Here is a 144,179-nt window from a genome sequence, read left to right as displayed (position 1 = left end):
ATCCAGACTGTTTTTATACCAACAAGGAAGATTCAACACAGTGTCAGACCTGCCAATGATAGGAAAGACCATCAGACAGCTTCTGGGACCGCATAACATGCTCTTGCGGGAAAATATACATCGGTACTACAACTCGAAGACGTTAAAAGCAAGTTTATAACAATTATTTATTTGTTTATTACAGTGTTAACCCTTTAATAACCTTATAACCTTCAATTTTTAATTCTACATTTAGAAAATTTTCCTTAATTGGATATTTGTTTAATAATTAAAATAATAAAATAGATAAATTTCACTTTTGGTGAAACGTAGCCGATAAAGTTTGTCGAAACGAATCGCATGTTGCCCCTGAAACGGCCGGACCGTCAGGGAAAGTGCAGCCTATTGATTGAATTGCATTACATTATGAAGGTTGTTGCACAGTGACGAAACTAATCGATATAATCGCGCGAAACATGATTTAAAAATTTAGTGTTTCGGCCGGAGCCGAATAAACTGGCTGGTTTTAAGCTCCGGGTTAACCGACACGATCGGCGTCGCCCGTGAATTACTCCTATTAATATTAAATTCCATTTTGGCGATTCGCATGCGCCGCAACTGTATTAACGCAGACGGATAATTACCGAATGTCATTGTAATCTGTTGTAATTGGAAATAATAAACCGATATTATTAAATTTATATGGCTTCAACCCAGCGTGGGTGCACCGGTTTATTATAAACAAATTTTCTCAATTATTTATTGAAACAAATTGTGATTATATGTCATTATTGTATGTAGGACATAAAACTGAGTATTATCTACAATACGTTAATTCATATACTTTTATATTAATATTAATATATTAATTTTAAAGTCCAGAAATTTAATGTCCGGATAAAAAATAATAATTTATGATTATTTCATTCATTTATTCATTAAGATATCAAATTAACGTAAATATAGTAACTTACCAGTCCATTTTTTAACTAATGTTGAAAAGTAAAAATAAATAATTGTTTCTAAATATAATATACAATATAATTAATTAATCATATTGAGTACATATAAGAAATAATATACATCTTATTGTATTCAGATTAATATCATCAAATAAACAAAAATTGTTTGTTGTTATTAAAATAAAGTATAAGTATAAAAATACTCAGTTTTATTTCCTACATAGCTTACATATATGCCAAATATCTTTATTTTTGTTTTGTTATCTTTTCTTATTTCTGATTATATCAATATATCATTTATATTATTTTAAATAATAATAATAATTTTAAAATTATTTAAGCTTTTAAAATAATATGTTAATTCTTCTTCACGTATATTAGGATTAATTTCTGGGTGCCTTTAAAAAATGCTCTCCGAAGATAATTTCAATTTCCTCCTCATCTCAGTTTTTCATTTTTTCTTCAGTCCCATATGACAAAAGTCATATCTCATCGTACAGAAAATATCTAATTACATTTTTTGTAGAAAATTAAAATGTACTACAAAAAATATATATACATATATATCTTTGTAGGAAATTAAACGGTCCATCTTCTAAACTGTAAGAGTTGCGAAAAAATTGTATATATCTTTTTTATAGAGCGTTCAATTTTCTAAAAAAAATACAAGTAGAAATTTTCTGTACGATTAAGTAATGGCGAGATATAGATTTTAACGTATGGAAAATTGAGATGGGGAGGTTTAACGTGAAATTTTAAATTAAAATTATTCAAAAATATTTCCCAACTGTTTAAAAAAAAACAATTCTAAATTTTTGGAACTTTCCCTTCAGATTTGAACTGCTTATTAGATAAAAAATTAGATATTGTCAAAATTAAATAAACAATACATGAACAAATATATAATAACTGTGGTGGATGAACGAGAACTTTTTATCGAATATTTTGAAACTTTATTTGAATTTCTAAAATGTTTATACGAATTATGGCACTAACTTAAATATTTTAAAAATTAATATGAATTATCAAATAATATGTACGTGTGGTGCAATAAATTATTTTTTGATTTTTTCGTATTGACCAGGATCAACTTGCTACAAATACTCTTTGATGATGATTGTTTTTGTCGAATTTAATTACAGAATCTGCCAGATGTTCCATTGGATTTAAGCCCAGATTCACTAAGGGTCGTAGGAGAACATTCACGATCTGAGCCAAAGACCATTTTAGTACAGGAAAATTATTTTTCATAAGCATATAATGCAGCATATAATTTGCCAAGATATCTTTATAGACAAAATCATTAATTTTATGTTTAGTATGAGACCAGTACTAGATGTTGAAAAACATATCCATACCATGATGTCTCCATTATCATGTTTAACTGTTGGTTTTTGGTACTTAAAATCATGACTTGTTCCAACTGGCCTCCTTACATATTGCCTACCATCTGATCCTATAACTTATACTTAGTTACATCGCTTCATAGTTCTAAATTCCTCATGTATAGAGTCCAGACCATATGACTTTGGACAAACTTCATTCGGACTTTTCTAGCTCTGCTTCATACAACTGATGTCTCGTTCTTGATTAAAAACTTCAGCACTGAAATCTTGGGATATCTCCTGATTAAGTTACCTTTATTCTATTGTTGAATTGTTTACTGATATCCATCTGATCCATTTATCGACATTTAGATTTGTATTTTGAAGACGTCTTTAAAAGTGTTTTAAAATTGCTCAACATGCGAAAGAATATCTCAACTAATTCTTAAATTTTGTGAAATCTGGCATTGATTTAGTCCTCCACTTTGAAAATCTATGATTGTTTTTTAAGTATTCTGATCATATTAAAAAGTATTTCATTTTTTTGTCCAACGTCAAAAATGTAAACGCAATTAATATTGTGCAAAAATATTTACATATCTTCTATAATATGTTAAAGTGTAAACGAATTTTCAATAGACTGATATTAACAAAAACAATTAATTTCTTAATTCTTAATTTTCGTACTTTTGACCACGATCATTTACTTTTATATTTATTCAAATAAATCATAAAACAGCAACGTAAATTTCCAAAAATACAATGTTTAATTTAAAAAGTGAACATAATACTCTTCTTAATATTTTTCATACTCAAATAAAAAATTATGCAATTTTTTTTTTTTTTTTGGAAAATGGTATATAAAAAATTATATATTCTCGTAACAAAACTCGTAATCCAACAAACACAAAACTTCATTTGACATCCAATTGAATTTCACATTGGCCTCGAAAAATATCGAATCGGACGGGCGAATGCGAAACGCGCTCACCGAACACGGTTATCTGCATTCATAATAGAATTATTTGGCGAATGCGGCGGGAAACCGGTCGCGATTCTGGCCGTAATGTCGTAATGTATGCATGCATTTATCGCATGCACCGGCCATCCGGCCATCTGGGAAGGGGGGATTTTGGGCCCCCATCGTCCGACCGTGGGGGAGACTTGATAGCATGTTCATGAACACCGAACGCAGAAGGGTTATCCATTATAATGACCTGCGTATTCATTGTGTGCTTGAGCAGGTCCGTTTTCCAAATTTACATTACATATTCCATTTGGGACTTGCGCGTGTATAAATTTTTACCGGCCTCTTTTTTTTTCGGGGGAGCTAATTCGATCGATTACAGTCTTTGTTGTCTATGCAACGGAAAGAGTCGGTGCATGTCTGGATGTTACGGATAGTAACAAGCCGAGCACATTAACTTCGCCTGCTATGGATCGATAGCCACAATTTTATGAGGGAAATAACATGATTTTCATCATCAATTATTTTAATTGATAAATAATTCAAGTTTGAGTCATCTATTTTGTTAATTTTTAAACCATTACATACAGTTGTAAAGTTAAGACTAGAAAAATAATAAATTCCAATATTCTAAAAACAGCTTATCATCATCGATGTCCTCTGATCCATTTTTTTTTGGAAATACCGGAACCAACAATATTATTGACCAGATACCGGATTGAAACCAGATGGTTGATTCCAAATTTGGTAGAAAAAATAAACATACTTTACTTCTTTTTATTCTATGATTTTTATTAAGAAGGTGTTTCCATCAAAAAAGCAACGATATAGTCCATATTTTTGGTTCATCACTTCTAACCAGCTTACCAGAATTAGATCATAAAAATTGAATGAAGTGGGAATAATCTCCTAAAGGGAGATAAAAATCCATGTAACTAATGGAATGAGGAACATAATTTTCCATTTTTATGCATGAAGAGCAGAATAACTTTTTTCCAGAAGTGAAGGATGTGTGAGAATAAAGCTTAATAGCGTGTCGACTACTAATATATTTTTTTGCCTTTACTTAGTAGGTATAAATATTATTTTTTTTTTTCAGTTTTGGTACAAAATCTAGCCAAAATCGGATTAAAAAATAAGCTATTCTTCCGGACACCAGATACAAATCTGCTTCCAGGGGTAACATTATATTTAATACTATAAAACTTCCCATTGTACATACGAAAATGTTAATAAAATACATTAATAAATTAAGTATGGATAAAATATTTGAATTTTTCAAAATTTGTTACTTTATTCTTATTATTTTATTAAAAATTCACCCTAAATATTTGCTCAACTCTTTCCCGTGTCCCAATTCTAATTTAATACAGTCCTTATTAAATTCGGAACAAACGAGTGAAAACTTTTAAATCTCCGCGAACTTGTTGACTTTTGACTGAATTCTAAAAGATCCCGAATTACTTGGTATTCAGTTTGTTTCAGATAGGTCCTTTTCCCCTTTCGCGACCCTCCGTGACTGACTTCACTCAACGGCCAACACACACACATATTTGAAAAGTCGCGAGGCCGAATTTAAGACAAACGCATTTGAATTCCTCCTACGGCGGACTGTTAACAACGACCGAAGGGAAAGTAGGGAATATTTCCACTTCAAATGTGGCACGTGATGAAACAAAACAAATGTCCGGCTTTCAAATGGAATCTTCTGAGTCAGGAGGGTCCTTTGGTTGCAACTTCCTTGGTGAATTTTTATCAGTTCCAGATTTTACATGGGGTCAAGTGTCCACACAGTTTTTTCCCTATTTTCAACGCAATTTACATTCTTTTACATCTCAAAGGAAAGTCTCTTCGGTTATTGAAAACCTTCTTTTCTTCACACAGTTTTATTATTAAATTATAAACTTTTTGTTTGGATGTCATTGATATTAACTTTATTGTAATACTATATGATACATTTTTAAGCCAGATTTAATATTATCCCATTTAAGTATTATAAATTATATATTAATATTTTATAATAAACAGAAGACGGGATAAAAATTTATTAATGTCTTATTGTTTAATCCAGAAGAAAACAAGAATAAGTAAGAAAACATAGAATGAGTATTAAAGGTCACTGCCAAAGAAAATGTTAAATGCTTCAATCTTCAAATTTACATCTAGTAAAGCATAATTACGGGCACCAAAAGATGATGGATCCTGAAGTGGCTGAAGAAATTTATTAGCAGTGATGTTAGAAGATAATAATGAAGTGCTTTATTGGTTAAAAGCAAAACAAGAAAGACTTTCACACTTGTACACCTAATATCACATTCACAACCTATGAAGAACAATTAATTTATTTTACTCAACGATTCCAGATCTAGTAATACTGGTTTTCTGTTTTCTTTTCAAGAAACAATGCAAATTAAATAAATATATATGTAAAAAATCTGGTAAACTTTATAATTCTAAATGCCACAAGAGTCAAACATATTTAAATAACTTATAATAATAAATAAATAAACTTATCAAGTTATTATTATCATTAAGCATTATTTATGTATGGATAATATATTTTTCTTCCTTCTCCATTTCTTTTATTACTACTACTAATACTGACTGTAAAATTAATATTTTTATATAATATTAAGATGTTCCAAGAATAAGAAAAGTTACAACGTACCCCCTCTAATATATAGCAATAAAAGGCAGCTAATTTATATTTATTTAAATTAAAAATCTCTTTGTTTACTTAGTTATTAAATATATTTTAAAACTTCTATCAATGAAATATTTTTAAAACTTAAACTATTTTATTATTATTACTTCTCCCATTATGTGTAAATTAAATGAAAATTAAAATTTGATCAATAATTTCGTTCAACACCGGTTAATTTCTATATTTTACCTTCAGTAATCTATTTAAATATATTACCCTTATTATTCTAATTATTTATCAAATAGTTTTCGTAGTACGTTTTCTGTATTACAGTTAATAAAAATTTATATATATATATATAAATTTCATCAAATCTATTTTTAAATTAAATATATTTGAAGTATTTCAATAATTAGGGAGTGGATTTTTTGTCAGTCGCTTATTCGCAAATCGGATTTCAGACTGTTTTTTAATTAGAACCGGCATTGAGTGAAGCGCATAAATTAGTCCCGTTGCAGATCATGACTGTTCTGGCGCGGCCCTTTTAATATTCATATCCGCCTAATTGACTTAGGGACTAATATCGTTATCCTGATTACTAAAAATTCCGCGGCCACCGAATAAAAAGTTTTAATCGAATCCCGGGCCCGGTTGAAATGCAGGTTGTCTTTATTCATGTAACAGTCAGGAGTATTAAGGAGCAAATTAAGACGAGGGTCCTTAACAATGTTATCCTGCTGTGGAAGTAAACAACTAAGAAATCAGATTGAATTAGGTGAGCTGTATTCAAAAAGTACGGGGAAACCGGGGGTATCGGTTTCAATTTGACTCTGAGCGCATTTAAAGCGGCCGCAGTCCCTCCGGTTGGACTGATTAGATTTTCGGGTGCCCCAATTCATTTTAAAAAAATCACTGTAGTAACCAAATGTATTGTTGAAACATCGATTTTATCCGCCAACTTAGGCATACATATGTTTGAATTGTTCACAATCCGTTAAACAAAATCATTGCTATGTTAGAACGTATAAAACTTAAGAATTAAGGACTAACCTCTGTTAAATTGATTCGTCAATATTTCTTAGCTCAAAAAGCAAACAGTCCTAATCTATTTTCCTATCATATAAACCTCTTGTGAAAAACTCCCATTCCATTTATCCAATCTCAAGTTTAACACGCTCAGATACCTCACATTTTTTACGCATTTTATCCGCACTTGTTTTAATATTTCGCAAAGAGCTTTAAAACTCCTGGGCAAACATAACAACGCTCGAGATCCGCCACCGATAACTCCGAACATTCTCCGTTTCACACATGGTCTTACACACGCCTCCCGTGTAATCTTTATGGAATAAGAATGTACTTTGAAGTGAGTATAACAATCTACCGAAACTTTTCGATGGAAAAAAGAACTTACTTTCGATACAAGTTTATATGTATATGACGTGGGAAATCGCAGTCGAACTTTAATTTATTTTATTCTGGACTTCCCTGTTTCCTGTAAACTGCGTTTTTAGTTAAAAAAATTTTAGTCCAATTAAGAATAGAGTAAAACTTACGACATATTTACTTGGCCAAAATAAAACTCATCTTAAAAAGTCCCTCGTACCAAGAATGTAAATTTTGAACGCCATCGTTTAAAGTTATTGGCCGTTTTGATTTTAAATATGGAAGGGTGATGGGTCACACCCCATAATTCAACCGGCGACCCCCCTAAGGCGGTTTCGGGTCTAGATACGTTTTATATGTACTCCGGGAGAATTTGCTCGTAAAATGTACGCTAAAGAAAGTAAAAACCAAGGATGGAATAATAAAAAGTACTAGGGGTGTCATAAAGTTTGTTGGTATCACGATAGTTAGAGCATCGTTCTTTTATTGCAATTCGTTTTATGCGCTCGCCTTCGAAAAGACGAAAGCGATCGATGTCCCTGATAATGAATTCATTGGCGATTTTCTGATAAATTTGGTTTTAGAATGCAGAATAGATAGTTACAATTACGTTAAACTATTTTTAAGACATTTTATTAATTAACATACTTGTATACGACACAGATCTGTGTAAATAAATTATGCCACATTTGAGCATTTTTTTTGAAGCTGATTGATGAAAAATTTAAGGATAAACTTATAGGTAACTTAGATCCCCTTATTTAATTTTGGAATGAATATTCAGAAAACGTAATCGAAAATTATGTAAATGCTAAAAACTTACTAGAAAAATTTATTTGAATAATTAAATCCCCTTCATTATTTTTAGACTTTTGAGAAAGATATTTTTCCTGTAGACTGACAAACATCATATGTTGATCATTCACCTCTTCACATATTTTATTTTTTACATTATTTATTGAAACCAAAAATTATGACTAAATATTTTTGAATGTTTCATTTTTCTTAGTAATAATTTTTTGAAATATATTGAGTCACTAAATTAATATTTTTTACATAAAAATACTTCAAGTTGCAGAAAACATTGTGAAAATATATAATCGTTATTAGAAATTTAATATTACTCTTTGAATATAAACAGATCACATTTTGCCTTATTTTGGAACTAAATTATTATTATTTATAAAATTAAAATTCTAATAATAGAATAGTAATAAAACAAATAAATATCAATTAGAAATTAAATCAAAGGCAACTTATTTATTTTACAAAATAAATAAGAAATTTTGTTACCACATATAAAATATAGAATAGATCATTTTTTTATATCGAGTAACTCCGCCCCTTACTTCCTATTACAACTTGTACCCTCCTTCTTATCAGTTCAGCTGATTAATAATCTGTCTTCCCGTCAGATGTAACTTCCCCGAACGAAATCTCCGATTTCGTTCGTCTCCTAAAAAACCGCAAGAGTCCAGGACCTGATTCGATACCGAATCATGCCCTGAAACTCCTCCCACCCCTCCACATCACGATGTTGACTAACATAGTCAACGCCATCCTCCGCCTCCAACACTTCCCGGCGGCTTGGAAACAAGCCACCGTGATCTCCATCCCCAAGGCTGGCAAACCTGCCAACCTTACTTCCAGCTACCGACCCATCAGTTTCCTCTCCACCCTGAGCAAAGTCGCCGAGAGCGTCATACGCTCTCGGATCGACGATCATGTGGCTGCACGCAACCTGATCCCGAACGATCAGTTCGGATTCAGGCTTGCACACGGCACCGGTCACCAGCTTCTGCGGGTGACCGAGACCATCGCCGGCTTTCGCAACCAAGGTAAACATGTATCCATGCTCCTCCTTGACGTCCAACAAGCCTTCGACCGTGTCTGGCACGATGGCCTGATCCATAAACTTACTGACATGGAATTTCCTCCATATCTGGTAGGTACGATCCGTTCTGTCCTGTCCGGTCGTTCGTTTCGAACGCGGATCGGTAAGGAACTCTCCACCCCCAAACCCATCACGGCTGGCGTCCCGCAGGGTTCCCGTCTCTCTCCCGTCTTATTCAATCTATATTGTTGTGACATGCCCACCCGCCCTAGCGTCGTAAAGGCACTATACGCTGACGACGTTGCCCTCATCAGTTCCAACAAAACGATTCGTTCGTCTGCGGTGCAGATAAGGAACTTTCTCCCTGAACTTCTCTCCTGGTACACTCAGTGGAGATTGAACATTAACCCCGCGAAATCTGAGGCCGTTTTCTTTTCGAATCGTCTCAGAAAACCCCTCAAACTCTATCATATCATTCTATTTGATGGTCATATCTATGACCATCAAATAGAATGGAGTCCGTCGGCTAAATATCTGGGAGTAATCCTGGATAGAAAGCTGTCGTTCCTCCCCCAAAAGAAGCTGTCCAGGGAAAAAGCCTTGGCAGCGTTTGTATCTCTCAAACCTTTCTTTCATGCGAAGAAAGTCTCCCAAAGCACCAAACTTCGCGTCTTCAACGCGGTGGTGCACAGCATATTTACATATGCTTTGCCGATCTGGGGCACGATTAAGCCGTGCCATGTTCGTTCCTTGCAAGGAACTTACATGCGCTTGGTGAGATCTGCCCTGGGCATTCCTTACTATATTCGAAACGCACAAGTCCGCCTCGAATATAATATTCCAACCTTTACGGAAATCAGACATAGATACGCCGTAAATCTCCGGAATTCGCTTCCCGAACACCCCAACCCGGAGATCTCCAGTCTGCGCGACATACTCCCCCGAGGAACCGATAGGTACAAAAGGCCATGCCTTTTGGCTATCGATCCCGATTTCTAAGCGTCCATTGCGACATCTTCCCCAAATTAGCGGTCAGTCCGCTAACAGTACCGAAGTATACCCCCCTTTGTTCACCGCGACTTCGGTTCGCTCATTCCGCATGGTTATGATCTTCGGATCGGTGCCCGGAGAGTGGTTTTTAGTCCGTGTGAATCGGACACTTGCCTCCGCCGACCCAGTTTCAGGAGGCGTCTAGCAAGATTTTCCATTCTCTCGTCCCAAAACAAAAAAAAAAAAAAAAGATGTAACTCTTAGTCAGCCTTCTCTAGACCATCTCGCACATGTCCAGTCTCTAGAAACCGTTGATAGACTCTGCAAACTACGGATTGGTCAACATTAAATGCAGCAGCCACATCAACTTGCCTCGAGTCAACTTAATAAATGACCTTTCTGCATGATTTTATCAAAAAGCTGTAAAAATTGGTTGTTAATTCTGGAACAGACTTAAAATCAAATAATCAGAGCATATAAAAATGTATAATTATATTTACATTTTGGTCAAAATATGTTAATATGCGTTAAATACGTATTTTGAATATGTAAATATTAAGTAATCCAATGCTTTCACATTGGAACATTAATATAAAGCTGTAGTTCCACTTATCACTGACAATCTGCAACAATTGAAATCACGAAGACCAAAACCGGTACATAATGAAATCGAATAATTTCGCCTTGTAAATGCACCGTAATATCTTAGTCACAACGTAATCTTTCATAATTTATCAAAACCCGATCCTTTGTTCAACACCGAAAAAAATACACACTACATAATTGCATGTCCAAGTGGGAATAAAAGAAATCATGCCAGGCAATATTATCAGATTGAGCAAACAAATTTCGAGGCGGCCATAAACACTGCATCCTTACTTATTCAATTGCATTGTCTCTTTCGCACGATATTTGGTGGCCGGCAAGAAAGGCCTTTCCATGCAATGCATCGCGTGAGTTTCGCGTATTTCAACGAGCTATTTTGCGACATCAGGAAGTTGATAAAATCGAGCAAGTGAAATTGCACCCTTAATGCGGGCACATAAATTCGGTAGCTTTTTCACGAACCAATGTAAACGTGTTGATGTTAAGATAGTTATGGAACTTGCATACAGGAATTCATCATGCTAAAATAAATATTCCCATTATTTCGGTCGTAAATTTTAAATAAGTGGACAATAAAATATAAAAAATAATCAAATTTATTGATTTTATTTTGTGGATTAATATTAAATTGGAATAATCTTAAAAATATCTCATAATGTCAGTCAGATAAAGACTTAATTCATTAATTTTCCTAGAAATTCTTAGTGCCAACAATTAGTAAAACACTTTCAAATATGTTTGATATTCCCAGACATGATTTTCATTTCATTCCATGATTTAATTAATATAATTGGATAAAATCCATTTCATGAGAAATTTGTAATTTTTAATTCTCTCTCTGACTTATTATTAAGGAATACATATATTTTTATTTGATGTTTTGGAAGATGATAAAATCAATAGATAACATGTAAACAATAAAAAATATCTTAATCAGTTTTCATATTTCTTTCGTTGTTAAATATATTGTATTAAAACAAATTTATAAGCAAAAAACTGTGTTTCCATTTTTAACGAATCATACTGTATATGGCCACCATATATATACATATAATATAATACATACAAATGAGTATTAAAAAAATGCATAAAAATTTAAAATATTGTTAGTGTGGTTTTCTTTTCGGATGCGTGGATTTGACAATTACACTGGCGGACATAAAGAAGTAATAGTGTAAACCACAAAACCACCACAAAGCTATTAAAAAAAAGGGGTATTACGGACCACTCGTAAAACTCGGTCTCGTTCATTCCGTTCCGTTGGACGCCATAAAATCCTTCAGCTTCCGACTCATACATTAAATTAATTTTAATTTGATGCCACGGTCATAAAAGATTTCAATGAGTTACGTCGGTATCGTTTCGGGGATTGGATAAAGGAAAGGATTAAGTGTAATGGAAATTATGCGATATGAGTTATTTCTAAATTAAATTTCGAGCTTAATAAATGTATTAAGATAATATAACTAAATTAGAGGTAATGCAAAATGTATTAATATAATACTTCCTCCTCTCATTCCTCTTCTTAATTCTTTTAATTGTTGCAAAAAACCTTCAATAATTTGCTAATTTTTTATTATTGTGGTCCTGTTGATTTTATACAGTCAAATGGATCATGCACAAATATCCTGAATAAGATATAGGCTTTTGTTAATTGACCCCATTTGAAAAGGGACGAATTATCGGGTTTAGAGAAGGTTCTCCCAAACAAATTGCTAGGAGAATAAAAGTCAATCGATGTATGTATTGTGGTCTAATGTCTGAGTACATAGTCTGTAAAAACGTTTGACAGACGCTCTGGGCGACCAAGTGGTACCACAGAAAGGCAAAATTTTTTGATAATATTAGATTTTAAAGATCTCCATACGTCGATAAATAATATGGCAGCTGCTTGGCTCTATCGTCAATATATCGTTGAGTCAGGTCATTTGTCAAAGATCAGAATGATGCCATGACGGTATAAATTGGGATAATAAATGGCATGAGTTGGTTTTTCTTATAAATCTTTTCTGAATTTTGCTTAAAGATGAATATCGACCTTCGAAGAGTCTAAAGAACTTGGAGAGAAAGACGTATTCTAAATCCAGTATATTCTATAGGACAGCACGTTGCTCAAGCAGAGAGCATAATTCTTTGAGGAGCTTTTTGTTATGAAACCAGGTACCCCTTGTGTTTATAGAGTATGCAAGTACAAGAAGAGTAAAGAACCGTACCTATATCTTATGTTCAAGACATCCCTAACGCCCAATTTCATTTAAAAAATCAATCTGAGATCAATATCGATGTTTAGTAATGTTAAAATGCTTAGAGATGGAGTAAGTGAATTTGAAAGAAGCTGAATTATTAGTCTACTGGAGGCGAATTTTTCATTTCGACAAATCGGTAATCGCAGTAACAGAAACCCTCTTGAGATGTCGTCAAACGTGGTTTGACACCCAAAATCGAAGAAGAGTAGGTACGGATGTTGAAGGAGCACATATGCAGTTCAAAATCGAAGATTTATGACTTTCAGAGACTGATTATCGACAACTAGATCTTTGGCTGATCAGTGATTAGGAATATAAGCGTATGTCGTAAGTGAAACAGTTTACTGCCGTATAAGGTCATTTGGACTGTAGCATTATTGACCCCATCTTTAACTACCTCTGACTGCTGAGAATCGAAGAAACGACTATAGTGGTGTAGAGGACGACAACATTGGAATGTGGAATGGCATCTAGTCGTCTTCTCTGATGAATTCCGATTGTGCTTGGGTGGACATGACGGGCGAAAAAGAGTCAAAAGACGTCGGGAAGAAACAAGTTAACCTCAGTTTAAGGTTGAGCCATGTACACCGAACAATGGGCATTATGGTATGGGGTGCTATGGCTACCTTAATCGGCCCAATGATTCAATATTTCAACTTCAAATGAATCTGATTCCATGGCTGGAACATGTTTGGAATATGATGAGTAGAAAGCTAGGAAATTGACCCCAGACTTTGGAGGTTCTAAGACAGTAAGAAGTACAGTCGGCTGCAGAATGACATTACCACCCTAAGGTCGAGTTTCGTTTGCGACCTGCACATTTATTGTTATTTTAGTAAGTAACAATTTTGTGTGACCATCTCAACGCAATACTTGTAGAACACTTCTGTAAATTTAAAAATTTTTGAGTGGTAGTATAATTATATTATTATAAAATTATTATTTATAAATTTACATCGTATTATATATAATACATTTTGTGCATTCATATTGATATTTATAGATGAAATAAAAGAACTAAATATAAACCAAAATTTAAAATATATAAATTTTATTAAATATATATAAAATAATTATAAATAAATATAAAATAATTTAACAATTTATATTAGACTGTTTCAAAAAAATCGACAAATTTGTTTTTTTTCTTATTTATATCGAAAATCTTGTTAAAAATGGCAAAAAAAATCGTACATTTTAATTTCCTGTTTAAATAAGACGGGAACGGTGTTCTCTTGGATTTTGAAAATTTTTAACTTTAGTTAGAGATAATATTTCAAAATGATCAAAACAAATTTTTATAGAAAATTTAACGCTCTCCAAAAAATGTCTCTTACAGTTTTTTGATATATTCATTTTTTCAAAAGTTATTTAACATTAAAGTTGGATTGATTTAAAATTTTGACATTTTTCTCATTTTCTGACGCAACCATCAACTTTATGGGAAAATTTTATATGACATTTTTTGTAGAGAATTCAATTTCCTATAATTTATCTCCGAAAAAGTTTTAGATATTTTTTACAGATCATAAGTTACCTGCTGAAAACTAAAAATTTTATTAAATAAATGTTATTTTACTGCTTAAAATTAAGCATTTAATTTAAATAAATATGACCAATGTTCACATAATAATTTATTATCCCAATTGCTTACAACTAAAAAGTATGACTATATTTTAAAATATCTATAATAAATACTACAAAGCATTTAGTTAATGAATTCTCAAACAAGCGAAATAATACACAACATATTTTATACAAGTTACATAATATATAACACTGATATTTTCAAATAGTTTAATGGAAAAGTAATGTTGTATATCAGGGGTGGCCAGCTCCTTGATAGTCAGAGCCATTTTTCATAATTTGAAATGTTTCGCGTATTATCCAAAAAATGTATTAAAAAAATTTGTTTACTAAAATTGTACTTATTGAAAAGTACAAAATATGTGTATTGAATTAAAATATTAAAAATTAAACATTTGTTTTACTTCTCTTGATAATTCTGGAATTAAAAGGGAACGGGGGTACATTTAACGAGAGCCACAAATAATCCTCCAAAGAGCCTCAGGTTAGCCACCTCTGCTATATATTAATAAAATCATAAATATCTTAGTTTATGTCAATAGGATTAATTTTAGTTCATAACAGATGAGAGAAAAAAAGAACTTTTTTTTCTAATTTTATACATTTTTATTAGTTTTTATAAACAGGGCTATTTTATTTAATTTATGACTACCTGTGATAATAATTTACAAAAACTAAGTTTCTTTAATTTAGTCAATCTCTAATTTTCTCGAGAAGTGTTTCCAAAAATATGAAATACTTATTATATAATCGATAGGAGTAAATTTTTTGACCCGCAATTGACCCTTTGTTACGTATACCTGGATTTTACGGCCTACATTTTTTTGGGGTTCTAGGCGGGGCTTAGCGAGAGAGGGTCGCAAAGGATTTTGTTTGGAAAGTGGTAATGCCATTCTGCAGCCGACTGTACAGGTACTGATGGGCAGTGTTTAGATAATCTCGATACACAAACAGATTATTAACTAAATGATTAAAAAAAAAAATAAAATCTTTCATATTTTGTTTCCAAATTTTAATCATTTACTCTTTGTCACTGAGCTAACCTAGACGAGTAACTGAGTGTGTAAATTTTCGGGATGGACCCACACTTTTGATGGAATTGCTTGTTAAATAATTCCTGTATTATTATTATTATTTTTCAGATATTTTATTTTATTTATTTATTCGATTACATGTTAACAGTAAAAAATATATAAATAAACTTCTATTTAACACATATTAATTGACTGATTAAATAATAACAAACAATTTTGGTTTAATCATAATATTAATAATTTTTTAACAGTTTTGCCATTTGTTTATTGTGATCACATGTACGAATCGACAAGTTCGTAAACATGGAAATATCTTCGTAAAACATTGCTGTTCTGGACCGAAAATTTATTTACTGCGACCAATGAAATGTGCAGCCGTAAATATCCCATCATATGTAACGGCCGGGTTATTGTTTAAAAATAAGGTGGAACACGCGGCGAACGGCACGAAAAACATTTCAATAAATATTGGAAATATTTTTATCGCGCTGTAAATATGCAAACATTGGATCGTAAAAGGGCCGGCCTCATGACGACGGGTATTGCACACATATTTCGTCCCCGGCCGTCGGGGGCTTTGGCAACTTTGAATTCTAGTAGTGGCGGTGGTCGAGCCGGAAATTTACGACGTCATTAAAGTTGGTGACGAGCGGCCCCGTAGATTACGTCGAACAAAGCGCAAGATGATAACTTATTGTCGCATAAATGTCCCCGAGTTGCGCTCCACATTTTATTATGTGCGTCGCCGCTTTATTTCCCCGGCCCCCGTTAAAAAACTGATCGGCTCCCCCGTTTCTGAATGGTATAGTTTAGTCGGTTTACGATCGGAGCGGTTGCAATGAATCTTTTGTGTTTAATTTATGCAAAATAAAGTTTTAATAGCTGCCTGCAATGATCGTATAACGTTTATCCTGCTTTGTATTTTGGGACGCTCGTAAAAACCTTCATGCAACACTTCCTTTAATGAACGGTTTTCTTCACGTGCTGTTTATGGCTGTCACACAGATTACACTATTCAATTTGGTAGCCCAAAGTATAAAGTCGTATTAATAGAATTTAATATTAACAATAATTTGCTTGACAACCCCAACAGACATCTTAATTCCACAAAAAAATCATCAAACGTTGCGTACATAAATTCTGTCTCCACTGTGTAGTGAGGTATCTCGATTCGACATTTTTCATTTTGATCGGATCTCCGCTGATGTATTCATGGTGTGGCATCCTGTTTTATTTTTGCATCATAAACTGCACATAGAGATATATCGATGACCGAGTACGGGAGCCCTTTGGCGCACTCATTCGTGTGTCACAGCCACACATTCGTCAAAACGACTAACAAAACCGAATATGCTTTCGGTTACATTATGCGCCGGATGTGTTTTTATGGCCCGCAATTCTCAAAACCCGCGAATAATTTTCGACTGGCTGCCCACGGCTCCTCCTTATCCGAAAGACATGTGCGTGCAAGTTTATTTTTTGTTTTCGTATTATTGTTGTTTGATGTTATTTTGGCACGGCTATTTTATTTGGAATTGGCACAATAGAGTCTATTGAAAAGATCGATGCAAGGGTGTTCTGTGGCAAACACTACAACAATGATTGAATGAATTGAATGTATATTTTTGAATAGAGTATCAACAATAAAACACTTTTTGACAAAAATAAACTCGCACGGACGTCCAATTTATTTATCAGAAATTCTCTTTTTTAAAATATGTGATCAATTTTTGTCCATATTGATGAATCAACATGCCAAATTATTTATTTATAATTCACTTAGTTTAACACAATTTTAGCACATAATCGTTTGTTTTGTGGGTAATTGTTTAGAATCACGGCTCCACCTATTTTCATTCATAGTCAAAAAATTAAACTTTACACAATTTTTTTTCAAAATTTTCTACTCCTCTGCCCATTAAAGAGTATACTTTGATTGAGAAAAGGAAATGAATATTTCTTATGATTTTTTTTATACTATTTGCCTATTTTTTTCAAAAAGTTTGTCTAAAATAGCATATTTAAAAAAAATTGTAACGTAATTTTTTACAAATTTTTAAAAATTTAGTAAGTTTTATAAAATTGAAGTTCCATTTTTTATTTTATAAAAAATCAAATAATCAATATTTTTCATATATGTTTATTAAATATTCTATTTTTCTGTTGGTCAATAGAAAAAAATCAAAATTTGTTAGAGAAAAAATTAATTTTAAATTTTAACAATTCCTTGAAATTTTTATGAATTTTCTTATGCCTATTTTAAAAAATAATAATGTCAATAATATTATATTTCAATTTTTTATGAATTATTGAAAATGTTGGTAATGAAATTTTTTTAAATTTAATTAAAAAATATTTATATATTTATATTTAAACAATTTCTATTTTACCCTCAATAGATAAAGTTATATTTAATATGCCAATATTTTTTATTAAATTTGAAAAAATACATTCTTGATATTTTTTTTCAAAATATGTTATTTTTGATGAACTTTCTAAAAAAAATAAGTTAGATTAGGTTAGAAAAGTTAAGGTTACGTTATGTTAGATTAGGATTCTGAAAAAAAATTGGTATAATGTAAAAAAATTTTTTTTATAAAAATTTTAAGAAAAGACCTTAAAAATCAGTGTTGTTGAAATTTAAAATTAATTTTTCTCTGAAAATATTTTTCAACTGACTAAGACAAATTCTTCATCACGCCTAAAAATAGAAAAATATATAAAAAAATATTTGAATATTTTTTTATTTTTATGATATAAAAATTGTTAAATTGTCAAAAATTCATAAAAAATTGTAAAATTACGTAATCGTCATTTCTTTAAAATATGCTATTTTTAATGAACTTTAAAAAAAATAGGTATATAGTATAAAAAAATTTTTCATAAAAATTACAAGCAAAAATCAGCATTTTTTTAAAATTAAAAATTAATTTTTTCTAAAATATCTTAATTTTTTACTCGATCAAAACATGTTTTTTATAGTCAAAAATAGGTAGAGCCGTGATTCTAAACAATAACCGTTTTGTGAATGTGGGAACAAATCAAAAAACAAAAATCTTGGTGTTGCAAATTAAGAGAAAAAAATATTTGAAATTTGAACATAAAATTTGGTGATTTTTTTATAAATTAGGGCACATTAATTATAAAAAATAATAGTTTGATTTTAAAGAAGAGTAATTTTAATATATGTATTATAACAACAAACAAAAAGTAAAACTCAATTTTAATAAAACTCAAATGATTGTATTGTTTCAGGAATTTCAATTCTGAAGGAAACGACACGCCAATGTTTCGACTGTCGTAAAACTGCATTCAGTTTCGTCCTCATTGGCGAAGTGAAATAAAAGAATACATATTTTAGGAATTATGATTTACGAACCGACCCATAATACATGTTTACGACGCACTTTTTACGAGGATATACGTACATAACTGGCTCCTAGGGAAGGATGTAGTTCAAGAATTAATTGCCATAGTAAAGTCGGCAGAATGGGCCTTCGAATAGCGGCATTAATGTTAAAAACCTTTGGTAATTGGCACATAAAAATATCGGCATTAAACTGCACCGACATAATCTGTTTACAAGTTTCGATATAAAATAGATTATAATTCAATTTGACGAAAATAATGGGCAGCATGCGACGACCCGGTCCAAAAAAAAGTAATAGCCTTTATAAAAGTCCATGATTTATGCTTTTTGTAGTATTAACAAAGAAATAAAAATAAGTTTCAGGTTCTCGAGATTGAATCTCGTAAAATAGATTTACTGTTATACGAAAGAGCAGAGCTGAATTAATATCGTAAAAAATGTAATTTTTATCTGTTAATGGACTTTAGACGTTACATTTTAGCTTAACTCACTAAATCTGTCTGAGAACCAATGAATACTGCAATATGTATTTATTTGAGTACATAAATCATTCTATGTGAGTACAAGATTCCAAAATTATATCAATTAACTCAAATTCAGATTTTTAAAATTTAACTTGTCAGTTAATTTCTGCTGTAACTGAATTACAGCTACAAAAATAATAAATTTCATCTAGCTTTTTACGATCTTCAGACACTTTCAACATTTAATATTTTTTTTAGCAGTAAATAATTTCAATATGTCATGTTTTATCAATGTATGTAATCTATATTTTTTCATGTAATTTCATAATAAATACTTACACATTTCTTATGAAATTATTTATGAATAAATATTATGCATTTATTTTGAATATAAATTATAAAATCTAAGCTATTCTACATTTTTAATATACATTTTATGTACAGTGATATATTTCCTTGAGGAAATTTGAATAATTAATACAAAAATGCATTAAAAATTCGTTTAGCTGATTACGAGATTAAAACAGATTGCTTTATGTAAAGTATTCGAAACACAACGAAGTAGTTATCTCGGGTGTTTTCTAAAGGAACACGATTTAAATTTAAAACTCAGGGCGTTTTCGCGCTTGAAAAAATATTATTTCAGGATAAAGACTTTTTTTAAGTGTGTCACTGCCGATATAAACGATGTATACAAATAGGAAACATTGAAAATGTGATTTATGGCGTAGGTACATTCAACAGTTTGATAAAGTAGATTAACATTTTATATATTCATAGGAGTTTTTCGGTGTTGCTGGGATTTAAACGTCATTTGTGTGACAAAGACTGAACGTAGTGTGGCGTACACTGAACAGAATATAAATATATCACACACGCTTAACTGAAGATTTCGGCTACCAAATCCTTTTTAAATATTCCTGAAATCTGCATTAATATTTAACAGGGTAAACCCGGCAAATTTTGTTGATGCTTTATTCTGATATTTGTTGAAGCAATTTTTATCATTCATTATTTATGATTTGAGATTTATTATTTATTTAACGCTCTAACATACTTGTTGTTTTTTAATTTTAGCCCATCTCCATGACATAAACACCATTTTCTGAATAAAAGTCTGTATTCCTTCAATCTTCTTGAATTGCTGTGATAACTTTAAATTTGTCAATTTTTTATATCAAATTGGTTCTAAACGTGACACTCCATGTTTTTTAAAAAGTTGATGTCTGGATATTGAGAAAAGTATTTAACTTTTTAAAAAATAAAATTAGATACTATCATTCAATTTATGTAGCAATCTATATTTTTAATAAATTGTAAACTTTAATGTGACGTATGGATAATTTTGGTAATTGTTGTTGTTGTAACATTTTTTCATATTAATTTCATACAATTAAAAATAATTGTAAATTTTAAAATATGCAATTTTTTTATACTATATGTCAATTTTTCTTTAAATATTTTCAAAAAAAAATTGTAATTTGCCAATTTTATATGAATTTTTGAAAATCTATATCATAAAAAATCAATATATTTTTTTTTAAATTATCTAGTTTTAGACGTGATGTAGTACTTGTCTTAGTCAATTGCAAAAAAATCAAAATTTCTTAGAAACAAAGTTAATTTTAAATTTGAACAATACTTATTTTTGTTGTTTTCCTTGAAATTTTGATGCAAAAAAAAAAAATATATATATGCTCTCTGCCTATTAGAAATTAAACAGTTCATCAAAAATAATAACCTAACCTAATCGAAACTAATCGAACCTAACCTAACCTAACCCACTATTTTTCAAAAGGTTTTTCAAAAAAAATTTCAATTTAAAAAATACTGATTTTTTGAAGATTTTTTTTTTTTTTTTTTGAAATTTATTTATTAATTCAAACTTTTTGTTTTTTTTTTCCAAATATGTAAATATATTAATAATATTAAGATTTTCAAATATTTATATAATAACAAAAAAAAAATAAATAAATAAGATAAAATTCCAAAAGTATATGATATAAATAGAAAAAACAACTAGCGCCAATGGATATCTCTCTACTTTGAGTAGATTTAGTCGATAATAAATATAACTTTTTTCAATCAAAATTTTTTGTAAATTATTGAAAATTAATAATAGGGTATTTAAAAAATAAACATGAGAAAAGTATAAATATTTTTTTATTAAATTTTATAAAAATTTCAAAATTTTCAAAAATTCATAAAAAATTAGGTTACTGACAATATTATATTATATTGCTGAACTTGGTTGATTAGCTTTATCAACATTTCATTTTTCGTTTTTCTTTCACATTTTTCATAAAAATTTCAAAGAAAAACGTTAAAAATCAGAATTGTTAAAAATTTAAAATTAAATTTTTTCTAAAAAATTTAGATTTTTTAAATCTAGAACATATTAAATATTGTTTTTTTATTATATAAAACGTGAAACCTCATTTTAACAAAAATTGTTAAATTTTCAAAAATTTCGTTTTCGACCAAATTATTATTTTTTTTTTTTTTTTTGAAAATATGTTATTGTTGATGGAATTTTTGAAAAAAAAATAGACAACAGGATAAAAAATTTGTTCATAAAAATTCGATCAAAAATCGCAAAGATCGTCATTTTCAAATTTAAAATTAATTTTTCTCTAAGAATTTTTTTTACTCTATCAAAACATACTCTTTAATGCGCCAAAGACTAGAATGTTTTGAACAAAAACATTTGTCAATAGTTCCATTTTTTATGTCTGAAAATAGGTGGAGCCGTGATTCAAAACTATTATCATAATTTTTCATAAAAATAATTAAATACAAGAAAATATATTCCAAATTTAAAATCAGATTTATCCAGCAAGACGACTGTGCATCACTGAGATTACACGAACAAAAGCTCGCAAATAAAAAACCGACACAGTACAGCGGCACATCCTCGGCGGAAAAGACCGCGTCCGTGTCATTAAATCGTCACGGGCCCGAGCCCATTGTGAATTGTTTGACGGATTCCCGCCGACTCACGCCGCAAAACCCGAAGCTCACAAAAGTAAAGGGTTCCCGCGAATTGCACCTCGCATGTGATTAACGAACGACCACGGCAAAAGCAGGTTGTTCACCTACCAAAACATCGTGAAATTACTCGACGACGAAATAAAAAAAAAAACTGCATGCATTGCAATTTGGAGGAGAATAGGATTGTGCATTGCTGCGGTTCACGGTTCGGTTGGTGCCAGACGTGACACTCTGGTTGGTATGTAGGTTTGGCTTGGGCATGTTGACATTGAGGACTTTTGTCTTTTAGTAAATCGGACAGTCAAACTCTACAAATAATTGAAATTAAATTCGATTCCTGTTTATTTGTTTGTTGTTAAATTGGTCAGCATTTGAAACCCCTTATACTAATTATGTTTTGTAAGTTTTATTGTCACTGCTGGCTAAAACGACAAAATCTGGGATGAATAAAATTTTACTAATACTATTACAATATTTCCAAAAAAAAAGATAATTAATATGAACAAAGCCGAGGTCCACCTGAAATTAAACTATATCTTTGGAAATATCATAAAAATAAATAAAACATTAAATTGCGACAAATTAGGAAGAAAATGCATGCAATGAATTTTATCAAAATGTCTTTTATTGATTATATTTGCTGATAAAACTAATGGAACTGAATATAAAACGAACTTAACCCAAGATATTGATGGCTGTGTATGAACTGAGTGTGTAATTTTATGGAACATACTTCGTCAGGAATCAAAGAGCTAGTGTAACTGTCTATTGCGCACAAATTGTCCATGAACACGTGAACAAGTTTCTTCAGACAATGAAAAAGATGTTCTACTTCTTCATCCACCACTTAATCCAGATATCTCTCCATGTGACTAGCTCAGTAAGAAAGTTGTATTTACAGATCATTTATTTACTATTTATAGTTACTAATTTTACACTTTTGATTTGAGAATGTAACAATATATCGACGAGACATGTACATGTCAATAAATTTTCTAAAAGAACAACGCAACCTTTAAGCTCAGACCCCGACAAACTCGTAAAAGCTTTTAAAAATATTATAAGTCGGTCCAGAAAGAGCCTCCTTTTGCTGATTTAATAGTACAACGCATTAAGTGAAATATTATTGCTCCGAAAAGATTATATAGCGGCACGAAGCACATAAAAATGACTGCTACATTTTATGCTAACGCACAAAACACATTGGAGAATGTAAATATATGTATTGAAATGTGGGGGGAGAATCAGTTTTATGTTCGTGTAAAATAAAACAAAAACAAATAAATTTTGTTTTATAATTATAAAAAACGCATGGGCTAGTAAAACTAAATTACGTTTTTTTATGTAAATTACTTCAATTTTCTTTCTTTTATTGAACCAACTTTTTTGATATCAATTCCGTCTACTTCTTATTTTATTTATGTTATCTCATTTTATATACATTTCCTGTAAAATGTAAATAATTATCTATTTTAATAACATACTTATTAAACGAATTATAATGTACATTATAATCCGTATAAATTAAAATTAATATGTTTAATTTATTATCATAGGTTTTAATACTTAAAAACAGCAAAATTCTTGAATAAAATAAAATTTAATTATTAATACAAAAATACTATCATTAATAGTTCTCTAACTTTATATGAAGTAGTCAGATTATAAAAATAATTATTTCACCTTACAAAATAAAATGTAGCAGCGTCTCTGACTAGGCAACTCATGCTACCGTATTGTAAAGTCAGTTTTATATGCCAAAGAGCGGTGCCTGAAAAGCGCGGTAACACATCAGTACCAGCTTTAGCTAGAATCAATATGAACAAGAAACGCGACAAAAAGCGAGCCAGATATTTCCTATTTTTAATTTAAAAAGATGAAAGTATATGAATTGAAAGCGTATCTGGCAAAATGTCGTCGATGAAAAGAAGTAAAACACGGATATTAAAAAAATGTATATCTAAGGAAAAATGAAAATAAAGCATCAATGAATGTAATATTGATAATAACAGAGGTACAGATTTGTTAAAAGAAATATTTTAAAAAGTATATAATTTGTTTACTAATGTGAATTAATATTTATTTGTTTTTTATTTTCATCTCATTAAATTTTTATTTTATTCTGTGAAAAAATTAATGTTAAAATTATATAATTTGGTGATTAAAAAGATAATATCTTTACTACACTCATAAAAATTGTACATTATTAATTTTTTTTTTTTAAATTGGACATTTGTTTACTAATGTGAATTAATTTTTATTTGTTTTTTATTTCATCTCATTAACTCAACACTATGGAAATCATAAGGATCACATTTATAACCAAACTGGACAAAATTTTTGCAAATTTAAATAAACATATCACGGCAACTCAAGAAGGATGAAGGAATATATATATATTTTAAAAATGTATGTCCAGCTCAATTCAGAAGAATATATTAATGTTTATTATTTAAAACATTGTATAGAAAAGTTATGGTTTGAATATTTTAAGATTACATTTTAAAAAGTTGCGATATTAATGATCATAATAAAAAATTAATATTTTTTAATATAATTTTTATAAACATGTATACAATTAGGAAGTAAAATAGTGAGTTATTAAAAAATGGAGACTAACGGAATTATAAGCAATTTGATTCATATGTGCAGGTTCACATTAATTGAATTTCGTGCCTCAATAGTTCAAAGAAGTCTGATTGTCTGGAAAGGTTATTTAGTCTTTTTCTTATTATATCCCACAATTGTTCAATATGGAATAAGTCTAAACACTCGAAACAAACAGGTTCATTCTTAGGGAATTTCATAAACATCATCCAAATCATCATATATGAAAATGTTAACTTAAATATTTTAATTATTTCATCAATTAATATAATTATAAGAACCGTCTACTGAATACTCTGCAACCAATTCAAATTAATATTGATGTTATGTAAATTTCCATACATTATCCAATATTGTTAACATCACTTAACAAACGTATTACATGTTGTGGAAATTATATGTAAATTAATCATACTTAACTCGTGACTGTATTATTCATGGGTCTTCTCTTTTGATTCCCTATGCACAAACAGAAGCCAACTGTGTAAGACGCATCATCATGAATTAATATGTTTGTCTTTAATTCTTTTTACTACAAATTGTTACTTTTATCAAATTTAATGGTGTAAATATAAATTTTATCTTTGTTACGTGAATAAATGCCTGTTATTACGTTATAAAGACCAATGTTGTTTCTTTAAGTCCTACCATTTTATTAGTTAACTTTCCAGTATCATTATACGTGGTGGAATCTATGTAATTTTACCTCTTGCATAAAACAGTAGACCTTAACACTATTTTCAAATGGTGTGATTTGTAATTGAACGTTTTCGCGAATACAGCCCCGGATATATGATTAACTTTAATTAAATTAATCCGAGGCGACAATTAACATTTCCTACCGGCCATCAAACATACATTTAGCGGCGGTTTTGCCCCGATTATAGTCTTGCCTTCTTTGCGTGTTGATTCAATACTAATCCATATGTAATGGTTAAGAAATGTATACTTCAATCTAAAGGATAATGTATTCAGATATTTGTCATAAACAATAATTTTAATGACCTTAAAAAAATAAGTTTTATACGTGTATAATGTAGGTACCTGATTAAGACTTTTGTTGAAAAATTATGAATAGATATTGGAGCACTATCATCAATCATTTTAGTCACTTCTAATAACCGTCGACACGCTCAAGTAAATTTAATTTTATATTTAATACTCATATACCTTCGTTATATAATTACAAATAAACGATATTGTACAACAAACAGTGTTAATTAACAACAACAATAATGAAAGAATGACTATGTGATTAATAGTTTAGTAACATAATTTTTTGTGATTTAACCTTTTTGCTTGACTGTTTTTATAATAAATGTTCTCTAAATTTGGTCCCCTAAATTAATAATTGTACAACGAATTTTTAAAAATATTGTTCCTTAACTTATTCAACATTATTTACATAAGTATTGTTTAAAATCACAAATATGTTACCGTCGAAATACATATTAATTTCCGTTTGTACAACAATTTCATAGGAAATTTAATTTTCAATTCGGACCGTCAAAACCATTTACCAAAATAAATAAAGTTAATTGGATCCAAGTAACTGTAATATTTTATTGTAATATAAATTATTGGTTCAAATTCGCGTGTCCAACCTGTATTGATCATACTATTTCATGTGGATTTTCTATTTGCAATTGATAATTCAAGTGTAAAATAATTGTTAAATATTATTTGTTTTGCAATACAGGAACATTTATAAAACATGATATTTCAACGCTCGGTTTATTTAAGTATGGCATAATTCGTTAAAATAATAATAAATGATTGTATGATAAATGGAAATAACAACAAGAAATTATATGAGTGACGAAATTATTTATTTAATGTATTTCTTTATAATTTTATTACTATAGTGATTTGATCACCTGGGTGTAAATAAAACATAATTTCACTCACTACAAACATTTTTATTAAATTTCTAACCAATTACTCCGTAAATAAACCAGATCTAAGGATTATATTAAAATCCATTTCTCGTCGTCCCAATCACAGTCTCAGTCTAATAAGGTATTTATGTAAATTAAACGTTCACGATTTCTTCATATAGATTGACGGATATGCTATGTTCCGGAGAGTTCAGTTTCGCAGCGTTTTTTACTCGCATTATGTAGGCCAATGCAAGATAATTATATTTAAATGTTGCCAATTACGGGTGCATTATTGAATCGGATCTGCATCCTTGTCGTGTGTCATGTCGTTAAGGTGATCAGAGCCCTGCAGGGGTCGCATGGAAACTAGAAGTAGACTTACACGTCCTTCCTTGTATTTATTATATATATATATATATATATATATATATATATATATATATATATATATATATATATATATATAAATTAAAAAATATACAATTAATAACCAACAATAATAATTTAATTTTATGTATATTCATAAAATAGCCTAAAGTGACGAGACTGTGTCATAGAATCCTTCCGCATAAACATAAACAAGTTATGTAAAGAATAAACTTAGATGATGACTGAGTGAGTTAATGTAGACACATTTTACTAAATTACTCATAACAATTGCTTTGTAAACATATTTTATTGAAATGTTTACATTTTCGGAAGTGAGAAAGTTCTGTAATTACTATTGAATATCCCATTACAATTTTATTAAGTAACATATTGTCTTTTGCTTCCTTGTGAAATTCTAACAGAATCGATTCATTAGAAAATTATATGTATAAACAACCATAAAAGTGTTCAGTATCGTTCTTAAGTCTACTTCAATAAATTTCGTCATGCTTAAGTAAATTTATTATTTAAATGTGTGTTTTATACATGTTTCTGCATTATATAATTAACATTTCAACGGTTGCTTTAAATTTAAATTATCCTTAGCAAATTGAAAATTCGAATAAAATATTGTGGCTACAACAGGATATAAAGATTTGATTAATCATTTATATTACCATGAATTATTTTGTCCAAGTTTAAATTATTTATAGATATTTATATTAACTATCTTTTATTTTCTTATTGTTAAATTTGTATAATTTAATTTATTACGTCTGTAATTTTGTAATAAATTATATTTTTTATTATTTACGTTAAGTGTTAATCCTGAATTTATTTACGTCACCCGATATAAACGTGAAATAATAAATTGCGGAAACAATTGCAATTATAAATAAGTACATGCGAATAAATATTAATATATAATATAGCTATTTGAAATTATTTAGCTCAATTTGAATTTCCGCGCATCTTAAGCAACACCGGATGAATGAATTAATCGCTGTGTTCATAAAATTAATGAAATTAATTGACAAAATTAACAAATACTTGAATAAAACTGGATTCTGTAATGCAATCATTATTATGCACCAAATATTGTCAATGAATTTCAATGCCTAATGAGTTTTGCGGCGATTATGTAATGTTGCAAGTTTCAGGGATATCTGGCGACCACTTTCTAAGAATATCTTTCAATTGTCACGTACACACTCGGAGATTACAATGTCGTTATATATCCATGTCCATTTTTATTTAAATAGAAAACAATCAATGTGAACGTGTTTTTGTAGTAATTTAAAACTTTTTAGTCAAAAGCGCATCCACCATTTTTAAGCATTCTTTGTTTCGTCCCTTTGGAAACACGATTTTATCTCACAGGCGTTTTGTGTTAAATTCTCTGAATTATGAATCAAAATTAATATCCAATGTAGTGAATACATATCAATACGACAAAAAGAAAGATTTACCAATAAGATCTTCTTTAGACTCACACTATCACTTATCTAGCATATCTGTTATTATTAATAACCTTTTTTCTGGAAAATTTCTACAACTTGTTGTTTAATTTGAATCGAAAAATGGACATCTCTAAGCATTTTTAGTTTTAAGAAACGATGTGGGACACAGAAATAATTTATAAAAACAACTATATTGAATATACAGTTGGTTACATTACTTATGAATCGTGTTCGAAATAAAAAGTTATATAAAAATTATATAAGGATATCCGTATATAAAGAGAGATACGAAATGTTTGTACACTTAATAATTAGAAAATGAGATTAAGTTAAATAGAATCATTCTTTTAATAAAATGAATATGTTTTTTAATTTGTTTCTCTGATATTTCCATGAGCAACTTTAAAAATAAGAAACGTCTCCTTTCAGAAATTTAGTAATTATTAAAGAAAAGGCGCTAAATAATTTATGAATACGTAACGTAGTGAATAAATAAATATAGTTAATGATCATTCGGAGGCAAAGCTATTTGAATAACGAACAAATAAATCTGGCTTCTACACATTTCTCTAATCCTATTTGAGCCATTCGGCATAATTTCAAAATTTATTGAGGCATACTTGCGATTTATCGCGTTCAGTCGCCAAGTAACATAAATCCCTCCAGTACACACGTACAGTATAAATAATAATGCCCCGCTAATTATGTTTAATTTTAATAAATCTCCGGGAGATCATGAATGGATAAGCTGGAAAGTCGAGAATGTGTATTAACATAACAAACGGCAATTACTGATCCGAAACGTGAAAGCGCAAATAGATGGCGCCGACCAAGTTCTTGACTATTGTATAATTCGGGATAATGTAGTTGCGTGCAGTCGCGGGACACGTCCCCCCGATTGTATCCCGGAATTAATACGGTACGGTACATTTTCCCATAATGACCCACTAATTAACACGATCCTGGGCACACAGTTACCACCTTTTGTGTGCGGTTGCCAAGACTGATGGCTGGTCGAGGAAAAGCCTCGAAACGATCAGGTTAATCGACCGGAAAGATTATGAAATGGGTATGTTGTTCAGGACTATTAAACTAGTCAGAATTAAGAGAAGTTACTATCCTTGTCTAAATAAGACGAAATATTAAGTTGCACTCTATGTGGGGAAGTACAGAGTAAACTTACTGAAGGTATAAGATGTAAGAGGACTAAATCTAACATCAGAATTAACAGTTATAGTTGTAATTACAGATGCAGCTGCAGTTGGAATTTCAGTTACAGTTATAGTTACAGTTACAGTTACAGTTACAGTTACAGTTACAGTTACAGTTACAGTTACAGCTACAGTTACAGCGACAGTTACAGTTATAGTTAGTTACAGTTACAGTTACAGTTACAGTTATAGTTACAGTTACAGTTACAGTTACAGTTACAGCTACAGTCACAGTGACAGTTACAGTTACAGCTACAGTTACAGTGACAGTTACAGTTATAGTTAGTTACAGTTACAGTTACAGTTACAGTTACAGTTACAGTTACAGTTACAGTTACAGTTACAGTTACAGTTACAGTTACAGTTACAATTACAGTTACAGCTACAGTTATAATTACAGTTACAGCTACAATTACAATTACAAGATACAATTAGACTGTGCTCATAAAAATTTGTAATTTTTACAAATAAAACTATTTCTGAACTCGGCAAATTTATTTTGTAACACATATCACCTTTTTGATTTGGAATAGACATGGATAAGGATAATTTCTTAGTTTCGTAATAAATACAAGTATGGTACATCAACTGACAACTTACCATTTTCATTCACTTCATTCTATATGGTTATATAATTATTTGAAAAAAGCTTTAATACCGGAAATATTCAAAATTGTATATTATTAAAAATATAATTGTGCGGTGTTTTTTCATCCTTTAAATGTCAAGGAATTTTGATCATGTTCAACTGCTGAATTTCGACACCTGCATTTTTACCATGCAGTAAAAATGCCATATATCATAAAATGCAAATTAACTAATTTTACAACAGTATATTGTTGTTGCAATAAGCAGTAAACAAACATTTAATATGTTACACATTATTACCAATCTTCCATAGGATATAAACACAAAGCCTTCAAGCACAAATATTTGGTTCAAGTTGAAGGCTGACAACGGATATCTTTCTATTAGCGAACTGTCTGACCATATACACTAACACATAACAATTAAAATTGCTTATTAAACATTGCCAACAATGGTCAGTTTTGCAACAATGTATGCTAGAGCTTTACGTCCAGTTTTTATTGAAATTATCACAGTACGAAACAATTACCAAATACGAATTGTAGCAACGTTACATAAAAATCAAACTATTGAAAAATCATTGCAGCGCATGTTGCAACCGCTCATATGAATAAAAAGCTAGCGCAATGCAGATAAATTTTTTGTGTGTTCACACTTCCTTGTTGGCTTTTCATTTGGAATAATGAATAATTCTGTTGGATGCTACCGATTGCGGTAAAAGTTTTATTAATCAATTTTCTCGTCGTAACGGTGAAGGTAAAAAATGCAATCACAATATAGATCAATGTTATAAAACTAAAATTATATTAATGGGAGTAATTTCCCAACAATGAAATTTTACAATAAAAAATAATTATAGGAGAGGCGATTTTCGCAATGAAGTAATTATTTTTATTTATTATTATTAAAACTGTCCCATTTTAATATTTAATTGGCTGTTAACACCATTTTGGGCAGTTTTCACTTAAAATATCTTGCTTAGTATATAAAGGGTTGCGCAAATGTAACGATAAGTCATTTGACTGAAAATTTGTAGGATTATATAACTTATAATTTATGACCATTTGTTGACATTATCATTATTTTTTGAAGCATTACTTTTCGGTAGATTGACTATCTTTTAATTTTTTAAATGGCAACATGAGTAATGCGGTATATGTTAAGAAAATATACTCACTGACAAAGAAATTTCATGAATGAGGTTAATATTCTTTTTTCGTAAAACATAGATGTTAGATCAGGGAGTAAACAATTAAAATTTTATAATCTTTGGTATAGGTTGGTCGTGTAAACTTACTTTTTACCACAATTCAAATAAATTTTGTTTTTTTAAAGAATATATTTCACCAATTTAATGCTCTGCCCCATGTTATCGGAGTTAGTTTAAACTTTTATGATTTTTTTGTCATTGAGTTTAAATTAATTTTAATTTTGAGTTAAAAAAAAAGATTGTTGACATAATATACCATAACACAATGGTGACCATTATTCTAGCAACTTTTGTAATGTTAAATATTTTAGTCATAACTTTTTTATTTAATTTAACATTAACACTTTGATCCATCTCCATGGCATAGACTCAATCATTTTCCGAATATAAGACAGTAAATATTCCTTCAAAATTCTTAAATTGTTGCGATGAATTCGTTTAAATTTGTATAATTTTTATGTCAAATTTGGTTATAAAGTCATCCTCCATGTTTTCTACAGTGTTGATGCATGAAGATTGGGACGAGCAAGACAAAGATGCGTTGGTGTTACACCCAATCCATTACAATTTTGGATATGTGTTTGGAATCATTTATTAAGAGCTTAATTTCTTCAATCTATGGGAGCAAATTGTTGTTTTTTCTTACAACTTCAGTTCGAACAATAATTAAATAATCATAATAAGCTCAATGCTGTTAGTAAATAGTCTATTTAAATTAGCAGAGAACAAAGTAAAAAGTGTATCTAACTTTATCAATTAAAAAATAAAAAAGTACGCATTAGTTACAAGTAGACACAACAATAACAAAAAGAAAACAATAAACTGACATCCAATTAAAGTAGTACAGCTCATATTTATTAAGATGTTATATTTATGGCCACTACTGTAGATATATAGCTTTATACATCATTATTTTTGTTCATATGTCTATTGGATGATTGTATACGGAAGTTTTACTCAGTTAGAGCTTCTTAAATTTGTTTTTAAACCTTCTACTCTCTCAAATTATGAAAAAAAATTCTTGGCCAAAACATTTATAGGTGATTACATGTTGACGTCATATCGGTTATTAAAATTACCAAGGTTAACATATTCAATAATTTTTGGCAATTACTTATCGCCAGTTATTAGCCATGCCACTATAATATTTCCTTGAGGCGCATAAACCGGCATTGTCCATTTCAACTATTGAATAACCAAACAAGGAGTCTGCACTGTATCTATGTCAATGTCAATAGAAACAGGAAGGAAACTGAAGTGCACATTTCGGAAGTCAATAAACCTTGCCTGTGATTTATCATTTTCGTTCAATTAATTTCCAGATGAAACAACGCGTGTTTCAACGAGGGTCAAGGATGTTGATTTAACTAGTGATCTTAGTCTTTGTTTTCGAAAATTAATCGTTTTCAAATGATTTTATATATTAATTGTCGACGATACTCGTTGTGTAAGTTACTGAAACAAATTAGCCTTACTTGAGTTGATTCAAGGTACAATCATTAAATTTTAATGGGTAATCAGAACATTTCGCAGTTTAGATTCTTATTAAAAGTTAATCAAGAGATGTTAAAAGTACTTGCATTAAATTTATATTGTATTTTTTTTTTCATTATACAGTACACTATATTTAATAAATAAAATAAAATAAAAATAATATATAAAAATTACTATTGACTAAAATCAACATTGAGGAAAAAAATGATGTGTACATAAATTAATAAATATAATGAAACATTATTAAAATAAATTAAAGTTATTCAGAATTATAATATAGATTTAATTTTATTTATGTGGTCCTGTATAATATTTCGAAGTAATTAGTTCTAGAGTATAAAATCTAGTTAATTAAATAAGAGATGGAGGAAAAAAGATTTTAAAAATACAATATTCAGTCAGATATTTCTATTAAAATGAATCTTGATCACTATTTTATAATGAATTATATAAATTCTTTATAAATATGTTTATGGTAACTATGTATATAATTTAAATAAATATATTAAACTTATTAATATTAACAAACTATTATAATTATTAATAAATAAATTTAATCAGCAACGAAAATTTAATTTTCATAGTGCTGAAAATAATTTTACATACATCAGAATCTAAAGAATTAAATGTTGCAGATTTAAAACAACTAAAACATATTATGTTTATAATTAACTGCAAAACATTGTTATTTCTTTTAGAATTACCGGTGAAGAGAAATTACAATTGACATTAAGATTTAGAAACACTTGCTTCGGCAAAACAATAAAACAATACAGATCTACATAAAAAATAACAGTGACAATTGTTTCTTATTACTCACATAAATTATACAGATTAGCGTTAAAATCCTTGGCATGATTGCCAATTAGCAAATAGGATACAAATAAATTAATTTTCTGATCGAATTGCTAAGATAAATAAATAAATATAACAAAAATGAATAATACATAGAAATAAAAAAATCGTTTTTATCTATTCGATAAATCGTGTCATAAAAATTCAGTAACCGTTCAATATTCAATTAAGATAAAAAAAACTATGAATTTAATTTCAGGTCGTTGATATTTAAAGGGGCATGTATATTCGGCTACATTTTCAATTAGTGAGAGTAAACATTGGGATATTGTAAAACAGTGATCCTTCCTTTAAATCGACAATTTAAACTCGTCTGGTTTTGAATCGATAAAATACCCTATTTTTAGATGACTGTATACAATGTTTAATTAATTAATTCGTCAACATATTATAAATTGAGTGTACTTACCAATTATATTTCGTACAAGGTAGGGTGAACAAATTAAAACATTATTATATAAAAACAATATTTATTTAATAAATAACATTACACGTTTTGGGCAGTAATACATTAAATACTTAAACTCTATCTTAAATTAAAACAGTGATTGCCAAAAATTTTGGCTGGAATACGGAATATTTAAAATATGTACATTGCATCTATAAATATAGACAGATCTATTTCAGTTATAGCACCTTCAGGAGAAAATGATGTTGATAAAAAAATTGCAATAAATTAATACTATGGAACTGCTCAAATTAGAAGAACGAATGATACGACTGCAGCCTGTATCCTGAAATTGAAAACAAATAACCATGTTAGATATGAATATTAATCGAGTGGCGTACGTGTATATTTGAGGAATTCGTCAAAATAAACTGCTTTATTATACGTGACGAACAAAAAAAAAATGATAAAAAAAAAGTTTGTAAAAAACGAATCCTTGTTCGGAGTTATCGTTGGGACCTTTTTTTAAAAAAAAAATTAAATACATTTACATTTTATCTAGACGTGCTTTCATAAAGTTAACTTTTGTATCCTTGATAATGAAAACAGGCATTTAACTGATTTACCTCGCCTTGAACCACGCACAAAACACTTTCGGCAAATAATTAACGTAAAGCCGAGATAAAAACAGGATTCGGTTTAATACAAAGACAGTACAATAATTATGTAACCTTGGAAGATGAAATCTTCCTCCTCATAATTAGAATATTTTTATTTCCTTATTGCGACATCCCACTCGCGTGGATTGTTGATTCACCTGATTACACGTGGTTCTTTGTAACAACGTTCTCAATTATCCGGTTTTCTAATAAGATTATTCAAGAGGTGTTTTGAACATATGCTTCGCAGCTTGTCCTAATTTAATTAACATAAATTGATATAAGTTTACGTAGGTTAAATTGAAGATCTGATTGTGTAAATAATTAAAAAAATATAATAATTAAGAAATATAACTTTTTAAAGATTTGCTATGTTGCGAATTGAATGAACCTAGAAACAGGACGTCATTTATATCAAATAGAGTATTAATTAAGTGATTAAATTCTTGCATATTTAGTTCAATATTCACTTTTACATCGTTTTTCATTTGAATGGTTACAATTAATACAATTAATACCTATGAATAGCTAAAATCTAGTGAACATTGAGCAATTTATAGAGAAAAATGTTGAAATTCGAAATGTATTTAATAAATCTACACAAAAACTATTCTGAAATGTTTATAATTATTATGTCAATTTTGTCAGCTAAATGATTTAAATATGGTTCCATGTGATATTTTGAATTAATATTCTAATATTTAAGGCAAGATATTAGAAAATAATAATAACATGTCTGTCTCGTATACGTCTAATTAATGCTGAAAACGCATTTACGGAATGACGACCGCTTCCCGTCCACCATCTGTCTTTGGAAACTAATTGAATCGCTTTAGAAAATAAACTAAAACCCATTGGCTAATAGGCGACGAGAATTTGGGTCACTGGGTGTTGGATTTTAATTTATTTTTCCTAAAATTTTAACCATTATCTACGTTTTAGAAATAATTAGGATTTATGGCTGCCGATAGGAAAGTGGAGTGTGTCAGGTTCGCCAGTGAGAGTCCAGATGAAATGGAAAGTGTTATTAAATCCATGTTTTTCAATAATTAGATAAATAATTATTGTGGAACATCACACTCGAATTGTGGCAACACGATTTAATTATAATATATTATAATGTAATTATTAATAGAACAGTTTCAACTGATATAATTAATTTATTGCTGATCATAAATACGTCACTGTGTTCATTACTAAATATATTCACATGTGAGTCTATATTTGTTTTGTTGAACGAGATTGTCATTAAAATTTAATAGACTCATAGAAGAATTTCTTTATAGTAATAGTAAAATTAACATTATTTTTTGTACCGTTTACCAAATTCCCCTCAGTTACACAATTATTAAGTCACACATCCGAGTGATTCGTAGATCGCGACCGGCTGCAGGATGTGGACCGCGGATTCGCAGACCGGAGTCCGAGTGACCCTGTTGCGACCGACGACAAAGGCCGCGGCGGAAAGCGAACGCCAAGGTTACGGTCGCTTAAGAACCGGACCCCGTCAAAGAATAAAACTATCCGGATCGATTCCGCCAACGATTCTCGTCTGGGCGTTCGCCTCGCCGGATTTTCGGGGAAATTAACCGCGGTCCGAGCACAGAAACCGACACCGAAACCGGTAATTAGTTGCTTTTGTGGTCCGCTAATTAAGATCGTGTCAGGATAAGGCTGCGGTGGATTTCGCAAATTAACATAAAAAATGTTGCAACCGTTCGCAGCTGCCGAATGGGATGTGCGGACACACGTGGCTACCAAAAACTAGGAAGTATTTTATGATAATTACAATTTCTTTTTCCGTTAGGATGAAATTTTTTCGTGGATGTGTGAGGCAATTTCGGAAACGGCATCAACACCCTGCATCTGAGAATGCTATATTTAAACTTGTTTGTGTAAGATAAATTACTTTTACTGTGGTGTAATACAATTACCCAGCTCCAATTATGATGCATTCTAATAATTTTAAACGTTCTTATCCACCAGTCGTAAAAATCATGCATCATAATCAATATAATTTCGTTTATACAAGGAAACAAACCCGCAAATTAAACTCCCGGTCCCTACGTGCGAATGTTGCACTTGCAATAATTAACCGGATCCGCGAAACAGATCGGAGAAAACACTGAGCGAAAGTGCACCCGTGCCAACATTATCAATCCTTTCTACGTATCAGCTGTTGGTATGGTTCGAATTAAGTAATTTGAATCCTTTAACATTCATGACAATAGCGAACGATATAGAAAACAAGCAGGTATAATTATCGCAGTTCCTCCTTTCATTATCCTGATTGTTTTATTTGTCGAACTGAAACTGGTTAGCTTCCTCGTACGGCGGAGCAAATCTTCACCTGATTAATCAATTACCTTATCCGAAGGCGCTGATTGATCGTTTCTTAACGTGTCCGCTCATGAGTGAAATACATGACCGTTAATTCGATTTTCACTTAGCGTAAACTGAGGCACATGATTAAAACGAATAGAAAAATAAATTTGATCCACGACCCCCGTATACATCAAAGATCACACCGACCGATAATACGAAATATTTCAAAATAAAACCGTTATTTACGAGCGTTGCCAAATATTTTGGAGCAATAATTTTACGATCACATTAAAAATAATATGAGTTCGTGGACAAGTGGCATTTTGGGGTAACCTTGCCGTTCAAAATTTATTTGCAAAATTAAACCCGCTTTGGGCAACTACGTTATCCTTCCACATGTCAACTGAATGGACCACATGCTGTTCCACCATGAAATACTTTACCTTTAATTTAACTATCGAGTGAATTATCTAATTCTTATAGACGTCTTTGGCGGTCGGTTCCTGAAATAATAACTCGCATTCTAGTTACAGTTTGGTGTTTTGATAATTTAGTAATAATATGGGATGGATTTTATAAGACTCTGTTCTGTATGAAGTAATTTATTAGTGTTGTCCTGTCTCGAATTGTAAGCTTTGATTTATGAAAATGTAAATGATAACCATGGTATTTTAATTTAGTTAAATGTTGTATTGTATGACGCAAGACACATATTAGATCAATATCTACGATTGTTTTATTGTCCTTTTACGTCTGATTTTAGACATAATTACAAAAATTAGGTCTATTGACTTCTCCCTTAATTGGGGTTGAAACCTCACCACTTATTAATGCGTGAATGTGCCCAACATATTCGCATTTCCGTAGGATAATTTCATTTTAGAAGTTCGAGACTTGCTCCCTTTGTATTCCCCGTTGCCATACTTAATCAGTCGGCTCGAGGAATTAAATTTGGTCTTTGTGCAGCAAACCGCGTCCGTCTTGGTTATCTCATGTCAAATGACCGCCTTTGAACAATGTATCTTAACCTATTTACATTTGTGCGGAAGACGGTATACAGATAACCCTCCAGGCGGCAAGGAATGCGTCATGTTCGACCGGGACGTGGATTATTACCAATTAGATTTGATGTGAGGAATGCCCCATTGTATCTGTGTAGGTAGGATGGGGATCTTGAGCTGGTATTAGGAAGTTGACTCCTAGTAAAGTTTAATTAGGACGATCCAAATTATATACTAGTAGTGGCTTTAGAGAAAGAACCTTGAGGCAATATTGGATATCAGGTAATTAATTTCATTGATCTAATTGAACGTTGTATGTATGCTGTGTAAAGTGTACCAACATAATGTGTAGTTACAGTTTAATCAGGATGAACTATGGTTGTTATGACTTAACTCGTAGATCTTGATGAAACCCAGATAGAAAAATAGTTATCGCTGCAAAATATGTCTTGATGTGTTAGAAATCAGACTAATGAGGGCATAAGGACAAACGTTTTAATCTTACTTGGAGCATTTGGAGGAACGAAACCATATCCAGAAGCGCCTACGACTACACCACTGGTTTCACCGTTGTCTGGTGGAGCTGGAGGGAAAACGACCGGTCCTGGATTCTGCCTAGGGTCTCTGGTGGCGGTCAGGGGGGAGTCCAATCCACCGCCGAAACCTGGATAACCGGACAGGTCAAAATCGCCGAAGCCACCTTGGAACTGGGCCCTAGCCACTACTACGAAACAAGATACGAAAAGTGCTGCGACCTGAAATGAAATAAAAAGGTTACATAAAAATTCAAAATCACCTTTGTATTTTTTATTTATTTTATACCGAATCCGTTACTATATTTCCTCACATGAGAAGTAAATGTATTGAAACATGAATTTATATTTAATCCAATATAATAAAGAGAATAATTCAACAAACGTTAACCGTTAAACCAGACATTTCATCTAAATGGGTTCGATCCTATCACCGTTTCATTATTTGAATTCAAGCCGGACTAAATTACCAGCGTTAATTTATGGATTAATTAACAACACAACACATTTTAAACACATTTTATCGTTCACGTAAACGCAATTAACGGCACACTAAAAATCGCATTGCAATATAAGATAAATGTTTTGCAGATATCGAAATGTAAATGGACATGTTACTCGAGTCCGTTTAATGAGAATTTTTGAAATTAAATTTAAATGTCCTTAAAAGTACATGTACTTATCCAGTCAAAAGCAGATGCGAGAGAACTGTTATTTGTGTATTCGTTGGCAAATACGTAATTGCAAAGAGGATGTAATGTTGGAAAAACAACTCGAGACGTGAGTGCTTTTCGGGAGTTATGAACTTTGTGCGGGAATACGCACCCACTCCAGACGCGTTGTTTTTATTTTATTGGACGTAAAAATCGTGTAAATAATAGAGGATGATTTATAATATATGTTTCAAAGACTTGGGGTTGAAGATGCAAATTACCACTCGGGGTGGTTAGCTAAATTTAAATATAATCTTCTCTTTACTCTAATAAAATGTCTAAAATTCAGGATATTAACATATAAAATGGCATATTATTTTTCTATAAGTGCACACTCTAAATAAATCTTCACTGTTCACTTCAGCATTGTTGTAGGACAACCTGCCCTAATTTGAAATCTCCAACTACAATATTATTGTATAAAATAAAAGTTTTACTTAAAAAATTACAAATAAAACAAAAAAAGCAAAGCTTCTCTTTTATTTTTGAAGCAAGAATTATTGCATCACTTCAGTTTGAATGTAAATGAAGGAACAATTATAATAACTAATGATCAACGTTAGAAGGAAAGTTTATAATCTTGTAACACGAGTAATAAATGTATATAAATATTATTATAACTGATATCATTTACACTTATAGATAAGCGCAATCACAGATAATTAATAATAACTAATTGTACCCACGCGACTGTAATAAATGGGTTGCCGTTATAAAAAATGGGAATTATTACAATTGCGTGCCATTTGATCGTATTATAATGTTGGCATTAACCGAATTGCATGGACAGTTGTAACTTTCGCCTTTTCCCTCATTGTGTCTGATGTGCAAATACAAGCGGGAAAACTATGATATCTAGAAAAGTGATAAAGAAAACTGTGGAAATTTTTTCGATTAGAAACAATAGATAGATTTTGTGCAGATAATTCGGACGTAAATCAAGTGGAGAAATACGAATTACTAATACGGGTTTAATTTGCAGACATTGCTGGGAGTAATTGTTTTTTTATTTGATTTAATTGTATGAAATGTTAATGTCTGTTTGCATAATTGGATTACAAATGAAATGTTAAATATTAATTAAATAGTTTTATTGAATAAATCATTTAATTGCTTACTGAAATGTTTAACAGGTTAAAATATTTTGAATTACACAGGAATAATAACAATAAAGTTAATTAATGCGATTTGATTTGTCATTTACAATGGTTTTACAGAGGATCATAATTTGATTTTTAAGACTAACTCATTTCATAACTAATAATTTTACCAATTTAAGAATCGAAACGGATTTTCCATATAATGCAATAAAACAAAAATTGATGATTAATAAAAATTTCAAACTTTCAAATCCTTAAAACTACGACTTTGCACAATATCGTGTGACTGTACTTCTTAAATCAATGAATAATTCATCAACTACCTTTATTATCAAGACATTAAGGCCTTTATTGCACAACACGAATGTTTGTTTTAGTTAAAATCTGAAACAATCACAAATTGAACGCAATCATAAATCGAATTAAATCTCGGTCCGTTTTCGATCCGCATAAAAGTAGAACACCAACAACGCAGGAGGTTAAATGTCAATTGCCAATTTTTTCCATCGTACAGATTTATCAATCGCTAGAAAATATCCGGCATTGAACAATACTCCTTCTGGGTGGTGGACATTCCTTTTCTCCTACACACGTAACATAAATCAACGGATTTTTACGTTTGCAATATGCACCTAATTACGAGGCAATTCAAATGTTGTCGAAGAAAGGAGGAAAATATTGAATTTCATTTATTTTCCGTCTAGAATTGCATTAATTAAAATCGTTCGTATTTAAGAACAGGATTCTGCGAGTTGTCTAATAAGTTTTCCTTATTTTTCTTGTTCGTGATAGAGATGTGACTTTCTTCGTGGTGAGACACCGGTTGTTAACGATGCCATGTTCAAAGTTAACAATGGTTTTTTTTCACAACAATCATTAGCTTCTTTGATTTCAATTCGTGATATGCTATTATTAGAAAGGTACGATGATTTAACATCTCAATTCGGACGATCAGCATGACTTATAAACAAACAAGTGTCCGTAATTTCTTTTAATCAAATTTATGTTATGCAATTACACTTTTTAAATGACAATAAGTGGTTAATATATCACACCATGACGGCTAATGGCGTTAAGAAAGTAAAAGTAAAACGACTAACCGAAGCGTAGACTCTTATAAAAGTAAATATTACTTCAACACAAGACAATTATTTATTTAAGGAACAATCAAAAGTGAATCAATATGAATCAGTGAAAGTAGAAATTAATCTAAAACCCATATACACGTCTCAAACCGCTCGTTTCTTTGGGATTCAAAATTTTCGTTTGAAAAGCCGTTAACAAAATCACGGTACAATTAATTTGTCACAAATTAGAAATTATGCGAAATGGAAAGTATTTTTTATGCGTTGCGGTTTCGGGAAAATGGGTCCTTTTGTGTTGCGAACGGACAATTGATAGTTAAATAGCATTGCGGAATCTTGGGATTTTCGAAAAGTAATTAGGCATAATGACCGGACGATTATTGTCGATTCAAGGATGATTCTTCCACGGTTTCTCAATTAGTACTACAATTCGTTGTGTTGTGAAAAGCGATAAAATTTATTGTTTTTGTCGAGAAAATTGTGAAACTACCCTTACAAGGTTTAGGATATAAATTATAATAGAAAGATAATTATTATTTGGCGAGAAATTAAAAAATATATTATCGATCATAAATCTTTTTAATAGGTATTAAATTTACATGTTGCAGCGAAAGAAAATTGTTTAAATAGTTGGGGTAATAAATTTGTGAAATAGTAATGGGCAGGTTGTTTCAAATTGGTTACAACAACAAGGAAATCACATTTTAACTAACAGAAATCATTCTACAGGCACCTTTTAAGTAAATTAAGGTTCTTACCTTAAAAATATTAAAAAATTAATGAAAATTTCTAAAAATACATGATGTTCAAACTCTGTTAAATGTTTCTTTAGATAGCTCAAAAACAGTAACACACTTTTTATAGTTAAGCCCCTAATATAAAACACTTTAATATTATTCATGTCAATCAACAGTTAATTACAAAAAGCTTGTACTAATAATATTTGTGTAAAAACATTTTAACTTAAAATTATTAAAATTAATGACAAATTGAAATACATATTAACGATCATAAATCATTTTAATAGGATAATATTAAATTTACATATTGCACTGAAAGAACATTGTTTAAATAGTTGTGGTAACAAAATTGTGAAATATTAATATACAGGTTGTTTCAAATTGATTACAACAAGAAGCAAATCACATTTTGACAAACAAATCTTTTAAATATTTTAAAATTTTGAAAATATTATGTGTACAATTTTTATTTCCAATGGAAATCATAATTGAATTTGCTTTTAAAATATTGATAAATAACGAAAATTTATAAAAATACATGATTTGTGATATATTATATATGTAAAAGTTAAAATATATTGAGATAAGTATCTTATATTAAGTAAAAAGTGCCTCCAGGAAGACTTTACCATTAGTAAATATAAATAATAAATTTTTTCAAAATATGTCAAGTATCAGTTTCTTTAGATAGTTCAGAAATGATAAGAGATATTAAACAGTGGTTTACTACTGTCATCATTAAAAAAAATTAGCCTCCGACACTATTTTACATTAGTTAAGCCCATAATAAGTAAAAAAATATTTTATTACTCTTTATTTTATCCATTAAAATTAATGTAAACATTGTAAAATGTCACACAATAAAAATTTAAAGAAGTAATAAATCTTCTTCTAAAGGAAATAATTAAAAATGTGTCCCAACACTTTTTATTCATATCCTTTTAAATGTTTGTGAAATGTAGGATTGTTTTTACGAACTCCACAAATATACATTGATAAATTAGTTTTAGCATAAAATGATTAAATTTTCTTTAACCCAAACCGCAATTTTGTTCTGCTTCTGAATAAACGCGCGTGCTTTATTATATATTGAGAAAATTCGATAGACCATAAATAAAAGTCGAAAAAATTAATAATAGCATGAATTTGAATGAACCGCTAAGGGCTAGGAAAGTAAATGTTGCGTGTATAAGATTGTTATCACAGATTTATTAGGTATTTACCGGCATTTCATTCTTCTCGATATTAGGTTAACAGGTTGATTTAAGGACATGGAAATGTTTTCAATTCATACTCAATAATAGAATGTATCTAAAAATAATTAGATAAATGGATACAATGCAAGATAGTGAATCCATAAATTAAGTCACTACCAAGTTTTGATCCTGAGTCGTTGATTAGAAGATATAGAAGTGAACATAAACTTAGCAACAGCAACAACAATAATTTTGATAGATCTGAAAATTATTTGGCCGGAAACGGAATCTCCAGCAATAACTCAATAACACATCGAGTCCATAGCATTACCAGCAACGAGATAAAAGGTAATAAATTACGCCACATATCGCAACAACAAGAAAACATTCGGGAGCCACAAGACTTATTAGATGAACGCGTCGGATAACAATAAATCATAGCGAAAGAAGAGTAAAAGTTTCTATTCGAAGTTACGTGAAACGGACCACAAATGTTTGTAAACATTATTACAATAACTCCGAAGGAAAGTCTTACGGTTTTGCAACGATGATGAAAATGCCTATGTGTGCATCTCGTCGGAATTTAATCAGATGCGTGTGGTTAGTGTGTTTAATTGGAACGCGGGGTGTACATATTTATGTTCAAAACATTGTAAAGCACAGGTTTCATAATTAAAATAAACTTTCAACGGCTCCCGACCATGTGTCGAGGTGTGGCAATATGATGTTAAATTAATTAATCCGATTCTTAACGATATCGAGCTTTATTAAAATCAACCATGCGTCGACAAATGTTGTTACAATTAAACACCACCACATAAAATTACACTAAATATTTAAATTTGCATGCGGACAATATCTGTGTTAGTGTTTCATGAAAACCCACAACGGTTGCACGATTTACTTATCTTTTCGAGTGAACGTATGGGTACCGGCACACAAAGCAATCTATTCCCGACAAAAAACCCCTTTTCCAAATCGATTTATGCGCATTCACCACGAATGAGCCCATTAATTTCTTGCGGAAAACCGCAGATACTCATATCTGGATTGTGCAGAGTCAAGGATTTACAACTCTTTACACATTGATTTTCATATATATAGTGGCCAGTTTCACTTGTGTAAACGTAATTACACAACGAATTGTGACATAAAAGATTATTTACAGGGCCAGTGTTGTAGTTACCATACAGCATGTGGAGTGTCCGCATCATTGACTCTGTTTGGGTTTCTTACGATGTGGACGAAGTGGTACAATCAATTTAAAACCATATTTCAATAAAATATAATATAACTGGCACAAGCGACATAAATGGAAGAAATAGGAAAACAATTACTGTATTTTCATAATAGTTTCCTAATTTTATTACAGATAAATGTTGGTTGTAGTAATTTAAAAAAGGCTTTTCTAAACTGGTAGTTTAAAGAATTACATAAATTATCTTATTTATTTAAAGAAAGTACTTATAAAGTGAAAATTATATACGATCTAATGATATAGTTTAGTATTAAATACAAATTGAGCATATGGGATCAATCTAATGATTCATAAATTATGTCCATAAAAGTGTAATAAAGGTTGAAATTGGATGAAAAAATCTTTTATATATTATTTTCTCATCAAAATAAATAAATCGGTTCTAAATAGGTTGTCCCTCACCGGTTTCCTAAATTAAAGATATTTCCAAACAATATCAGAAATCGATTATCAAAATTGTGGAAAAATTAGATAATTTAAACAACATATTTAGAATTTTAAATAAAACAAGGACATAGGAAATTTCAGATGATTAAATATATAAAATACATTTACTTATTATTCATTAAAATACATATACTAACGTGTACAAAAATATACGAAGCTAGGAAGACAAATAGAAAGGATGGTATATGATAAAAGTGCTCCATGAACCTTCAAAAATTAGACCAAACAACATTTTATCACGGCTTGATGCTATTTAAACACCTAATTTATAACAAACATTGTTTTAGCAATGAATGAAGCAACATTAACAAACATTTCCGAATATGTAAAATTGCCGACCATCATTGCATTTTCCACCGCAATTAATCGGAATGTCATCCACGTGAAGCAACGTCAACCTTCGGGACCGACGAAAAGCGCCGCTAAAAATTTCATCCGACCACTTGTAACTGCGCCAATTACATTCAAACCTGCACATGTTTCGTGTGTACGAAGAACGCATAAAAATTCCTCGTCTGCACAAACACACACAAGTCGTCCCTTGTGTCTGTTTTTGTTTTGTAACCAATTTGGTTTACCAACATCGTGAGCCTCGCCACGGTCTATTTACGCGTGCGAACGTGAGTCCGCCCTCGTTAAAAATAAGTCGCGGGAAGAAATGAATTGTTGGTAATTCGTCGGCAAGAAAGGTACGGAAAACGGCAGTCCGGTTCAAGGATGCTGTGCCAATCGGGTCCAGGTTGTGGAGAAACAGGTTGCTATAATCCACCACGTGGACTTCTTCTTCGATACAGATTCTTTAGATTTTGGACGAACTTATGCTAGAAACTATTCTGATTTTAAAGTTTCTTTCATTTCTTAATTGATGTTGATGTGAGTACGAAAATTATTATTCACAATCAGCTTCTGCAATGGATACATGTTGTTAATTAAATTTTTTTATATGATTCTATTGTATAATAAATTGATTCTCTGTAAAGATCTCGCAATACCTACTTTATTGCAATATAAACATTATTTTAAATTTAAAAATATGAACATAATAATAAAAATTACTACTCTTCGTAGTAACAATTCCATTTATGCAAACTTATACATTTCATAATTACCATTTCAAGGCTTCCTATTAAAGATAATTAACACTGGTCTTACCAAGAATTTCATTAAATTTAACACACATTTTGTGAAAAATTAATAATTTGATAAGTAAAAATGGAAATGTTTAAGTAAAAACGGTGTAGGATTTGTGAATGTGTGTTCAAGATAACCAGTATAACTTTCTTCAAAAAACAAAATTTTGAAAATCCTGGAATCCTAGTCGATTTGTGACTCAGCAACTTTATTATTGATACTTTCTTTCATATTCTCATTTCCAATAAAAAACAATAATTATAGTAAACCTCTAAGATCAAGGTTGCACACGTCATACATTATACAAGCCACCGAGATACTATTTAGGTTGCACTGAGGAGACACACCTCCATCGCGAATTCATCTGGCCGCAATTTATGCATGTAAATCTGTTTCACTTCCAGTCTTTACAACAACACAGGTAATTACACATTCATTGTTTGTTTACAGGCGGTCAATCAGTCAATCAGGATGTTTACTTAAGGCAATGTTGGATTTGCATTTGTACATAGTCAGTGGTCTGATGCCCTCAATGGAATTGAGTTTTGTAATGTTGGTTTGCACATGGTTATAAATGAAATGTGGTACGAAAGTCTTATTTTCTTTTAGAAAATTGTTGCAAGATAGTTTTAATTAGTAAATTGTTGGAAGAATCCTCCTGAGATTCAATTAAAATGTTAATATCATCTGTTCAATAATTTTCCTTTTTTTATTATCAAACAAGAGTTTCATGTTGCTATTTTTGGGAAGCTTTAATGTATTCTAGACAGTTTGTGTATTCAATTGAAATGTGTATGTTATTATTGGATTATTATTGATTAGTGAGATCTTGAAGGCCTCGACAATTTCACCTGCTAGTTACAATGCAAAATTGGCCATTAAACTGTGGCAATCGATCGTTCGCCATACGTAAAACATAATTACTTTATCATTCGATATCATTACGGACTTATCTGTGACAAAACCGTCGACAAACAATTGCACAACCTGCAGCGGCGTGCATGGACATGGTTGGTGACCACGTGGATTTTTGTCCACGTACATGCTTCGAAATAAAAAAAATTGTTAACATTATCGTCACAGTAGAATACACTTCAAAATGACGGCTTTCGAATTGCCCAATGCCCCTGTAGAATTTTAAGGCAGCCCGGGCTGACCGTTCCAATATTACTTTCGAAGCGGGTGGTGTTGGCAGTTTTGACAGTGGTTTTTACAAAACGACGTTGTTTAATAGAGCATTTAAATGGTTATGCGTGATTGTTGGTGCGCCGACAAATTGTATATTGTTTCTGTAGATGGTGGTACCTTAGTCGGTACGGCTGAGGTTCAAAAAACATGCAAATTCATTTGTTACAATCCAATTACTTTTCCTGGTTGCAAAATTGCACGAAGGAATTTGCTCCATAATATTTGTCATTGAGAATGCCGTTAAACACATTCATTTTTAAATTTATGATTAAAATTTTGTAATGATATTATAAAAATTAACATAAATATTTTTATTATTATGTGCTTTTTTACTGGAACATTAAAAATTATTACAGTTTTGAAACACCCATTTTAGAGATATATTAAAAATTATATTTATTATGACAAAGAAATATTTTAGTCCTTTTTCACAATTTTTTAATATTGATTATTATAATTAACTGTATAACTATGATAAGCCATGTTGGTTTGTTTCATCTAAAAGTTTTAAAAACTGCGTGTATATGTCAAGGATTCTCGGAAGTGGCGTTGCCTCATCTTTCCTTTGTTAATGGGATAATTCGAGGCATCATTTAAAAAACTAGAAAGCGAAAAATTGGTCATTTCCAACATGGTTCACGTCGAATTAAATTTTAACGACTGTTAATCTGTTCCAAAAAACTGTAACGTTAATAAATCAACACGATCGCCCATTTACATAAATAACAATATTTTGCAACCAGTGAAATTTGCGAAATTAGTTAAATGCACGTATTCATCTTCTCAGTGAAAATAGAATACGTGGTATTTATGTGGCCAAAGTGGCTCGTTAATTCAAAAGAGTATCGCACCATATATGTCCTTATTAACTTGCAATCTTTAGTGCAGGATTCCATTTCGGATACTAAGTGGATTGCAATGGAGAAATGCTGACACTAACCTGAATTTTCTAAGCCGTTCTCGTATCACTGTCAATAGCAGGCTGCGTAATTTCTGCATATTTACGAATGAAACATTGGAAAAACACTTATGTATTGAAATTTCCATATTTGAGCAATTACGATTTTTTTTGACAATTAAACTATTACAACGAAATTAAATTGCACCGTGCAACGTGAATAATACGTAATAATAAACTTGTCATAAATCCCGCATACCAATAAATAAAACGAATCTCAGGTACTAATTACATTATGCAACATAAAATAAAGGTCAAGTTCGTTCACAGAATCCAAACAGCAATTACGGGTTATTCTTCGTCAACCTTCGGATTGCTTCCGTTTTCTTCACAACGTTCCCATTATAAATATTCCAGGTTAGTACCACAAATCACAAATATTTCCACGTCTTTCACACGTCCATTAATAAATCAAATTAAGAATCCCAAGTGTTACGTAAAGGAACGCAGGAAATCTATTTATTGGTCACAAAAAGCTAATTGGATAATTGTGTAAAATAAATTAAAACCGCGCGTGTAAATATTCCAAAACTGTTGATATTAAAATCGAAATCAGTGAAAATAACAGTTGGTCGAATGAAAGTTTCGAGAAAGAGTTTTTACTTATATATTTAGTTGTTTAGAAATAGATCGTCCAATTTTTTTATTAGATTTATTATATTATACTTGTATTGTAACAAATTTCTTATTTCGATTAGATTTGAAACCGCAATAAAAAGAAGAATTCTTCAATTTACAAGTTGTAATTGTTTCATTTAATTTTATGTTAATATAATCTAACTTTTTCCAGGAATAATTTACTGTTTAAAACTTTTTAGTTACTCCGACATTTTCGGTTTGTCAAGTGCTCAAACAGTTAATCAAAAATGCAGCATTAACAAAACTAATGAACTTTCTATTCGTGTCATGGTCCCGAGACCTGTTTAAAGGGCGCCAATTAATTTGGTGTATTAAACCATTGCACATTCGCAAGAAAGTATAAATTAATTCGAAACAAAAGTAAATCACGGTCTAGTGCACTAATTGACACTTCACTTTCCCCGTTAGCTCCACACATATTTCAATAATATTGGGATTGTTACGAGTACGAGAAACCCGAGGCCGCCTGATAGCCATCTTGGCACCCACTTATTGTTATTACACGCGTGCGTTATAAAATAAATAAAATAACTGAATTCCTTGTGTTTAAGAGTCCTGAAAACTTCACAATTTACCACACAAGTTCTTACACCTGATGAACAATTATATTTTCTAATTAATATTCATTTACAAAGTGAAATTGTAAAAATGCGTAATACAATCCCCAATTGTAAGAATTGGAAAGTTTTATTATTTTTTTTAATCGATAATTCAACAGGAATAACACAAAATTAAACGGTGGCATTATACAATTAATAACAGTTTCCGTATTAATTGAATAGTTGTGTTGTTACATTCAAACTACCTATAAATTTCTGGCAAATTTATGGGTACTTTAATTTTAGTGTTGCTTGTTATTTTCAACATGCCGTTCGATTATGCACGTATTCAGTGAAGATAAATAGAGGATAATAAAACAATTATATTTAATGGCTCATAATTTTTTGTTCATTATTCCATTGAATATAATTGTATATTCTATTTCTAAAATTTATTAAAAAATGTACTTTACTGTTTATAAGAATGTTAAGAATTTATTAAATTATACAAATGTCCGAGTTTTAAATTGATGGTTATTAAATTTAAATGAAAAACTATAATTTATTTAAATATTTAGAATTTTTTATTAATTGGAATAATTATATATGGAATGTTTCAGACACGAGTTAATTGGAATGAAATTCTAATTAATTATATTACTCAGTTGTTTTATTTTACTTTTGATTTATTTTAACAAGTTTTTAAGTTATATAAATAAATTAACATAGAAAATAGGTAAAATAATACAAGAAGTGTAATTTACAATTAAACTAAATTTGTAAATGATTTAAGATAATTTCGAGTTATCAACTGAAAGCGCAATCATTGGGAAATTACCTTGAAACAAATTTATACATGTTTAAGGAAACATTACCCACATATCCACGATATTAACCAATAATGTTGCCAAACTAACAAGTAAGTAAGTGAACATGTGGATAAATATTTACCACAAAAGATCAATCAATTAAATTTTAAAGCAACCTATTCAGCATTGGTAACAAACCCGCACGATTTTGTCCAAAAATTCCTAAGACATATCCACGTTAATGAATATCGAAAGTAAAGCGACTGTCCATTGGATGTATTTCGTTATTATAACATTACACGCGTGGTTAAGCTTATCTGTACATTCCCCGAGAATTTTTGAAATCACATTCGAGTGGTACCTTCATAATTTTTTATGTAACTGTTAAGTGATCGAGTTTACCTAATTTTTTGGCGGAAGTATGATACAATTTCGTTTTAACACTAAATGTATTATTCATAAAAATTACATAAATGTTATTATAAATATTATTTCGGCAATACACAATTAACAGAAATAAAAACAATCCAAAATACAGGATCTTATTTTTTTGGAGAAAGCTGCAAGCTGAAGGAATTGTTTCCTAGTAAATTTGCATATCCAACGAAGTTTCCTTATTGAAACTATATATAATTATAAATTTTAGCAGAAAAGCTTCACGAACAAATTTCAGTTGGAAATCCGGAAACGTAGTGCTGTTTTCGGGTCGAGGACTTCACTCCAAATGTACAAAATTCTTACGCAAATCAAATTTAGAAATATATTTATATATATAAATAATTATTTAATCAATTAACAGACATCGTTAAGAATTTTGTGCACATGGAAAAAGACAGTTTACGTATTTCATAAATTTTATTATTTATGATTTATATCTGAGAACGAAATTAATCTTTCCTGTCGTCGTCTTTCCTTTTTTTGTTGTTTTAGTTGGTATACTCATTGTGTAATGGCTACACAAAGACAGAGTATTTCCATTGTTCACATTAATTAATTTAACTTTCCGGTAACATTCAAAAATTTAATACAAAAAACAATATTGTAAGGAAAATTTCTGTAATAGCTTTCTAAGACGTATCTTCGTGTGCTTGATTATTTTATAAAATTCGTTTAGAATGGATGGTCTCCGATGGCTGCGTTGATATGTCCCACTTCCTTGCAATAAAAATTATAGAAACTTGACACTGTTAAGTGTTGGTAATTGTCTTTTATTGATTTCAGCAAATTGTAAAGATTAGATATGGATACTAAAATTGCTAAATTTCTTAAAGCTGTAACTAACCACTAATTTTCGTTTAATTTTGCGATAATTTACGAATTTGTTAAATAAAATGTTCAATTAAATATTACTTATATTTTAGAACAAATTCATTCATATTTGCTCCTAAAAATAATAGTATCAAGTATCGAATTTTTTTTTTTTTTATTTTTCTATACACATATATTACAAATTAATAAATAAAATCGATAGTATTGATTTACTAAAATTAGATGTTTTATATACAAATATTTACAAGTGCTTATGTACAGTTTTTAAATAACTGAGCAAAAATTTACCGCTCTGCGCCAGAACACCAAGGTAATCCAAGAAAAAATCTGGCTTTCACAACGAACAACAGCGAAAATGAAAACAAGAAAAACGAATTTTTAGTGTGTCGCACACTGGTCACTTGTCACTGATCACTTACTAATTTCATGGTGACTGTTGGTTGAGGTCGGTTTTGGGGGGTCGAAGGGTGGTACTCGAGAAAAATTCGCCACAAAAACAAGAGACACTGCACACACCGAGTGTTCGTGGAAGACGGACACGGGGCGGGTGCACGGCGCACAGTTTTATATCGAAGTGCAGCCTCGAAGCGCGAGGCCAGGCCGCGGAAGAACGCGCTCGCATTGACCGCCCCGACGAAGGTCCCCACGTGCTTCTCTCGGCACTCGGTGGCAATCCGCCGAAGACGCGAACCGGCCCGCCACACCGAGTTTCCCGACGTATTGGTAGCTCACAGAGAGGCAATCGGATACTCTTCTAGTAAAAGTATAGTGAAACCTTCACCAAGAAGACATGGTTTAAAACATAGGGTGGTAAATTCACCATCACCAAAAAAATTAATAACTAACTATCGAGTATTATTATTATTATTTGTTTGCCTTTGTACAGAAAAAAAGTGTTGAACGAATAACAAAATTTAATGATATTATTCAAATTTATTTTATTTATATTTTAATCATGTAAAAATTAAAAAAAACTGTATTCTTATTAAATTTTATCAATGTTAAAAAATAAGAAACTTATATTTATTGAAAAATAGAAAAGCAACTAAAATAAAATAAATTAAAACTTGCGCATTCGCCAAAATTAGAGCAGTGCGTTACAATATACATCCAATTTTACATAAGTAAGACAATGTTTACAGTTTATCAAAATACATACCATAATATACAGTGATGGAAAAAAGTATGAAATATGTATTTACTTGTAACAAATGTTACTGAAAGTTTTCTCTAATCTGTCAAAAATCTGACCAAAACTAATTTATTACAAGACTGGTCATTAATCATAATGATCATTATATTCACAGGTTTTTACTTTTTTATGGATAAAAAATCAGTTTGGTATGTAAAGAAGTATGGTATATTTTATCAATATTCATAAAAAATAAAAAATAACTCAAATATTTCAATACTTTGTGGGGTAATCTTTGGTTTCTATCACTACTTGACATAAAATCTAGTAGTACTACGCAATGTGTCAAGAGGAATTTATCGCCACTGCCCCTAGATGGTTTGAAGAAATTCATTTTTCCCTGCACTTGAATTAAGAGTTCAACTTTGGATCGAGAAAAGCACCCCCTAACCATAATGCAACCACCACCATGTTTAACCGTAGGAATTTAGTATTTAATATAGCATCGTTGCACCACTGACATCTCATAAATGTTCTTTCATTCAACCCAAACAAATTAAGGATAGTGTTCCATTTTTCTTGAGTCCATAATAAGTTAGATTTTATAAATGTCAGAAGGGATGCTCTGTTTTTCTTTGATAGCAATGATTATATTATGTTGAAATTTCCTCTGTGATTTGTCTTGATGTTTTTCGCAGACGTCCTGGCTTGCTTCTAAAACCACCTTGAGTGCGGAATTTACACAAAATTTTCGAAACAGCACTCTGAAAAATATTTAATGTTTTTGTCACGTCACATTGCGTTCGGCCACTTTCACAAACTTCATCTACTTGTTAAAGACTATTATGAATAATTCCAGAGGATAAACACTCCATACATTTTTCCACCACTGTACATTAAATAAATACCAATTCTATAATACATAAATATACTTAAATGTATACATAAATTTTGTTTAAATTTGTTTCAGTGAGAATATAATAGTGGTTTGCAAATTTCAAATTTAGAAGCGAAGAAATTTGCAGTTTTCATATGAATAAATGGAATTTTGCATCATTTTCTTTCTACCATAATATTTTTATTTTATATCAAATTTTGTAACTGAATAATCTATTAATTAAAAATGTAAAATTTGGCATATTGTAATTATACTAACATCAATTGATGTGTCATTAATTTTGGATGCCTCCTTAAATAAAAGAATAAACAGGAAACACAAATTTGCCATTGTTGAGGTGAAGAGTCCAAATGAATTTGATTTTCATATTTCAGTAATATTAACTAATGAAGAAATTAAAAATTCAAAAACTGTTTTTAAAATCAGTAGTTATTTTTCCAATAACAAATGAAAAACCTTATATGACTAATTATTGTTATTTGATTTTTGCTAAATTAGTGTGTCAAATAACCCTGAACGGCCTTAGTAATGTTTTTCTATGCAAATAAAACATAATCGAATTAACGACATAATCAAGTACAATGCTTGCGCGTATAATAATTAGCCGCATAATCGCACGCGGCATAAAAAAAGAGTAATTATGAATATGACCGCCTGTATAATTCGCGTCCAGAGTCGATCAGTTTATGGTATAATTAATAAGAGAGTCAATGTTGGAAAATCCTTTATGGTGTATTTAGCAAGAAAGTCAATGTTGGAAATTATGCAACCAATTGGGTTTTTGATTGATCGCTCAATTTAGTGGTTTCATGGTTTATTTAATTTAGTTGTATATTTATCATTCGATTGCTGATTAAGTTTAAAGTGCGGTTTCTTCGGATCGTCATTCAATTGTCGAGTGGATTCTATTGACCAATAATATCACGTGGATTTTTTTCGGGAATTTTTAATCCATGCAATCACTTTATATTATCTCAATAGTATCGAAAAAAAGATTAAAAATATGTGGCCTATTTAAGATATTTTTCAATTGTAGCTTAATTTTAAGAAACCAAAGACAGATAAGAGAGAACTCTAAGCACGCCATAAAAATTATTTTTCACTCTAAAATTAATTAATTACTAATATACTCTTGTTAATTTCAGAAATATAAATAATAAAATAATTTATTATTGGATATGATGATTAGCTAATTTTATTGTATTAAATTTATTAAATAGTTTAAGCATGAAACATTCCAACGCTGTTTAGTAAACTTACTTAACTATTCCAACACACATGAAAGTAAATTAATCCATTATGCATATACAAAAATCAATTAAATTTTAAAAGTGAACAGATATGGTCAATGTCTTCGATTTTTTCAATATTCCACCACGACCTCGATTAGGTATTTTTTTAATAAACAAAGGTAGAAGATAGGAAGTAAGGACAATTTGTCTATATTATCGCATAAAAATATCTGCAAATATAACATTGGTTTTACTCATTCCTGACCCAGATACCAACATAAAACCAATTCCGTTTCGTTTGAAGCCTTAAAATCACCCGGCATCCGTGGATTTAATTATAATACACTAATTACTTTCCAATATATCCAGCATTAATTATTGTTCTAAGAGTGCAGACCTCGTACCATTTCAAGAGAGGGCACACAACGAAACCAATGCAACTATTAAATGATTTCTAATATAATGTTAAAGAACTTTTATGATTTACATAATGGTTTAAATAATTGCAGTAATTAATCACACATATGCAAATATTTTATCTAAGCAAATTACACAATTTGTCACAATGTCAGAATTCACACAAAATAAAATAATTTAAAAAAATTGTCGTTTTTTTTAAATATTTAAATTTATAATAACTTCCTAAGCGTATACACTTCATTTATTATTTTCCAAAAAATTACACATTTATATTCTAACCATTTTAAAATTGTTTTCTGTAAATCAACGAAAAAAATTGTTAAAGGTTACCCTTCTCGGATGCGGAAATGATCAGATTCAGTGTCAGGATGTTTCGCATTAACTAAAACGTTATTGAGAACGTAGCCAAAAATTGAATGGCAATTGTCCTTTCGATTGCATTCGGATTGTCCAAGAACTTGTCATTAATGATACATTATCCCGTTGGCAAGGTCTTTTGCAAATACAAAAAATACACAAATTCATTAGTCTTATGGTTTAGTTTGCTTATTAAATATAGATGTATTACAGAATTAATTGTATACAGTTTTGTTTCTTATTTTTTTATCTAGATCATGCCACTAAAATGATATATTCCAATTCCAAGTTCCAGCACATCATTGACTCAGTTGTAAATACTTATCTGTCTCTATTCGTTTCTCTCGGCCATGGCTGCTGAATTCCCATTTTTTTTAAAGCATATGACAGTTTAACTACCTTCCTAAGCACTTTATGTGTCGGAGAAATGTGTTGCCATGATGTGACATTGGCCGAAATATTTGGCGGAGCATTTGTTCAAAGATTTGCCAGCAACTACGCCAACCACACAGTTGACAAAATAAGTACTTATTAACGGGTTACTTTTTGACTTTCATAAATTTCATTAACATAAACATGGTCTTCCGGAGCATTCGAAAATTTCTGCAAGATATTTTTGGGTGACTGTAGATAGTAATCTAGACTACCTATCCAAAATTTCAAGCCACGTTATTGCGAAAATTGTACCTGGAGTATGTGAGTCCATTAACGGATATCTGAAGGATCAACTAAAGGTAAATAACAATTCTCTTCTAGTTTATTGTTTATTCCTATAATAGGTACGTTAATATTATTTTATTAATAAAATCTGAACTAGGTAGATCTACCTAGTGGCTGATCAGGCACAGTCATGTGCATTGTAGGATGATTGATTAATGGTCTGCAATTCTTCTAGCATTATACCATTTATCTGGTACGTCTTTCCTTGTCGCTCAGTTTTACGTAGATATCGCATTCATCTTCATTCTGTTCCATTTCATCTATTTTAGTGCTTGGAAAATTGCTCGATCCACTGGTGGCTTCCTTCATTTGCTTTCACTTGAAGCTCAAGCTTGAATACAAGACCTTGCACATCGCGTTTGAATGAGAACGTACATGTGGCAGAATTTATCACATTTTTTCTAACCTGACTGTTTTGTATCTAAAATAAACAATCAATTTATTTGTTTACATATACTGTTGACTGGAAGAATTATTAATGAAAGAAAGTCTAGTTGAGTGGGAACTACTGAGCTTACCTAAGAGACATAATTTATAACAGAGACAGTTGAAATACTGCACTTAGTCCTGTTTGTGTATATGAAACAATGTTTAATTTTGATGACAAATTGAATGAAAAATAAACACACACATTTGTACATTGTATTGACGAATTTATTGAGATTTCATATCTCTAATCTGCTCATACATTCTAGTTTATTTATTTATTTTATTTATACAATGAATGTTCCATTCTTATAGTACTCGTCCACAATTCTACCTATATATTCCATATAATGAGGCGAAAGTTGGCGGAAAAATTCTTCTGGACTAACACTCTGTTGATAGTTATACTCTTCTTGATGGGACAGATTAGTGAACCCTCCCTGTTGAGAATAAGCACTATTGGAGTCCTCTTGCAAATATACACTATTGGAATCATCTTGCCAATATTCACTGCACTGTTGTAGTGATCCAGTCATATAAACCTCTTGTAGAGGGCCATCAAAATTTCCTAACTTCTTCAACTTAGCCATACGGTTTTTAAACCATACCTTAATCTGATATGAGGTCAAACCAAAACGATTTGCCAAGTCATCCAAGACTTCGTTGGATGGTTTTTCGTTTGTGGAAAAAGTCGTTTCTAGTAAATCCAGCTGTTCTCTAGTAAATGTATGGCGTTTTCGCTTGTTTATACATACATCCGGACTCACATTATTATCAATAACGGTATGGCTTACAATCATGGACCTATTGTCTGTTTCTGAACGATCAAGTCCATTATATGTATCCATCTGATTGGTGGTGTGTATTAATTTAATTTTGAAAACTGTTGTTAGTTCAAGCTTTTACTTTGCTTCTTGCATGCTGCATCTATTTACCCGCCAATTTATTTAAAAAAATCTACCTGTTTTTTTAGGTATTCTATTAATCGAATTAACCAAATAATAAATTCGTTAAATCAAAAAAATCAAATGAATGAGCAATTGTAGTACATACTGTTAGCAATAATTAAACAAAATTATTAATATTAAGTTATTTATTTAATTTTAAAATTTTTGAACACACTTTAGCTTTTATAAAACGTTAAATTAGTAATGAAAATTTTGAGACTTATATAGTCCAGAATCTATTTGTCAAATAGTAAAAGAGATTGGTTCCGACATTTTGAAAGAATAAGGAACGTCGTACTATTTGGAGTGTTTATTTTGAGAAATTATAACAAAATTTAATAAATGTGGAATGTAGATTTCGCATATAAAAACATTCTAATAGACAGAAAGCATAACTTTACCATTGCACATTACATTTTTTAAACACAATTTATTTTTTTATTTTATCTTTAGTTATATATATATATACCAAATTTCACAAAAAATTATTCACATTCATAATTCTGTGGGAAAAATAAGAACTTTTTAGGAATTTATTTTTAGTAGTTTATGGATTATTGCGTTAAGAGAAAATTTTAAATTAATATTGGTCAAAATATTGGCGGCAAAAGAGTTGAAAATGTATGCAAAATAAGTACCTATTATCGGTTTACTTTTTGCCTCTCTATAAATTTCATTAATTAACATAAACATGATCTTATAGGCAAAGCATGGAGGTAGTGTTTTTCAAGATTTAAAACCATAATTTCTGCAAGATGTCAGTGGGAGGCTGTAGGTAGTAATCTATCAACGGAGCTCTGAAGGATCAAAAAAAGGTAAATAACAATTCTTCTTAGTTTATTGTTTCATCACAGAAACGCACCTTTTATACACATTAATATTATATTATTAACAATTAACAAAACTAGGCGGATCAGGCACATTAACAAGTAGTCTTGTGGATAATAAAATATGTACCAAAATGATTAATGAAGGTACTGCAGTTCTATGGGAGGTGTTGCAGAGCGGGGATCTGCTACAGGAGAAGCTATTTTAGTGTTGTTCGATGAACACGGTGAACTTGTATGACTCAAACGCGACTTTTCTAGCATTATACCATCTATCTGGTACATTATTTCTTGTCGCTCATGATCAGATAGCTTTCTTAATTTTTTAGCCAGAAGTTTTACGTAGAGATCGCATTCATCTTCGTTGTGTTCCATTTCATTTAATCTCGTGCTGGGAAAATTGTTTGACGCACTAGAAGTCTCCTTCATTTGCTTCCCGATTTCTTGAAGCTCTGGTTTAGACACAAGACGTCGATGACCTTGTACATCGCGTTTGATTGGTGACGAAATCTGTGGTGTAGATGTTTGTGTTGTTGGTGTACAATTTGATGTATTATCACTTATGGAGTCTACATCATCCCGAACCTGATTGTTTTGTACCTAAAATAAACAATTGTTAACAATTGAAGAAAGTCCAGTTGCCTTCTAATTTGTGTGGGAACTATCAGCACTAGCTCGAAATACCATAATTACAAAAGAAACTTGTTCTTTTGGCCTTAGTTGACAGCGATAATTTGCAGATGAATCAGTTTGAAACAGTTCTTTGCAGAAAAACATGAACTAAGATCGTATCAATTTGGCACTTCTTTCTCCTCTACCAGAACATGAAGAAAATTTACCCCGGGTATTCGTAGTAGATGGACCCTTTGCTTTAAGCGAACAAGACAAACCATGTCACGAATATACCAAAACGTATGTTTAATTAACCCTTACTGAGCTGTCGAAAGCTTTTATTAAATTACTTACATTGTCTTCTATTTTTATTGTGGGTTTACATTCGTAAATTCGTCCAAGAAATCCATTCATTATATCATAAAAAATCCACATTGGTTTATAAATGTCATCGGCACCGTCGCCTGATTTTATTGATGCTTTTTTTTTCTTTAAATGAGTTCGAAAGGTGGCCATCAGCGACTCTTTTTTCCTTTTAAGTTCCATAACTGAAACTCCCATTTCGCTGGAAATTCGGGACCAAGCTTGGTTTACCTGGAAAATATTAAACATAAATATAGGTTGTTTAGATGCTTGTTTTAAAACTTACCCTTGACTTGTCCTTATGATATTTCTTTGATGGGTCCCATATAATTGGTTCCCCCTGATACAATTCCAAAAAACGTATAATGGTATCGTTGTTCCAGATTGGCATTTTTATTATTTAGGTCGTGTAATTAACGTACTCACAAATGATGTAACAAACAAGCGCCAATGCTTTATTTATTTGATTTATCCTATTATCCCGATAACCAGACGAACGCCAACAAACTTGGCCGAACCGCGGCCAATTACGACAAACATCTGTGACGGCCGACGTTCGTCGAACTTTGCCAAATGTGCATGCCCGGCGGGAGATTTGCAAGTATATACAGAGAAATAACGTAGAAAGAGAAAAATTATCTTAAATATCTGTTACACACATTAAATAAAATAAAATAATGACTACGATGATCACCACTCGTGAAATTAAAAATATAGTGTAATTCTTAAAAAGTAACAATTAGACTGTGTAGCATGTACACGGGGTTGCCTATCATTATAATCTAGAAACATCGGGTAGAGTATTGAAATTGCAAGTGAAATTATAATTGTTGGTTTAAATTATCAATACAACGGGCTTATTTGATGATATGCACATTCAAATTGACCGATACAAATTGACCTCGACATCCGAACAGGCAAGAAATTGTAAGGTTATTTTCTTTTGTTGACAGCTGTCAGTTTAACGACGAATTGTATTTGGAATTATGCAAGTTTTCGGCGTTATTTATAGTTGCAACGCGTCGCGTGCTCTGAACGCAGAAATGCCTGTTTCAGCGTTATAAGGAATTTTAAACATATTACGACATTGTTTATTTATTGTGGTTGGACGTTTGTTTGTGTTAGGAATATGGTGCCTCCCAATCCCATTCCCACTGTCGTCGAACCCGACGCAGGTATTGTTTTTGTTATTTGTCATAGATGATTTCTAACCAACCAATATTTTTCAGAAAATAGAAGTGTCACAGACAGTGTTGGGTCACATTCAGATGTGACTGCCCACACCATTCACTCCAACATGTCTAGGCAGCACATGGAAGTTTGTTGTGTTATTGATATAAGTTTGCTGGACAAATACCTTAACAACCGAAAGAAAGCTCTGGAGGAGGTCAGACAAGCCTGTTTGCTTGTTGGTGCTAAGTTGAATCACATTCAGGTACCACATATTTTGTTGATTATTGTGTTTCTTTTTAATCTGTTAAAAAGGTGACCCAAGTCGCATTAGCGACGGAAAATAATCAGTCTTTCTAAAGGTTTATAATTTATGGTATCAAAATTAACATTTTATTAAACTGAATTTCATAAAGCTTCATAGCATTTAGGTTTGTGATTTATTACTACACATAAATATATACAGAGTGTGTGCTACAATATGTTATTGAATTGTTGAGAACAAATTTTTTATAACTTATTACATAAAAATACACAAATGAAATGCTAAAATTAAGATCTGTTGTCACAAATAAAATGCATATGCATTTATTATGGTTCTTAACTTTAAGATATTATTTTATGATAATCATAAAGTTGTTTACTAAATATGTCATATTTTTTAACAGTAACAATAATTATTTTATTTAATATATATCTACCATTTTTTTTTTCTTGCTTCTTAAGACCTATCAGTCAAAACTTTTGAGGAGACAATAAAAAAAATAAAAATCTCCAAACTTTTAAATATTATTAATATTGTGCATGTATAGCATGATATATTTGAAAAACAAAATCATTAGTATACCATAGATAAATGAAAATTTCATGTATAAACTTTTTGTGTAGTATTTACAATTAGCTAAACATAAATGACATTAAATGAAGTTTTGTTCTCAATAGTTCAAGACATTAAAGTGATATTTTTATAGTAGACACAATATATAAAAATAGTGACCAAGTGGTACAACTCAGCATTCTTTATTCAACTCTTTTTAAATTATAGAACATAAAATTACAAAAAAAGTATTAAATAATTTATTTTATGCATGAGTTATAATTTTTCCAATCTTCAAAATATAATATTTTTAAGTTCATAGTCAAGTTCTCATAAAAATATACCCTTTTATAATAAATAAATAATTGTGAATAGGCAGCCAGCCTCACATTCATGTTTAAGACATAAATATGACAGTGTATCATTGGGAAAATTATAGTATATTCAGAATTTTTAACAAAGCACCTTATGATGAATGAAAATATAACAAGAACATTTCTAAATATCATTTTACTTGTTAATGGTATACAATTTTATTTTTAAGTTATTACAATTAAACTTATTTTAATTATGTAAGTATTAGATTAACGTTTAATAAAATCACCATTAATTATAACTTTAGTTTATAGATATGTATAGAATGCATCTCTTATCCCATTGTAAGTTGGCTTATATGAATACCCCAGTTACGGATTTTGAATCACATAAATAATCCTATCACCCAGTAGAGTGACATTTAATATCCATATGTATTCCACGTTTATATAAAAAAATTCTAATAATAAGAACATTTTGATGAAAAGTTTACTAATCAAAAAGTAATTCCTTCAATGTATAAATTACTTGAAAATATGATATAATAAAAAGTTTGTAGAAATTAATAAAAGTCTAAATTTAGTTCTCTTTAAAAGAAACAGCCAAAGAAAACAAAAAGAAAAGTTATCAGTATATTCGATAATATGGAAGAAATGAATGTGAAAATATTTAAAAGTAGAATAATGTTACCGAAAGAATAAAAAGTGGATATAATGCCGCAATGATATATGTTGTGACTATATTTGACGATGTAACTGAAGCTTTTAAAAATACTTTTATACACATAAATGTTATAATATAACATATATGTGTATATTTCATTCCAAAACTACAACTTTCTTAAATCCACAACGAAATTTCGAATTTTTTGTAAAGTAAGTTCATTAGAACAGTATCTTTCATAAAACAGTATTTTTAAGCAATTAATTAATAAAATTTAGTTATAAATATTTTCGTACTTTTTCTGAAATGGTGTGCAATAGTAGACACCTCCACGCTACTGAAACTCGAATTCTTCGCGTTGAACAATATATGTTTTTTATAAACAAATTAATTATGAAAAGCTAATGTATATACACATGTACACTTTTGTCGAATTTAAGGGATTCTTTCATTAATTTCAGATGTATTTAAGAAACCAAGTATTATGAACATCCGTTTACCTATATGTCGTGTATTTATCAAAATATTTGTTTTAATTTATGAATTATCTCTATTGTCATAAAATATGGTAAATGTTATTTAAAACTATTATTAGAGCATTACATATTATATTGGCTATGTAAAACTATGTAAATTAAATTATAGTCTTGTATCTCGTTACAATACTACGTTTTGACAAAAAAGATGGTCAAACAAATGCAATTTGTTCTATATAAATTAATATTTTCTAGAACTTAACCAGGGAATGCAAGAGTTTGTCTCTACATAACGCTTAAAAAATGAGAGCAAAAATTTTGATGATTTGCTTCTTGAAATAGAAATATGAAGTCGACATAAGAAGAAAAAACATATTTCCCCTCTTCAATAATTTTGGATGTAATAAAAGGGTTGACAGATAACCTGACTAAAATTAAAGAAATTTAAAAAAATATTTTTGGGGTTACTATTGAAGCTTCTAATATAATTTTATCCACTTGTATGTTCCTAATAGACATACTGTAAATGAAGAATCTACATTTATGTGTTGAAGATTTATTCGAATTTAACTTATTTAATTTGTAGTTGTGTGTATTCTTCTGTTTATATTGCTAAGTTTATAATTAAAATTATTTACCATTTTAAAGAAATATACACAGCTATCTGATTTTTGTCTGTTATATCTTTTTGAGAAATTCGGACTAAATGTCTGCAAAAACAAATGTATACCAAATTTTCTCACAATTTTCCGTTGAATTTTTAGCAGTGTTGATTCATATTTTGTTGAGTAACCATACCAATTGATGTAATAAATTATAAACATCTTGAAATGAATATGTTGCTGGAAAATCTCATTATCTTTGAATTGAAACAAAAAAAATCGTGCAGTCTTTTTGCCCATGCCGTTTTGAAAGTTTTAAATAAACTAACGACAAACAAACAACCAACACAATCAGATATAGTAAAAACGCCCTTAAAAACGATATATAGCATTACTATATTTGAAAAAAGTCATATATAAAAGTAAACGATATAAAAACCGCGATCATTTCTGCAACAAATTAATATTTAGTAACTCGGGGATTCACGCGAGTTAGTAAATGCGTTATGTAGTATGAAAACAGTAACGGATGCACGGTTGCCATATGTTCAGATATTCTATTGACGCTTGAAATTTCCTGTGTTGTGAATCATTATTATCGCCAATAATACGAGAAGTAATTGGCAATGATGCGCTGCTCTTGCTTAAATATCGAGTCAACGTCTCATATTTCTCACTCACAGTGTTTGCGACCGAATAATTAAAAAATGGAGAAGATCACCGATAAACAAAATGAAATACTTGAAAACTTGCGTGAGTGCGAAGAAAATCTGGTGCGGCCATCGTCGCGGGAACAGGCGGTTACCTGTCAACAGTTTGTCAAGGATTTCGTGCAAAAATCCGACGAAATTCGAGACACCATAGTGGAAGCGAGTTCCAAAAATGCAACTCCGGCTACTGGCAGAAAGTTGGACACGCTATTTGACGATATGCGTAACCAACTCAATGGACAGAGGCAGAAGGCTAAGGCGTCGCTGAGAAATATGGACCCAAACGAACAGAATGAACTGCTGAAATTTTACGCCGGATTCTCCAATTTCTTTACGGAGTTGTTTCATTGGTTTAAAGATTTGGTGAACACCGTTGTCGAAGCGATCAAGAAAGGCTTAAGAATGGCCCAAAATTTTGTGAGATCCATCTTTAATGATATTGTAGAAAAAGTTGTAGACTTCTTTACAATGTAACAATATATTTATAATTGAATGTCTCGTATTTAATAAATAATGATTTAATTTGTATTTTTAATTTATTTCGTGTATTTTCCCAAAAATTAAAATATTTTATTTATAATACAGTTGTGTTTATGAATAATATTTTACTTGTTAGTGATATACAATTTTATTTTTCAAATTATATATAACTTTAGTTCATAGATATTTATAGAATGCACCTCTTATCCCATTGTAAGTTGGCTTATGTGAATACTCCAGTTATGGATTTTTATCTATTTAGTTTTATTGCACATAATCCCATCACTCAGTTTATATAAAAAATTAGTCATCCTGACAAAAAAATAAAAGCAATCTCTTACAATAAGAACATTTTGATAAAAAGTTTACCAAACAAAAACTAATTCCCTCTTCAATTTATAAATCATGTCAAAATATAAATAATAAAAAGTTTGTAGAAATTAATAAAGGACTAAATTTAGTTCTCTTTAAAAGAAACAGCCAAAGAAAACAAAAAGAAAAGTTCTCAGTATATTCGATAATATGGAAGAAATGAATGTGAAAATATTTAAACGCAGGAGAAGAAAAATATGAAACCAGAAGAACAGGAATAAGTGATAATTTTTCTTCTGGGATTCGGTTTTTTCGTGTATATAATAAATTGGTTAAAAATTCTTATGTATAACATTATCGAGAGAATAAAAAGGGGATATAATTCCGCAATGATATATGTTACGGCCATATTTGGCGATGTAAAAATACTTTTCTGGTTGATCACCCAGTAGAGTGTCATTTAGTATGCATATGTATTCCACGTTTATATAAAAAAAATCTAATAATAAGAACATTTTAATGAAAAGATTACCAATCAAAAAGTAATTCCCTCAATGTATAAATTACTTGAAAATATAATATAATAAAAAGTTTGTAGAAATTAATAAAAGTCTAAATTTAGTTCTTTTTAAAAGAAACAGCCAAAGAAAACAAAAAGAAAAGTTCTCAGTATATTCGATAATATGGAAGAAATGAATGTGAAAATATTTAAACGCAGAATAACGTTACCGAAAGAATAAAAAGTTGATATAATTCCGCAATGATATATGTTGTGACTATATTTGACGATGTAACTCAAGCTTTTAAAAATACTTTTATACACATAAATGTTATAATATAACGAATATTGTATATTTTATTCCAAAACTAATTTTTTTTTAATCCACAACGAAATTTCGATTTTTTTTTAAGTAATTTCATTAGTTAATTAATTAATTAATAAAATTTAATTATAAATATTTTTGTATTTTTTCTGAAATGTTGTGCAATAGTGGACACACCCCCAAGCTACCAAAACTGGACGTTTTTGTTTGAACGACGTATACAAAGTGATATGCATATTTTTTTATCGAGTTCTTCGTGTTGAACAAATTTGAACAATACGTGCTTTTTAAATATTAAACAAATTAATTATGAAAAGCTAATATATACACACATGAACACTTTTGTCGATTTTAAAGGATTCTTTCATTAATTTCAGATACATTTAAGAAACTAAGTGTTAAAATAATATTTATTTTAATTTATGAATTATCTCTAGTATCATAAAATAAACTATTATTTAAAACTATTATTAGAGCATTACACATATGTAATGTAATATAATAATATTGGCTATGTACAACTCTCAATATGTAATGATGTACATTCCGTTTTGACGGAAAAGTTCAAACAAATACTTCTATACAGGGTGTTTCATAACCTATCTGAAATGTTTTAATCCGATATGCATTTCTAAATAATAAGACGATTTCTTAAAAAAAATTCTAATAAAAGTCCAACAGAAGACGGGAGAAAAAATGTTTTTTGATAAACCTTATACTTCTGTTTATATCAGTAATAATACAATTTAAAAGAAATATATACAGCTATCTGATTTTTCTCTGTTATATAAAATCATTTTTATACAAAGAATATCACACACTTTTTGAAAAATTCGGACTCAATACGTGCAAAAACAAATGTATACAAAATTTTCTCAAAATTTTCCTGTTGAATTTTTAGCAGTAGTGATTCATTTTTAAGTGAGTAACAATCTCAATTAACGTAACAATTTATAAACATATTGACATGAATGTTACCGGAAAACCGCATTATCTTACAATATATTCATATACATATATATAGTTCATCTATTTAAATATTATTATATTATATAAGATTTATAGATTTATATTTCAAATGACAATATACTTAATTTAGATGAAATTGGAACCAAAGGGGTAAACCCAGACACATTTATATACAAGGTAACATCCAAAAACACCGCACAAATAGATTTTTCACACAACAGATAGTTGATATTTCTAAGCCCTTCAAACTAAGCTAATATAGCTTAGCTATAATTAAACCCATACCAATTTGAACAAATTTGAGGATGACACTCTCAGTTAGGGGATTGAAGGTTTCACTATACTTTTTGCGGCAAAAGTTGTCCTCATGATGTGACGTGTTTTTGAATTTTAATGAAAATACGTACGTTTTACATGGGCACCCTGTATCATAGAAATGTTTAATGACTTTTTAACAAATATTTTAATACATGAAAATTTATTTAATAAACTAAAATTATAATATAAAACGTTGCTTATTGATACAGAAGTAATAGTTTTAAATATTGGTTGAAATTATGTCACTAAATATTTATTTTAATTCGTCACATTTGTGTCTATATGAAATTACTGTTGAATCGATGCGATTCGATTTCAATGGATCTTAATAGAATTGGTCACTACAGATAGTATAACCGAAAACATAAAGACCCTGTTTGCTCAGAGCCCAAAATTGATTATCATAAGTTAATTATCAGTTCTGCCTCCCCCTTTTCGCTGTAACATTCAACGTCAGTGTGAATAATTTCAGAAGTTTCATCGTTTTGTCCATATGATTAATGATTACTTAATATACAATATCCTGATTCGTTTATCAATTAGTATAAACCAACTTACTGTTTACCACTAAATTACGATTATTCACACTTTGTAGTGATAATATTGTGGTTTAATAACAATAAAATAAAGAGCGTGTGCTACTTCTACCCATCTGTCAGTAGTCTCCCAGAACAGTCATGGATACGTCTTGGGAAGTGATCACAACCGACATGATATACAATGAGAAGGACAAATTACTAAACGACTTGCAGAATCACATAACCATCATACAACAGTTTCCCCATAAATCCAAATTAGCACCGTTATCCGGATTCCTGTCGGCAGTAACGTCCCATTCTGATGAAGTGAACCAAATCGTGAAAGAAACGGATAAAAAAACAACAAGGGCTAATAAACGGAAGATGGACAAATTATTCGACAACATGCAAAAAACGTTAAACCAACAGAAGAAAGTCGCGTTACGTGCCTTAGAAGACATGACTACGCCTGAACAGGAGGAATTCTTGCGGTTCTTCGCCAGTTTTGCCACGTTCTTCACAGAGTTGTTCCTATGGATGCGAGGGTTAGTGCAGCAGATTGTGGCCTGTATCAAAAAGGGGCTGAAAGTGACTTACGAACGTCTTAAAGATATATTCAGTGACATGACTAATTATATTAAAACTTTGTTTAAAGTGTAAAAGATAATACATTTGTATATAAAAAACGATATAATTATGTAAAAATATTTTAGTAAATATTATTTATTTGAATATTTATTTTATTTAATAACAGAATCCCAACTCCTAAACAAATATCATTACCCATAGTTACTGTTTAAATATGAAAATTTATAATTTGATTACATAGTAAAGACTTTATTCATTATTTCAGTTTGACAAATTGGATTTTGGAGAAGCGAACGTTGTGAGCACATTTTACAACGCTGATGTGGTGGTTATAGACATGTCTTTGGTAGCCCAACAACATACATTATTTTATCATTTGGGCGTAAGGGAGAGCTTTAATATGAAGCAAAACATACTCATCTATAACGATGTGGACTCTGAGGTCACTCTCAGATTGAAGGTAGTTGTATTACTGATATTTAGAAATTGTGTTAATACAAAGACTATTTCAGCTGTCGTGCTGTAGTTATCCATTTATTTCGTACACCTTAAATGACGACCAAAGCTGTATGACCACAAATCCTAGCGGAAGAGGCGAGGATCCAATTGAAGTATTCCACCAAAGACTGAAGAAAATCTTACAGGACGTCGAAATTCAAAGCAAGTACGTCCGATATTTTTCAAGCATTATAAAAAAGTTTTCAAAACATTGTAAATCCCATCCTAATATTTAATTGTTAATTTAATTTAATTTTGAGTGACAATCTTATCTAAACATCTAGACAAAGAACCTAAATATATAAACTTAAATTTAAATACTTTCCTTTAGTTAAATTGAAAATGGGTGTGAAGAAAGTTACTTTTAAATCTACTATATCTACTCCCAAATGTCGGAAACTTCCCTGGTTTGAACAATCACTATTTGCAAAAATATAAATAAATTTTCGATTGTCTGTTACTTTCAATTACAGGGAACACATTAAGGAAAAATTTACATCGGACCTAAAAAAACTGGTGGAACAAAAGAAGGGCCCCGAATTGCGAGAAGCGCTCCGTAACATCAGAAAAAGGCTCGATGATCCGAACGTGCTTAGCGGCGAGGTTGTCCTCAATATGTTATTCGCGTATCGTGACGTCCAGGACTACGATTCTATGATCCATCTTGTCGAGGATCTAAAGACGGTGCCGTCATCGAAAAAATACATCAATTCGTATATATTGCATTGGTATGCGTTCGCCTTGAATCGCAGGAAGGAGAAAGGCGACTGTGAAAAAGCGCTCGAAGTTTGCCTCAATGCTCTCGAAAAGGTGCTCTATTATTATTACTCATACGTTAATATTTTTTAACTAATTTTATACTATTTTAGCAAGAAAATCATTTTCCGGATATGTTATGTCTGTGCGGTAGAATCTACAAAGATAAATTCATTGAGTCGGATCATAAAGACACAGTAAGCCTTAATCAGGCCATCCATTGGTACAGAAGAGGATTTGACGTGCAGTCTAACGAATATGCAGGTAAATTTCAAGGACTCCCAAAACATAGTAATGAGCAACTCCATTAAACTTTGTTTCTGGATTTCAGGAATTAATCTTGCAACCCTCCTTGTCATTGCGGGCGAGGATTTCAGTAAATCCGAGGAGTTACGCACAATCGGAATGGTTTTGAACAACTTGATCGGTAAGAAGGGTTCTTTGGAGTCTTTGACGGATTACTGGGATATTGCGACATTTTTCGAAATCTCCGTCCTTGGCCAACACTACGCCAAGGCTATTCAAGCTGCGGAACGTATGTTTAAACTGAAACCACCCGATTGGTATTTGAAATCGACAATTGGAAACATACAGTTGATCGAGAAGTTCCGCAGAAAGAAGGACGCGGAAGTTACGCCCGAAGAGCAAATTTTCGATATATACATGGAATTCTTTCTGGAGGCGACTAAACCGAAAGAGGACAATGACACACGCTTTCGATTTCCGGTATTGATAATGGAACCCAGCAAAGAGTTCATCACCAGTTACGTGTGTGTGAATTTGGACGCAGAACCCAAGAATCTTAGGGTAATTTGATTATACAATAAAAGGTAAAATGCTACAAAAGGAAACTCATGTGTACTTCTACTTCCTAGATCACGAATATTTGCAAGAAGAGTCTGCAAGGGCAATGCACTCAAATCCATGATTGGGAGTTTAGCGCAAACAACATTAGAAGCGTGAGTTTTTACAAGCGAGACGAACGTTGCTTGTTACTCTATGTGCACCACAATTCGGACGACTTCCAAATCTATTTCCCATCAATGATTTGCAGGTAATTATAAAATATGACGTAATTTTAAATTTCTAACCAGGCTTATTTTTATAATAAATATTTTCTTTTATTTAGATCTCGATTCTACGATTTGATCCGCGAACTGACAAACCAGCCGGAAGGTTTGACTGAGCCGGAACCTCCAAAGGAAATACGTTACGAGTATGAAAAAGACGAAAATGGTAAAAAGATAATATTAGGCAAGGGCACTTACGGTATTGTGTACGCTGCCAGAGATCTTGACAAACAAATACGGATAGCCGTTAAAGAAATACCCGAAAAGGATCTCGGAGCCGTGCAACCGTTTCATGAAGAGATACAACTGCACTCATTTCTGAGGCATAAAAATATTGTGCAGTATTTAGGTACGCATTTATAAAAAGGAACAATTCTCACATAAAATTGTGTACAATTATTTTATTATAATTCATGTGTTGTCAATAAACTCTGAAATATATATTTCCGATTACTCTAGGTTCAATCTCCGAAGAAAACTACTTCAAAATTTTCATGGAACAAGTTCCTGGCGGCTCGTTGAGTGCCCTGCTGCGCTCCAAATGGGGCCCGTTGAAGAAAAATGAGCACACCATCGCCCATTACACTAAACAGATTCTTGAAGGACTGCGATATCTCCACGAACAAAAAATTGTTCACAGAGACATTAAAGGCGACAACGTTCTAGTCAACACTTACAATGGTGTCCTAAAAATATCCGATTTTGGTACGTCAAAACGCCTTGCGGGATTGAGTCCCAACACCGAGACATTCGCCGGCACATTGCAGTACATGGCACCTGAAGTCATTGACAAAGGGCAGAGAGGTCAGTAAACACTAGATAAGGCAAGATAAGCATCTGTGATGCACAATTTACTGTTTACATTTGTACTAGGCTATGGAGCTCCCGCTGATATTTGGTCTTTGGGATGTACAGTGGTTGAAATGGCCACCGGGAAACCACCATTCATCGAATTAGGATCGCCTCAAGCAGCTGTTTTTAAAGTCGGCATGTACAAACAACCGCCTCAAGTACCTGAAGAACTCTCCGACAGAGCGAAAAGTTTCATCAAGCGCTGCTTTGAGCCAGATCCGGACAAAAGAGCAACGGCTAGTGAACTGCTGGAAGATCCATTCTTGGGTAATTAAGTTTCTGTTTTTTTTCAGTTTTTAGTTGTAATGTTGTTTTAAATTATTAATCCTCTTAATTTTTAAGTAGTTTATTATCTAATTGACTCGAGGGATCAATCTGAGAATGGGTTGGACTGACAGTCATTTTTATATTATTTTCCATTTCACGGTCCTTTCAGGTGTTGATCGCAAGAAGAGCATCCGTCTAAACCCGGAGCTGAGTCGAAGCGTTTCAGTCCCCTACGAAAAGGTAGCTACACGAACAATCACTGGTCGCTCCAGCGCTCCAAACCAGACTCCTACCACGCCGGATTCCGAGTAAGTGTATCACGCATGCACATTTTTTTAACAGTTGTTGATTTACGTCGATCAAAAACTATTTTGGAATAAAAAAAACACGATAGCTGGAAGTGAAATTGCGGTTAAAGATGATCGGGGTGTTGTTTGTAAGCCGAGAAGGCTAACGTGTCTTTGGTATACAAGTGCTTGTCACGAATCCCTAGTGTTGCAATTTTATGGTTAACGGCGGACTCATTTTTGTTTACTGTTTGCAATGGCGTCGAAGATTGATTGGATTGATGTCGTCGTCACGTTGATAAATATACTAAATGGTTTTCGGGACGTGAAATTTTTACTTAACGGTTTATATGTGGATAGAAGAACAGAAATATGTTTGATAAATTAAGTAGTGTTGTTGCTAGTTCTGATTTAAATTCAAATATGTATAGAGTAAGGTAAATAAATAAACACCTGAATAAAAAATGCATAATTTCATTCTAAATATTATTATATTCATAAATATTTTATTTTTAAAGTATATAATTAAACATTTAGTAAATTCTACAAGTCTTGTGATAATTTTTTGGATTTATATGGAATAATAAACACAATAAAATATATACATAAAAGTTATTGTTCAGGGCTTTCAGTCGAAAAGTATCCAGTCATTATCATGGTGTTCTTCCCCATAGACCGGGTCGTTCCAGTGCTCCCGGTCAGTCTCCCTCAACACCTGAGTATGAGTAAGTGGCGATTTGGAAAACTCATTGACATGATTAACAAAATAGTTTGATTTACATCAATATTGTGTGAAATGAGTTTCTAACGTGTAGTTGTCACTAAAACTGGATTTTGCGTTAGTTTGTGTAATGTAGTTTTTGTAGTTTATTAATTTTAGTTGAAACTACAAACGAATATGTCAAACATTGATTGATTTTGTACAGAAAAAATTATATATTAAAAATATTATCAATATATATTACAGAAACATTTTTTCAATCAATCGTTCGACGCTAAAATTCAAAGTGAATTTTGATTTTAGTTATTATCCCCAAAATTAACATTATGGTTTCCTTTGATTGTTCCTGTGCTGTATTGCTTGTGGTGGTAACTGTTACGTTAACTTCCAGCTCTCAAACTCGAGGCAATGCGTTACCCCCCATCCAAATGCCTACTTCAAACACTTACAACAGGTAAAAAGTTAATTATTACAACTGTAGTTGTTACTTGAAACTGCTGTTTGCACAATATTTCATGTTTAGGTGTTTCACCTTGTGGGTAATGTGAATAACAAAAAAATATTAATTTGAGGGACAATTCGTAGAAATGGGAATCATTATTATAAAATACACCATTTTTCATAGAATAATTACTATTAAATTATTAATTGGGCTTTAATACCTATACAACACTAACAAATATTCCTATTTCAACTGAATTACTTAATCGTGCATGAAGGAAAAACATTTAATTTCTTTAGAACTTTTAAAAAGATTTTAAAAAATGATGATATTGCATTGTGGCACAAAAGTGGCAATTAAGTATCATGTGTACTATTTCCAATTTTTAACGTATAGTTACAATTTGAATAGTCTTATCAATACTCCTTCCCTGGATTTGGACGAGTCTCAAGACCTACCCGAACGACGTAATTCCCAGGGAGCGCTCATGTCTCCCGAAGCGGACGCCGCCAGCGAAACCGACGGCTTCTACCATCTTAAAAAGGACTCCCAACGACGCCAAACTCTAACCAAAGTCCTCAGCAACGACGGCGCCAAGATATGTGAGGTCTGGATGAAGAAGGTCAGGGAGAAGTCAGTGGGAGAGACTGTAATCACGGCACAGCATTTGCAAAAGTTGATGGATGGACTGCGGGCGTATCTGACGGACTCTAGACTTTGCGTTGTGGAGAACACTGTCAAACTTCTTAAAGAAGAGCTGGAGTTTGACGGCGGTGCAATTAATCAACTGCAATTCGCTATTTATCAATTTCAGGTAGTATAAAATGGTATAAAATTGTATACGTTAATTAATTATGTTTATTAAGGAATCTGTAAATGAAGTCTTACGCCGACAACAAATTAAACCACATTGGATGTTCGCCCTTGATAATTTAATACGTTCTTGCGTAATGGCTGCTATAGAAGTGTTGTCGCCCGAATTAGGTCAGAATTTGGCTAACCACAGCTCACCAAGTACCGTCAATTCAGAAAAATCTGTTAAGAGCAACGAGAGCTTCGATTGTCGCGATCAGATGCTTTTGTCCAGAGCAGAATTAGTAAAACTGGAACAGGAATACACCGACCTTATTAAACGATATAGCGAAATGGTAATAATATAAGTTTTTTATTATACAATATTCACTCATAATCATTATATTTCAGATGAGGCGTCAACTGGAGATCTATCCGGAAAATCGAGATACCCATTTGTCTACATCCAGAGACTCGGAAGATCCTGTAGTTTCAGAAGATCCTCGATTGGGCAGTTGGTTGCAAGGGTTGGGCATTCACGAGAGGGAACGAAAACTTATATTATCCGAAGGTTACACCTTAGAAGAGGTTCTGTTTCAAATTGACAGAGATGACTTGAGGAGGATTAGACTGAAGGGAGCGTCCGAATTGAGAATTTGGCGGGCAATACTACAACACCGTCAAAATAACGTTCTCTGCAATGGCGATGCGGATGCCCCGGTAGGGACGGTTTAATTTGAAGCTGTTTTTATGTAGACGACTTGCTCAATGTGAATTTCTGATTTGTGGAATTTCATCATTTTGCAGACGAGTAAAGAGACGGGATAAATTCTTTCTAATAGTCATACACTAACAACTAAATCCCTACGATATAATTTTACATCCGCTTTGTTAATTCATTATAGTTCCTATAATAATAAATTTAAAAAGCAGCTTGGGAAGACTGTCTTCCGTTCTTAGCGATTACGACAAAGCTTTTTAAATGTATTTATTTTTATATTAGAAGTACTTAAGCTTAGCAAACCTGTCGACCGGAACTTCATTCATTGTGAGAATATTTGCAGAATAATGCAATTTGAACTAATCTGTGATTTTAATAATTTGAAATTATATAAACTGCTCGTGCAATATTTATATTTAATTTATGAGTCTATTCTTTATTTTCTTTTATTCCAAAATTGATGTTTTAAGTTTTCAGTTTTAACGACGTTTCTTTTTTTAATTAATTTTTAATTAACTCGAGTTGACATCTTGATTTTATTAATACATTTTTTCATAAATCTGAGATTATTTTTTTATAATAGCTCGCATTAATTGATGTAATCTTATGAATAGAAATAGTCTTATTTTAATTTCCACTAGCAGTCTCGTAGTGTCTTAATTTTACAGTGCCTTGTAAACACGCTTCAAACTGGTGCCTTAAATTTTCATTCTTTTATTTTATTGATATTGAGATATTATCTCAAATCGAATTTATGGTTTATTTATATTAAATGAAATTGTAATTTGTCCTTAAAAGGCGTAGTTATTGTTGTATATGAATATTTTATATATGTTAAAATTTCTCATGTATATTTTGTAACATGTTGCCGGTGAAACATCACTTATAATAAAGGCTGGTAGAGAGAAGCATATTTTATTATCAATAAACACTTTAATCAAATAAATTGGTGTGTATTTTCATTCATATAAACCTTGAAAATTTACTGAAAAATATCCAGTGTGAAATCGCATTTTCAACAAATTTAAAAACTACTTTTAAAATAATTAAATACTTCATTCACATCTCGGAAACACCCCAGAACATGACTAATTATCATAATTTTTAATTTCAACAATATTAATTGAAAAAATCAACATCTATTCAAAATGACAAACGTATTTAATATAATTAATAATATAATAATGTTAAATTTTTAGATAATGACAAGTTTGAAAAATAAAATCACGACTATCACCATTTGAATTTCTAACACGTTATACGTCATAAAAAGGTATTAGGAATTGTTTAAATAAATAAAAATACTTAATATTTATTTGAACCGAATGTAATTACCAAAGTTAATAATTTTAGTAATAGCAGGTACAATATAATTTAATACACCAAATAAATACATATACAAATATAAATTATCTTTCATAAATACAAAATTAGAGCTAAGTTATTCAATTTGACGGGAAACCAATAATTTACTTTCCCAAAATAATTTTCCTAGAGGCACCGAAATTTTGACCGGCCTGAGTGGCGCCTTTGTTTTGTCCGGCTTGAAGGCCGATGATGCCTTCGCTGGCCCTAAGTTGCGCCTCCGAAAATTCACGGCGATTCTCCTCAGATGGTCTGGGACCCAACCAGGGACCTCTCCATTCGGGGTGTTTGTAGGCGGTACGTCCGATGGCAAAAATGTTCTGGGTCACCAGGGCGATGTTTTTCTGGTCCCACAAGTCTGTAGTCTGGAACAGGTCGACGTCAGGAACGCCATATCTCACGCACGCCTTCTGGAACCTGAAAATTACAGAAATTTATTTTCAAAACTGATATTAAATTTTTTCTAGAAAATCAAATTAGGCTTTGAGATATGGTTATACTATATTTAAAAATTCTGAGCAAAGATTCATTCATGTTGAATAGATAAGGTAGGCAACTGCTATTGTCAATCGTCTTGAGTCACAGAACACCTTGAGTATTCTGCTTTCCTGATACCAAAGTTGCTAAATGCACTAGTTGATGATACTCGTCCCTTTGTTGTGTTAATTAGATATCTTGTCTTGATGAAATGTTATAAAATATACATTTATATCGTCCAATATACGTAATATTATTAATACGCACACCTTAATTAAAACGGTGCGAGGAAGACTTGAGTCGCTTCGTGAGTGGAGAGACTCTTTCCACCTCTGCTCTCCTGATGCCTCGATTTCATAGTGGATGATTTATGTAGAGCATATAATTGTTATAAAAAATTGATTTTCATACTTGGCCGGCAAATCACAAAAATTACCAACGAAATTCCAAACACTTGCTTTTTTTTTATTGGAAATCAAAATGGCCAAGGACAATAATAAAACTTCCTCGTTATAACAGGGCAGCAGAGACCGGAGGAGCTCTACGTAAAAAATACCATTAGTGCGTGAGGACCGCGCTTTACCGATTTCGGGTTGCGCCGTAGCGGCGATACTCACTGGCTGAGGTTGTCCATCATTTTGTAGTCGCCGCCGGATGTGTTGATTTTGGAGATTATGCCGGGCGCTAGGCGATTCATCAGCTTGCAGAGAATGATACCGTCTCTGAGGGCGATTTCATATGGAACGGGTGGGAATCTTTCGCCAATCACCTGCTCGATCCAAGCTTGTGCTTCCCTTTCCTGTTCTGGGTCGCGTTTACCGGCAACCTGGAAGAAATGTATAAGATAAATTGACTTTAAAGGTCATATTTGATATCAAGTGTTACAAATCATCATACATATTTTTCTTATTCTGTAGGAAAAAAATACAAAATAAAAAATATTTTTGTTTTTTATAATTTTGTAGCATTACATTTTAATGAAAATAAGTTCCATAATTGGAGTCATTTTTGATAAAATTATATGTTTATATAAAAAGTATTAATGGAATACAGTGTATAATAAAAGAAAAAAATATATTTAGCTTTGAATTATAGCCACCATCTCGCAATAGTTAAAAAACAATCAGAGCACGGAAGTGACGAATTAACTCGTCATTATAACGTAACCAATGTTTTTCAGCAGGTGAACGAATAATCTCGTGGGAGTGTGTACTATTTTTACAAACCCATTGTTTGTAACTTTTCCCGCTGATGCTTTCACCCGTTTAAAATTAACTAAAATGAACTTGGCGCCCTTTAGATTTCAATCAAGGGTAAACAAATTTTTTATATTTATGATTCTGTTCTAAATTTGTTTACTTTATTGACAATGAACTTAATTATGAAATACACCAATTAGTGGGTGCGAGATAAATGCATGACTGTAAAATGATAAATGTTTAAAATTAGCTTTGATTACTTTTTATTTTTGTCCTGTGCTATTTCGAGCAAGGCAACATGCCTCCAATAAATCTCTTGAACGTTTCTAGTTCCGTTTCTTGAATTGTCAGCGAAAGTCGTGCATAACTCATTTTATTAGTTAGTTTTTTATAGAATTATGCAATTAATTTGTTCATAAATATGTTAATTTTGCATCAATTATTAATCCTAAAAGGAAGTTCATGTCAGATTTGAATAAAATCTATAAAATAATTTCACAAATATATAATTCTTATAAGTTACAACTTATTTAACATTTATTAATATCTTATTTTTGAGAACACATATGAAATATAAGCATATAGAAATAAGCTCCTGCCAATATTATTTTATCATTATAGCTCATCTATTTACATTGTATTATCTTAAAATGAATAATTTTTTTAGTATTTAAAGTAACCTGGACTTTCAGTTGATAATTTAAAGTTTATTTAAAAAATTAAATTTAAAAATTGTATAATGCGTGTCCAAAATTTATTAAAAAATCTCCACCAATCTATAATGTAATGCTACAGCTTAAATATATATTTAATCTTTGGTAAAGCCGTGATCCTAAGTTAAGTCTATCAGAAACATTTCAGGAAATTTCAAAATAACAGGGTATAGTATTTTCCACAGTTGTTTTGAATCGTCATTTATATTTTAATATCGTAGAAAATTCCTACGCAACCTCTGTAAATAAAAATCAAAAATAAAATCGTATCGAACACTACTGATAGTATTATGAAAATCGTCAGATTTGAAAAAACAACTGGATGCAAACGCCCCCGCTCCAGCTTCTCATAAAGCCCATCAGCTGGGCTACGGACGCCTCAGTCTGAAGCGTCGCGACGTCCAAACCAAACGTACAACCATGTCCGTAAGTAAAATATTAGTGTTTGCTTATTATTTCACCAGTTTAGTCTAACATTAAAATTGCTTAAAAATCAAATTAATCAATTGAAAATGTTTTTTTCAATTGACTTTTGCTGTTTCTATGGAGAAATTGCACACCTGTAATTTTATATTTAGATTGTTTACCTTTGCCAAATGGCTTAGGTTTTGTGTTTACAAGTACGTGTAATTTTCGTAAAATAATAGACAGCAACCGAAATAGCCGTTTTCATTTCAATATTTTTAGAAATTACCGACTTTTACATAACCACGGTTTTACAGAAACGTAACAAGGAACTGGAAAGCGAAGTCCTGAACTGGATTTTCGCCGTTTTGGGCGAACCGGTGCCAAAGGGCGAGTTCGAGGACATCTTAAAGGATGGCGTGGTTCTGTGCAACCTGGCCAACAAATTGTCACCGGGATCTGTAAAGAAGATCCAGACCAAGGGCACCAATTTCCAGCTTATGGAGAACATTCAGAGGTTCCAGGCCGCCGCCAAAGCCTACGGCTTGCCTCAAGAAGAAATCTTCCAGACTGCCGATTTATTCGAAAGAAGGAACATTCCACAGGTGCGGAAAATTCCCCCTTCAGATTGTATTACAATTCTGTATTTGTGTTTTATTTTATTAAGGTGGCTTTGTCCTTGTATGCGTTGGGCCGCATTACACAAAAACATCCGGAGTACAACGGACCCAGTCTAGGACCAAAGATGGCTGACGAAAACAAGAGGACCTTCACTGAGGAGCAGTTGAGGGCTCATGAAGGTGAATTGAACCTCCAAATGGGTTACAACAAGGGCGCATCTCAATCCGGACATGGTGGTTTCGGAAATACCCGTCATATGTAATTTTCAGTCATGTGCAATATTTATTTTTATAAATTGTAGAGTAAGCGAAATAATTTTTTTTTGTATATATTAGTGTCCAATGTTGATGAATAAATTGTTATATTTAGATGGAACAGCTGTTTACCAAAATACCGTCAACTGTTAACACTTTGATGTATTAATAGAACTTTTTCCATTTCATTTTGTTTTTATATTGAGCTAACAACACATTAATGTTTAAATATACTGGCAATATTGTTATTGTGAGTTTTATTTAATTCTTATTATTAAAACACATGATATGAATTATTGAAAAGATAGGAATTCTATGGTACAACAAGACAAGATATTTACGATAAACGTTATTCAATTATCACTTTTGTAGTCATTATTATCAACTGTAATTTCCGTTTATATTAAATGATTAAATTTCATAAAAGGGGGATCTTTCAATTTTGGTATTGTTCATTTATACAGTAAATATAATTTATGGAAATAAATATAAATAAATATTATATTATATAAATAATAAAATAAAATGTAAAAACTAAACATGCAATATTATTTATTTGAATAATTTAATTTATAATTAAAAATGTTAACTTACATTTTTTACATGTCTTAACTGTTCCAAAAGTAATTCCATCACATCTATATGCTTATACAACAATCGCATTTCCCGTTTTAAACATTCATTTTCCACTTTGATCGCATTGTTTTCACTATCTACAAAATTTGACTTAGTCCTTAAAAAATTCACGTGTTCCTGAAGATTCTTTTCGCACTCTTTACATCTGAAATTGTTTTTTTCGATGTTTATAACTTCTCCAATGTTATCGAAGCATCTGAGATGCAACACTATATCACAGCCTGGACCAATACATTTAACTTCTTCTTTAAGAAGCTGTTTTAAGCACATTTTGCACCTTTTTTGTTCCATTTTGTTCATGTTTAATTGACTGTCGTTATAATAATAGTCAATAAACATATATTTGTGTAGAGACAATGCAACCTATTAATTATCACTGTCCTATCTCTGAAATAAATCGTTATGACGTCATCTGATAACTGTGCCATTACTAATTCACAATAGTTATTTTCGAGTGCATACTTATTTATACTGTCATAGACATGACGTTGCACCTCAAATCCTTTGTCTAAAATAATTATTGGAGATTGCACGTGCATCTAAATAAATTGCTTTTCTATTTTTTTATGATTTTATGATATTTCGCATAGGATTTTGACTAACATTTGTTTGTTCTTGAACGGTGACCAAGAGATGCAACTGCTTCAACTCGACATTGAACTAGAAACGCACTTACATAATTCAGTTTCGTATCACTCCACTACCGTGTGTTACGCCATGGTCCAGCACTAGATACATGGACATGTTATACAAAAATCGTTTGACTTTGGCGACCTGCTTTCTCTTCATCTGGATGTGACATGAAAATGCTCTATGATATTTTGGACTTGTTGGAACTGTTGTTGGTACATCGAGTTGCGATATAATTCAATTTTGATGTTGTTCATTACCAATCAACTAGTTTAATTATGGATTTCATATGTACTCATTTCATGCTATTTTGAAATAAATTTATAATTCATAACAATAAAATACATTTTTATTATAATATAAATTATAAATCTTATAGTTACAGTTCTACTTCCCCTTAATTTTCTGTTTTAACTAAATCAATAGAAATATCTCATTTAAAGTCTTTATTGTGGTAGTCATTAGTAACCTAATAAACCAATGAATTGGAACAATTTAAGTTGTATCTAATAACTAGTTATAACGAATCAAAGTTAGTACAGCAACGTCGTGCCAACAAGTTCGTCCTGGCGTGCAGAAGTTTCGACAACCGTCTAAACTCCAGTGCACATTGCCCAATAACTGTGTAAAAACTACATACACATAAAACACAAAAACCCGATAATTTCCACATCTGTCGATTTGGTTGCGATAGATAATAGGCATTTTCAGATTGCGTTATATAAGCGAAAGAGACGCACTGAGCAGAAATCCACAGGATTAGTGAAAGTATTTTGCCGAATATGTCTGCAAATGACTGAAGAGCGTTAGTTAACATGTTGCGGACTAGTTTGTTAGTTTGTGCCGTCTTCCATTCGGTCTATGGGATTATAGACATTCAACGTAAGTTTTTTATTGGTGTTTAACAAATTTTATTTATGACAAATTTAATTTTAATGTATTTTTGAATGTCGTTTGTCTTAAATATGATTGTACATTTTGTACTGGAGTTCTAACTAATTTACAATAAAATTACAGAAATTTTAACTTATGTAAAAAGTAATAAACAATAAAATTTTAATACAAATTAACAAATTAAAATCAATTGTCCCTTCACTTTTATTAAAATGTAAATTTTAATTATTTATTAATTATGTTTATTTTATATTTATATATTTTTAGAAATAAATAATTAATATTGAATATTTAATAGTATATATTGAATCAAATTATTCGAACAAATAATAAATATATTCAAATATTTAATTCTTATTTTCAAAAGATTGTAGAACAATGAAAAATTAAATTAAACTTATTACATTGATTTAGTTTTGTTTTCATTGAAACTATTAAAATTAAGTTTTAAGAATTTAAATTATTCTCTTTTATATAATTCTAAATTATAATCGAATTTCAATATTTATTTAATATTTCAACTAAATATTCAATGACCAAATAATTAATACAATTTGCTTTAGTGCTATTAAGTAATTTAAGTTTATTTATAAATAATTTAAATTTAAAAATTATTTGTGTTCTTCAAATTTTGATATTTTTAATTATAAATTTTATATTTAAAATATCTCCCTATTTCTATATCTGCTACATTTTTTCATATATTCTAATTGTTAAATAGTTACATTACTTTCACCTTTGTTTATTGTATTTTATCCTTAATGCAATTGTTATGTACTTACAGAAAATCATGTGAAAACTTACATTAACAATCAACATGAATACAATTATCGTTAATCTGAATAATCTTGTTTAAACTTGTTTCAGCAAAATACATAAGTACTTGTAAAATTAAGAACAATCCAGATTTCGCAAATTGTTCGACAATTTCAGTACAGGGATTGTTCAATGAAATTCCAAAAGGGATACCAGAAATCGGACTGGAACCCCTGGATCCTCTGAAGGTTGATAAAATTAAAGTGAGTAGAATAATATTTAAGTTAGTTTAATTTGGAGTACGATTATTATGATTGAACACCTGGAGATATTTATGTACACGAAATAATGATAATTACATCTGGCACGAACCATCAAAATAAACTTTGTAAAATTATTATAAAATCTTGCTTCTAAATATTAATTGGCAATTGAGATTTACACGTAGAAGTACTTTAACTTCTCGAATAATTTCGATAGATCAGTTCGGAATACAACTAAATTTGTAATATATAAATAAATATATATAAATAAAGTAAATATTCTATTATTTGAATTATGATTGTATTTTAAGCAATGCAAATAATTGTGTAAATTACTATATGAATCTGATAAATACAAAAGCCTATTTCAAGAAAGATTTTCATAAGATCTCGACAAATGTGACGGCAAGTTTTGCAATATGAATATAGTATTCGTACAGTACGCGTGTAATTGCTGACCCGAATTATGAAAACAGTACATTATTTGCAAAACGATAATTCACACCATGGTTTGGCAAGCGTCGCTTTTTCATTTTAATTGAGATATTTGGAAATAAGTGGTCGGCATAGGTGACATGCGTTAGAAGAGTGTGGAAATCGTTTATGTAATTAAATAATTATTAAGGTGATGATTTGTAATAAGGGGAATTAAATAAGTAACAATTTTATATTATATCCTTCATGGCTTCAATTTTACATACCTACATAAAGACGCATTAAATCAATGCGAGAATATATGTCGAAATAAAAATAAACTTGGCCAAGATAAAATATATGTCCAGCATCATTTAATATGAAATTAAGTGTCATTTCGACATGAGACACAAAGCGTGTACGCAATAATCTTCCAACACTTTAACACCTCATTAATTACGTCTTTTATCGTTTTTGAAAATTCGCAAATTTAAAATTGTTCGTTTCATTTTCAGATTTTACAAGGAGGAGGTGGTCCCGTAACAGTAAATGCCTCGCTAACAAATGTGACAGTGGTAGGATTCGGCAACACAAAAGTTGTACATAACACAGTTGACAACAAAACATATGACTTCCATACGAAACTGCACCTTCCCAGACTGCGAATCGATGGAGAATACGAACTTTTGGGAAGAATTTTGGTCATACCGCTCAGGGGCAAGGGTACCTGTTGGTTCGATGCAAGTAAGTGAAAATTATTAAGGGTACAAATGGTATGTGTATAGAGTAAAAATCTGCATTTGCCAGTTGCTGTAGTATTAGTATTCTTAACTTATTTTGAATTTTTGTATTACAGAACGTAATTGCAAAGTTCTACCATATCGAAATTCAGTAGATTTGTTTTAGACTATTGTTTTCCATAAATTTGATTTCGGGTATGGTTTTTCCAATGTTATCCGAAAATATATCTGTAAAACTTTTTGGGGTGATGCCAACATTATTTTTAGTCCATTAACCATCGGAATATTACGCACATTCGACGAATAACACATTTATATTTTGAATTAAGGCTAGAAGTGTGGGCGCCGTCAAAAATAGACAGAACTTTCTGGATTCTGAAAGTATCACGTAACATATTCATTCACTAAAGAGTTTTCCATCAATTCACATCGTTATTATTAATAATCACTCTGCCAACTCCAATTATTCAAAATGTTGTGACAGTAACAAGTAATTTAAAAAATATATTGGTTTAAAGTAGTTTCATTTGGCAGGTTACAAATTTTACTGAAATATATATGTAATACTTAAGAATGTTGAGGTAACTAATGGATTTGGTAATTTTTATTGCAAATTTTATTATAAAATTGATTTTTATAAATTAAACCATTTGGTTTTGTATAGTTAAAAAAAAAGAATTCTAAAATAATATTTGATTAACCAAAAACAAATCAAGATTTCCACACATTTATTCACCTTGACATAGAAATTTTCTGATCGTATGTCAAATTTGTAATTTTAGATTAAGATTTCGCAGTTAAATTTAGATTTACATTGTTTGCCTCGTAAATTTTTCGAATTGCCAAATTTATTATAGCAATCACATTCGTGGACATTTATTAACGACGTTTTTATGTAGAGCACTGAAAATAATTCGCAATAAACTAGATGTGATTTGCAAATTTTATGAGCATATTTAACACAATTAATTGTAAAATCACAACAGAAATGTGTTGAATTTAGATTTTAATTGTCATTTTGTGGCAACAAGTGTAAATTTACAAATACCCTTTAATACTATCTGTGTAAAACTTATAATATAAACATATTTTAATTGTACCTAATGTTTGCTTTATTAGAGAATTTGGACATCTACGCAAAAAGTGACGTCAACCTCATCGAACATGATGGCTTCCATTTCTTCAACGTGAGAGCGGTCCACGTGAAATTCAGTATTGGAGGTCTGAAATTGCACATGGGCAACCTATTCGACGGGATCAAGGCTTTAGGTAAATAATCTCTGAACGAATAAACAAACCGCATCATCCGATCTATTTTCAGAGGAATCAACGAACGCCTATCTCAATGCGAATTGGAGACCAGTAGCTGAGTCACTGAATCCGATCCTGTCCAAGACCATCGAGGATATTATGATTGACATATTGAAGAAGGTCTTCGATAACATACCAGCCAATTTTTGGATTTCGGATCTAAAGTGATTTGGCGGTTTTTAGTACTAGGATCTTCGATCTCATGCAAAATTTGTTGAATAAGTTGTTTTTTAATTCAGATGTGTTATTTTTGATTTTGTATTGCATGCATCGGAGGTCCTATCTTACGAATTAATTATTTTATTTGAACAAATTGGTACATAAATGCGGGTGCTTTCAAGAGGTACTGAAATCGTTTTGAAAATTTTAAAATTTACATTAGACAAACAAAAAATTATACCTAATTTGGTTTAAATGATAAAATATTAGTGATAAATTATTTTTGAGGTGTTATGACATGTATTTTGTTCCCTGACACTTTTTTGAGACAACATTATTTATGAAATCAGTATTAAGTCAATAAATTACAGACAGAATAAAAATATTATTAATATTATTATTATAAATATCAATTTTGAAAATAAATAAAAGCAAAAAAAGTCCTTAGCTGATTGTTGACAATTGTTTTTCCAAATTAAAGAGTCCTTGAATCCCAGAATAAAACACATGTTTCTCAACTCACCTGAAATATTTTTGAGAAGCGTGACCATGATTCACTCAAAAAATACTTTCATGTAAACAGCATTTGGTAGTAACCATGTAATTTGTTTTTCAGATAAAATCACATTTTCATTCTCAATTATTGAGATTTTACTTTTACTTAGCTTAATGTATATTTTTAGTGTGCAGTTGTTGTGGTGTTTATAGAATCATTCAACTGATAAAAGTGTTGTATATTCATGTTTTAGTAAAAAGCTGTCTAAAGTAATTATTAACATATGTCTAAATACTTTGGTAATAAGTTTATCCACCATCTCGTTTAATTTGCTAGTGCAAACTATCATTCGCAAATAGTCTGGCACATATCCAAATGTTTAACCCGTGTCAAAACATATTACTCTTTGGCATAAAAAAATTTACTACTATTGGCATTAAATTGCAACAAATCACAATAGACTAATTATACGTTTGTATAATTTTTGAAAGCACCCTGTAAAAGCTCGAAATATAATTAGAAATTTGTCACAGATATGACAATCCCGAAGTATTTTCGGTACCATAAAAACATTTTAATCTTAGAACCAGTGAATCATTGTAGAAAATTCTCAACAAATCTCGTTTTAAAAAAATAGTTTTGTTATTATTGTTTTATCACCACAGTATTATTAGGCTTTTGTAAAATATAATTTTTTTTATAAAATGCGTTGTTTGAATGTCAAATAAATAATCGTTTTCGCAGACAATAAATATTAGCCTAAACAGTCGGCTCATAGGACTGACCTGCCACAGTGGTCTGGATGGTCCTGGCATTTTTTCTTCTCTGCTATCACTATCACCTGAGATCACTGTTAAAGATATGAGGTTCGCAGGTTAACTACGAATATTTCGGCACGGGCCGTTCTTATAGCCTTCCTATACAGTGGCGGCGTCGCCCACATACCAATATCAAACAAAACTGGGATTCCTTGAGTCATCCAATCGTCGGGAAACGACGTTTTCCCTTGTTATGATGACGCGTGTCCATGTTTATGTCTATCTGGAACATTCACGGTGCTACCTTTGGCATGGACGCGGTGCTTTTAACAGCGGGAGGTAAAAATAAGTACGTTTCCTAACTTTGTATTAAATGCGCAAATATTTTTTAAATAGGTGTTAAAACGTGTGATATTTGGAAATGGCCATGAATGGAAATTTATTTTTTAAATTAAATGAAATGGATACACAAATAAACATATTTTGTTAAACAAATAATTTGTGTGGTAAAATACCATTAATGATTCGCCGAGCAAATGTAAAATAAACAAATGCAATTGGAAACTGAATAACGATAGAATTAATGATTCTACAAAGATCAACAATTGCAGGCAACTGTGTAAGATTATGTTCATTGTTTATTTTGTCTCAAATGTCCATTCTTTCTTCTTATATTAATGTTTAGTTTTTTATTTTTGTCAATTTTTAAATTTCTCTTATCTGTGCATATTCCTAATACTTTACGAAAAATTTTGACAATATAAGTGTGTAGGAAGTATTACTAACAAGTTTTTTCTAGTCGATATATTCTATTTCTGACCATATCCAATAACAATTTTTGGATGTACGATTATGATCATGCGAATGTGCACAGTTACAAATATAACTACAAACTATAACTATAACGTGCCAGTTTGAACACGTGATGTCTCACAAACAGATCACAACTGGTTTAAAATCGAAATTAGCTAATTTTTCGTAACCAAATTTTTATTCTAACTTTCTTGTGAGACGAATATTTAAGAAATTATTATATCAAATAGAATAGAAAATCTAGAAATTTAATTATAATAATTAATTTAAAATAACTAATTAACCATATATAGATTAATTACTTCGTATATTTTGCTTCATATACACTTAATAAGAGGATCATTTAATGTCGAATTGTGAAATTTCTTCAAAATCTTTTGTTTTGTTTACATAATTATTATACTTTTCCAAAAATAAAAATAAATTACGAACAAAATTTACAAAACAATCATTGAAGCTAAAAAATGTCCTGAAGTTTATAATGTTTTATCCATGTGCAAACGGACAGGCTAGGTGGAAGATCGGGCGCCAATAAAAGTTAATAAATCTCCGCTCCAGCAATAAATTAGGCAATTAGGATCACATGTCAACAGACGGACATGATCCTCTTGTTCTAAGACATCGTAAAATTCTCACCGCATAAAATTTATTGCGTCAATTGAAATGTTGTTTGCCATTCGATTCGTGTACAAAGGACGTGTAAATTTCTGTTCTTTATGGAGATTTTTTCAGTTCGTTAGTTCGCTCCAGACATTTCCAATATAATTTGTTATTTAAATTATTGTTATTCTCATTACATCCATTGTCCTTAAGACCGTTCAATTAAGTAAATGTTACGAATAATTTTTTGTCTTTTAATTGCGTTTTTTTCTATATTGATTTAAAATAGATCATGAAATTCGACGATTAAGTCATTTGAATTAATGAATCCGTCTATTCATCCATTCGACGTGGATATTTACAGTCATTAATAAATTAACAACCATTAATGTAATCGGCAATTCCAATTGATTTAATTATACCATCTCCCTGAACATTATTGTAGGAATTACTTTAAATTCACACACCATTATAACTAATAAAGGAGTAGGCGACCTATGATTTCCGAATGGTCCTGGAAAAGCGTCTGCGCTCGGTGTCGAAGCAAGAAAACCATCTCGGATGGACGGACAGTCGGTTCTCATCAGTGTCTTGAAGCTGGTCCACCATAGTTCCGTACTGGATGTTTGAATGAAAATATGAAGTTTCCGGTTTCCACGATAGCCACGTTGTGGCTATTGCTCGACATCACGGATGGGGCTATGCCCGACAGGGAGTTGGATCTTATTTTTAGAGACAGGTAACATTAAAAAATATTGTAATCTTCGAATGGTTGATTATTTTTTTATCCTAGTAATGTCATCAGTTGAATTTATGAATAATTTTCATACATTTATTTTCATCAATTAATAGATAAATAATTAGTTGTAATTACTGTATTTCTCAAACTATAAGACTCACTTCAAATTTATATCATTTTTAGAAAAATATATTTTGATGTTACCTTCGGATCATAAGACGCAGCCAATTGGAGTTTATTTATCTAAGTAAAAAGGTGCGCCTGATAGTCCGAAAAATACGGTAATTACTAATTTATTTAAACTGAAATAATTTAAAAGTTCATTGGGCTTTAAATATGTGTACTTATATAACTAAAACAAACTTTCTTATACCTATTTATTGATAATTAAATTTGAAATCATCGCTTCCTAAGAACGTGGAAAAGGACCTCGACCTTTTAATTATAATATTGTTTTGGAAGGAATTAAATTTGTTCTAAAGTCTCCATAAAAATTCTAAAATCTATTTACATCATCGGTAATGAAACATTTCTAAGAAAAATTAGTGTTATTAATTTCTGAAAACCTGAAATTAAATTAATTAGTTTATTATAGTATGAAGATAACTTTTTTAAAATTTTAACATATATAGTTTTTTTATTTAATTTTTAAAGCAATAGTAAAGCTTAAATTATTGCATTTTAGTTTGTCGAAATTGGTAAAACTTGGTATAAGAATTGATAAGTTAATTTTACTAAAGCTTAATTTTTACAGGAATAACTATTATCACTGTAGATTATGATTTGAAATAATACCAATGCTACAGCAATCACTCAGTATAGTGGGACTTGTTATTGTGTAAGGAATGAACTGGAACCCTTATTTATAAATTTACAAAGATGAATAATGTCGAATGTTGTGTCAACCCACATAATCATTATAGATGGTTTAATTAAAAATTTCCATTCAAAAATTCCGAACGTAAAAGATAATTTCCAATTAAATTTAAATTGCTACTTTAAATAATTAAGAGACAATTTTATTTTAACGTCTAATTTTCTACCCCGGACTATTCTTTATTGACAAACTGTTTATTTTATTAGTATTTACAAACAACTGCAACCTTTAGCAGATTTTAACTTATAACTTAACTGTATATGTCTGTTTATTGTTATTAAATATAATTATTTCATTCAAATAATTAATTTAAATATTCAGCGTTAATTTAATTTTTGTTGTTGCATTCATAGATCCAAAACGGATTGGCAAAACGCATGGCATAAAGAGAAACACGCACGATGTCGAGAAAGATTAATAGGACATTTGTATTGGGCATGTGAAAAGGACATTTACAAACTTACACGAAGAACCGACCCGACCTTTAAAAATTATTTTATGGAGTCAGATGAATGTAAGTCTCTATATTATATGTTGTTGCTAAGTTAATACTTTTATAAATTTCAGTAAATTATCCATGGTTGATTCCCAGCAAAGCAAAAAGCTTGTTGCAGTTCAAAAGAGGAATTAAACGATCGGGATCGTCGATAACATCGGAATGTTGCATGTCTACGGGCTGCACTTGGGAGGAATATGCAGAATATTGTCCGAATAATAAACGACACACATTATACAGTTCTTATTAATTTTTTAAACGATCATATCTCGATCTTGGCAATATGATTTAATCAATGATTATTCGTTAGGGAATAAAGCGGCATTGTTGGCTGGATTGGCATAATTACAGGGCTTGTCAGATTAGATCAGATGTATTTTTGTTTTGAGTAGAAAAACTGATATATTTTTATATTATTACGAATATGCAATTTATATACCTTTGAGGCTGGAGATATACAAATTGCTTAAATATAACTTGATGTAATTGCGTTTCTATGTATGTGTAATGTTAATACAAGCAACACCTAAAACACTTTCAATCTTTTATTTCAAAGATTCCTTTTAATTTGATGTTTAATTTTAGACAAATATCTTAAAGGAAAAATAAAATATGTTTAATCTGATGGCATTTATTAAAATTTAACCTACAATTAAACCCATAAATGATTTCTTTGTATTTTAATATCAAGTGTTTTTATAGTAGGCAATTATCATAACTTTGAGACGTTACTCAGAAATATTTCTCATTGTCACCAGAAATGTTAAGGTGCAATGTAATTTGTAATAATTTAAGACGCCGACAAATTCAACTATTTATTTCAAGTATTTTATTTTTACGTATCTTTTACAATTCCATATCCTTTACATTATTTTAATGATAAAAACACCAATGCGATATAAAAAAAATATTTATTATTAACCTGCCTATAAATAAAGGATTTCAATGTGAATGAAAAAATATAATACAGCCACGGTACATCATGGAATTAAATTAATAAATAGTTTTAGAACACATTAATGCACTACTTAAATTAATAAAATTCATCGCCCAATTGTCCCTATTAAAAAATGATATAAAATGGCAAAAAACCAATTATGTAACAGTAGTGATCAGAAGTCTGTAAAAGGACAACTGAGAGAGGTTCTCAAAATATTTGGACACAAGCAATAGCCAGATGCCACAGAAACGAATAACGCCTTTTAAACTAGACTACGAAGTGTATGCTAAAGTTATTGTTATAATAGTAGATGATCGAATTTAATATATGAATTACAATAATAAAAATTACTATATTACGTAGTGGCACATTGCACACGTTGTCCGGGCCCATGAAGTTCGTCGTCTTCATCGTACGCATTCCTCTGGTTCCGTCTTCTGCTCTCCTCTTCGGGATTGAAATCTACTAAAGTACATTCTTCCGCCTGATCGGGGATCATCACTTCAGTTCTCGGCGGCAGTGCTTTTTCTAACAGTTCAATGTTTTCTGGTGGAATGGTCTTGGGGAATTGTACCATGAATTGGATAATCAGACGTCCCTTCTCGAATGGATTTTTGTATTGGGGCATGCCTTCGTTCAGTACACACTTGACTTCGCCATTCTTGATTACCTCGCCCGGCAGTGTGGTGATCAACAGATCGCGGTCGTCCAATGTCCTGATGACTTTCTGGAAACCGCACAACGCTTCGATAAGTTCAATGTCCATACGGATCAACAGATCGTTTCCAGAACGTTTGAACACCGGATGTTCCTTTTCGTCCAACAGGATGATGATGTCTCCGGGTTCCAATTCCGGTTCCTGGTCGCCTTCGCCGTTGAAAAAGATCTTCTGACCGTCGGACATACCTTTGTCTACGTGAACCTCTAGAATTTTCCGGTCCCTAATAACTTTTTTACCGTTGCATTGCTTGCAACGATCTTTAGGATTTATGCGTTCTCCCGATCCTCTGCATTCTGGGCACATAGACTGAATTTGTTGGAGCATGCCTAAAATAAATATATCGACAATTAGATTTAAATACATACACATCATCAATTAACATGCAACAATTTAATCCACATTTGTAACAAATTATTATTGTGAGTGTATTATTTTATCTTTGTTGAATGTTGTATCGAAATTATCAAGACAATTAAAAATACGAGCATCAGTAATGTTGGTTACATAGCTAGTGCATGGTTGACCTTTAGAGCCGTGCCATTAATGACGCATTACATGTGGAAAATCCTTTTAATGAACTATAAATAAAGCAGTCATAAATAAAATGTACTAATCAATTTATAAAGTCCATTTTCATCATTAATTTTTTATAAAAACAATTACAAAATTTGTTAGTCAATTTTTAAGAACTATTAATTCATTAATTTAATCTAAATTATTCATTTATTTTATTAAATTTTGACTATATTATTTTATAAATTAACTTATTTAAGTTGTATTTCTAGAGTTATCAGTTAAGGTCAAATGTTAAAAGTAAATATACCTAGTCATGTCATGTTTACTAGTCATATTAATTAATAGAGAATTTTGCATAAATAATTATTATATCTTTTCAAGTAATGATTTTTATCAGAGATGAAATACTTGGAATCATCTTTCACTATAGGAATTCAGTAATTAAAATAGATCTAAATCTAAATGTTACATTTTTTCTATGAAGAATAAATTGGGGTTCTGGTTGCTAGGTAACTAAATAGACAGACGCGCCCAAAGAAAATTCCAGTTAATCCAGAAAATCATGTGTTATTAAATTAATATTATTTTTTTTTTTACTATGTTACTTAATCAGGAGAACATATCCACTTTTTGTCATGATGTATTAGATTAAATATTTGTTAAACAAAAGAATAAGTAACAAGTGTTTTATTGTGACCTTCTAGAATATGCAATCTCATTTGTTTATAATCAATTTTTAAAATAGCAAAAATTAAATTTCTTATCTTTTGTGAAATTATTTGTTTACTAGTTTATTACAACAGTTAATTATGGATATATTTCTTTAGTTTTGGTTGTAGTGTCTTAATTAACATATACATATTTCTTCAGATAAATATGAAAATAATGAATGATGAAACAACAAATACTGAAAATATGTTGTTAAAATAAATCAAATTTTGGTTTAAGATAATCAATCAGAAAGTGAAAAATTTTACAATAATCGTAAACTTAAAACTAACCTGGCCTTAGTTGTTGTACTTGCACATGCATTCCAGTTCCTCGGCAAGTGGGACAAGTCTCAACAGCGCCCTTTTTTCCGCCTCTGCCCTCGCATTTATCACAGATAACATTCTTCTGAAGAGCTAATTTCCTAACCGTACCCTTATACAATTCCTCTAATGTAATACTGAGTTGGTGAATCACATCTTTGCCTCGACGTTCTCTCCTCCTGCCTCTGGAGCCTCCCATACCGCCGCTAAAGAACATCTCAAACAAATCCATGGGACTATGGAAGCCTCCACCGCCGCCTCCTTCTTTGAGGGCCTGCTCGCCACCCATGTCGTAGATGCGCTTCTTCTCGGGATCGGACAGCACCTCGTAGGCTTGGGAGATCAACTTGAAGCGTTCGCCCTCGTTGGGATTTTTATCCGGATGGTATTTTAAAGCCAGCTTTCGGTAGGCTTTTTTCAAATCGTCACCGGTGCATCCGGGTTTCACCCCCAAGATGTCGTAGAACTTGGTCTCTTTCACCATTTTTACCAGAGATTTAAGCTCTGTGAATAGTACGAGAAAACATGAATGTGAATACAGTTACGTTTGAGTGCAACCCATCACTTACCTCAGAAATAATCAATACTTCTGGAACCCCAAGTAAAAACGTGGTCCGGATAGCAATCGTATCGATTCCGCACGAAAGCCGAACAATATCTGATAGTTGACGATGCCGTCCACAAGGAAAACTCCAGTCAATGTGGATTCGAGAATATTCCGTCCGCAAGGCCAAAACGTGCTAGAACGAGAAATGACCAACAGGAAAGAGATAAAACGACAATCTAGAAAAGTCCGTATGTAACGTCACAATGGCAGTTACGGTGCTATCTATTAGCCGTATGCTCAACTATGAAATCATTTACCTTCCGACTTCCAGCGCCAATTACAACAGATCAATATAACTGAAATAATATGTAAAAATATACAATATAAATAAATTTACTATAAAAACTATATATTTATCATTGTCAAATATATGATTAAAATAAACAAAACAATTATCTATATAAAAAATTAGACAACGTCTCAAGTCAAAATGATTTCAAAAGTAGTAACGACTCAAAAATATTTAAAAAATGTGTGATTTTTGTTAGAAGGAATGAAAATTAATATATAAATATCACGTATCAATATTTGAAATAAATATATAATACGTAATTAAATTTTGAGCCCCATGAGCACGCAACACAGAATGCATAAACGAACGTTACTCTATCCATTTTTACATTATTAAAAACACTAGAACTAACTTTTTTGATAAAATTATATGTTGATTAAACTTACTAATTATTTTATTTTGCGTATCCATAACAATACTGAACCGAAAAAACAATTTAATAATGAAATTATAGGGAAACACATCGAGGGAACGTTTAATTAAAATAACATATTTATTTAAAAATATTTTCTTTTTCAAAAAGATAATTATGTTAACGTTTCAAGCAATAAGTGAAAGCATATCATTTAGACTTTAATAGTATTCTAGAAAATTGTAAATAAAAATATATGATCCCTTTCACTTTCACTTATACAGTGGATATCAACTGTTAAATTAGAATCCTGTAAGATTATCAGCATCACAGCATTCTAAAAGGTAGGATCCTGTAATTACATCACCCAAAAATAAAACATAACCTTATTTTTTATGTTCAACAAATTGATGCAAAATAAACAATTGCTATTACTAATATTTTCTTGTTGGTTAGTCAGTACAGTCTACGTAGTATTATCGTAACTTGAATAATTGACTATAATGGACCAACAAACGGCGCTAAAGTTGTTTGAAGAAGGCGGCGTCTTCGTTTTCTTAAACGTGCCAGAAGGAACGGTTTTTGGCATCGATATGAAATCGTGGAACACCGGTGAAAAATTTCGTGGAGTAAAAATGATACCTCCAGGAATTCATTATATATTCTACAGCGCTGCAAATGATTCTGGCGACGTCGCCCCCAGAACTGGATTCTTTCATAATTTCAGACAGTCAGAGATGCTTGTAAAGAAATGGGATGAAAAACTAGAGGGAATGAGTGAAGAGCCAGTCTCTGAGGAAGAAATTGTTAGACTTAAAGATAACATTAAGTCTTTGGATGGTTTCCTAGGGCCATATCCTTATAATATTCATGAAAGATGGAAAACTCTGTCTTCAAATATGAATGGCAAGTTCTTGATAATACATTGTACACATGATTTTATCAATTTTTTATACTAATTTCTTTTTAAATTATCAAAACATCTAATTTTTAGAAAGTTTGATTAAAAGACTGACACCCTTAAATGGACAAATCAGTTCAGCTCTTGAACTTCAATCACCCACTGATGCTGAGAGACCAAGAGGCATTAAGAAGGATATAAAAAATTCAGAACCAGTACCAGGCACTAGTATGTCTGATAATAGTAGTAGTTCTACAAAGAGAATGAAATTATCTGATAATCCTGAAGATGCATTTTTACCAAAATTAAAGGTAAAAGATGGGACAGAACTGAGATTAACGAAATTTCCCGAGAGAAATTATCCTGAAGGATCATCACCATCTGAAATAACACGACATTCATTAGATTCATCATATGTGTTGGATTTTATGGTTTCTAAATACTCAAAGTATAATATTAGAATTTATATGTCTTATATTTTACTAAACCTTTATATTTTAGTCCCATGGATCTGATTGGCGAATTGGAATTTGCCTACATATGCTTTCTGGTTGGACACAGTTTAGAAGCATTTGATCATTGGAAAAAATTATTTGTACTTTTTTGTTCATGTGAAGTTGGTTTAAAAAAGCATAGGAAATTGTATGATGCTTTTATTGATGTTATTGATGTACAAATTAAAGAAGTTCCAGAAGAGTTTTTGGCGGACATAGTTACAAATAATAATATTATTTATGTTAAGTTAAGAAATTTATTTAGAACTATTCAAGGTTCAGAAATTGATGGTCAACTAAAATCTAAAACTGAGAGGTTTCAGCAAAGCCTAACACAATCTTTTTATTGGGATTTTGAACACCTGGAATCCGAGGACGAAGATGAAGCCCCTGTGATTATTCATATGTGAAATTAGATTAATTAAAATTTATTTTAATAAATTGCTATTTTATTTCATTTGTTTTTTAATTATTAAATTATCTCTAATCTGAACTTATAACATTGTTTTTAATGTTTAATTTTCTTAATATAATAAAACTGACTAAAGCATTAATCGTTCATTGAATATATAGTACAAGATTAATATTAGCCTTAATTAGTGCCATAATTTTGTTCTTAAATGTTCAAAACACATTTCTGACCAGAAATGTGCTAATACCATCAAAACAAAAAATTCGAAAAGGGTAATTCCAAAGAATTGTTGCTTATTCCAAAGAATTGTGGGTCATTCCATTTACCGATGCAAGAGCTACTGACGTTTTCTCTTATTCACCTTTTTAGCAACTAAAAATTAAACTAATTTTTATATTAAATACATGCTAATTAATGGTTTTTGGTATAAAAAAGATATATGATATAGACCAGCTCGTGTTCCCTTATGGAACTAGCAAGTCGTCCTATGAGTATTTTAAAAAAATTGTATACATATACATATCGATGTAGTGTAATTCTATATTAATCAGTAAAAACATTTCATGACAGTTGTGTAAACGTTTAATAATTATTACCATTAATATACGTATACTGACCAAAAGTGTGTCTGGACCTGTGATATTAAGGAAATTGACAATGACCCAAAGAAATGAGAACAAATATATTCCTTAGTAGAGTGTGTCTGAAATAAGATAAATTAAAATAAAATTGTTTGCTAAAAAAGAAGTTACATCGGGTGGTTTTCCGAGCAACACGCTGCATCCTCAAAAATCCAACGGCACCGTTCCCAAAGACTATATACACTGACCGTTCCTGCCTTTTCAAAAATGTAAACGTTGTCTGTCCTATGCAGTTTACGAAAAGCAACGGCCAGCGCACCACGCGTTTATGGATTTCCTCGGGTGCCATCGTAGAGACTACCAAGTGGGAAACGGTGTGTGCGCGCTGCGTTGTCAAATCGTCGTCGACCGTAGTCTACAGTGTTTGTATAAGTGTGTATAAGCAGTGTCGGGATGTCAATATAATGTTGCCATACCAAATGGGCGTATTTTGTGCAAAATGAACACAAGCTGCAATTGGGAACTGATTGGGTGAGTTCTGCATAAACCAGATTTTTGGTCCGTCAAGCCGGATGGTGAAAACACCGTTTATCCACGGCCTGCCTAGAATCGATCTCGACCGTCCATTTTCGACGGATCGCGTTTCGTTTGTTTTCATCTGTTGGACCGCTTGCAGAACGATGCGGAACTTTTGTTTCTTCGTTCGTTTGTGCTAACTAGAAAAGTGCATGAACATAATCAAGTCTAATAAGTGGAAACTGTTCGAATCAAAATGTCAATAATGTTTTGACATGTATGTCACTTGGTCTTTCATGATTTTTCTTGAAAATTTATTTGGCAAACTCAATTAATGTATAAAATTGTTTAGATCCACATTTAATTTTTGGGTAGCCCAATTCGAATCGTGGTCCATATATGGTATAGTGTGATTTCAAATCGTCACAAATTAAATATACAATAATCAGTATAATATTGAGCTTGAATGTTTGTTTACTATATCGAGATACAAATAGTAATTCATAATTCAATAGGTGAAACATACTGTCAAATGGAAAGAGATATCTTATATAAATCAAACATGTTTGTAAAATACATAATATTTATTAACTTTGGGGATTCTTCCTATATAAAGATTGGAACCGAAAATTATTATATCAATAGTGATTTTGTAACTACAAATAGTATTTGCCATGTTATCATAATTTTGCGCAAATAATACATGCAAAAGATAATTCAAATTACCGGATCTGATAATCTAAACTTTAATATTTTGACACAGTTACTGGAATATTCTATTCCTACTATGTTTAATAATGAAAGGACAATAAAATTTCATACATTTACCTATTATGAAATTTCAATAAGTGTTGTTAATAGATTCCTGTTTATTAAATTTGAAATATGATCATTAAATTATTAGTTATCAAAAGTTACTAATAAAATAAAGTAACAAAATAAATCTTTCTAAATAAATAAATATAACATTAGTTTATTATATAGATTATATACATTTTTAGGTACCAAATTTATCAAATAGTACAAACTAAAAAATATATATTATTATTTATAATAATAATGCATTTTAATGTGTTTAAATATTCATATTTCAATAGCAATATTGTCAGTTGTGATAATTATTTATATACAAATTACTAAAGCGTACCATTTATATGTTATTCGTCATTCTAAATTTCACTTGAAGTAACAGATTAATTAAATCCTCTTTCAACATGGCAACATTCAACAGAATGTATGTACATATTCACGGAAATTTAATCAATCGGGTACACATTACGCAGTTAAACCTTTAATTAAAGTTTTTTTTTCTCATGAACAACTTGCAAGGAAAAAAAATCCTGAAACTCAATATAGTACAGTGCAATAAATTATCAAATATGATACGAAAATTCATTAAACTCAGTCGTCGATATGGAAAGTTAGTAATCTACATATCAAATTAAATTCAGTTTTATCAGTAAGTTAAACGTATAACTTTTTACATGTTTACAAATTGTTTATTTTTTAACAGGTCTTACGGTATAAATTTCAACATAAACATTATAAAATTAAGTTATGAATCAGTGATGTGTGAGTAATGTGAATTAATTAACTATAAAATAGATTATTAAAATTACCACAAATATACGATTTTTTTATATGTTTCCCATTTCGGTAATTGTTCTTTTTCTTATTCAAACTGAAATCTAAACAACTAGATTTAGATGATGAAGCGTAAATTTATCCTTTTCGAGGAAGATACTGAATTTTAGTAGCATATCTCATTTCAACTTTCATATTTCTATTGCAGTAATTTTTAATATGAAACATGACCTATTTTAAAATGGCGATCCTAAAATACGTCGCAAATTGACGTTCACATTTTAAAGGATAATCGTAGTTATTAACCTATTTCTTTAATACTTATATTTTGAGCGAAAATGATTTGACATCACAGGAACTATAGCTTTTAAAATAGTGTCGATGTCGATTACACCATTCCCGATAAAATAATTTGTACATAAAATTTACAAAATTGTTTGATTTTTTAAAGAAGACGCCTGTGATATTAGCAAGCGACCATTAATTTAACATTGACATAGGTTAATAACACACAATTAGTAAGTATTAAAATCGCCATCGTCGTACGAATTTCCATATTTAAATAAATAATGTGTTTGTTTTATTGATAATACCCACACAACGTGTTTATGATTCATTGTAATTTACGTTTCTGTTACAACATTAAGCTGACCGCTGATAATAATTATTACGCTTTAAGTTTAGTAATAAATTTTGTTATTTACCAATCTCATAGAGTGCGGACAATAATGTGATGTATTGATTAGATTTAATATTTGGTCCTTTTAATTTAATAAAGGAAATAATTGTTGTGGTGGTGTTTTTTAAAAATTTTTGATCAATTTAAATAATGCTCAATTTATCAGAACATTATAATATCACCAGCAATTACATATCAAGAAAGGTAGGTAGGTATCCTTGGCACATTTTATTTGCCATTGGGAATATCAAACAATTAAGTAATCAAAATGATATGATAAAATGACCAATGAATATAAAATAGAATATTATAGAATAATATTAATTTATTCAACTTCATCAAAATTGTAAAATCAACATAGTCAGATATGCAGTGCAAATATTTTTTTACACATTACTGATGTGCAAAATTTTCACACTGTTGTCAGCAGTGATGTGTAGTACTGGGACATTATAAATAAGAGCAATGTATGGAATTATGTACACTTGTTTGGCCTGCAGAAAACGTGATAAATGGAGATTCTGCGAATGCACTGTGTGATAGTCAACAACAAATTTGTACAGTACATACATATAAGGCACAATGTTGACAGAGGCGGTGTCAGGTTGCTTTGCTGATAAAATAGTGAATTTAAACGGGAACCGAATACTAAATGCACCTGTTATCCTTGAAGTCAGTAGCGGAGATTTAAGTTCCGAAGTCCTTGGTACAGCTACGTCCAGATAAATGTTTGTTTCTGGATATTCTAATTATACAGTTATTAATGCGAAAAGATTCATATTTTCCTAAGTGAAATTGTATTTGTTATTCCTTATCTGTAAAAAGAAAGTAATAAGTCGGCGATACAAACCGTTTCTAATTTGTCTATGACAAAAGATTAGGCAAGTTAATCACTGAAACGTTTCATAAATAGTTTTTTAATCACAGCATTGCTTAAACCCTTTGAAACAACTAAAATGTAAATTGCATTTTAACAACATATTTGCCATTCTTCTAGTTGCACGTGTATACAACAAACAAAATATATTTCACCCGTTATTTATTAAATCTAATTTGAGTGAACGCGAGTACGACCAGTGATGCAGTTTTGTGCGTCGTGATGGTTTTGTGACGATTATTTTTAAAACAGGAAACATTTACTGACGTCACAATTTCAATGTGCACAATTGGAATCCCCGAATCATTTTCTCGCTTCTATTCTATGTGTTAACTGAACCCGAGCAAATAACACGAATGGACAGTTGCTTGAGGCGAAAGACTGATATTAAGAGACACAGAACTGTTTATTTCCTTTTTCATTTCATCGTTCAGATTTAGTGATCGTGACATGAGGTTTTTTGTTTAGCAATAGGTAAATCTAATAATTAAAGTTTCACTAACATTGTTTGCTTGTAGAAACATCTTGTGCTTGAGGATTGAGGAGATTAGCTAATTATTAACTTTATTTCAGGTGCTCTTAGGCACAAAAAGATGAATATAATGAGGAAATTAAGGGGCGGAGGCGCTGCGGCGTCGTCCGCCTCTTCGTCGGACATATCGGATACGGCACCCTCCTCACCTCACACTCAGCTGGGTCTAATGCATCTGAAGAAGCTTTTCTCGGAATATACTCATCCCACACACCAGCTCACTGATCAGGAGAGGGACGACAAACTTTATAATATGTTACCGCTCTTCTGCAAAGTATATTTTGCTCTCGGTTTACTTTTCCGTTACCCTAATTATAAAACTTTCCAGGTGTTCGGTTCTAGTCCAACATGTGATATGAATGAAAAGTTCTGGGATATCCTGGCATTTTGTCATCAAGTCTCGATGCTGATGGTTTCGGAAATAAGAAAACGGGCATCGAATCAAAGTACCGAGGCGGCAAGTTGTGCCATAGCCAAATTCTTGGAGATCGAGAACTGCGAAGAATCTAGTAATGGTTGGATGTTGCTCTCTACATTAAATTTACTGGCGGCAGGCGATGCTACTTTGGTACAAGTCATGTCCGAGGTTTCAGTGCCCTCCACTTTAGTTAAGTGTCTCTATTTGTTCTTTGATTTGCCAGAGATGTCAGAACAGGAGGCAAACAGCAAAGATTCGAATAGCGACTTCACACCAAGAGAGAGAAGGATTCTCTTACAGAAAATTTTTGTCCAGGTAATTTAATTTAGTACGGGCACACATGAACTACTAATTACAATTTATTATAAATATTACAGTTATTAGTCCGTTTATGTAGTCATAGAATTCCTGCAGAAGAATTAGCTAGAAAGGACGATTTAACATTGTTATTTTCTGCTATTACTTCTTGGTGCCCCCAGCACAATGTTATGTGGAGGAAAAGTGCCGCTGAAGTATTAATGACGCTTTCCAGACATGGATTAACACCACCTGTAGTAGGATATATACATTGTAATATCAATTATTATCGAAATAATCAAAATGGTAATGTACATATATATTTTAGCAAAAAGTTGTGTAGGTCTGTGTATAGATAATATGAAGAGAGTACCTGAATTAGCACCCCTAGAATTAGTGGAAATGTTCGTAACAGTATTTTGTTTCCTTAAGGACTCCAGTGAGGTGTCTTCGACCCTCTTGGACGATTTTCGACAAGCTCAAGGATATCCATTCCTATCAGATTTTCTATTAAAGTAGGTAATTTATAAAATTATAAAATTACGCTTACAAATTTATTTTTATTTCAAGATTAGAAAATGAAAAGTCTAATGAAGCACAAGAATCAATTAGGAATTTGGTTTTGATGGTAACATCGCTTTGCATGTGTGGTTATTTAGAGTTAAAACCGTCTCAAGCTTCTACCGGATCATTATTTCAAATGCAAGGATTCATTTTACCTCAACCCTCAGGAAGAGGAACGAGTGTGAGGAACATTCAAGCTTTTCATGTAAATATATAAAATAAGATATTAAACAACAATATTAACAAAATTGATTACAGGTTCTACAAAGCACGTTCTTAAAATCGAATTCCTCCTTACTGTGCTGCACAATTTTGGACGCAATTTCTAGCATTTACCATTCTGACAACGCAAATTATTTTATTTTAGAAGGACACAACACCCTTAGTCAATTCACTGAAAAAATCCATTACAAATCTTCAGAGATCCAACAAAAATTGTTTGAACTCGTAGAATTTTTGGTGTTTCAATTAAATTTTGTCCCTTGCAAGGAGTTAATTTCCATGTCAATTTTCCTGAAAGTTCACAGTTTGAATCACGTGGAATGTAGTATATTGTGTATGAATACATTGCTCAACATTTTAAAACACAATGTGTTATTTAAGGATGTGTATAGAGAAGTTGGGATGCTGGAGGTGTTTGTTACTTGTTTATATAGGTTTGTGTGACTTGTTAATGTTATTCTATAATTCTAACTTCTATTTTTGGAACAGGTACTCAAATTTTTTGGAGGAAAAGCGAATTGCCCAAAGTATGGGTCAACCATATGTAATGTCCTCTGGTCAGGATACTCTTGGGAATCTCATAGTTGAAGCTCTTACGTTACTTTTGCCAGGCAACAACTCCAATGCTAACGTTTTACGAGAATGTGGTGGTGCAAAATGTGTACATGGGCTAGTCTCATATCCTGAATGTAGATACGCTGCTTTGGGTATTGTTAGAGAATTAGCTTTGATACAAGGTGGCGATGATGACATGGCACAATTATTAAACACACTTCATCAAGCTTCATCATCCGATCTTCAAATGAAGATTGATATATTGGAAGCCTTGAAACAATGTCTAAGAGATTCTCATCGTACCAGAACCGTTTTTCGGAAAGTAAATGGTTTCGTATATGTAACCAGCGTTCTAGTTGCTTTGGAAGGAAAACTGAGTAAAAAAGAATCTGATCCTCTGGTAATGCAGTTACTTGTATTGGTTTTCCAAACAATTTGCACTGCTATGAGATTTGAACCTGCCAATGCAAAGTTCTTCTACCATGAAATATGCAAGACTAGTCTTTGCGACACACTAAGATTATTAGGATGTTTCACTGCAGAAAAAATATCCAAATTAAGTGAAAATGATTTTGAAACGCCGTCAAATAAGTTACAAGATCAATACCAGAAAATATTTTTGAGTTCTCCTTTCAATGTAGTGTAAGTATTTTTAAATTTCATAATAAATTAGGCATGTAATTTTGTAATAATCATCTTTACAGATTCACTGATGACATTTCACCATCTTTAGTCTATGCGACTATTGTGTATAGATTATTATATGATTTGGCTTTAGATTTATTTGATAAACCCAACGCCAATACACAAATTTTGCCGGTCAAGTCTCCACCACTATCTAGAGAAAATAGTGAAAATGTATGTAATTTGTCAATTGAATCTCGGTATATTAGAGTAAATAATTGTTTTTATTATGTTTCAGGCGAATAGTTCATGTGGGAAACGGGTAAACGTGAACTCATTGAATCTCAGTCCGCCTACTCCGGATCCAATCATTGTACATCCTGGAGTAGTAGTCTGTATGCTGCAATTGCTACCCTGTATTAAGGTATATTTTATTAATAAATTAGTCATTACAGATGGATTACTTTTATAAAATTTCAATGCCTTTAGTATACTTTCAGTCACATATATATTTTTTTTAGGATGATGATTATGACACATTCTTGGGGCTTCAACTCTTCTTAGGGGAAATAATAAAGTCTTTAGTCCGCAGTGAACGTAACCAACAAGTAATGTGTGACAAAGGTTTTGTCGGACAACTATTATCTGTGGGATCTGCTCCTTTGCAAAATGAAAATCATCCTTTACACGGCCCCCTGCAATATATGTTAGAACGTCTAGCTGCCCAAGCATTAGAACCAACAGACCTTCGACAGTTCCTAAGAATGGGAAATCCACTCTGTTGTATACCCTTGGAATCTGAGGAACCAGGAGGTGGTCCAGTGCCATTGACAAGAATTAAAACCTTGGTTTCAATGACAACACCAAAGGATTTTAGAGCTCAATCTTCGTATACTTTACCTCCTTTTGTTGAATTTGACATGTCAGCTGAGGGCTTTGGATGTCTTTACTTGCCTAGGTAAATATTCTTTGACTTTGGAAACGTACTTACGTAAATGTATTAAATGATTTGTATAAAATTTTAGCATAGCTCCGCAGTCTCCTTCAGCTCCAAGCGTGGTTTCAGCAGTAGACAGCAGTGTTCTAGGAGGAATTGGCGCTGGAGATCGTATATTTCCTCCACAAACTGGACTTAGTTACTCTACCTGGGTTTGTGTGGACAAATTTTCGGATCCCCGTTCAGATCCGCACTGTGTTCGACTTCTAACTTTGGTCAGGAATTTTAATGGACAACGAGAAGATCATTTAGTCTGTTTGTCCATCGTTCTGTCAGCCAGGGACAAGGCAATCATTGTATCCACACAAGAAACACATATTCCCAACCGTAAGTTTCTTGTAATTTTATACAAACAGGATATTATATGTTCAATTGTGATTTTTTATAACATAGACGTTGGTGACTGGGAGCCGGATGGATCTGGCGAACATGGCGCAAGAGTTTGGTGTCCTGATATACTCCAAGAAGGGCAGTGGCACCACGTTGTTGTGGTATTAAATCGCGCCGTTTTAAAAAATTCTTCATTTTCACTCTACTTAGATGGCCAGCAGATTCACGGTCAAAAAATGCACTACATCTCTCAAAATCCAGGAGGAGCTGCGGCTAATCTCAATGTGGCTTCTTCAGTGTATGGATATATTGGAACTCCCCCTTCTTGGAGGAGATATTCAAGACTGTGTTGGAAACAGGGACCATGTCACTTATTTGAAGAGGTAGGAATTGTTTCTGTTTGATGAATTTAGATAAAAAGCCTCATCATATACAAATTTATTATAAATAAGTTACATACTTTTAGGTTTTATCGCCTATGGTGGTTTCACAAATGTATCACTTGGGTCCACACTATATGGGATCTTTCTTAGCACCAAATCTTAATAGTCCAGAGGTTAGTCAAATGGTTACGGAGGAAAAGGTCGTTTTCGGTCTTAACTCGAAAGCAGTTTCACAACTAACCCTGAATAAAATTAGAAAAGTCTACAGTAGAACAGACAATAAATCCATAGCGAAACAATTAGGAATGTCTAGTCACGAAAGCGCCACCCCAATTAGAATTCTACATAATTCGGCAGGACATTTAGCAGGATCCGCTAGAACCCTAGGTGGTGTTGTTATTGGATATTTAGGTAAGTATATTAATCGAAAGTTTAAAAAAGTCATTATATTATTATTTACTCACAATTAGGTGTACGTGTATTTTGTCCGAGGCCTGTCGCTACAACGATAGACACGGTGGGCGGTTGCTCCGTTCTTTTGGGCGTTATTGCTATGGCACAAGATGTTGAGAGCCTCTACGCGGGCGTTAAAGCTCTAGTTTGTGTAGTGAGAAGCAATAAGGTGGCCCAATCAGAAATGGATAGAAAACGGGGCTACCAAACCTTAGCCATGTTATTGCGAAGGAAAAGATCCCTTTTGAATTCCCACATACTTCATCTTGCTTTTAGTTTGGTTGGAACTGTTGACAGTGGCAGAGAATCTTCGGCAATACCAAATAAAACTGCTTTCCAGGTAATTAACGTTCATTCTAAAAATAAAGTCTAGAAGGAATAAAATTTTTATCCATTTTAAAAATTTGTATATGTGTCTTTCAGGATTTGTTGTGTGATCTGGAAGTATGGCATGAAGCTCCTGGTGAATTACTGCGATCTCACTTGGAACATCTTTATGAATTAGCCGCAGAATCTAACGAAAAGAAGAATAATGTTTGGATAATGCGCGACCTACAACTAGTAGAACGATTGTTGCATGTAACTCCCGAGGTGCGACACCCCGCAACGCGACAAGTTTTATTCTCCTTACTCTCGGTTTTACTTGGGGGTCAACCTCGACAAAACGATTTACTAATATTCGGACAATTTATGGTATCTACCTTACCAATAGCTTCCAACATCAATGAGAAAACGCTGAATCTACGCGAAGGAGATTCAGAAAAAGAGGGTGAAGGTGAAAATATCTTGTTAAGGAATAGGTGTCTGCAGTTATTGCATTCCATGGTATTCTCCAATAGGAATATAGTGGGTGATGAAATTTCTAGAACACTGGGTTTCGATTGGTTGCTGTTATTTATGCAGAGCAATGTGCATTCTACGACTGTATTATGGGCTGTTAGAATCTTGGTTGGTATTTGTTCTAGTCCTACTCTTATGATGCGGTAAGTAATTTTTTATAATATTATGTTTATAAACAAACAAATAAATTTATTACAGTTTCCGCGAAGGTAGTAACAATGGAGGTTGGCTTCGATATACAGAACAAGTGACCCACAACAAAATGGCTGTAGTTCTGGGCTGTCCTATGAATAGTACCCATGGCAACGACAGTAAATCTGAAGCTCTTCATATTCCCGGTTTTCAATATTTGGGATGGCTGCTACCTAGTCATTTGGAAATCTCAGAGCTTTATTTTCTACTAACTGCTTTAATGATGGGTCAACCGGCGAAACTTTTACCAGCTGACACTAAATTTGACTTGGACACGGTGTGGGCTTTCTTGTGGGGTAGTTCACTGAATAATCAACCTATAAACAGTGTTGCCCCGAAAATTAATCTTTGTTCTGAGGCTGTAGTTGTGTTGTTAGGAATGGTCAGGGCGATGTTACATAACGAACAAGGTTCCTTACCGGAATGGTTGCAGAATCATACGATTTCAATTGTTCAGGTACAATCAACTTTATTAATGTATGATTCTTATGTAAAATATAATTCTTTTATAGGTATTATTCCAATTATACCACAACATGCCAGAGTTCATGCCAATATTTATGTCTGCTGAGGTTTTAACTGCTTTGGCAAGTGTTCTGTTTCCACCCCAAACATCTTCTATTGATAGCACTGACAGTAGCGGAGCTTCTACTCCTGCTGGCGATGATGCCGAAGCTATTATGCTCGTTCAAAACTCTCTCTTGGAGGAAGAAACTCTCACTCAACATCCCGCACGTCAATTCATCATCGATTTTATACGAGTCATCGTCGTCGATTCCCTAAGTTTGTCCAATACAGGGAAAACATCGCCTGTTATTGATTTGGCTTTAGATGCTTTTCCTGAAAATTCCACGTCCACACAGCAAATTTGTTATCAAACCGAAATACTGGTGACTTTAATGGATCATTTATTAGCCGCTGATATGTTAGTGGGTGACCAAGCTGCGATACCCATTGTGCCCCTTGCCAATGCTCACATTCAGCATGTGGCGCCAAATGTTTTTTATCTGACTGCGAGAATAGTCGATAAACTTTGGCAAGGAGCTTTAACAAAAGATCCACATGATGTATTTGATTTTATTGTTAAGTTAATTGGACAGGCCAAGAGGAGAACTGGTAATTTGTCATTGGAATGTCTATATCACTGTTTGAATAGAAGTATATTGTTCCTTCTAAGCAGACCTACTGATTCGATTGCGGATCAGATGTCTGTATTAGAAGCTTTACATAAACTTACCACAAATAGGTAAGTTTTTTTTCAAGTATTTTTTTTTCAAATTGTATAAAATTCTTCTATGTCTTTTAGGTTAACTGTATTTGGAGCAGGAAATCATGAACTAGACTTTATTGGTTGTCTTACTTATTGTCTCTTGCAACTCACCGCCGACATGAAAATCATGTTAGATTCGAATATGCGCACCACTTGGCATATAAATCCGAGCAGTGATCTTGAATCTAGAGACGAACACCTTAACTCTCATCAAGGCAAAAATCTTATGGCAGGGGCGGCTTTAAGGGTTTGGGAAGAATTATATGTGTGTAAAAAACCTGCAATCGAAGAAGTCTTTAAAGTTACTTTGGCGATTCCCGGTCAAAACGCTAAAGCTCCGGATCTTACATCGGTTAGAGATCAAGTTTTTGAAGCAGCCACAAAATTGTGGCTAAATTACGTTGACGCAGAAAGAAAGGCTACATACAGAGTGCCCTGGGAACTACACAATCAAATACAATCCAAGATACACAAAGTTACTGGCGGATTAACCAGATTAGCAAGCAGGACAAAAGTCCGAAAGGATGATACCATGAGGGTGAGAGTTAGAATGGGCCAAAAACAAGCAGTAAGTTGGATGATCAATCACGTCAACATTTTAAAGTAAGTTATTTTAAATTTCATATGAAATATGTCTAATTAACTAATGTTTTTAAAGGGATCTAGTAGAAATGCGGCGACAGCAACATCAAAACACCACTCAGCATACTCAACGCTACGTTCATCAAGAATGGCTCCAAACTGAAAATGAATTAACTCGAGAAAGAGGACTTTGGGGTCCACCAGAACCGTGTCATCTTGATAAATGGATGTTGGACATGACTGAGGGTCCACACAGAATGAGAAAGAAAACAATGAAAAACGACTTGTTTTACTCACATTATCCTTATCGACCTGATCATGAAAAGGGTTTATTGAAATACAAAGTAAGCATTAACAAAAATATAGTATTTGCTAATTAAATGTTAACGTTCTCTTTCAGGTCGCCACAAGTTATCATAGTAAAGATTACTATCAAGCTGTTCAAAAGAGACAGCTTAGCGGTGTTGGTGATTTAACTACTACTGAGCCACCGGAAAGGTCGGACAGTATAGTAGATGAACCTTCACCATTACCTCTCACCCCTCTACCTCCATTAGCAAGACTTAAATCCGATCCAGAGGACCAACAGGAAGACAATGACACTGAAGAGGAACAGCCTTCCCCACAGCCCGACAATCAAACACTTTTAAGACTCTTAGAAGAAAACGAAAAGGTATTGTCAAAAATAAATTGAATATCTTTCTATTCCAACCACAACTTATCTTGTTTTAGATTACTTACATGTTTAGATGTGCCAGAATACAAGGCTTAGATACTACTGAAGGCTTGCTGTTGTTCGGACAAGAACATTGTTACGTTGTTGACGGTTTCACTTTCTTAAAGAACCGAGAAATACGCGACATAGATAGCGTGCCATCTCACAATGCCAACGAATATGAACCGATATTACCGAATCCCGGTTCGCCCAGGCGATCCAGAGCAATGAGACAATGTTCCAGATTTTCTTATGATGATATTAGGGAGGTGCATAAAAGACGTTACCTCTTGCAGCCGATGGCTTTGGAAGTGTTTTCTGGTGACGGTAGGAACTATTTACTGGCTTTTCCCAGAAAAGTTCGCAATAAAGTATACCAAAGATTTATGGCGACGGCCACTGGCATTGCGGACAGTGCACAACAATCAGTTGCGGGCCAGAAAAGGACTGCAAATGTAGAACAAGCCACAAGTTTGCTCAGTAATCTCATTGGTGAAACTAGCGTTACACAAAGATGGGTGGTTAGTATACTTCAACTATTAAAATTATTAAATGTTAAATCTTGCAATTTTTAGAGAGGAGAAATCTCGAATTTCCAGTATTTGATGTATCTGAATACTCTAGCGGGACGATCGTACAATGATCTCATGCAATATCCAGTTTTCCCGTGGATTTTGGCCGATTATGACTCAGAAGAGTTGGACTTAACTGACCCTAGCACATTTAGAGATTTTACAAAGCCGATGGGTGCCCAGAGCCCCGAAAGATTGGAGCAATTTAGGAAACGATTCAAGGTAAAATTATTAATATACTCAATGAAAAATATTACACGTGACTTGTTTTATATTTAAGGAATGGGATGATCCTCACGGAGAAACTCCTCCATATCATTACGGCACCCATTACTCCAGCGCCATGATTGTTTGTTCATATCTAGTTCGTATGGAACCTTTTACGCAACACTTTTTGCGTTTACAAGGTGGCCATTTTGACTTGGCTGACCGAATGTTCCATTCCGTGAAAGAAGCCTGGTGTTCAGCATCAAAGCATAACATGGCTGATGTCAAAGAACTCATACCTGAATTCTTCTACTTACCCGAATTCTTAATGAACTCCAACAAATTTGACCTTGGAATAAAACAAAGTGGTGTGGCACTAGGAGACGTTGTATTGCCTCCATGGGCTAAACAAGATACTAGGGAGTTTATACGAGTACATAGGATGGCGTTAGAATGCGACTATGTCTCACAGAATTTGCATCATTGGATCGATCTGATTTTCGGGTATAAACAACAAGGTCAGCCAGCTGTAGATGCAGTCAATGTATTCCATCATTTGTTTTATGAAGGAAATGTTGATATTTACAAGTGAGTAAATGTTTTTTTCTTAATCGGGACTATTCAAAATATGCTAAAATATTTTTTCAGTATTGATGATCCTTTAAAGAAAAATGCTACCATTGGTTTTATCAATAATTTTGGCCAAATTCCAAAACAACTTTTTAAGAAACCACATCCCTGCAAAAAAATGGGTGGAGGTAATAATAGATCATCGGTTATTGACACTGGTGCTTTGGTTCAGGCATTCACTTTACCACAACCTGAAAAACTGTTTTTCCATCATTTAGACAATTTACGACCATCTCTACAACCAATAAAAGGTAGTTGCATATTTTCTGGTTTTACTTTCTTGATATTAAAATATTCACTTCATTTTCAGAAGTTAAAAGTCCGGTGGGACAGATCCTTCATGTAGAAAAGACCATTTTGGCAGTGGAACAGAACAAAGTTTTGATGCCACCTACTTTCAATAAATACGTAGCCTGGGGCTTCGCCGATCATTCTTTGAGAATAGGAAATTACGATAGCGATAAGGCAGTATTTGTGTCAGAAAGTGTTGTTCAGAATAACGGGGAAATTTTGGCCTGCGTGTGTCCTTCTGCAAAGTTAATTGTTACAGCTGGAACTAGTTCAGTAAGTTATTCATTAATATTTTATGCAGTTATATCAATATTTTCTATTATGTTTAGGTGGTGACAGTGTGGGAGTACGAAGCTCGCAAAAAAACCCTGTCAATAAAGCATAGTCTTTACGCCCACACAGACGCCGTCACTTGCTTGGCTGCTAGTCCTGCTTACAACGTTATCGTGTCCGGATCTCGGGATTGTACTGCCATTATATGGGACTTATCTCGAGGGGTGTTCGTGCGCCAACTCCGTGGACACGCTGGACCTGTTGCTGCTGTTGCCGTTAATGATCTTACCGGTGACGTTGCCACCTGTGCGGCCACTTGGCTCCATGTTTGGAGTATAAATGGTGATGAGTTGGCGGGGGTGAATACGTGTGTCGGTAGAGCAGATAGGATGCAACAAATCTTGTGTGTTGCTTTTTCACAAACCCATGAGTGGGATGCGACTAATGTGATAATGACCGGGTCGACTGATGGTGTCACTAGGGTGAGTAGTACTTGGTATACATATAGTATTAATTTTACATTCAACTTGTATTCGTAGATGTGGTCTATTGATTATGTCCAAGTTCCTGACGATGATCAACCTGCAACCAATACACCAACTGTAAAAGATTCTAAAACTAATGATACACCAGTGCGCCACGCACCCATTCATCATCGGTTGGTCAAGCAGATCAATGTGTCCAGTGATGGATCTACAGGACTTATGAAATCGGGCTCTGAAAGCAGTTTGTCAGAGGATAATAATCAGAGGTCATCAGTTGACAAACAGCGATCGGACGAGAGTAGTTCAAAGGAATGGAGAAGTGAACAACAAAATGAAAAAGAAACATGCAGTGACACAGAGGAGGCTACACCACCTGTACCGGCGAGAAGACGACGATCTAGGGTTCATGCCGGATTCAGGAAAAGTGAAGGTAATGATTTTTAAAGTACTGATGTCACTACTTTTCCTGATGTATTTTAAAATGTTGTATCTGGTTCCATCCCACATTGAACATTAATACGCCAACCATCAATCATACTAAAAATACTTACATTTTAGTAGGAAATTTTTCAGGTGGTAATAGTGCAGATAGTGCAAGTTTGGAAGTAGACGATGGTGCTGCGATGAGAACGAGCAAGTCAGATACGAGTTTAACCGATTCCTTTGTAATGATCCCCGACAGTAGAAAGAAAATGAATCCGTTAAATGCTCTTAGGCCTGGTATAAATATTTATAAATTGCAATTTAAATATAATTAACTCTTTCTTTAATTTTTTAGGGTTCAAATGGCAACGGCAGTTAGTTTTTAGAAGTAAACTGACCATGCACACAGCTTTCGATAGAAAAGACAATGCAGAACCGGCGTCAATTACAGCTTTAGCCGTATCAAAGTAAGAAGAACTACAATTAATAAAATAATTTATATTAATTCTTACTCATTTACAAATTACAGAGATCACAGAAGCGTGTACGTTGGCGACACTCGTGGCCGCGTATTTTCTTGGAGCGTTTGTGACGTGCCAGGACGTGCAGCCGATCACTGGCTGAAAGACGAAGGTGCCGACGTCTGCTTCAACTGCTCGATCCGTTTCAACATCTACGAACGCCGTCATCACTGTCGCAACTGCGGTCAAGTGTTTTGTTCACGATGCAGCAAGTTCGAGAGTGAAATATCTCGTCTGCGTATCCTGAAGCCGGTTCGCGTTTGCCAAACGTGTTATGCAACGCTGAAAGCCACAGAGCGCTGACACAATATGAAGAAGCTAATTGATTTTAATTGATATGAGGATGTGGGGGCCAAGCGAGGGTCAGATGTGGTTAGTTACTGAAGACGGACTATTGGTCAATTGTAGTCTTAGAATTACTTTGTGTGTTAGGGCATGTACTTCGTTTTCTATAAGATTTGTAGTGGCCCTAAACAAATTTATGGATAATCGATGAGAAGCAATGTAGAAAGATAATTAATAATTTACTTTGTCGTATTGATAAACGTAAAAATATTTATAAAAAAATATTAAATAGTAGAAATTATAAAATTTTGTATATAACTGAGTATTGTATAAAAAAATCATTAAATATATGTTAACATTGTTAAATCAAATATTAATATATTAAATGTACTTTTATATTTGGGTTTTGTGAATGGTTACATTTCTTGGTTAATTAACATTAGTACATTTAGAAAATATATTACTTTTTTCATATCAATTCATATCAAAATATTGTAGATTATTAAAACGATATGAAACTTTTTACAACATTAAACATAATAGTTTAATCAAACATTATTTCATAATTCTTAATAATGAATTTTATGTTACCGTGAATATCCCATACAAATTTCTAAAGTAAAACTGAAAACAAAATAAGTTGTTGTTATCTTTCTGTTGTGGGCTCATCTATTACATCGATTTGAGGAGTAGTTTAGTGTTGTTTACCAAGAGTCTGATCCTTATGACTGGCTGTTTTGTCCGTAAAAATGAATTCCCGAATGTCCGATCTGTTAACTTATACTAATACATATTCGTTACCAAAATTGTGGACGAGCGTTATTTTTGGTGGTTTATAGAGATTATATTGATATTTAAAAATAATCCAACTGTAAACTAATACAGTATTGATGTAAGTTTTAAATTATTTGTTATGTTTAAATTATTTTATACATTTTTTATAATTTTATTTAATTTATTTTTGTTTTATATATATTGTATCGAATTTTATTATATTATTTGTGATATAAAATTAGGCATTTAATAAATATGAATCTTAATTGTAAACTGCTTCGCGAGTAAAATTATATAACAGAGCAATATAATATTTAAATAGAACAATAATATTTGTTGCCTGTGAAGATGTTATTTTATTAATATTGTGTACAAAATAGAAAGCTTGTGCAAATGAGGAGAGTCCCCCCATAATTTATTAATATTATTTTTGTAATAAACCACTAATCGACCATTTACTGAGCTATTTCATTTTGAACTTTTCCACAATTAATTAGAAAATGTGTCGAAATTTGGTGGTTTATTAGTGGAAAAGTCCTATGGAAATAGATCATTAAAAACCAAACTGTAGATAACAATGGGTGTGCACGAGCATCTGTAGACAATATATACATGTGCATTATGGTGCATTCCAAAAAGTATATTTCCGTATATTTTATAAATGTATGTGATATTGTAGAATATAGTTTTTAGAGAGTGTATATATGCCACTGTCCTGATTACTTATTATACAAATAAAGATATAATCCCAAGACAGTTTCGTTTATTTCTTATTTATTGTTTTAAAATTTAATTATTATGACTTTTACATATACGAGTCTTTTTGTATATCACAATTTATATCAGCATTTAACCAAAAATTTGTTTTAAAAAATTCCTGTTACTTCACTGTCTAGGTGAATAAACTCCTTTTCATGTCCCACGTGGTTAAGGTAAACACCAAAGGAAATTTTTCCTTGAAACTCTCTGGAAAGTGAAGCCAATGGTTCTTTTGAAATTTGTCCGGAAAACTGATCAATGCAGATCATTTGACATCTGGTACATTTTCCGCCTGACTAAAAGTAAATATAACTAATTAAAGATATTATGTAATAGTACCTTTACGTACTTTAAATTTTAAATTGTTAAAGAAATATTCTTTGATATCCGTTTCCTGAAATGCCTCTGGAAAAGATATGACGAAGTTGGGTCTAAATCGATGAATTGTGTTATTGATATGTTCCAAAAAGTCTTCCTCAGCTATTTTAGTTCGTAACCATTCTATACTAGCATAATTCACTAATAAATATTGAGCTTTATTAGCTAAAGATAACTGATGCCCTTCGCCTATAAAAATAATTTAGCAGAATTGTTAAAAAATATTTTAAAAATTGGCTAACTCGATTTACCTTTTTTGTATATTCTGCCTTTAATTTCTTCTAGATCTGAGCATTGTTGTAACAGTTTAAGACCCGGAGTATCTAGAACTTTGCAAAGCCATTCAGCAACTTCATCACCGCAATCCCAACCTTGAATTTTATCACCACACACTTTACTTTGACAAAGTGATGCGTCCTGTTCCTTTTTGTTAATATTTTCCAATGGTACAGTAATACTTGGATGTCCTGTAAAATTAATACAAATAAATTAATAATATTTTTGCTTAAGAATTAAAAGACGTGCCTTTGTAGTTCAATATTAAAAGATCTTTGGTTAAATCTATAGTAGGTTTAATTAGACATAAGTTTCTATTTTGTTTTTGAGTGACACTAACTCCTGATGAATTAATTATCATCCATTGACGATCATATTTTAATCCTGTTGAAGTTATCTCCCATTGGTCAGTTACTGAGAACGCACCACAAGATTTAATTGGAAAAAGAAATACATTTTTTAATTTCCCCTTAATTTCAATATTTTTCTTCTTGCTTTCAACCACGGAAGCACTGTTATTTTTAAGCCAAACGTTAGAATTTGTTTGAAAATTATTGTTTACGTTATTCCAATTTACAGGTACTTGCATGATAACTTTGGTTGTAAAACAATTTTTGATCATCTGTAGAAATTTGTCGACGTGTTCTTTAGTTGATGAATAACCAAAAGATATTCTCACTGCTCCCGTTGGATATCCGTCCACCAAGTCATGTTGATCACCACAAACATGACCAGACTAAAAAATGTGTAAAATAAACTCATTATATACTTAATTAATTCTTTGTGTATTTAATATTTTAATCATAACTTACGTTAAACTGTTTTCTAACATCGTCGTTGGATAAATTTAAATATTTTTGACATGCTCCTGGGTTACAAAAACATCCAGTCCTTAAAATGATTCCGTGCAAATTTGCGAAATGTAACACCTAAATCAAGTAACACTTGTACGCCCACATTAATTTATGAAAAAAATTAAATACCTCTGAATAACCAATGTATTCTCCATTGTCTCTTAACAAATTAAAATTAACAATGCCCCCTTGAGTAATATAACTGTCAAAATTAGTTTCGTGATTTAATTTAACTAGAGGTTTTTCATTCGGATGATGCATTACAAGCAAATTTCTGTAAGCGTATTGAGCCAAAGCAAATGTATGTTTGGAAATCAAGTCGAAATTTAAGTTCAACTTTTTTAATATCTCGAAACCATATTTCACCGCTATTATGGATAAAAATGGAAGTGTACCAGATTCAAATCTAAAAATGCAATTATATTATAAGATTCTTGTTCTTGTAAACTATATTTTTTTACTTTTCATATAACAATTTTCTAGGAACCATAACATTCTGAGAGCTGAGTGCCATAAAGACGGTACCTCCACCTAAATATTTTACCCCCAGAACATGTTCAGCTGTATTTTTTACCAACAATGCGCCTAAACCAGTAGGATATCCAAATATTTTATAAAACGAAATTGGCACAAAATCAGGTTTAAACTGAGACAGATCTAAGTCATTAGTTGAAACATACGTAGCGCAGTCGAGGATGACATACCAATTTCTTGAAGATGTATGGACCAGTTTATTTAATTTTCTATTTTTAACAGTTTTTATCCAATCTAATGGATATTTAGTTCCACAAAAGTTAGACTGAGCTGGGTATACAAAAAGAGAGTTACTGTCACAATCTGTATTTAAATTTGTTGAAAATATATTTTCTGATAGTAATTTGAATGCAACTTCATCCTTTAATTCCACAGACCTAGGAGCGTAACACCTCATACCCAAAACTGATGTATGATTATTCTGTAAATGGACTAACATTCCATCTTTCCCATAATTAAAATGTTCTGCGACGAGTTTCAAAGACTCCGTTGCTCCCGAGGTAAATATAACCGAGTACTCTTCAGAATTTGTGTTGAAATGTTGAAGAATTCTACAAAAATAGTTTATTATATGTTATTCAAATTAGTTTAAATACTTACAAGTTTCTAGTTATATCAATTGCATCCTCTGTAAATTTACTGTAGGTGTTTCTGGCATGTGGATTTGTAAAAATATTTTGAGATAATTCGTTAAATACATCACGTAACTGGGACTCAGCATAAAGTGCGGAGCCAGCATTGTCCAAATAAATTTGATCTAAAAGAAGATGATTTTTGTTTAGAATAGACATAGACTTATATATGGCAATTCATAATAATGTTCTGTTAGATTAATATTCATATATTATTTTGAATTGAATTAAGACTAAAAATGCTGTTTTTATACATTTTTATTTATATTTGTTGAGTTTAGAAGGCTAACACTTGACACTTGTCGATAGATCTGGCCTACCATTCTTTTTCCAGAATAATTTTTAAGTGTACCATCGACGTTATGACTTTTTATTCTTCAAAATAATTAGTAAATTACAAGAATAATTATAGAACGTCTATTTCTAAAAAACGATCTCTTTACTTTTAAAGAATATTACAAAACTTGTTAGTAATTTAATGAGTGATTAAAGATATATATTCACAAATTTAAATTGAGTAACCATAGTAACTATTGCAAAATACTTGCTATTAAATATAATTAATGAAGTTGTTAAACCAGTTACCTAAATTATGTCTGATAATATTATTTACCTTTTAATCTATGAAATTCTCTTCCAATAAGTTTTTCTGTATTTTCGCTATAAACCTTAGTGTATTTCAAGAATTGATCCATATTTATTCGTGTCAAGATTTAAACTGAATCTCATAAATAAGTTGCGTCTCTGTATGTTGTAATTATTTGTTGTTTACTGATAAATCACAGTGGCGTAGATATAGATAAAAGACATTCCATTTATCTTTTGATATTCTAAATTCTAAATAAAATGATTTTATTTGTTCATTATTTTTATTAGTAAATTAATATGTAAGAATATATTAAAAAAAATCTCTATCATATGTGTAAATAATTTAACATTATTTACATCATCATTAATTTTTTAACAAAACGCTAAACAATATATAAAATTATTAAATATATTAAAATTCGCTTTCATCGTGATTATCCGGATGTTCTATCACCGGCGTATCCGAGTCTTTCCAATTCCACGGCTGTACATTTCTAATATACGGAATAGAATCGGCTTTTGGTACATAAACAGGCTCTTTACCTCCATACACTTTAATCAAAAAAGCCATGATTGTTTTTTCCGAAAAATTTCCATTAAACTCGGCGCAAGTTCGCAGTAACCAATTTACTGCAAACAATTTGGGATACTTATGGGCTGTGGGTCCTTGCAAAGCTTGCTCTAAATAGATCTGATCACCTTCCACACTCCATAGATACCCCCAAAATTTGGACTTTAAATTTATGGCGGCATTTTTTAAAATATTAAGGTACTTTATACGACACATGGTTGGACATTGATTAATCTTAGGCAAAATTGTGATTATGCATAGTACTACGTTGTGGCAGGTATTAATTAAAATGCCTTCGTTTGTGATTTCCACAATGTCAGGATTTGATATGTTAAACATTATATTCGACGTCCACTGTATTATACTTTTGTAATCATATGAACCATCATATTCCACACCAAGAAATCTGATGTCCGCATCCGGAGGAAAATATCTTATGGATGGGAAATTTCTTTCCAAAATTCTCTTTTTTAAGTAACGATTCTCAGCTAGGTTTACTTGACCGAATTTTACTTTTCCTTGTAATTCTGCAGCAGCTTTCGTCCAATGGGGCCGTAATTCTTCACAGTCGTGACAGTCGGGAATGTAAAATTGAATCATCCAATGAAAATTTGAATTGTAGACATTCTCTTTTACATTGTAGTCTGGTGAATATGTAAAACCAAATCAATTTGTCTCTAGAGTCACAAGTAAATTTACTCACCCGTAATATTAATAACATCAAATCCATTTTGAGAATTTGTGTTATACAGAACTGTAGTTGTTTTACTAGCTATAAAATCCAATAAATCGGTGGCTGTATTGTTGCCCTTAAATAGTAGTGATTCCAAAGATTCCGCAGGAAATAAATAAACGGTGGGATAATTGACAACATTGTAAATTTTTGCCAAATTCTTTTCATCATCACAGTCCACCGTACCAAATTTGAGAGAATTTTCTAATTGTTTTGCAGTCAACTCGAATTCAGGCATAAATGTTAAACATTCGGGACTCCATGTCACACAAAATAAGATCAACCAAGTATTACGACTATTATAAATAAACTCAACAAAATACCTTTCATTTAATGGCATAATGTTAGGTGTTTGACTCAAAGTCTTTTGGATAAAGATTAAATATAGAAATATTAATAAAAACTTCATATTAAATCGTAACAGACAAATCTCAAAAAAACTTGACAAGAAATGATATTGACATTTTAAAACATAAAAATCCAGCATTTTTGTGTTTGTTATCTTATATTTTTAAACAACAATGTTTTTAATTGTATTTAATAATATAATATTTACAGCCCCCTTTGGGTACGACTCTGATTACTAGCTCAGTATGGAAAATAATTAGATACGTTAATAATATATTGGAAGGTTTTACAAGGATACCTTGAAAATAAAAATTAGCCTATAGAAGTTGTCGTGTGACATTAATCTAAAACATAATACTCTGTAATAACAGACATATAAAAATAGAGAAAAATACAAATATAATTAGAAAAAACAAGTAACTTAGAGTGCTTTGTTTTAAGTGGTTAATTTACAATTGGCAAATATACAGAGACTGTAAATTATGGTCCATAATAATTATGGGACGTAATAGACTTCTTTGATTTTTCATGGATTTTAGGTTTATGTATAACTTTTTAGATTTTCCAATGCCAGGGGCTCCTTTTTTTTCTTAATAAAACCTAACTGGAAATGATTTTATCTTAAACTTGTTCTTTTCAAAAGACAGGTAGATATTTTTGGAGGTTAAATCAATAATGGAAGTAGTACCTAGAGGTAGTACCTGTAGTATTTTAGTGTAAATGTAATATGGGCTGCCTATTTATTATAGAGATGTGTCTACAAAAGGATACCAAAGGCTACTACAAGCCCAAGTTACAGTTACCTTTGGCGTCTTACAGTCTCTAACTGTATATTTTTCTAGGTTATGTGTTTTGTTTATGTTTGTTGATAATTTCTTATTCAAATGACCGTAAATAATGGAATCGCAGAAACTTCTACCTGCCCAACCACCTCAAAACAACATAACTGAAAGCTCAGAAGAGGAATGGAGTGATGGATCAAGTTACAGCTCTTACTATTCTGATTCAGATGAAAGGTGTGTGAACTATTCTTGCAAAACAAGATTTGTTATTCAGTTATTTCATTTTCAGTACTATCCCAGATTGGGAACCCTATGTAGATGATTACTCTGGAGAACTTTTGTACATAGAATGTCATCCATTTGTGACACAAAACAAGGATAATCAAAAAACAAAAGAGCCAGCAGAACCATTCTCAAAGACTCAACTTAGAAGAAGCACAAGAGGTAAATTTCTCAGGTTAATAAGACGCAGAGAAAGCAAGCGTCGTAGTAAAAAGTTTGTGAAAACTCAGGACAACAATGACAACACATCAAAGGTTTGTCTTACTGTTTAAATTTTTGCTTTGTTTAAGTTTTATTGATGCTTCAGGTTAAATTTCAAGATTTTCAAGAAGGTGAAGAAAAAGAAGTTATGTTGGAAATTGACGTTGAAAATAGACACAATTTAAGCAGTGATGTTTCTTTGGCAGAATCTTTGCTAGGGTTAAATGTCAGCACATTGTCAGATGGCAATAGAGTTATGATTGCGGGATTTTCTATAGACAGCAAAGCAAAACATGAAAGGAACATAAAAATTGGAGATTGGTTGAAGAGTATAAATAATATTGATGTAAATGTACAAAACTTGGATGACATTTTACAAAAGTTTATCAATAGAAGAGAAGTCTTATTGAAATTGCAAAGAGTAGCAGGTATTGATGTCACAAAAGATCCACCAATTAACGAACTAAATAATGAGTCTAACTTTGTAAGAGAATTGTTAAATTCCAAAGGTGATGATGAACAATTATTGACGCAGACTTTATGCAAACATCCTGTTGGAATTGTATATATAAATACTGAGAAACTCAGTGAAAGTAATAGTGACTATGAAGATATTATTTATTGCTATCCTAGACCATTACAGAAAAACATTTTGTGTGGTGCTAGAGGTATGTTCATTACTTTAAATCATCTACTTTCTGATATAACAAAAACAGAAGCAAAATCCTCATCATTGATGTACAAACAAAAGTTAGCTCACGTCGTCTACTCTCAATTTGGCAATAATTTATTACTATTCATGTTGCCAGATAATCGCGCTTCAGCAAAAGAAATTATTCACATCAATAAAGAATTAATTAGATTGCTAGAATTTTCTTATGAATCTCTGGATATCTGTTTCAACAATGAGTTAAAATTGACACAAGTTGATCACTTTTTCTCGCGATTTTTTGCCAGAATATTAAGTAGTGGTCTGTGGGCAACAGCGCAACAATTTGTAGAATTACAGAGTCTGTCTGTTAAGTCGGTACAAATCAGTCCGAATCAATTCGAGGATGTAATGTCAGTGGCCCCTTTCTTAAATTTGCCAGACGAGGCCAAAATGCAAATCGACGATGCACTCACGGAATTGGAAGCTAGTGATTATAGAGACTGGGTATGAAATATTTTTTTAATAAATAATTTAATTTCCTTTTAAGATTACAGTTTCAAATTGATTTTTAATTATATATTTGTTTAATAGAATGAAGAGCCTTTAGATTGCCAACGACTTTTCACCATTCTGGGCAGCTCTCTTTATCATTCTGGATATTTATTGGCTTCTCATTTCACCCATGAGGATCTAATTGACGTGCACTCCTTCTGTAGACAGCAGGGTCTGTTACATTTATCCAGAACTGAACCTGTTAAATCGTTGGTATTGTGGAAAGAGGTATATCCACACTCATGTAATGGGAGTTCAAATGAAAAACCGAAAATACCTGAAGGCCGTCGTTATCTGTTAGTTGTGGGTAGTGCCAAAGTAAGTTTTTATTAATTGTTTTTTCTTTAATATATTTTTTGATTTTATAGAATTTATTAGCAGTGATCATGGAGGCAGGTGGATGCACCGAACCTCCAGAAGAAAATATGGGTCCCGATGCGTTTTACGTAGAGGAGGCTCAAGCAACATTGGCCCACATACAGGAGCTGGGATTACCTGAATTAGTGGATCGATTAATTTCTATGAATCCAGGACAACAAATTAGTTTACCTTTGCCTATTGTCAATAAACGCAAAAGTGATTTCAATATTTCGTTGAGATCAAACGCCAGTTTTCACAAAGACTCTAATTCCCCCAAGAAAAATGAGGCTAGTTATATGTAATTTGTTTGTAATTTGTGATAAAATCGATTAATATTACAGGTGACGTCTATTTTGAAACGTCGAAGTTCAGATCAGAATTTTGTAATGCAATACAATTCAAGCAATTCTCTACAGGATGACTGTTATTCTGAAGGTTCTGGCAGTCAGGAGGGTTACAGCGAAATCAGCGACGAAAGTGGGAGACGAAGACGTTACAAATATGATTCCAACGATGAAGAATCTGACAACGATGATTTCGCGGTAAGAATTTCGCTCGATTAAAAAGAAAATAATATTTAATTTTTATTTATTAGGATGGAAGTCAGATGAGCAATAGCAGTTTTGATATATCTGAAATAAGACAATCTCTGTTATCTGAAACTGAAGACTATCGACCGTTAAGACTGACGGCGGGAGAGGAGAACGTTCTTTATTACTTTGTTCAGCTGGATACAACACAAGGAATTATATTGAGTCCACCTGAAAGTAGAATTCAGTCACAGACATCAGTTGCCATGCTTAATAATTTCAAGAGATGTTGCCAGAAGATTCATGCCCTTTTTCAAAATACTCTCAGATTTAAGGTAACGATGTATTTAGTACACTGGTAACTCAATAAAATACACAGAAAAAATAGTTTTTATTGAATTTACTAAAAGGATTAAATTATTTTATTGATAGATTAATTTGAATACATTTTTTCAGAACATGCCGGTTCAAGAAATGGCAAAATCTGTAATCAATAAAAGTTTAATTGCCATAAAAGAACATGGAATTGTATTTGAATGTCCGTACTTAGACGATAAAGACTCGAAGAAGAACAAAATCGTTTACTGGGTAGTTGGGTAGGTGATTGTATTAGGAAAAGCATACCAGTATTATTCAAATGAACTTTTAGGAGATTATTTTATATGCCGCATCCGAAAGAAATTTACGTTTGTTACCAGGATAGCATCCCCCAAAATTTGGTTGAACTTGCCTTCAAAATGAATATTGGTGTTATTACTTAAATTTGCAACAAGGAGGTATACATGAAATGTGATAAGTTTTTTACAAAAATTAAGACAAAGTATTGGAAATTCCATAATCAAAAAGAACTAAAAAATGTACTGACAAAATATCACTACTGTAATATTAATTTTAAATGAAATATATATATTTTTTTAATCTTATTTATATAATATGTATTTATGTATATATTTTATAATAAAAATTTTAATACCGTTTACGTGACTATCTTTCTAGTGAAAATGATAACAGTTAAAATGTACATGCTATTAAAGATTAAAGAATAAATTAAATTAATCAATCCTTCAGATCTAATTATATATTATTTTGTTTTTTTTTGTAAATGTTTGTGATTTATATCATGTATTAACTTTAACAAATTTTGTTTTGACTCATTTTATCACTAGATATTCTATAAATAATCACCTTGAAATGTTTATAGTATGTAAGTGTTGTCCATCCTTTTGTTTACATCTCTTTTGCAATAGGTTAAATAAAATTGCAACGAGCACATTGAGATAATGAATGATATTTTACTAATATCATAATTATACATATACTTTCTAACAAAAATACATTACATTTAATAATATAAATTTTATATAAAATTAGTTGCCCTAAATTATTTGAGACTCGTACTAAAATTATAATAAATACATTTTACAAAAACTTAAAATTATCAGTCAGTTCATCTTCATTGTTACTATTGCTTAAGCCCAAATTAAAATTGGGAAAATTCACTACACCATTAGTTTTCTTTTGCACACTATCTAGAACAGAATTTCCGTAAGTCTGAATATTACTAACCGCACCGAACATTCTTTCCATTAGTTTTTTAGATGGTGATCTTTCCACTGTTTTACTTACACTTTTCCGCCTCAGATATTTTAATAACACCTTATTAAACATTTCTGGATTCTCTTGATGGGGAAAGTGACCAGCCCCATCAATTATTTTCATGTAAAACTTTTCACAATAGTCCGTAGACTTGACCACATCCTCGAGTCGTAAATATTTGTCCTTATTTCCTGTTATCAGCACAACTGACAAATTGATTTGATCACAATTATCACAAATTTTTGTAAATGGCAGATTTCTGTAGTAATTTATAGGCCCCGTCCAGTCTTCTTTTCTTGAGAAGGCGTACTTGTAGGCCTCCAAGTAAACATCTTTGCTAGGCAAATGGTTATGATAATCCGATATCATTTTCACGTCTTCTTTTAACGCATCGATCTCCGGGAGGTAAGGTAGTTGTACGAAATTCATCCATTGATACTGGAAAGTCGAGTACAAGCTTTTCCAATAGACATTGGGATGAGGGCAGGATACAGCAAAGAATTTTTCCACCATTTCTGGATGTTGATGCACAAAGTACCACCCTATCAGTGCACCCAAATCATGTCCGATGATAACACAGCTGGAAACTCCTAGAGCAGAAATGAGTTGCTTCAGTTCTTCAAGGATTGTTTCGACCTTGTAGAGCTTTTTCGATTCTGGTTTATCCGAGTCACCAAAGCCTTTAAGATCTAGCGCCACGACCCGGAAATCTTGGGATAATATAGGAATTTGATGTCTCCAGCTCAGCCAACAGTCTGGAAAACCATGAAGGAGTAAGACTAGAGGCTCATCCTTTTGTCCTGATTCTACATAATGCAGTTTCACACCCTGTGGAAAATATGTAATTTAATATAATTAAATGTATGCACAATATTCAAAAATTTATTCGTCCAATTATATGAGAAACTTTAGACCACTGTTGAATATTATTATTATTATTATTATTATTATTATTATTGCTGAATATTAGGTTGTTATATTAATATTATGATTTATATATTTATATTAGAGATATATGTAACAACAAAATTAATCAAATTTTCGATTTAAAAACTGTTCTTTTTTATTATGGCCTTTGATCATTTACTCTGACATCATGATTTAAAACAATTATCCAAGTTTAAAGTTTCCTACATACGTCAATAAAGTATTCCAGTAATTTTATCATTAAAAGAATATTTACCATCGAATTTATATCAGCAAATTTCGATTGTTTTCTTTAAAATATATTTATAGAAGTATACATGAAGTTGTTCACTAATTATTGATAATAATTTTTATCGTTATAACATTATAATGTACATTAAATTAAATAAAAAGGCACAACATTATTGAATGGTTCACCCATGTTTTATGATGAAATAAAATTTACCAAATATTCTCATGCGTTTTGCATGCAATAAAATAATCAATTGCAAGTGTGATCATGTCATTAATCACACTTTGAGAAACGGTTGACACCGATTAAATTGTGAATTCAAAATACTCGGTCGTGTTTTTGATTAGTGACGTCCATAGTGTCTTTAATGATCAAAACATTAGTATCTAAAATTAATGACCTTCATTATTTGTAATAGCTTTTTAACTACAGTGTGATACTATTATTTATTATTATTGCATTTATTTAAAACAAAAATTTTAATTTTTGTACCAAATTCACTCAATTATTCAGCCAAAAATATTAAAACCGGTACTGAATTAAATTATTTTGAATTATGGCGTGATAACAGAGGGACTTAATATTAAATGAATACCACAAAATATAATACACATTTTTCACATTACTAATATAAATTAAATAAAGATCTCTCAATGTTATACATTTTAATAATACCTATTCAAATTGAAATTATACAAATTGAAGTGGTGAATTATATATAATATATTAATAAGAGTAATTTTTATATTATACATATAAAATCAAAATGCTTAATTAAAATTATATTATTGCGATTGAAACAAATGTTCCAATTCATTCCTTCTATTGTGAATAATTATTGACTTGAAATTATACATAAGTAAAATAAATTAAAGATAAAGAAAACGTGTTTTATTAATGAGCATAATAAATATTTTGAATTAAATCAAAAACTAATTAATTCTGTTTAGACTCGCTGATCAAATCTCGCACACATTTTTAAATTATTGTCTATGTTATTTGAATTTAACAAATTTAACATCATTTACGTCATAAAGGTTAATCTTTAACTCGCTAAACACTCAAACCTACCTTTAATTTGACATACTTGTGTTGACCTAGATTTGAGTCCAACAAGCAGTTTGGCGGGTTGTCCCTTAGCTGCAGCTTAAAAAACCCATTTGGGTCCCAGATCCATTTTATGAAACGTTTAAAGAAAACCCAACCGCCGAATATTAATGAAAGAAGATGGATACGAAAATTGTCCCAGTACGAAATTGATACGATGCAAATATCGCGACCCATTCTACAAAAAACATACGAGTCACAAGCACCTATCTCGTGAGAACACTACTTGACGAGTTGCGTTACGATATGTGTGTGCTAGGGAAAGCGTCCGATAGTAATGACATCAAAGGACAAAGGTCATTAACGTGATAGTGCAGACTCTGGGTCATTTTCTTGACGTTATCAGTGTATCGGTGTTGTCTGGGCACCTTGGGTGATTCATTAGGGCTGCGTTAGTTTCAATTTGTTTCGTTACAGGATAATTTGTTTTCCAAATTTATATTACATATGAACCTTGGTATTACCGTTTGTACCCGATAAACTGGAATTGTAAGATAAGACAAATGAGTAATTCGATAATATACAATATATTGACTTTTATTTTTATCACTTAATCTGTCTGATGTTTTATTAAAAAATGTAGTCCTTGTACTCTTATATATATATAATAATTTTTTAGTATACGCTAAACTATATTTAATGTTAATGAGGAAACTTATTTTATTTATAATTTAAGAATATTATTACATACAATATTTTAAAAAATAGGATGCTACAAAATAAACATCTGAATTATGAACAGGTTTATACAAAATCAAACTGTACTGTTATTTTAGTTACATTTTGTTGAACTTATTTAATTATTTGTGTATATATATATATATTATTTTAATAATTTGATTAATTTTTAAAATATACATATTTTATTTTGTAATCATTATATAAACACAATAACATTGTAAATAAATGTAACAACTCACACAGGTAGCGTGGCCGAGCGGTCTAAGGCGCTGGTTTAAGGCACCAGTCTCTTCGGAGGCGTGGGTTCGAATCCCACCGCTGCCAAAACTTTTTAAACCTTTTGATATTTAAAAATTAAAAAATTACTTATAATAATTAATTAAGACAATTACTAGCGTCTTTATCAAATTGCATGACACTGTATATTATCATGGAGAAATGAGGCGTCCAAAGCAACAAAACAACAACCTATGTTTTAAAATATAGTGATAAATTTTACTTAATTACGATATGTATACGCATTATTTTATATTAATGTTAAATTTTATCAAGTTGCAATAAAAATAATACAAGATTAGCATATGGTAAGAGTAAGATGTGTGTTTGTTAATTTATTTTTATGTACAGTGGTGGTCTTTATTAAAGCAACTTTTTAAAATGTTAAATATTTTAGTCAGAACTCTTTTAAAAAATAATATTAATTTACTATTATTATTTTTTAAATTATTATAAAAACTTTTATATTCTTATTAGCCACTTTAATTTTGAAAGACATTTTTAAATATGTGTTAATTTAAACATTAGTAATTTATATAATATCATTTTTGATTTATAATTTTCATAAATCCCTATGGCATAGACTCGATCATTTTCCGAATATACGACAAGTTTATATTTCTTAAAGCTTCTTGAATTGTTGTGATGTATACATTTAAATTTATCAAATTTGTTTATAAACCTGATCCCACATGTCTTCTATAGGGTTGATTGGGATGAGTAAGAAAAATATCGATGTTTTGACATTAATCAATCCGTCATAATTTTGAATTTGTGTTTGGATACTTTTAATTTCTTCAGCATATAAAACAAATTGTGTAATATACACAAACCACCATCTTACATTATAGATAAACACATTATTTGTGTAGTTTTGTCCCTGTAGGATGTTTATAATAAGCATCATTTTTTTCTTTAAATCAAATTTAAAATGGTTGTGTGGTCTAGTGAATGTGATCTTAAGAAGTCAAAATTGTAATTTCAGCAAAGCCCATTTCCTTCAGGCTGGTTTGGTTTCAGTTACTGATAAAATTGACCTGTTTTTTTTTGATATTCGAATTAGGCGGTAACAGATTTTCTTTCAACGTTTTCACAAGTTCTATTTTCTCATTTCTTCAATTTTTCTTCATTTATATATAAATTTACTCTTCGAATTTCTTCAAAGAGAAAATTTAATTAATGTCATTAATAAAATATCTTTTACTTCTTTCATTACAAATTCGACTGCTGAATTTGAATAATTTTAAATATTTAATTAATAATATTGAAATAAAATAATCTAAAAAAAATGTTTTAGAAATACAAATGAGTATAAAATTATACAAATGAGTACTTTCAGAGTACAGGATTTGAAAAGAGTACGGTTTGCGAAAAAAGAGTGCAAAACTCAGTAAATGAGTATAGTTGGACACTTTACTTAACGGTAACGCTGAATTATTATTTTTCTTACAGCTTCACACGATTAAAGATCCAGTAAATATAATAAGTAAAATACCACTAGTAAAATAAACGATTTAAATTCACAGAAAGCAATGATAGACAATAAAGTAAGTTACATTAATTTTGTCTATTGGAAAATACAAGTATAGTTCATATTTCAAAGTTACACTCTTAAATAACTACAATATCACTGATTTTTTTATTTGGATTGAAAGACGACACAGCCACACTATTATATATAAATATTTATAATGTATCTAACATATAACTATTCAAAGTCTTTGAACACTTGTATACTTGTATAAAATAATTTAAATATTTTATTACATTTGCATAATGCAAATTGTAATTGTCACAAACCTTTTAGGATAAATTTCCTTTCTAACACTATTATACAAACTTACCCCATAATTCTAAAGAACCGATACATATCGTGTCAAATATCAAAATCGACCAACCTCGTCTTTGTATACCAATCTTGTCACCATTCTAGGCAAATTAACGATACCACAGAAAATATTGAATTACAACACGACAACAATACCTGAGGCCAAACCACAATAGAAAAATTCGTAATTGTAAATCAGAAACTTTGCTTCCTGTAAAAGCTTTCTGTTATTGTTGTCCGAAACGAGATATCAATCTAGACAGATGATATTAATATAATAAACAGCTGAAACTTCCTTTTGTACGCGATTCTACGTGTTAATTTTCTAGTATCTGATAAGGCATCCTATTTAAATGGGTGCGAGCATTTTTCATTTGTATGGATGGAAATGTTGTGCGAAATGTATGTTTAGTTATGTAAATATGGAACAGAGTGGTTGGTCCATAGATTAGATCAGATGCGTCTGAAAAAATGATATATCTCATTGTATGCAAAATTATAAAAAATTACAAAATAATTTTGATAAGGTAAAGGTTCAGGCTTTAACAATTTTGTTATTTTGCCTTATACAAAAAATAATCAACATATAGTTACAAATGTATGAATTTTATATTTTTGAATAATTTTCACAAGATTTTGATATAAGGAATTACTAGTAAAAATTAAAAATTTTTAGAAACAAAATTATATTTTTAAAAGAACATGTGAAATATATTATTTTTATATAGTGCTTTTTTTCTTATTTTTTATAATTTCATTAAATGTAAATTATTTGGATCGTAGAACAAAAATATTAAAAATTGGTTGTAAAATTTAAATCCAAATTTAAATATTACAGAAATTATATTTACATTTCTTAATTTCTTTTGATTATTTTTTTGTTTATTTTCGTTGACAATGGAATCTTCCTTATTTACAATTTATTTTTCTTCCTCCATTCTTAGAAGTCTATTGGTCCCGATGATTGAATAACGAATAAAGGCAGACACAAAAGAAAACTTTATTCAGTTAATACGATTAACACACCCTGAAGTATTGCCTAAACACTTGGCCCGAGTATAATTTTAAAATTTTGCGAATTCCAGATGGAATTCAAATTAGATTCGAATTACGTAGCGACGAATAAAAGAGTAATGCAATGTTGGTGACATTGAATGCTAATTAAAAAAATTCAATTTTTATGTTCCCGACGGACCATGTTTTACAAAACTGATTCAAATGAGGCAAATCCAGTGGCGTAGATCATTTTGAATGTATTTGAAATATTAATGAATTTTTTATTAAATTTCATTTGTTTTAGTTTTTTTAAGCTTAAAATTTACAAAATATATAACACCAATAAACTCTTAAAAAACAATTCTAAATTTTAAAATGTATCAATTGGAAGAATATAAACATATTATGTACATATTAGTATATTTATTATTATTATCGAGTGTATTTAACATTACTCAAATTATTATTATAATTTCAAACAGTTCAATATGGATCAATTAATATAATAACTTGTTAAATATTTGTCTTATTTAAATCACGATGTAAATCCGGATGATATTAGATGCATGTCGAAGTGTCTGATCTACGCCAATGGTGTTCCAGGTCTCAGTCCCAGAAGCACCATTAAATCGAAATAAAAATCTCCAGCAGAATAATCTGGCTTAGAATAGGGGGAGAGAACACAGAGAACGTCCCCCCAGTGCTTTTCGCACCCGTGCAACAATACGTCGCCGTTCGTCGTTCTGATTGGCCGAATCCGTCATGGCGTCGGAAACAATGGAACAAAACAAGACTCTCGCAAATTAGAAACACTTTTTGTGTTGCGGGATACAACAGTCGGCTGCCGGGAGCGTCCTGTATCGTAATGGTATATCCTTACGGAAATTACATTTGCATAATGACGCCATGCTAATGGCTTTTGCGTGAGTGAAAGCTGTGCCTGAATAATTGGACATTTCAGCAATTTGTTATTTCGATGCGGCCAAATTTTGAAATCAAAATATTCATTTGCATTATTGGTTTCCATCGGATTTCAATGTTATTTATTGATTTTTTTTAACATTAACGTAATTTGAAAAATATAAGATAATAATTGAAGTAAAATTGTAATAGATGGTGGAAAATATTCTACTACAGTTTAATAAGAACTATTTACCTAAAATTAAATTTCTTTTATTCTATCTTAATAAATATATTTATACATATAAAATAATTATGATATCCACATAAACTCTTTAACATTTGAAACAAAACAATTTTATTTTATTTGTCATCCGTAGTTATTGATATAATAATACCCCGTGTAGCTCACAGATCAGTATTAGTGTTGATATTTTATAATTGAATAAGCTTAATTAAAGAGGAAGTCGTTAATCAAATCGCGATAGCCGACTAATTGCCACTGCATTATTAATTGTACCGCAGACTAAACTCGACAGAATGTCAATTGAAAAATCAAAAACGAAATTGCATCATTCGTATTTTAGCAAAACATCCATTTGTCCATTTCCCTGCGTTGCATCATCAACGAATTGTTTTCTACTCTCGATGCCCGAGGATATTTCCCGATTATTTTCAGTGTGTTTTAAACGTGGAAAAACAGAAACCTGATTGAACCTTTGTTATAATGACGCGTTGGAAATTGTCAGGGAAATCGTGCTACAGAGTTAGGGAGGCATTGTTAGGATAATTGAGTTTTAGTTTTTGATAAGAGGTAATCCTCTACTTTTATAACTCGCCAATTTATTTTCAGTAGCAATTCTTTTTGTATAAACTTAAATTATAGAAGGTCTATCGATAAAATAAAAATTACTAAATAAAACAAATTGGAGTTTGATATAATTAAAAAAATCTAAATTTTTGACATAAAATTCCAAATTCTGAACACAAACAATCTAAAAATAGCAAATCTTTTTATATAAACTTAAATTATAGAACGTCGTTTTATAAAATAAAAATTGAGTTTAATATAAAAAATCCAATATTGCATATTTGTGGTTTAAATGACTGATAAAAGGTGTAAAAATTTTGACAGAAAATCCCAAATATTATTGTAAAAATAAGAAAACTTAAAAATAATAATTCTTTTTATAGAAATTTAAATTATAGAAGTTCGAAGTTGATAAAATAAACATTGCTAAATAAAAAAATAGTTTGACAGAATTTTAAAAAAATCTAAATTACATATTAGTGTCTTAAAAAATATAGAAAAACCTAAAAATATAAAATAAAAAAGTGTTAGAAACCAAAGATAACAACTTTTTATCTATAGAGTATGTTTATTTTTATTATAGTTAATTTATGAAATTTTGAAATTAAAATATAAATATAATTAATATATCTTTCACAAATAAATACAAAAAAATTTCCAACTGTATCTCATTAATCGTATTAAAATTTTAAATGTTTATGTCAATTAAAAATATATTATTTTAATACAAAGATTAATTTTTTTAACAACAATTTAATCAAGAATTATTAATTTTTTCTTCTGATTTTAATAATTCAATGAATAATGAAATTTATAAATTATAGAAGGTAAATAAAACAAAATTAGAGTTTGGAAGAATTAAAGAAAAATCTGAATTTTTGATAGAAAATTTCAAATTGTTAACACAAAAAACCTAAAAATAGCAAATCTTTTTCTATAAACTTAAATTGTAGAACGTCGTTTGATAAAATAAAAATTACTACAAAAATTGAGTTTGACAGAATTTAAAAAAAAAATTCTACATTGCATATTTGTGGTTTAAATAATAAAAGGTGTACAATTTTTTACAGAAAATCCCAAATATTATTGTAAACATAAGAAAACTTAAAAATAATAATTCTTTTTATATAAATTTAAATTACAGAAGGTCGTTTGATAAAATAAGTATTACTGAATAAAAAAATAGAATTTGAGAGAATTTTTAAAAAATCTAAATTATATATTAGTATTTTAAATGATAAAAAGCGTAAAATATTTTAGAAAATTTTTCTTAGAAAGTTCTAAATATTATTGTAAACAGAGAAAAACCTAAATATACTACATAAAAAAATGTCTCAAACCAAAGATAACAATTTTTTATCTATAGAGTATATTTATTTTTATTTTTATTAGTTAATTTGTGAAATTTTAAAATTAAAATAAAATAATAATTAATATATCATTCACAAATAAGTATAATAATATAATTCCAACAGTATTTCATTAATCTTATTAAAATTTTAAATGTTCATGTTCATTAAAAATACAACATAGAGATTAATTTTTTAACAACAATTTAATCAACAATTATTAATTTTTTCCTATTATATTAATAATTCAATGAATAATGAAATCTATAAATTTAATTCTCTTTGAGTAGTAAAATTAATCAGTTTAATATCGTAGACTAGGAATACATTATTAGATATTACACATTGTGATTAAATATAATTTAATAACTTAATTAATTTTGTATTTTAATGATCTTAAAATTAACACAATTATTGTTATATCGTCATTCAAATCAGACTGAATAGACTTGTTAGGAGAACTACTTATGAATTATGTAAATCATTCTTATCTATAATATCTCGGACTGACCAAGTTATTAAGCCTATCTTAAAAACACACTAATAAATCAGAAACCTTTTTGTAAACAAGCTACAAAATGTCTCACATATTGATTCCTGACTTGTTTTTTTTTTTCGTCTCTAAAGTGTGTAGGTAGGTATAGATGGAAATGAGATTAAACAGATTATAGATTACCAGTTAACAGCCCCACGAAAGCTATGTTTGTGCATACATGCACGATTTGAGCTTCCAGTCTGAAATCCATTAAGGATTAATTGGAGATGTAGCCCGTTTAATGCACTCTGAAAAGGTGTGGCTTACCTATCAGTCCTTGGCCATTGTACGGGTGTCAGATTGATCCTATTAAACTACTATACACTATTTAACTGCCTGTACATGCATTAAGCTATTGCCAAGTTGCTGTTTCCAAGTTGAAACCACTTGAGACCTGTTAATAACCTTCTCTGCATAATTTTGTTTTAATTTGAATGTGGAATGTGGAATTCTCAAAAGAGTTCCTTTCGTGTACAAGAATAGTATGATGTTACAGGTGTTAAAAATATTATCTCTTTATAATAGAAAAACTATATTTATTATATGTAACATAAAATTATAAATAATTTGTATATTATAAACCCTGTACCTTAGTAATTTTGTTCAACATAAAAAAAAAGTTTATTTGTATTAAATTTTACATAGAATTTTACCATTAATTTCAATATTTCATTGTCACTATTCTATATTATTTTGTTATAAATTTATTTTACCACTAAATTTGGTGTAAGAATAGAATTTCAATTTTGATTTACCGATTTGGTTATTGTTGTGTGAATTGGCTTATTGTTTTAAAGAACAACAGTTTCTTCTTCATCCAATATGGCCTCTTCTTGATTTAATTGCTCATTATTTGGCCTCAATATTTTCCATTCGTATTCCAAAAAACTGACAAGTGTTTTTCTTAGCTTACGAGTCTATTCTCGTAATTTGCTAACTATTCCTTCAAGGATACAAATAAAATATTTCATAAAACCATGACCAACTCTTCAAGCTTTTAAGCTTTTTAATTATGGTACTTCTAATCACATTATTTTTTATCATCTAATTAAGAATATCTTCTATATTCTAAATGTATATAGGGATTCAAAATTTGTAAACTTTGCGGTTGGTATTTTCCAGTACGGTATTTATGTTATTAATTAACTTTCCAGCCGAACCCAGTAATTGCAGCGAGAATAATTAATCCCAACAAATGAAAGTGAAGGGCTTTCACCCTGACGCGGCGGATCGGTGGAGTTTATTAAAATTCGAGGGCGCGTTATCGCTGATAGTAGATTATATTGCTCGTGACAGACGTGCTTCCATTCAATCTGCCTCCCCCGGAATAATATTAGTGGATTTTCTCCCTTGCATAATACCCGGTAAAAACCATGGTGACGGGCCCACGGCACCCCACGTTTTCCAGTCGTCGAACAAAAGAGACGCGTTGTTATGTGATTTGGGCACGGCCATCTTGTTGACATGTGTTACATTAGACCTCATTGAGCGGAAAATGAAACTGTGACGGATAATGGAGGTGTCGACGAGGAATTATTAACTTTTAATTTGCAGGGAAAGCTGAGCCTGACGATGTAATATACAATTAGACGGCGGGCGGCGGGCGGCATTGAATTCAGACCGTTCAATTAGTTTTTGGGGGTCCCGTATGGCGTTGTTCGGAGGAGGTTCTACAAATTTTAATTCTTTATTTCCGAAGTGATCGTTTAATGGCGGGAAAAACCAAATCCTTTGCTAGCTAATAAAACTAAGAAGGTATTTATTTTTCTTTAGATAAGTTAATTACAATATTTTCCAATTTTTCAAATTATTTCTAATTTGATTGTTAACAGAGATCATTGCTATAATAATCATTATTTTTATCATGGGGCCTTAGCCTTAACCTTAGCTCAGTTTCTAATATTTATATTAATTCAATGCATATATTTTAAATAATAATTGTTAAATAGTAGATATCTATTCTATTTTTAGCCATAAAAATCGAAAAATTGACTCATCGACATTTTTTTCCAGAACATTCTACTCTTCGGCACATTAAAGAGTATTTAAAACTATATTTTGCCACAAAATTGAGTACATTAAAGAGTATGTTTCGATTGAGTAAAATAATATTTCTTAGGGAAAAATTAATTTAAACTTGAAAAAATACCGTTTGTTTGAAATTTTTTTCAAAAGGTTAAACAAAAATAGCATATTTTCAAAAAAATTACGATAACGTAATTTTTCAATTTTTTATGAATATTTAAAAATTTAACAATATTTATTTAATTGATAGTTCCCGTTTTATATCATAAAAAGTCAAAAAATAAATATTTTTCAACTATTTTTTTAAATGTTCTATTTTTAGGCGTGATGAAGGACTCATCTTAGTCAATTAAAAAAAAAAGATTTCTTAGAGAAAAAATTATTTTATATTGATTTTTCACGTTCTTCCTTAAAACTTTTATAATTTTTTTTATAATGCATGCCTAATTTTTTTCACAAATTTCATCTAAAATAGAATATTAAAAATAAAGAATTAGAAACCTAACCTAACCTATTTTTTTAGGTTCATCATCAAAAATAGAAAAAGAAAAGAAAAAAAAAAATTGTCAATTACGTAATTTTTCAATTTTTTATAAATTTTAAAAAATTTTGTAATTGTTATTAAATTTAAGAGGAAATAGAGACCTAACCTAACCTAACCTATTTTTTTTTTCAGAAAGTTCATCAAAATAAAAAAAAATGTCAATTTTTTATAAATTATTAAAAATTTTGTAATTGTTATTAAATTTAATAGAAAAATATTTATAAATATAAGATTTTTCATGTTTTTTTTTTTAATATTTTAATAAATATTTTTAAAATACTCATTACCCTATCTTAATAATAATTACTAATAATAATTTACAAAAAAATTTGATTATCGAGTGAATTTAAAGTTCAAAGTTTATTTAAAAAAATTGTTACATTTTTGTTATATATGTTGAAAATCTTATTATTATTAAAATATTTACAAATTTGGAAAAAAGATCAGTATTTTTTAAATTTAAAATAACTTTTTCTCTAAGAATTCATTTAATAAAAAATTGAAAAATTACGTTATTGATATTTTTTCTAAAAATATTCTATTTTTGATGAACTTTCTGAAAAAAATAGGTTAGGTTAGGTTTCTATTTCTTTTGAAAAATTTCATTTTTGATGCATTTTCTGAAAAAAAGTAGGTATATACATACAATTTTTTCATAAAAATTTCAAGGACAAACCTCAAAAAATCAGTTTAAGTTAAAATTAATTTTTATCTAAGAAATATTGATTTTCAATTGACCAAGATAATTCCTCATCACGTCTAAAATGAGAACGAAAATATTCATTTTTTATGATATAAATTTTCAAAAATTCATAAAAAATTGAAAAATTACGTTACCGACAAATTTTGTTTGAAAATTTTCTATTTTTAATGAACCTTTTTAAAAAAATAGGCATATAGCATAAAAAATTCAACCAAAATCAGCTAATATCAGCATTTTTTCAAATTTAAAATTAATCTTTCTCTAAGCAACCTTATTTTGTTTTTTACTTGATCAAAAAATATTCTTTAATGTGCCAAAGAGTAGAATATTTTGAAAAAAAAATGAAAAAATGTTTTTCCGATTTTCAATAAACTATGAAATAAAATTCAGAATATTTGATAAGCAGTGACAAGTTTGCTAAGGGTCTCAGTTATACAATTTTGAAAAGGCACTTATTATGAAAATTAAGTCAATGTCTTATATATTTAAATTATTTTCACATGTTATTTCTTTATTTAAATTCTCTACTCAATCTTTCTCATTTATAGTCTGTACATTTCTGTCACATGATTCGCAGATTTAAAATCGAATTATCATATCCAAAAACAAATTTAATTGTTAAATCTTTAATTATTAAATTTATTTTGATTATATTGAAATAAAGTACAAATATTTATTATATGTATATTTTTATTAAAAAAACATATTCCATAATATAGTTTTAATTTTGTGTTTGAAATTAAATATCCTATTTAATATTAACAGACAATTAGATTTAATAATATATCTTTACTAAATAAAATTTCATCTATTATTTAAAATTCACATTGTGAAATAAAATTCTTCTTTGTCATTTCCACTATAAAAGGGTATGAATTTTTACACTTAACATCCTGTATAATTTCTCGGTGAGCAATGAGTGATTTGAAACACTAATAGACGTAATATCAGCGTTCGACGGTGCCGTGACGAGGGCCATCGAAAACTGTCGCGCAAAACGGACGACAAGAGAGAAAAGTCATGGCGGATTCATCAAACAAATGATCGGCACGTTTCGAGTGCCCACTTCATGAAGTCGAGGACGTAGTTCAGTTGAGGGCTCGCGAAATTCAGCTTCGAAGCCCAGCGATAGAGATAGAGTGCCCCTTTTTGCCTTGGGACGCAGCGGGATTCGTCGAAATGCATTTGATGCGGTGTCTGTGGGCACATTGTTTCCCCCAAGTCACTCATCGCCGAAAGTCGAGTGGCATTAGTTATTTTAAACATTTGGTTTAAATTTAAATGGAGTGTCTAACATAATGATCAAATTATGGTTAATAAACTAGGGGAGTTATATATTTAAATATAGTTTAAAAAAATTACCTATTTAAACTCATTACCTATTTAAACTCATTATTTCCTGAAATTTTCTATTTACGGTTATCGAAATAATTTATTTAAACTCAATTTACTCAACTCTTAAAGAGAGTTGTTACAATTGTTTTTATTTTTTAAACTCAATCTTAAAATTTAAAAATTCATGATATAAATGGATAAATTTAAAATATTTATTAAAAAACCATCAAAATCGGTACTTATTGGGATTCAAATGCGAGTAAAATATATTTACTTGTTAACGAGTTATAAAATTTAGAAGTAAAGAAGAAATTTGTGTTAAATTCTTCAAACTTTGACTTCCGATATCATCTAATCTAATTATGAAAAAATGTAAGATACCTTTTTTTAAGAGCATCCAATTTGCTGCAAGTAATGTAAATAGAAATTTTCTGTACGATCAAGTAATGACGAGATATGGATTTTGCCATATGGAACTGATGAAAAAATGGAAAAATGAGATGAGAAGGACCTTCCTGTTAAAATAAAGAGCTCATCCTTGCGGAGCATTATTTGAAGGTGTCCAGGAATAAATTTTTCAGTGTCGAAAATTAAAAAAAAAATTAGTAGAATTTTTTGACCCTAATGTATACTATATATAGATTTTATTTCAATATTAATATGAAATAAATTCAAAATTGTAAGATACTTTGGCACAATGTATTTTATTAAAAATACTAAAATACCATAAATTATAATAATTGTATTTTTATAAATTTACTTTATTTGATTATTTTTTTATAAAATAAAAGTTATTTTTTTGAGATTTTTATAATCTATTATTACATTAAAATATGAAACAAAATTATTACAGTAAAAATACTCCCCTGACTTTAAGTAGAACAAAATATCGTCCACAATAAAAACCACGTAAAGTAACTATATTTTGCCACAAAATTGAGTACTATACGGGCACTCTCAAATATTTTAGAATATAATTCATGTTTTTGTTATATCCATTTTTTTCCTCTTCAATGGTACTTTGCTATTCGATATACCTACAAAAATAACAATAATTACGTACCGGAGGACAGTTTTGATACTAAGTACCAAAATATTTCTGAATGGTTGATTGGGCATATAATATTTATCAGTAGTCATAATTTATTTAAAACAAACCATATTGAAGCCGAAGAAGAACAGCAAACGACTACGTTTGCTAGAAAAATGTGAAATAAAAATCTTTTGAATATAATAGTAAATTTAATATTTATTGTAATTTGAAACCGAAAACCACCAATGTTTCAATTAATTTATTTATTAAATAATTTTAGTATTTATTATTTTGTTAATTTATTTGTTAATAAATATTTTATGTTTCAATTATTATATTTAGTTAGTTTATATTATAGAAAAATAAAAATAGAAATTTTATATATAATTCAATTTTAATGAGTGAAAAAGACTATTAAGCATGTTATAAATTTGTTATAAAAAATTTCAAGATTTATATCTTTATATAATCAACATTTATCTAAATTAAATTATAGTTATTAATTGTAGTTTAGTTGTGTTTTGCAAAGGAAAATTACATTTTATTAATTTTATAGCAGAACTACTATATTTTTCTGATCAATAAAACAATTAAATAAAATATAAAATCATTCCATCCATACTTTTAAAAATATTTTATAATTTAATAAACTGATTAAGGAAACTAATTCGTCAGATCCTTAAATATTTTTTACAATAGTTTATTATTTATTTATGGGAATACTTTTACGAAATTAAATTTTAATTTCAAAGGTGCTAAATAAATTCAATGGGCAACTTATGTTTTCATAAAATGCATTAATCAGTTTTTACCTTCATCAGCTCATGTATGTATTAATAAAAAAATTATTCACAATATGCATTATAATTGAATTACGTATACAAAATGTTTTTTGTAGTTTAGTTGTGTTAAATGAACCAAACTGTATAAATATTCATAATAAATAAATAAATAAATAGAACCTTAATATGAAACAAAATGTCTTGTTTTAAATCAATAACACTTTTAATTATAATTTATAAATATAATTAATAGCTTTTATTGTATAAATAATAAATTGTCTGAACTGTTTAATATTATGAAAATAAATGGTAAATATAAAAATAACTTTATGTACTATGTAATTTCTTTATTAATAAAATTAACATACAAACTTAAATTATAGAAAATTAGTTTGGAAGATAATGGTCTCCGTAATTCACTCACCAAAAGGTGTATAATTTCAGTCTTTGTTTTTTGGAAAACGAAAATAAATAAATTACACACATTCTATATGCATTCAGGCAGGTTTTTAAGTATACATGGCAGAACTACCGGCCAGCTACTTATGAATAGTTAATATGTCGGACTTAAACACAGTCATTATGCGTCGCGTTAAGAGCAGAAAATTGACAAATTCGTAATTAATATGGATGACTGGACAGAAACTGTTTCTTTTTCGAGCACTTAAACAAAATATACCGGGCGAATGTCCAACCAATCAAATCAATTTGTGTTTTATTGTAAACCGTTTAAAAAAATTACGTCCTGTTGAAATTATATTATTATAATTTGTAATAATGCTCACATAATAACATTATTACATCTTGTGTCTGTTTAAATTAATTAATGATATACAGTGAATTTAATATGAAATTTTGGTATTAAACAGTTTGATTTGTAGAGTGGAAAGAATAAATATAATATTGATTGTGAGTTAGAATGTAGGGAAACCTTTTTATTAGTTAAAATTACTCCCGTTGTTTTCCTCGAATTGTTCCGTTAGTATTCTTCTACACATCTAGGTTTCATAATAGCAGTTGTCGAAATTACATAAAGCTATTACATAACGATATCGCATTTGTTGAATGGAGTGCCCACATCGGAGGATCCGTAATTCATGTACCCCTTTTTGTCCCGAAGTCAAGGGCGGTGCTCAATGAGGGCTGATTGGCTCCCGAAACGAGAGGGGTGTCTTTGTGTAACGGTTAAGTTACCCCTCGTGGAATACACATGTTACACTTTTAAATTACGTGTCCATTATTGAAACATGGGCGTACCAGAACCATCGAAGGGGATATATTGAAATATTCAATTTTCTAAATGTTTATTCAGACAATAATAAACATATACGGTTTTTAAATGTTAAATATTTTAGCCATAACTCTTTTATTTAATGTGAACTGTTAAAATAATAATAATTTAGTACTGTTTTATACTGTATTAGGAAAACTACCATATTCCTATTTTATAAAATGTTACCTATATTTTTAAATATAGCAAATTTGTAAATAAAATAAATTGGTGTCAGTTTATTTTCTTTAACGTTTTGTATAATATCCCTTTAGCTTTATAATTTTGGTCAAGCTCCATGGCATAGACTATACCATTTTCCGAATATACGATAAGTCTATATTCTTCCAAGCTTCTTAAATTGCTGAGTTAAGTTCATTTAAATTTGTAATGTTTGTGTGAATTTGGTTATAAGTGTGATCCCCCATGTTTTCTATAGGGTTGATATCTGGAGATTGGGACGGGCAAGGCAACCCATCGATGCTTTGGTTTTTTAACCAATCCTTTGCAATTTTTTGAAACACATTTAATTTTTTTCCTATACATAAATATCAGAGGAATTGATACATCCCCATACAAAGATTGATCCACCACCATGTTTCACTGAAGATATAACAAACTTTTTGTGCAGTTTTGTTTCCCCACTATTCTGTAGTCCAGTGAATGATTCAAAATTGGACATTCACATTTCTAGTAGAAGCCAGGGTTTCTGTTGGAGGTGTGAACTCAAATGAACCCCCATGCACTAACCATCTTTTCAGAATACTTGAATTAATTTCCTCCAGGTTGGTTTTAATTTTTGACAAGAAGATAGATTTGTTTTTTGACTTTTGTATTGTCTCAAACTCAATTTTTTTAGTAGCTACCATTTTGCCAATTTCTCAATTTTTTTTAAATAATAATGATTGATTTATTTAGCCTTCTTATTTCTCTCGCTCTTGGTAATAATAAATTATAATTTTTCTTACTGCTTCAATTCGATAAATGATTAAATAATTAAGCAAATAATTGATTTAATTCGCAGAGACCATAAAGTAAAAAAATGTTATAATTTTATCTATTGTATAATAAAGAAGTACGCAACTTTTTAAAGAATAAAACAGAATACGGATAAAATAAGAAACATTGTAGGTACTAATATAGAGGTTAAGGATTCCGTGACTCTTGTTTCCATATCTATATTTGTTCGGGTTTTTTGCTATTTTGGTGTTTTTGAGCGCTATTTCTTCTTATCTGTTGTTTCAGTGTTTGGATGGATTTCAATTGCTTCGCTAATCATTCTGTGATGATATTCAGTTATCGAGGCAAACAATTGTTTATATTGTAATTTTATCTTATGATTTCCATCTAACAATGCATGTTTAGCTACAGCAGACTTGTCTGATTGTCCTAATTTTCAGTTTTTTTTTTGTGTTCCTTAATCCTAGTCCCCATTGAATGTTCTGTTGTACTACTTTCCTGCAAGAGCATGGTATATCCCAGAAGACATTTGAGGGTCCCTCCTAACTTTGGCAGATCTGAATT

General features: G+C 30.8%; 14 protein-coding genes, 1 long non-coding RNA gene and 1 other non-coding gene across 25 annotated transcripts; 8 read left to right on the top strand and 8 right to left on the bottom strand.

Annotated features, from left to right (window-relative positions):
• Positions 1–34,509: 34,509 nt before the first annotated feature.
• LOC109598748 (uncharacterized) lies at positions 34,510–52,630 on the bottom strand. 2 transcript variants are annotated; one of them, XM_020014670.2, is made up of 4 exons: positions 52,457–52,629; positions 38,938–39,187; positions 37,875–37,934; positions 34,510–34,793 (listed from the first exon to the last, which is right to left on the bottom strand). In XM_020014670.2, the coding sequence occupies exons 1-3, from the start codon at positions 52,463–52,465 to the stop codon at positions 37,909–37,911; spliced, it is 285 nt and encodes a 94-aa protein (XP_019870229.1). In that variant the 5' UTR covers positions 52,466–52,629; the 3' UTR covers positions 34,510–34,793; positions 37,875–37,908. The 2 variants fall into 2 exon arrangements, with proteins under 2 accessions (XP_019870229.1, XP_019870228.1); XM_020014669.2 differs by lacking the exon at positions 37,875–37,934 and having other exon boundaries at positions 52,457–52,630.
• A 6,359-nt stretch (positions 52,631–58,989) lies between these two features.
• On the bottom strand, positions 58,990–60,631 carry LOC109598752 (uncharacterized). The gene is made up of 3 exons (XM_020014675.2): positions 60,258–60,631; positions 59,963–60,202; positions 58,990–59,596 (listed from the first exon to the last, which is right to left on the bottom strand). The coding sequence occupies exons 1-3, from the start codon at positions 60,360–60,362 to the stop codon at positions 59,135–59,137; spliced, it is 807 nt and encodes a 268-aa protein (XP_019870234.2). The 5' UTR covers positions 60,363–60,631; the 3' UTR covers positions 58,990–59,134.
• Positions 60,632–60,893: 262 nt separating this feature from the next.
• LOC109598758 (mitogen-activated protein kinase kinase kinase 15) lies at positions 60,894–76,085 on the top strand. Of its 5 annotated transcripts, none has more exons than XM_049965319.1 (17): positions 60,895–61,146; positions 61,201–61,406; positions 68,999–69,193; positions 69,246–69,397; positions 69,705–70,041; positions 70,101–70,251; positions 70,319–70,794; positions 70,863–71,041; positions 71,117–71,406; positions 71,517–71,861; positions 71,931–72,176; positions 72,346–72,484; positions 73,096–73,188; positions 73,576–73,638; positions 74,038–74,440; positions 74,493–74,774; positions 74,830–76,085. In XM_049965319.1, exons 1-17 carry the CDS (start codon positions 61,101–61,103, stop codon positions 75,151–75,153), a joined length of 3,927 nt encoding a protein of 1,308 aa, XP_049821276.1. In that variant the 5' UTR covers positions 60,895–61,100; the 3' UTR covers positions 75,154–76,085. The 5 variants fall into 5 exon arrangements, with proteins under 5 accessions (XP_049821277.1, XP_049821276.1, XP_049821275.1 ...); XM_049965318.1 differs by having other exon boundaries at positions 73,087–73,188; XM_049965320.1 differs by lacking the exon at positions 73,576–73,638 and having other exon boundaries at positions 60,894–61,146; positions 73,087–73,188.
• A 363-nt stretch (positions 76,086–76,448) lies between these two features.
• On the bottom strand, positions 76,449–87,416 carry LOC109598756 (muscle-specific protein 20-like). The gene is made up of 3 exons (XM_020014680.2): positions 87,258–87,416; positions 77,599–77,807; positions 76,449–76,921 (listed from the first exon to the last, which is right to left on the bottom strand). The coding sequence occupies exons 1-3, from the start codon at positions 87,285–87,287 to the stop codon at positions 76,609–76,611; spliced, it is 552 nt and encodes a 183-aa protein (XP_019870239.2). The 5' UTR covers positions 87,288–87,416; the 3' UTR covers positions 76,449–76,608.
• LOC109598757 (muscle-specific protein 20) lies at positions 79,170–80,421 on the top strand. Its single transcript, XM_020014681.2, has 3 exons — positions 79,170–79,319; positions 79,616–79,903; positions 79,966–80,421. The coding sequence occupies exons 1-3, from the start codon at positions 79,314–79,316 to the stop codon at positions 80,179–80,181; spliced, it is 510 nt and encodes a 169-aa protein (XP_019870240.1). The 5' UTR covers positions 79,170–79,313; the 3' UTR covers positions 80,182–80,421.
• Positions 81,833–86,715, top strand: LOC109598742 (putative beta-carotene-binding protein). The gene is made up of 5 exons (XM_020014662.2): positions 81,833–82,321; positions 83,201–83,352; positions 84,282–84,510; positions 85,626–85,775; positions 85,828–86,715. The coding sequence occupies exons 1-5, from the start codon at positions 82,255–82,257 to the stop codon at positions 85,983–85,985; spliced, it is 756 nt and encodes a 251-aa protein (XP_019870221.2). The 5' UTR covers positions 81,833–82,254; the 3' UTR covers positions 85,986–86,715.
• A 29-nt stretch (positions 87,417–87,445) lies between the features above and the next one.
• LOC109598753 (probable insulin-like peptide 7) lies at positions 87,446–91,290 on the top strand. Of its 3 annotated transcripts, none has more exons than XM_049965323.1 (4): positions 87,446–87,569; positions 89,089–89,382; positions 90,613–90,773; positions 90,827–91,290. In XM_049965323.1, the coding sequence occupies exons 2-4, from the start codon at positions 89,282–89,284 to the stop codon at positions 91,003–91,005; spliced, it is 441 nt and encodes a 146-aa protein (XP_049821280.1). In that variant the 5' UTR covers positions 87,446–87,569; positions 89,089–89,281; the 3' UTR covers positions 91,006–91,290. The 3 variants fall into 3 exon arrangements, with proteins under 3 accessions (XP_049821280.1, XP_049821279.1, XP_019870236.2); XM_049965322.1 differs by having other exon boundaries at positions 87,463–87,579; XM_020014677.2 differs by lacking the exon at positions 87,446–87,569 and having other exon boundaries at positions 88,685–89,382.
• Positions 91,291–91,647: 357 nt separating this feature from the next.
• On the bottom strand, positions 91,648–94,721 carry LOC109598759 (dnaJ homolog subfamily A member 1). The gene is made up of 3 exons (XM_020014683.2): positions 94,533–94,721; positions 93,934–94,467; positions 91,648–92,742 (listed from the first exon to the last, which is right to left on the bottom strand). The coding sequence occupies exons 2-3, from the start codon at positions 94,445–94,447 to the stop codon at positions 92,051–92,053; spliced, it is 1,206 nt and encodes a 401-aa protein (XP_019870242.1). The 5' UTR covers positions 94,448–94,467; positions 94,533–94,721; the 3' UTR covers positions 91,648–92,050.
• A 904-nt stretch (positions 94,722–95,625) lies between these two features.
• On the top strand, positions 95,626–97,066 carry LOC109598761 (protein AAR2 homolog). The gene is made up of 3 exons (XM_020014685.2): positions 95,626–96,120; positions 96,209–96,563; positions 96,617–97,066. Exons 1-3 carry the CDS (start codon positions 95,718–95,720, stop codon positions 97,017–97,019), a joined length of 1,161 nt encoding a protein of 386 aa, XP_019870244.1. The 5' UTR covers positions 95,626–95,717; the 3' UTR covers positions 97,020–97,066.
• Positions 97,067–97,580: 514 nt separating this feature from the next.
• LOC126265042 (uncharacterized) lies at positions 97,581–98,324 on the bottom strand. The gene is made up of 3 exons (XR_007547596.1): positions 98,079–98,324; positions 97,774–98,017; positions 97,581–97,724 (listed from the first exon to the last, which is right to left on the bottom strand). It is a non-coding gene; the product is annotated as an uncharacterized LOC126265042 (long non-coding RNA).
• On the top strand, positions 98,012–115,449 carry LOC109598755 (WD repeat and FYVE domain-containing protein 3). Of its 3 annotated transcripts, XM_020014679.2 has the most exons (31): positions 98,012–98,133; positions 101,832–102,064; positions 102,119–102,523; positions 102,586–102,778; positions 102,834–103,020; positions 103,076–103,274; positions 103,328–103,725; positions 103,781–104,488; positions 104,551–104,704; positions 104,769–104,894; positions 104,992–105,428; positions 105,496–105,794; positions 105,861–106,180; positions 106,264–106,591; positions 106,651–106,973; positions 107,057–107,616; positions 107,672–108,122; positions 108,178–108,911; positions 108,972–109,538; positions 109,594–109,861; positions 109,918–110,190; positions 110,250–110,753; positions 110,808–111,026; positions 111,085–111,599; positions 111,660–111,892; positions 111,952–112,205; positions 112,262–112,687; positions 112,745–113,120; positions 113,264–113,410; positions 113,469–113,580; positions 113,643–115,449. In XM_020014679.2, exons 2-31 carry the CDS (start codon positions 101,852–101,854, stop codon positions 113,935–113,937), a joined length of 10,224 nt encoding a protein of 3,407 aa, XP_019870238.2. In that variant the 5' UTR covers positions 98,012–98,133; positions 101,832–101,851; the 3' UTR covers positions 113,938–115,449. The 3 variants fall into 3 exon arrangements, with proteins under 3 accessions (XP_019870238.2, XP_049821302.1, XP_049821301.1); XM_049965345.1 differs by having other exon boundaries at positions 105,496–106,180; XM_049965344.1 differs by having other exon boundaries at positions 105,496–106,180; positions 113,252–113,410.
• On the bottom strand, positions 115,440–118,821 carry LOC109598745 (molybdenum cofactor sulfurase 3). The gene is made up of 9 exons (XM_020014666.2): positions 118,740–118,821; positions 118,095–118,251; positions 117,422–118,045; positions 117,090–117,366; positions 116,919–117,035; positions 116,356–116,842; positions 116,082–116,297; positions 115,802–116,019; positions 115,440–115,748 (listed from the first exon to the last, which is right to left on the bottom strand). Exons 1-9 carry the CDS (start codon positions 118,819–118,821, stop codon positions 115,560–115,562), a joined length of 2,367 nt encoding a protein of 788 aa, XP_019870225.2. The 3' UTR covers positions 115,440–115,559.
• A 213-nt stretch (positions 118,822–119,034) lies between these two features.
• Positions 119,035–120,375, bottom strand: LOC126264944 (protein disulfide-isomerase A6 homolog). Its single transcript, XM_049964746.1, has 2 exons — positions 119,989–120,375; positions 119,035–119,929 (listed from the first exon to the last, which is right to left on the bottom strand). Exons 1-2 carry the CDS (start codon positions 120,356–120,358, stop codon positions 119,127–119,129), a joined length of 1,173 nt encoding a protein of 390 aa, XP_049820703.1. The 5' UTR covers positions 120,359–120,375; the 3' UTR covers positions 119,035–119,126.
• A 774-nt stretch (positions 120,376–121,149) lies between these two features.
• LOC109598754 (protein inturned) lies at positions 121,150–124,704 on the top strand. Its single transcript, XM_020014678.2, has 9 exons — positions 121,150–121,382; positions 121,438–121,684; positions 121,738–122,787; positions 122,875–123,153; positions 123,204–123,482; positions 123,537–123,737; positions 123,791–124,060; positions 124,182–124,321; positions 124,375–124,704. Exons 1-9 carry the CDS (start codon positions 121,264–121,266, stop codon positions 124,484–124,486), a joined length of 2,697 nt encoding a protein of 898 aa, XP_019870237.2. The 5' UTR covers positions 121,150–121,263; the 3' UTR covers positions 124,487–124,704.
• Positions 124,705–124,997: 293 nt separating this feature from the next.
• On the bottom strand, positions 124,998–127,835 carry LOC109598747 (epoxide hydrolase 4-like). Its single transcript, XM_020014668.2, has 3 exons — positions 127,814–127,835; positions 127,552–127,765; positions 124,998–126,149 (listed from the first exon to the last, which is right to left on the bottom strand). Exons 2-3 carry the CDS (start codon positions 127,762–127,764, stop codon positions 125,145–125,147), a joined length of 1,218 nt encoding a protein of 405 aa, XP_019870227.1. The 5' UTR covers position 127,765; positions 127,814–127,835; the 3' UTR covers positions 124,998–125,144.
• A 675-nt stretch (positions 127,836–128,510) lies between these two features.
• On the top strand, positions 128,511–128,592 carry Trnal-aag (transfer RNA leucine (anticodon AAG)). Its single transcript has one exon. It is a non-coding gene; the product is annotated as a tRNA-Leu (tRNA).
• The last annotated feature ends 15,587 nt before the right edge of the window (positions 128,593–144,179 follow it).

The sequence above is a fragment of the Aethina tumida genome, chromosome 3, assembly GCF_024364675.1.
Source record: "Aethina tumida isolate Nest 87 chromosome 3, icAetTumi1.1, whole genome shotgun sequence".
Taxonomy (NCBI): domain Eukaryota; kingdom Metazoa; phylum Arthropoda; class Insecta; order Coleoptera; family Nitidulidae; genus Aethina; species Aethina tumida.
The sequence above is the reverse complement of the archived record's forward strand: the minus strand, read 5'-3'. Positions and strand labels throughout refer to the sequence as shown.

Bases quoted from the DNA above. Each gene is read 5' to 3' on its own strand.
- LOC109598748 (XM_020014669.2), bottom strand. The intron at 34,794-38,937 runs GTAAGATTAAAA...TTTCAATTTCAG, and splicing joins CGTTCCTCCAAATGCTCCAA to GATACAGGCTGCAGTCGTAT.
- LOC109598752 (XM_020014675.2), bottom strand. From the start codon at position 60,362: ATGCCAATCTGGAACAACGATACCATTATACGTTTTTTGGAATTGTAT. The intron at 60,203-60,257 runs GTAAGTTTTAAA...AATATTTTCCAG, and splicing joins ATCATAAGGACAAGTCAAGG to GTAAACCAAGCTTGGTCCCG. The intron at 59,597-59,962 runs GTAAGTAATTTA...TGTTTATTTTAG, and splicing joins CAATAAAAATAGAAGACAAT to GTACAAAACAATCAGGTTCG.
- LOC109598758 (XM_049965318.1), top strand. From the start codon at position 61,101: ATGGTGCCTCCCAATCCCATTCCCACTGTCGTCGAACCCGACGCAG. The intron at 69,194-69,245 runs GTAGTTGTATTA...AGACTATTTCAG, and splicing joins AGGTCACTCTCAGATTGAAG to CTGTCGTGCTGTAGTTATCC. The intron at 71,407-71,516 runs GTACGCATTTAT...CGATTACTCTAG, and splicing joins AAATATTGTGCAGTATTTAG to GTTCAATCTCCGAAGAAAAC.
- LOC109598757 (XM_020014681.2), top strand. The intron at 79,904-79,965 runs GTGCGGAAAATT...TATTTTATTAAG, and splicing joins AAAGAAGGAACATTCCACAG to GTGGCTTTGTCCTTGTATGC.
- LOC109598742 (XM_020014662.2), top strand. From the start codon at position 82,255: ATGTTGCGGACTAGTTTGTTAGTTTGTGCCGTCTTCCATTCGGTCTAT. The intron at 84,511-85,625 runs GTAAGTGAAAAT...TTGCTTTATTAG, and splicing joins TACCTGTTGGTTCGATGCAA to AGAATTTGGACATCTACGCA. The intron at 85,776-85,827 runs GTAAATAATCTC...ATCTATTTTCAG, and splicing joins CGACGGGATCAAGGCTTTAG to AGGAATCAACGAACGCCTAT.
- LOC109598756 (XM_020014680.2), bottom strand. From the start codon at position 87,287: ATGCCAGGACCATCCAGACCACTGTGGCAG. The intron at 77,808-87,257 runs GTCAGTCCTATG...CATTTCTTCCAG, and splicing joins CATCCAGACCACTGTGGCAG to GTTGCCGGTAAACGCGACCC. The intron at 76,922-77,598 runs GTGAGTATCGCC...TGTAATTTTCAG, and splicing joins ATGATGGACAACCTCAGCCA to GTTCCAGAAGGCGTGCGTGA.
- LOC109598753 (XM_049965323.1), top strand. From the start codon at position 89,282: ATGAAGTTTCCGGTTTCCACGATAGCCACGTTGTGGCTATTGCTCGAC. The intron at 89,383-90,612 runs GTAACATTAAAA...TTGCATTCATAG, and splicing joins GATCTTATTTTTAGAGACAG to ATCCAAAACGGATTGGCAAA. The intron at 90,774-90,826 runs GTAAGTCTCTAT...TATAAATTTCAG, and splicing joins TTTTATGGAGTCAGATGAAT to TAAATTATCCATGGTTGATT.
- LOC109598759 (XM_020014683.2), bottom strand. From the start codon at position 94,447: ATGGTGAAAGAGACCAAGTTCTACGACATCTTGGGGGTGAAACCCGGA. The intron at 92,743-93,933 runs GTTAGTTTTAAG...TATTTATTTTAG, and splicing joins AGTACAACAACTAAGGCCAG to GCATGCTCCAACAAATTCAG.
- LOC109598761 (XM_020014685.2), top strand. From the start codon at position 95,718: ATGGACCAACAAACGGCGCTAAAGTTGTTTGAAGAAGGCGGCGTCTTC. The intron at 96,121-96,208 runs GCAAGTTCTTGA...TCTAATTTTTAG, and splicing joins TCTGTCTTCAAATATGAATG to AAAGTTTGATTAAAAGACTG. The intron at 96,564-96,616 runs GTATAATATTAG...TTTATATTTTAG, and splicing joins ATGGTTTCTAAATACTCAAA to TCCCATGGATCTGATTGGCG.
- LOC109598755 (XM_049965344.1), top strand. From the start codon at position 101,852: ATGAATATAATGAGGAAATTAAGGGGCGGAGGCGCTGCGGCGTCGTCC. The intron at 103,275-103,327 runs GTAAATATATAA...AATTGATTACAG, and splicing joins GGAACATTCAAGCTTTTCAT to GTTCTACAAAGCACGTTCTT. The intron at 111,027-111,084 runs GTAAAATTATTA...TTTATATTTAAG, and splicing joins AATTTAGGAAACGATTCAAG to GAATGGGATGATCCTCACGG.
- LOC109598745 (XM_020014666.2), bottom strand. From the start codon at position 118,821: ATGGATCAATTCTTGAAATACACTAAGGTTTATAGCGAAAATACAGAA. The intron at 118,046-118,094 runs GTAAGTATTTAA...CTATTTTTGTAG, and splicing joins ATTGATATAACTAGAAACTT to AATTCTTCAACATTTCAACA. The intron at 115,749-115,801 runs GTACGTAAAGGT...ATTTACTTTTAG, and splicing joins TTAACAATTTAAAATTTAAA to TCAGGCGGAAAATGTACCAG.
- LOC126264944 (XM_049964746.1), bottom strand. From the start codon at position 120,358: ATGCCATTAAATGAAAGGTATTTTGTTGAGTTTATTTATAATAGTCGT. The intron at 119,930-119,988 runs GTGAGTAAATTT...CATATTCACCAG, and splicing joins TGATGTTATTAATATTACGG to ACTACAATGTAAAAGAGAAT.
- LOC109598754 (XM_020014678.2), top strand. From the start codon at position 121,264: ATGGAATCGCAGAAACTTCTACCTGCCCAACCACCTCAAAACAACATA. The intron at 121,685-121,737 runs GTTTGTCTTACT...TTGATGCTTCAG, and splicing joins ACAATGACAACACATCAAAG to GTTAAATTTCAAGATTTTCA. The intron at 124,322-124,374 runs GTAGGTGATTGT...ATGAACTTTTAG, and splicing joins ATCGTTTACTGGGTAGTTGG to GAGATTATTTTATATGCCGC.
- LOC109598747 (XM_020014668.2), bottom strand. From the start codon at position 127,764: ATGGGTCGCGATATTTGCATCGTATCAATTTCGTACTGGGACAATTTT. The intron at 126,150-127,551 runs GTAGGTTTGAGT...TATTTTCCACAG, and splicing joins ACAAGTATGTCAAATTAAAG to GGTGTGAAACTGCATTATGT.